Raw genomic sequence first — 103,911 nt, 5'->3', positions numbered from 1 at the left:
GCCTCATGTTCCCTTGAATCATTTATTCCAGAGCCAGTTCTAAAAAGTTTCACTATGTGGGGAAGCCAGGAGAGGGTACTTTGAAAAGAAAAAGAAAACCATCTTCCCCTGCCCTCCCCCAGGAGCACAATTCACTTGTGACATTTTGCTAGACTTAAAAAGCCCTAAGAGTTTTCTTCCTTAACAGAGTTACATTCCTAGCACTTCAAGGATTCCTGGGAGGTCACTTGTCACTCTCAGAAGCGAGCAAGTGGTGAAAATACTATCTGTGTTCCCAGAGCACCTCTATGGCATTAGGAAAGAGCTTTGCACTGGACTCACCCCCAGCACCTAAAAAAAGAAAAAAAAAAAGGCATGAATTCCCTAATGAGATTTTCTGCCACACTGGTACACAGATCTTGTCTGATTTCTTTCTGCTAACCTATTCAAAATGAGAATTAATTAGTTTCTCATCCTTGGTACTATTGACATTTGGGGCCAGATAATTCTTTATTGTAGGGGGCTGTCCTACACATTGAAGGGGGTTTGGCAGCATCCCTGACTTGTACCTACTAGATGCCAATAGAACACCTCACCCCCTAGTTGGGACAACCAAAAATGTTTCCAGAGTCTCCAGATATTGCCAAATGCCCCTGGGGGTGGGGGGCAGGCAAAATCACCCCCAATTTAGAACCACTGGATTATACTGATGCCTTGCAAGTGAACAAATGTTTGGGGAGCACTTGTTAAGTCTGAGGCTCTGGGCTAAGGATAAAAAACGTTGGTGCCTTCATGGCAGTCACAGTATTGACACAGAGGGTTAAAATTAAGTAAATTTAGAGAGAAAATAAACACCACTGGTTGAAATAAAGGAGTGTGAGGAGGAGAAAGAGGACCCATTGGGGTGGGAGAACACTCAGGGCACCTCACAGAGGGTGACATTTGTGAGAGGCCTACATGGACAGAGGTCTGAGGAGGGGGTATAACCAATCCAAGTGAAAGAAATGGAAACTCAGCAAATGCAGAATGATTGGAGAACAACAAGTAGTCTAGTGCAGCTCAACCTTAGGGTTTGAATGAGGAATAATGAGAAATGGAGCTAGGAAAATAGTTTAGGAACTATTTAGCCATAAAAAGGAATGAAGTGCTGATACATGCCTCAACATAGAGGAACCTTGAAAACATTATACTTTTGTATTTTTAATATTTATTTACTTATTTATTTGGCTGTGTCGCGTCTTAGTTGTGGCACACGGGATCTTTTAGTTGCAGCATGTGAACTCTTAGTTGTGGCATGCAGGATCTAGACCACACATTGTATGATGCTATTTATATGAAATGTCCAGAATAGGCAAACCCATAGAAACAGAAAGCAGATTAATAATTGCCAGAGGCTGGGAGGAGGGAGAATAGGAAATGATTGCTAATGGGTTTGGGGTTCCTCTTTGGGGTAATGAAAATGTTGTGGAATTAGTAGTAACGGTTGCATAATCTTATATATATACTAAAAAACAATGAACTGTACACTTTAAAAGAGTGAATGTTATGATATGTGAATACCTCAATTAAAAAAAATAGGACCTACTGCAGAGGGCCTTATATGTTAAGCTGAAGGTACTTAATGCTGGAGACACCAAGGAGTCACCAAATGCTTTTAATATGCTAGTAATAATAATAAAATAATAAATAATATTATAATAAAATAATAAAACAAGAATAGTAATGAAAGTGAGAGCAATAGATACCATGGATTGAGCAATTCCTATGTGCCTTACCTGCGTGGTCTGCACTGACCACCTATTTACACATGAAAACACCCAACAGTCCCGTCTGCATTTCACACAGGACTTATTTTGTTTATTGTTTGTTTCCTTCCTGACTAAAATGTACGTTCCATAGGAGCAGGGGATTTTGTGTATTTTATTCACTACTTTATCTCAAGGGTCCAGAACACTGACTAGCATACAATAGGTACTGAATAAATACGTAAGAAGTGAATGTTGTTGATTAAGAGAACCTTAGAGGTCACATAGAACAAGCAACTTGTTTTACAGCTGAGGAAAGGGGGGCAAATAACATGTTCCTCCCATAGGAATTTAATGGGTGGAGCTGGGCCAACTGGAGAGGTATCCAGGAGACTCTTGGTGCCTGCCCTGCAAAGCCCCTTTGAAGGCACTAGCCACAAGCTGTTCTCTCCATTGAACTTACCTTTCTTTGCATTGTGTGTGATGGTCATGTTTCTCCCACCTAGTATCCATTCCCCCCATTCTCTGAAAATAGTATTTTGATTCCTTGGAGGAATAATCCATGTTGGTTCATGTGGTTTGTGTGGAAATAGATGGCAGAGAGACACATGACCCAGGTCTGACCAATCAGTGCACTGCATTCTCTTGGTCACGATTGGTCCAGTAGGAGGGCACATGACTCAAGCTAGGTGAGTGAAACTCCACCATGGGATTTTGCTGAAAGCATTAAGGAGAAATTCTCACAGGGTTTCTAAGCTGGTAGAGTGAAAGCTTGGAGCTGCTGATGGCCATTTTTGCCACTGCTTGGGAAGAGCTAGCCTGAGAATGAAGGGAATTCAGAGAGAAGCAGAGTCTAGAGATGGTAGGAAACAGGCTTCGTGATAACGATTAAACCCCTGAATCCAGCTTTGCCTGAAGAAAGATCAATCCTTCTACTCATATTAATTCCCTGATTTGCTTAAGCCACTTTGAGTTTGGCTTGCAAGGAAGTGAATCCTGACAAACACATCATATGATCCTCATAGCATGACTATAATTACTGAATCAAGAATAAGTCACCAGGGGCTTCCCTGGTGGCACAGTGGTTAAGAACCCGCCTGCCAGTACAGGGGACACGGGTTCGAGCCCTGGTCCAGGAAGATCCCAGGTACCGTGGAGCAACTAAGCCTGTGTGCCACACTACTGAGCCTGCGCTCTAGAGCCCATGAGCCACAGCTACTGAGCCCACGTGCTACAACTACTGAAGTCCACGTACCTAGAGCCCGTGCTCTGCAACAAGAGAAGCCACCACAATGAGAAGACTGTGCACCACAACGAAGAGCAGCCCCCGCTTGCCACAACTAGAGAAAGCCCATGCACAGCAACAAAGACCCAATGCAACCAAAAATAAATAACAAATAAATTAATTTAAAAAAAAAAGAATAAGTCACCAAACCAAAGGCAGCTTTTAGAAGGAAACTTATCCTCCGCCAGTTTACATAGAGGAGAGGGAACTGCCACTTCTCAGTAGAAAAACTGCTGAAGCAAAACTTCTGCTCTCTTTCTTTACTACCTCCATGAGATGAGGATAGGGTCTGATTGGTGGATTCAGAAAAAGATGCTGACGTTACTGAACTGAACTCGGGTCCACTTGCCTGATGCTCAGCAAAGCCAATCTACTGAAGCCAGGTTGTGGTAAAGAAAAGTACAGCATTTATTTGCAGGGCACCAAGCAAGGAGAACAGGCAGCTAGTGCTCAAAAGACCAAAACTCCCCAATGGCTTTCAGGCAAGGGTTTTCTGTTTTTTGTTTTTTCTCTCTATTTGTGGCTTATTTTTTTCACCTCTTAACATTGTGTCCTTTGATGAACCAAAGAATTTTTTTTTTTTTTTTGGTTGCGTTGGGTCTTTGTTGCTGCATGCAGGCTTTCTCTATTTGTGGCAAGCGGGGGCTACTCTTTATTGTGGTGCACAGGCTTCTCATTGCAGTGGCTTCTCTTGTTGAGGAGCATGGGCTGTAGGCACGCGGGCTTAAGTAATAGCACGCAGGCTCAGTAGTTGTGGTTTGCAGGCTCTAGAGTGCAGGCTCAGTAGTTGTGGCGCACAGGCTTAGCTGCTCTGCAGCACGTGGGATCTTCCTGGACCAGGGCTGGAACCCATGTCCCCTGCATTGGCAGGTGGATTCTTAACCACTGCACCACCAGGGAAGCCCCCAGGCAAGGGTTTTTAAAGGCAACATTGGGAGTGAGGGTTGCAGGGTGCATGATCAGCTCGTGAACATTTTTCTGATTGGTTGGTTGTGAGATAACAGGGTGATGTTTCGGGAATCTTCATCAGCCTTCTGGTTCCAACCAGTCTGGGGTCTTCGTGTTTGTGGTCAGCATGTTGTCACCATCCTCCACCTTGGGGGGAGGGTCTTAATTTCTGCAGAACAGTTCAAAGATATGTGTCAGATTGTTGTCTATATCGCTTTGGGAGGAACTAGGAATCCTGTGACTCTACTGTTCTAGTCATTAACTGCTTTAGCCTGCTTTTTGAAACTTGGGGAAGGCCAAATAGGAAGTGGGGTACACAGAGGGACTTGTACCTGGGAAGGCCCTGCAGGGTCCTGCTCAGTTTCAGTCCCACCTTTTCTTTGATACTGCTCAATCCTGAGCGGAACAGGGGTGGGACAAGAAAGGGTATAAAGTGTAGGATAGAGAGGTTAATCATAAAGGTGGCAGGGGAACTCAGTTTTAGGGGAACTGGGTTTCAATGAGCATGTTGCCCAGTCCTTTCTCTTTATTCTTTCTTGCTGTGGTCTGTCCTTTGGATACTTGTTTCCTCCTCTGCCATGGGGAGCCTGTCCCTCTGGAGGAGGCCTGCAGTCTGTGACCAGGTAACTCAGTGTAATCCAGATGTAGATTGTGTGCACAACAAAGCCATATTCTCCAATCAGGCTCATCAATAAAGCTGATACTTGGAGCCCCAGCTGCCTGATTCATGCATCTACATCTCAGTGGGTTTAGAATTTGGAAGGGTCAAGAAGGGGTAATTAATTATCACTCCATGAACCTCAAACATGTTAATTTTCTCTTCAGAAAACCTCAGAGATGGGCACGAAGGCTGACATTTGGGGGCTAAAATAACACATGGGATCAGGTTTCTGGTGTAGTCAGGGCTCTAGGCTGAAAGGTAATTGTGGGTTAAGTGGATTCTTGACCTGAGCAGTTTGTGACAGCTACAGTTGTTCGGTAAGATTTTAACTGGCAAGGGCCTGAGTACGAGGGCCTCTGGGGCAGGCCTTGACCTAACCCATGAGAGTACAGCTTTGACCTCAGCAGGCAGCTGGGACAGGGATTACATTATTGGGAAAAAAGCCTTTCTGTCCCAGGGAAGGCTTACCTTAAAGAGGGCAAAGCTTTAGCTTACAAACATTTAGGCTCTGATGGGTAGAAGATTTTTGCTTCTTGTATTAGGTATTTCAGCAAAGCTTCAGGATGGATTTTAAACAGCAAAGACAACTAAATTCTGGAGTCAACAGAGATCTTGTCTGTGAGATTGTAGCCTTTTTACAGCATGAACACAGGGAATAGTAGGTGGATGCTGCAAATCTGTCCTTCTGTAGGTCGTTCTGAGCTTCATTCAGGGTCATGAGCAGAACCTGTGAAGGGGCTGATCTCTTGATTCCATTTGGCTTGTCACATGCTGGTAAGGTTCACCCCACTACTGGGATCGAGGTTTGCTCTGATTTGTTAATTGCATAAGCCTTGATCATGACTTTGGATCTGGGGAGCCAAGACCCTGAGTTTACCTGCAGAATGGGGGCATATTTTGTTAGCGAAAACAAATGAATAGAACAGGACCCTTATATAGGAGATATGCTTCTTCTGGGGTTGAGGTAGAGAAAGCTAATGAAAATCCAAAAGCTAAGAAGGCAGTTAATGAAGCTTATGCCTAAAAGACTTTGTCTCTGGGAAACAGGTTTGTTCAGGCAATCAAGGAAGAACTAGGTTGTTTTAAAAAATATGATTCTGGGGCTTCCCTGGTGGCGCAGTGGTTGAGAGTCTGCCTGCTGATGCAGGGGACGCGGGTTCGTGCCCCGGTCCGGGAAGATCCCACATGCCGCGGAGCGGCTGGGCCCGTGAGCCATGGCCGCTGAGCCTGCGCGTCCGGAGCCTGTGCTCCGCAACGGAAGAGGCCACAACAGTGAGAAGCCCGCGTACCGCAAAAAAAAAAAAAAAAAAAAAGATTCTGTCATGCATATTTGAAAGTTGCTGAGAGTGGATCTAAAAAGTCTTCATCACAAGAAAAAACATTTTTTTTTGTAACCATGTATGGTGATGGATGTTAACTAGAATTACTGTAGTGATCATTTTGCAATATATACAAATATCAAATTATTTTTAAACTAGTGTAATGTTATATGTCAAATATACCTCAAATATAACAGTTTTTAAAAACAGCTTCTGTCATGCTACCAGAACAGAACCAGTGGAAGAGTGAAAGGCAAATAAAAGAAGAATGACTGACTAAACTGGAGGAAGGCAGGGATTTTTTTTTTTTAATTTACAATATTTTTAATCATGCTAAAGAGAAACAGACACATAGATCTGGAAGTGAGACTGGCAGAGGTAACAGCAGATTTCTGTCTTCTCCCATCTGTTGCCCCCTGTGGGGCATGAATCCTTGGTTCCGGGAGGAGAAGGGGGGGGGGATGTTTGCACTCCTTAAACTGCTCTTTTTTGCTTGGAATTTTCTTTCAATGCGGGTATAATTGACTTCACCCAGGTTTTCTGTGCCCTGTAGGATGCTTTTCCTCTGTGGTCTCAAAAGTCTTTGCTTCCAGCTTGCTCCCATCTTCACAATGATTACTCTCCTCAGCAGGGCAGAGATTTTTTAAAGCTAAAACTGTGATCTTAGTAGACAGACCAGACAGATATGAAAGGGAAATGAGTTTGGTTTTTTAAAATTATACTTAAAAAAATTTTTTTTCTTTCCCTTTGGCCACGCCCCGAGGCTTGCGGGATCTTAGTTCCCCGACCAGGTATCGAACCTGGCCCCAGAATGGAAGCATGGAGTCCTAACCACTGGACTGCCAGGGAATTCCCGGGAAATGAGATTTTGAAGGCTCAGCTAGGTAGATATTAAGAGGGTGAATAGACTCATACCTATGTGGAAACGAGAGGAAATAGAGGTAAAATTACAGATTTGTGGGAAGATATTATTTTAAAAGTGGTGGGAGGACATTGGTAATCCCTCTGGGGGAAAAAGAAATTAAATTGGATCCCTAACTCACAACATATACAAGAGTAAATTCCAGAGGTCAAAAGCAAAAGCAGGGGCTTCCCTGGTGGCGCAGTGGTTAAGAACCTGCCTGCCAATGCAGAGGACATGGGTTCAAGCCCTGGTCCGGGAAGATCCCACATGCCGCGGGGCAACTAAGCCTGTGTGCCACAACTACTGAACCTGCGCTCTAGAGCCCGTGAGCCACAACTACTGAAGCCCGCGTGCCTAGAGCCCGTGCTCCGCAACAAGAGAATCCACCGCAATGAGAGGCTCGCGCACCACCACAACGAAGAGTAGCCAGCGCTCGCTGCAAGTAGAGAAAGCCCGCATGCAGCAACGAAGACCCAACACAGCCCAAAAAAAAGAGAAAGGACTTGAATAGACATTTCTCCAAAGAAGGTAAACAAATGGCCAATAAGCATAGGAAAAGATGCTTAACATCACTAATTGCCAGGGAAATGCAAATCAAAATCACAAAGAGATACCCCCTCACACACATTAAGATGGTTACTATTTAAAAAACACAAAACCCAGATAATAAAGAAATGTTATCAAGGCTGTAGGAAAAATGGAGCTCTTGTGCACTGTTGGTGGAGCTCTTGTGTGTAAAATGGTGCAGACTCTGTTCCTCAAAAATGAAACAGAATTACCATATGATAGAGCAATTCCACTTTTGGGTATATACCTGAAAGAATTGAAAGCTGGGACTCAAGCAGATTTTTTTTTTTTTTTTTTTTTGGCTGCATTGGGTCTTCGTTGCTGCACCCTGGCTTTCTCTAGTTGCGGTGAGCGGGGGCTACTCTTCGTTGCGGTGGGCGGGCTTCTCATTGCGGTGGCTTCTCTTGTTGCGGAGCTCAGGCTCTAGGTGCCTGGGCTTCAATAGTTGTGGCTCGTGGGCTCTAGAGCGCAGGCTCAGTAGTTGTGGCGCACGGGTTTAGCTGCTCCGCAGCATGTGGGATTTTCCCGGGCCAGGGCTTGAACCTGTGTCCCCTGTGTTGGCAGGCAGATTCTTTTTTTTTTTTTTGGCAGGCAGATTCTTAACCACTGCACCACCAGGGAAGTCCCTCAAAAAGATATTTGTATACCCATGTTCCTAACAGCATAATTCACAATAGTCAAAAGGTGGAAGCAACCCAAGTGTCCATTGATGGGTGACCTGATAAACAAAATGTGATATATACATATGATGGAATATTATTCTTTCTTAAGAAGGAAGGAAATCCTGATACATGTTACAACATGGATGAATTTTGAGGGCATTATGGTAAGTGAAATAAGCCAGACACAAAAAAGACAAACACTATATGTTTCTGCTTTTATGAGGTAGCTAGAGGAATCAAATTCATAGAGACAGAAAGTAGAATGGTGATTGCCAGGAGCTGGAGGGTAGAGAGAACAGGGAGTTATTGTTTAATGTGTACAGAGTTACAGTTTTGCAAGATGAAAACAGTTCTGGAGATGGATGGTTGTGATGATTGCAGAACAATGTGAATGTACTTAATGCCACTGAACCATGCATTTTAAAATGCTGTCTTATTTCTCCAAAGAAGATATACAGATTGCCAACAAACACATGAAAGAATGCTCAACATCACTAATCATTAGAGAAATGCAAATCAAAATTACAATGAGGTATCACCTCACACCAGTCAGAATGGCCATCATCAAAAAATCTACAAACAATAAATGCTGGAGAGGGTGTGGAGAAAAGGGAACCCTCTTGCACTGTTGGTGGGAATGTAAATTGATACAGCCACTGTGGAGAACAGTATGGAGGTTCCTTAAAAAACTAAAAATAGAACCGCCATGTGACCCAGCAATCCCACTACTGGGCATATACCCTGAGAAAACCATAATTCAAAAAGAGTCATGTACCCCAATGTTCATTGCAGCTCTATTTACAATAGCCAGGACATGGAAGCAACCTAAGTGTCCATTGACAGATGAATGGATAAAGAAGATGTGGCACATATATACAATGGAATATTACTCAGCCATAAAAAGAAACGAAATTGAGTTATTTGTGGTGAGGTGGATGGACCTAGAGTCTGTCATACAGAGTGAAGTAAGTCAAAAAGAGAAAAACAAATACCGTATGCTAACACATAATATGGAATCTACAAAAAGAAAAAAAAGGTTTTGAAGAACCTAGGGGCTGGACAGGAATAAAGATACAGACGTAGAGAATGGACTTGAGGACATGGGGAGTGGGGGAAGGGTAAGCTGGGACAAAGTGAGAGAATGGCATGGACATATATACACTACCAAATGTAAAATAGATAGCTAGTGGGAAGCAGCCTCATAGCACAGGGAGATCAGCTCAGCGGTGCTTTGTGACCACCTAGAGGGGAGGGATAGGGAGGGTGGGATAGGGAGGGTGGGATAGGGAGGGTGGGAGGGAGACGCAAGAGGGAGGAGATATGGGGATATATGTATATGTATAGCTGATTCACTTTGTTATAAAGCAGAAACTAACACACCATTATAAAGCAATTATACTCCAATAAAGATGTTAAGAAAGAAATGCTGTCTTAAATTTCATGTCATGCATGTTTTACCATAGTTAACATTTTTTAAAAGGTTAGAGCTTCTGCATAACAAAAGTCACCATTAAAAAAATACTTAAAGAAAAACGATAAGCCACAGCCTGAGAGAAAGTATTTGTGATGCATAAAACCAAAAAAGGATTAGTATCCAGAGTACATCAAGAACTCCTTCACATTAGTAAAGAAAAAGAAATAACTCAATAGAAAAGTAGAAAAATATAAAAAATGCCCAACAGTATGTTAAATTAATTAAACAAGGAGGCCATTAGATTGAGGTGGTTCTAAGGCCTTAGCAGCCTGCATTAGCCAGCCGAAAAGTAAATGCCTCAAGGTTAAGAAATGGAAACCTAAAGACAACCAATCACAAACAGCCAAATAGTCTTTCCCAAATAAGGCAACGACTTAAGTACAGCCAATCAAATAATTTCCTTGCTTTGCTTCTGCATCTTCTCAATAAAAGTCTTGCCCCGGGCTTCCCTGGTGGCGCAGTGGTTGAGAGTCCGCCTGCCGATGCAGGGGACGCGGGTTCGTGCCCCAGTCCGGGAAGATCCCACATGTCGCGGAGCGGCTGGGCCCGTGAGCCATGGCCGCTGAGCCTGCGCGTCCGGAACCTGTGCTCCGCAACTGGAGAGACTGCAACAGTGAGAGGCCCGCGTACCACAAAAAACAAACAAACAAACAAACAAACAAAAAAAGTCTTGCCCCTAGCTCCTGTCAGTGAAGCACACCCAACCACTTCTGGTTTGGCATTGCCCTATTCAAATTGATTTTTACTCAAGTAAACTCTTAAATTTTTTTCTTTTTAAAAATTGAAGTATAGTTAATTTACAATATTGTGTTAGTTTTATTAAAATTTTTGATTTGCCTCAGTTTATCTTTTAACAAGAGGCATTTCAGAAGAGAAAACCCAATAGACATATGAAGAGAGACCCAATTTCATTAGTAATCAGGGAGATGACTGGAATGGGGAGGCTAAATTACAGTGGGCAGAGAAAGCCTCTCTGAATAGGTGTCATTTGAACTGAGATCTAAGTGAAAATTTGAGCAAAACAGCCATCCGTACAGAGTTCTGGAGGGGGACTTCCCTGGCTGTCCAGCGGTGAAGACTCTGAACTCACAATGCAGGGGGCCCGGATTTGATCCCTGGTTGGGGAACTAGATCCCACATGCCACAACTAAGAGCCTGCATGCCGCAACTAAAGAATCCCACATGCTGCAAGGAAGATCCTGCACACGGCAACAAAGATGCCGTGTGCCGCAACTAAGACCTGGTGCAGCCAAATAAATAAATAAATAAATAAAGTTCTGGAGGAAGGGCATTCCAGGCAGAGGGAAGAGCAAATGCAAATGTCCTGGGCTGGAATAAGTTTGGCGATGTCTCAGTCAGCCCGGGTTGCCATAACAAAATACCACAGACTTGATGGCTTAAAGAACAGAAATTATTTTCTCACAGTTCTGGAAGCTGGAAGTCTGAGAACAGGGTGCCAGCATACTTGGGTTCTGATGAGAGTTCTCTTCCTGGCTTGCAGATGGCCACCTTCTCATAGTGCCTTCACGTGGCTTCCTCTTCTTATAAGGCCACAGTCCTATTGGATTAGAGCCCCACCCTTATGACTTTAATTTCAGTTACTTCCCCAAAGCCTTATCACTAATTTCAGTCCCACTGGGGGTTAAGGCTTCAACATATGAATTTTGAGGGACACAGCATTCAGTCCATAATACCTCAGTGTGGGGCTTGCTTTAAAAAGTCAATTTGAGGGAATTCCCTGGTGGTCCAGTGGTTAGGACTGCGTGCTTCCATTGCAGCGGGCACAGGTTTGATCCCTGGTTGGGGGACTAAGATCCCACAAGCCTCATGGCTAAGAAAAAAAAAAATGTCAATTTGAGGAGGCCAGGACTTCAGTACTGAATGTGGAAGTGAAAACCTACAGATCAACTGTAAGATAGAATGACTCCTCCCACAGTCCATTTTTGGAAGTATAAAGAAGTAAAGCTTATGCAGGCTGAGGGGAGGGGAATTTGGGGGCAAGTTATATTGGCTTTTAATTCCTTGCTAAAGGCACAAAAACTCTGTTCCCCTTCACAGGGGGTTTCCCTCCTCTGTCCTCTGAGTTTGACAACAGAATGAGATGCAGTTCCTAAGTTCCTTCTTTCTTTGCTATCCTCCATGGTAACACAGGGCTCTTAGTTAATAGGTTTTACTGCTAATTACCAGGGAACAACAAAAGTATAACAAACAACAATGTCTAAACATGACTCATTCAAATAGAGAATAATCACATGTCAAAAATTTCTTCACCTTGTTAAAGAGGAAACAGTAAGATGGTGAAGCTGGTTCAGAGAGCATTTTGAGGAAGTAGATATTTGAGGAGGGGGTCTTAGATACTAAACTGGTTAATCTCTGCAGGGTAATAAAAAATGATAAGCTTTGGGATTCTTTTTTATACTGGAAAGGAATACTTTGGAACTCAAAACAGACAAAAATCTGAGCCTTTAATAAATAGTAAATAGCTAAGCAAACAAAAATACGTTCCTTGGCCTACATATATGGCCAGTGGGCCAAATCTGGCTCTGCTGCTTGCATTTATAATAAGGTTTTATTGGACCACAGACACATCCATTTGTTTACATATTGTGTAAGGCTACTTTTGCTCTAAACAACAGAGTATTATGATGACAGAGTTGAGTAGTTGACAGAGAGCAGATAGCCCAAAAGCCTAAAATATATACTATCTTGGACCTTTACAGAAAAAGTTTGCCAACCCCTGCTAGAGAATTAATCCTTGGGTGGGCTTGTTAATCAACGTCCTAGATGACATGGCAAGAGCTACACTGCCCTCTCTTGGTCTTATTTGCAAAATTTGGCTAATTTTTCTTAAAAAGGAGACGTTTGGCTTAAAAGTTGAGGGACATTTGGAGAGTTGTCATCTCTGGCCTATAATTCATAAATCCTCCTGTCCACCCACTTCAACACCCCAGCACCCGCTTTGTGCATTGGTGACTGTCTCAATGCATCTCCTTTTAAGGGCAAGGAGGCCTGAAAAATAATTGGTGTTAAGTAATGTCCTTTACAACGTCATTTTGCTCAACAGGGCATTCTGTCTTGGAATTAGGACTCCAGTTAGGGCTTGAGCCTCATAGTAATAGTACATTCACATGGAAGGGTTTCTTGCGATGTTCTCTGAGCTTCTTTGAATTAAGTTCTACAGCTGTTGCAAACTGCAAGTTTTGAGAAGGCAGCAATAGTGTGTGCTTGACCACTGCTGCTTCCCTGGTTCCTGGCACATAGTAGGTGGTCAGTAAAATATTTGTTGATTGAATGATAGATCCAATGAAAGACTAAAGACAGAGGGTTTGTTTTCTCCTCACGCTCAGCCCCGTGTGAGGAACAAAGTTTTGGTGACAAAGGCTGCCACCTGCAGGAAGAACAGTGAAACTGCAAGATTCAGAACTGCTAGGCCCCGAGGAAAATACAGTCAACTGCAAGGCAAGATTACCAGAGAATCAGTTTTTCTCCTTTAGCTTAAGACAGAATTAATCAACATCATTTTGTCCTTTACAATTAAGGAAACCTGCACCCTTTCTTTAATAACATTTAAAGCCTTTGGAGTGCTTAATAAGTGCCCAGCACCATCCCACGCACACACAATTTTGCGGTAGGTACCACTAGTCATCTCCATTTTATAAATGAGGAATCTGAGCAGAGAAAGCATGACCAAGTTACACAGCTAGAAGGTGGCAAAACTAGGAGTTTGAACCCAAACATCGTGGCTTCAGAATGCGTGTGTTTAATCATTTCACTATACTACCTCACTATGCCTGATATGGAAAATGTTTATAGGAAACATAGAAACATGGCGAATGGAACCCATGCAGATATCTCTGCTCTCTCCTGAACACTACTAAAATGATAGAAAAGGGATCCAAAAGGTCTAAACTCACAGAGAACAGGAGAGAAGATGACTGCTCATGAGAGATGTCAAATCCTTTTCAGAAGGTAGGAAGTAGATGGATGATTTAACTGAGTGGAGAAACCCTAGGAAGGGGAGGCCAGTGAGGAGTAAGCCTGAGCCCTTGGCAGTGAAAGCAGTGAAAGGTGTTCTAACCACTGGACAGCCAGGGAATTCCCCTGAAAACAGATCATTAACTGTACATCTATACTAGGAGCTGTTAACCCCAGATTCCCTCCTGTGACTCCTTACCCCAATCCCTGCAAAGATTATTCTTTGGAGAACTTGAAACGTGACAGCTCTAGGTTCAGAGATCACAGTCAGAGAAAAGGATGGAGCTGAGGCAACATGCTAAAAACAGAGGGGTTAAATGAAAGTGTGCAGCTAAAAAAAAATCGGAACTTTTTTTTAATAATCATGTGTTTGGTGGTAGTATTGGTATTGCTATTCTGAGACTTAGCACTATGCTAAGTGTATTTTGGGACAAATAATAAATTATGTTGGAGTTTTTGAGAACCAAGCTTTATGGTGTGGAAGAAAGGAAATATGTATGGTCAACATGGTTAAGTAAAACCCCTCTAGTCTTAATTTTAATTGGAAACATCAGTATGATGGACTTTGTCAGAGAGGTTAAATAACTTGCTCAAGGTCACCCAGCTGATAAGGGATGGAACAAGAGTAACAGCCTGGTCTTGCTCCAAAATTTGTGAGGGCCTCCTGGAGGAGGTGAAATTTGAAGGATAAGTAGGATCAATAATAGACTTCTCTCGATCTATGGAAGATGTGTTTACCATGACCCAGGAATCCTGGGCTGACCTGGAAAGAGTTTGTTTCTGAAATGTCAAAACCCAAGGCCAGCCTCCAAGTCATAGTGACCAGATGACCAACAGAAGTTACCTGGGTCTCCCCCGTGCCATCTCTTTAAAAAATTTCAAGAACAGTGAGATGTATTTTCACTAAGTCCTCAAAGTAAACACTTCTTACAGTACAGCCATAGAAGACTACACAATTTGTTTGAGTCTAATTTTTTTTAGACTTGAAAAATGTTCACAAGATTTAAAATTTGCTTTCATGTCTAGTTTGAGCAGTAGATGTTGGGCAAGGCTGGCAGGAGGAAAGGATTTGTGCCCTAGTTTCCAAATGCTTCCCCTAATGGAACATAAGGATGATGTGATTATGAGAGGGAACATATGTTTTTTCAGTTGTGGTTATTTAATTTAAAAATTAGTTATTGGGAGTTCCCTGGTGGTCCCGTGGTTAGGACTCGGCGCTTTCACTGCTGTGGCCTTGGGTTCAATCCCTTGTCGGGGACCTAAGATCCTGCAAGCGAGGAGGCATGGCCAAAACAAAAAATTAGTTATTAAGTGAAAAGTAACACGTGCAAAATAGATTGAAGATCGATTCTCCTTCCTTCCTCCTCCCCAGAAACTGTTACAACTACCAGCTTCTTATGTCTTGCAGAGAACATTTTAAGAGGAAACTTTTAGGCTGATTCATCTCAGAAGGTGACAGAAGTTAAAATATGACTGATCTTTTATTATCCCACTATAGTAAGCAGTTGCCCTCTGAGGGAGAAACTACAGCTAGATTTAGACTGGACGGACTTTCATTATTCGTCTTAAGGAATACACAAATGATCCCTATCAAAAAGAGGTACCAATTTAAGTCTTTGTCCAAACAGACCTAGTTAAACTTCATCTTTTCTTACCAGGCCATCTTTTTTTTCCCCCCCTAATAAGTGGACAATAATGTAGAGGTGGGGATTCTGGGGTTTGGATTTAGGGTTAATTCCATCCAGATTTTTCATAACTATGACTATAATAATTCTGATGTTTCCAGGACATTCTAATTTTTAAATTGTCTTCTTAACTACCTGCATGCTTGTCAGACCATGGATTCTGATTTGGGGCATGGAGAACATGCTTTAACAGTGTGAGGTTGGGGCTTTTGACATAGGCTTATGCAGTCTTGTATTTGCTTTTCTTTGGTCTCCACATTCTTTCCAACAAATTTGGGTTAACAAAAGGTAAAGTCTTTAAACAAGCTGTAGCAGAAATGCCTGACCCCATGACCAGGTAAAATGAAGCAGGTTCAGGCCTCAAGGAGAACTCACTCACAGGCTGCCAGTAAGGGGTGGATGAAAACGGGCCTACCTGCAGATCCTGAGAACAAAACGATGAAAACATGTTTACAACATGGAAACAGAAATTGAAGTGGGGCAGGAGTGAGCAGTGCCCTTCAGTGGTACCAAGAGGTCAGCTCACTTCCATTTTTTTTTTTTTTGCGGTACGCAGGCCTCTCACTGTTGTGGCCTCTCCCGTTGAGGAGCACAGGCTCCGGATGCGCAGGCTCAGTGGCCATGGCTCACGGGCCCAGCCGCTCCGCGGCATGTGGGATCCTCCCGGACCGGGGCACGAACCCGTGTCCCCTGCATTGGCAGGCGGACTCTCAACCACTGCGCCACCAGGGAAGCCCACTTTCATTTTTTGAGGCTCTTTGTTTACAGAAAAATGAAGAGTTAAGTTCTTCATTTAACATTTAACAAATTCATTTTAACCCCAAGGTTAAAATGCCATGTAAATGTGCCATTACAAGATGATTGGATTTATTAAAAGCCAACTAATAAAACTGCAGTGAGATACCACCACACAATTATTAGAATAGCTAAAAATGAAATTGCAAACAAAACTGACCATACCAAGTTTTCATGAGCACGAGAAGCAACTGGAGTCTCATACACTGTTGGTGGGCATGCAGAAGGTACGTCGCTTTGGGAAAAGGTTGGGAATTTTCTTATAAAATTAAACAGCCACTCACTATACAACCCAGAAATCTCATTCCTAGGTATGCACCCAAGAGAAATGAAAATCACACAAAATCTGTATGTGAATGTTTATAGTGGCTTTATTTGTAATTGCCAAAAACTGGAAAAACTTAAATTCCTTCAACTTGTGAATGAATGAAGAAATGGTGGTATATCCATTATGGAATACTTGTCAGCAATAGAAAGGGGTGGATTGAAAGAAACTCTTGCATATATGGCCAAATTATTTTTTAACAGTGGTGCTAGGACTATATAAGGGGGAAAGGACCGTCTCTTCAACAAATGGTGTTGGGAAAACTGGATATCCACATGCAAAATAATGAAATTAGACCCTTACCTTATGCCAAATACAAATATTAACTCAAAATAGATTGAAACTATTAAATTCCTAGCAGAAAACATAGGAGAAAAGTTTCAGGACATTGGATTTGGCAATGATTTCTTGGATATAACACCAAAAGCACAGGCAACAGTGGGACTACATCAAACTTAAAAACTTCTGTGTGTCAAAAGAAACAATCACCAGAGTGAAAAGGCAACCTATGGAATGGGAGAAAAATAATTGCAAATCACATATTTGATGAGGGGTTAATATCTAGAATATATAAGGAACTTCTACATCTCAAAAACAGTAACAAAAACCCAATTAAAAATTGGGCAAAAAACCTGACTAGACATTTCTCCAATGAAGATATACAAATCGCCAATAGGCACAGGAAAAGATACTTGATATCACTAATTATTAGAGAAATGCAAATCAAAACCACAATGAAACATCACCCCACACTCCTCTGGATGTATGTTCTAGAGATCTGTTGCACAACAATGTGAAAACACTTAACACTGCTGACCTGTATACCTAAAAATGATTACGATGGTGTTTAATGGTATGTGGGTTTTTTTTACAATAATAATAATAATAAAAGTAATAAAAGAAACACCCCTTTCCTCAGCTGCTGCTAAGGTGCTCGGTCCTTCCAAGGAAGCTAAGGCTGCCTTGGGGTGAGGCCCTCACTTCATCTGGTGACGAGCCCCCGCCTAGCACTGGCCCGTACCATGGCCTCCGTCTCAGGGCTCACCTGCATCTACTCGGCCTCATCCTGCACGACAATAAGGTGATGGTCACCCAGGATAAGATCAATGCCCTCATTAAAGCACTGGTGTAAATGTTGAACCTTTCTGGCCAGGCTTGTTTGCAAAGGCTTTGGCCAATGTCAACATTGGGAGCCTCATCTGCAGCGTGGGGGCTGGTGGACCTGCCCCAGCAGCTGGTGCTGCCCCAGCATGAGATCCTGCTCCCTCCACCACTGCTGCCACAGCTGAGAAGAAAGTAGAAGCAAAGAAAGAAGAATCTGAAGAGTCCGATGATGACATGGGCTTTGGTCTTTTTGACTAAACATCTTTAGTAACATGGTCAATAAAAAGCTGAGCTCTTAAAAATAAATAATAATAATAAAAGAAACCGACTGTTGATACATGCAATGTGGATAAATCTCAAAGGCATTAGGTTAAGTGAAAGAAGCCAGGCTCAAAAGGGTACATACTGTATGATTCCATCCATGTGACATTCTGGAAAAGGGAAAATCACAGGGACAGAAAATAAGCAGGTCAATGTCTTACAGGGCTGGGACAGTAGGAGGGGCTGACTATAAAGGAGCATGAGGGGAATTTTCTGCGTGGTAAAATTGTTCTGTATCTTGATTATGGTTGTGGTTATATGACTGTATGTGTTAGTTAAAATCATAAAACTGTATACCAAAAAAACTGTACATTGGTGCATGAGAAAACCTGTATATAAAAAACTGTATGCAAAAATTTATACTGTATATAAATTATCCCTCAATAAAACCGACTAAAAAGAAATGTGGAGTAAATGTGGAAAAATGTGAAATCTGAATGATCTCGGTGCAGTGTACAGTGGTCTTTTTTGTACCTTTTATTGTGATTGAAATGTTTCAATCTGAAAAAAATTTTTTTTTTTGCGGTACGCGGGCCTCTCACCGCTGTGGCCTTTCCCGTTGCGGAGCACAGACTCCGGACACGCAGGCTCAGCGGCCATAGCTCGCGGGCCCAGCTGCTCCGCGGCATGTGGGATCCTCCTGCACCGGGGCACGAACCCGTGTACCCTGATCGGCATGCGGACTCTCAACCACTGTGCCACCAGGGAAGCCCTTTAAAGTTGTTCTTAAGAAGCCAATTAGTTGGGACTTCCCTGGTGGCACAGTGGTTAAGAATCCCCCTGCCGATGCAGGGGACATGGGTTTGAGCCCTGGTCCGGGAGGATCCCAGATGCCGCGGAGCAACCAAGCCCGTGCGCCACAACTACTGAGCCTGTGCTCTAGAGCCTGCGAGCCACAACTACAGAGCCTGCATGCCACAACTACTGAAGCCCGCGTGCTTAGAGCCAGTGCTCCGCAACAAGGGAAGCCACCGCAACGAGAAGCCGGCGCACCACCGCAATGAAGAGTAGCCCCCACTCACCACAACTAGAGAAAGCCCGCATGCAGCAACGAAGACCCTAACGCAGCCAAAAATAAAAGTAAATAAATACATTAATTAATTAATTTTTAAAAAGCTGATTAGTTTATTCAAACTTCAGTATGGTCCAATAATAGGATGCAAGTTTAAAGTTGTCTGGTAAACAAAGAATTGTTTCATTCTTGTCAATGCATGGCTGTGACTGTATTTATTACTTCACTTTCAGTAAAGGTCAAACTTGTAAATTTGAGACCTTTCAAGAATGTGAAGTCTGCTCAAATAGCCCTTCTGCCCCCATAATGTTTCAGAAAACATTTGAAGAACAAGAATAGTATCTGGTGGTTGACTAGGCATGTGGGAAATGCAAGGAGGAGAGAAGCTGGGGATTATTTTCTTCTGGGTGTTGATTTAGAAATGAATTACTCGACAGTTCACTTCAGTCAAAACAATAGAGTCAGTCCTTTCTCCTCACACAGGCTTCATCTCCTGTCGTTCTAAGAAATCCCTTTATAAAGCCTAATGATTCTGCCTCCCTATTTGTAAAATATTTGGCTCGGATGTATAAAGATGGGTGTATATACTTAATCATAGGCAAAACTGCATACTTAGTTTTAGACAGATTAGAAGCCACGACTTTAGCAATAATAATAACAACAATAATAGTCAACTCACCCCAAACCACACCAAAGACCAAGACAGAGGGGTATCACTGCTATATGAAGTCAGACTCAGCTATTTTTCCACCCAGCTACTCCTGTCTTTGGTTTTTCAGGCTCCTCACGTGCGGCAGCTTCCAAGTGCAGAATTCCAAAAAGCTGAAATTGTCTTGATTCCTCCCAACGTTGGCACAGGCTATAAGGAATTGAGAATGCCAATAATCCTAGAGAAACAGATGGACATTTTAGATCACAAACATTTACGCACAACGCAAATGCTGCAGTTTTGGACAAAATATGGAAATAGATCTTGGCCATTCTTTGTGTCCTTCCATCTTAATGAGGGAATCTGCCAAGGCCGGGGGACAAGGAAGAGAGAAAGGATCCTTTGGGTTGAAAGATGAAAAAAAAACCTGGCAGAAAGGAGTCGGCTGTGAAATGAAAAGTTTCAATGTTCCCAAGGTTTGCAAAATGGATCTGAGCTGATGCAGCCCTCATCTTGACTGTATAAAATGTCATAAAATTACTTTTGGGCCACCTACGGAGTGTTTGAGATTGAACCAAAAGGGGTGGTGAGATTATTTCCCAAACCATAAACTCGAAAATGTTAGAACTGACGGTCACTTTATCAAAATTTAATCCAACAGCCTAAAATTTCAAAACAGAAAATAGGACAACATGATTGACAGATACTAAGGTATAGAAAAGAAAGTAGAGGCCTGGAAGTAAAGAGAAGATTGAAAAACAAGTCATCCTGGATTTAGAAGTTGTGAGATGAAGGTTTGGAAAATAATAGTTTTTTTTTTAAAGGAAAGCGTTACATACAAGCATTATTAAAAGTGGTCCAGAATTTCAGGTGGATGTTAAAACAATCCTCTGTAGAAAAGAATTGGAAATATCTGTATTACACATTTGATCCAATTATATTTTATACACTTTCTCTGGAATGCCATAGGAAGGTGCTAAAGATGTCATTTTGATGATTTAGCTTTGCTGTATAAATTTAATAAACTAGGTATATATACTGTTTTGGCATTCTTCTTTTTTTTAATTTTAATTAATTTATTTATTTAGTTTTGGCTGCGCCGTGGCTTGTGGGATCTTAGCTCCCCAGGGATGGAACCCAGGCCCCCAGCAGTGAAAGCGCCAAGTCCTAACCACTGGACCAACAGGGAATTCCCTTGGCATTCTTCCAAATTGGAAAAATGTGTTTCCTGAATAATTACCATGATACGTTTAAGTATTTTCACATTCACTTCTGAATTGTAAGGAGATTAAGTATCAAAGATATAGCCAACATACCTGGGCTGGAATACTTCTATAAATATGGCAGCTTAGAACTGAGGGGCTTCCCTGAGTCTTGTGGTCTTCAATTCATTTTGTAGAGTTACAGTAGATTTGCCTTGTTTTTTCCTTTTAACACCTATAAATCATTCTATTTAATTTTTGTCAATTTTTTTTGTCTGTAGAAAAAGTTATTAAGTTTTCATCTGTCCCCTTATCACAACACAGTGAACAGAAGTTATCTGGCGACTTCCTGGGATACAAGCCCTAGAGGTAGTTACTATCCCTGTCATACAGATGAGAAAACCGAGGCTCAGAGAGCCTAAGTGGGCTAAAACAAAAACGGCAAAGAAAGTGTCGACAGGTGTGAGACAGAGAAAATTCAAGGATAGTGATGTGATCTCTGCTCCTTCAAAAAGCCCTATTTAGTAGCTTTAGGAGAGTGGGTCCCCAAATTTCTGTCCCCCCCACTGGTTGCATTAGGACATTTGTTAAAAATATTGATCCTTGGACCCTGCCCTAGGCTTATTGATTCAGAATCCCCTGAGGCGGAACCTGGAAATCCGCATTTTTTAAACAAGTACCGCAGTCCGCTTGGAAACCACATGCGGGATTCACAAGCCCCAGGTGTCCACTGGCTTCACACTGCCCCGGGCCCGCGTTCCACAGTCCCGCCCCTCTCCCCCGCCCCCATCCCCGCCTCTTGTGCCGGCCCCGCCCCCGCCCCGCCCCCGCCCCGCCCTCCGCCCTCCGCCCTCCGCCCTCCGCCCGCCTCGCCCAGGCCCCGCCCTCCGCCCCCAGCCTCTCGCGTCCTCTCGCTACCCTTCCCGTGATGCCCCGCACCCAGCCGCCGCGGTTGCCAGGTAGCGCGCGGTCCTTGGCTGCTAGCTGCGCGGGTTTCCGCTTGGTGATGGGGCTGCGGGATCTCCCGCCGCTCCTGCTCTTGCTCGTGGACTGCTGGGCCTCCGTGAGCGCCCAGGCCGGGGACACCCCGGTGGTGACGACGGAGGCCCTGAGCTCCACGAAGCCAGCCCCGACGACTTTCCGACCTGCTGTATCTCCTAGGCCCCATGAAACCCCCAGAGCTCCCAGGCCCTCCTCCGACCTCAGGCCCACCCCGGTCACGGACGGTGGGTACCAAGTGCCAATTCCTGGGGATCTACAGTGATCCAGACTGCGGGGGGTGGTAGCCCGGGTGAGGATGTAATAATAATGATAGTAAACGTTTATTGACCACTTGTGTGCAGGCATTGCTAAGTGTTTCATAGGCATTAATTCTCTCAACAACCGTTAGAGGTAGATGTTATTGTTCACTGTCAGACAGATGAGAAAACCGAGGCTCAGAGAGCCCAAGTGGGACAATATAAAAAGCTTTGAAAGTACTTGCAGTGGTCTTGGACAACATTAACGCTAAAGGTGATAATGAATGAATACTTGCTTGCAGCTTTGCAGCTGAACACGAAATTAAATCGAAAGTTTGTAGACAGTTGTGGGAATTAAGTGCATAGGATACATTGAACTTTTCACTTATCAAAAAGAGACGCAAAAAGTCTAGTTTACTGAAAGTGACTAGGTCAAGGCCCCTGTCTGTTGACTTGAATTATAAGAACCCAGGATTCCTCCTGTGTTGAGTTGGAGGTGGGAAGTTATGGGGTGAGGGGTTATATCCACTTCTCAAGATTCATCTTTAGGGATAATTGACATATTTCTCAGAAAGTGATCTCATCCTTGAGTCACACATTTGGTGACTATTTAGTAATCTGATTCGACATGGATGACTTCAGGGGATAGCTGTGACTCCAAGATAGAGTGCAAACTTTTGTGAATATGCATTTTTCTGGGGTGAGAGTTCGTAGCAGTGAGTAGTTTGTCAAAGGGGTTTGTGATCTCAAAAAAATCCCTTTTAAGCCCTCTGACTGTAACTCCAATAGGTATGCAGTATTTTTTATCCCTTCTTAAGAGAAAAAGATCTTTTCTTAAATTGAGTAAGGTTCAGTATTAGTAGATAGAAAAGTCATCATTGGCTGACATTCTGAACTCTAGGACTTCAGTTACTGAACCATTATTTCTCCTTTATAAATTATGAGTAGTCCTGAGAAAAAGTACAGAGAAATATATTTGCTATTTCAATATAAAAAAAGCTTTGTTTTATATCAAAACTATTTATTTGATGAATTAGGGAAGTTAAGTGATAAATTGGGACAGAATACAGCAGAGTATTCAATATCTGAAATTCTCTAAGATTTTTTGGACTGAGTTGTCTTTTATCCATGTAAATATTTCATCTGTTAATGCACTTTCTCCCCAAAATGAAGCTGTTCATGAACCATCATTAATAGGTGTTCAGGGCTGTTTTTCCAAAATGGGAGGGTGAATTTACACTTTCCTTCGTCTTTTTAAAGGGCCTCTGTTTAGACCTGTGCAAGTAATGATAATAAATGACAGCTGGCATTTATTAACTGCTTACTGTGTAGCAGCCCCTGTGCTAAGCATTTCGTCTGTGATGTATCTCATTTAATCCTTATAACAACCTTAGGATGTTGGGTTATTCCCATTTTTCATGTTAGTGAATTACTTGCCTGATTTTAGGTCACACCCTGGGTACGTGTTGTAGCAGGAGACTGACTGGGAGTGGAGAACTGGGCAGCCGTTTGCAGAATGGGTTACAGGTGGAAGAGAAGGATGATAACTTTCATCTTGAATGTGAGCTCTGTTCATTAGTACCCTGTAGACGTGAAGAGGCTTGGAAGAGCAGCTGAGTGCTACTTAGACCCTGGGAGTGCTCAACAGATACTTGTTGGCTGATTAAGTATACTCACATGGATAGAGACCTTTTTTTTTCCTAAGTAAAGTTATTAAACACTATTGCTTTGTCCCTAGTAGTCTTATAGCTACCTACTTACAAAGGCGTTAAGTTTTGTAAAACAAATCAACATTAATTTTGAACACATAAGGCAGGGTGCCTCAACACTTCTAAGCACACAGAGGAGTCCTTGGCTAGAGGGAAACATTGTAAAATAATTCATAAATGCAAATAAGAATGTTGTATGTATTGTCTACCAACATTTGCTTGAGATCCCTTTTTTAAATTTGTTTGTGCATGAAATCCTTTTTCAAAAAAAGAAAAAACATTACAGGTAAGATTGAAGCACTGATATTATTCCCTCCCTTCCAGCAGTAATTAAACTACCATGAGTTCAGTATTTATCATTCTCATGCTCTGCTATCTCTTTAAAAGTTTTTTGCCCCCCTGTTTGACAGACTAAAATAGGGAATTAAAAATCCAGGTAGTCATCATTAGTAAAAATTAAAATTTGCTAAGTGGGGCTTCCTACCTCTTCCCATGCTTTTATTGTCTGAATTATGAAAGATATTTCTAGGATCCCAAGTACAAAGAACTTGAGCCAGTTTGATTCTTGGCCAATAGCCTGTGAATGTGGGCTCAGCTTCAAAGCTGCAGTTGACGTCTGAGGAGAGGAACAAGATAGAGAACCCTGATTCTTGGCAGCCTTAAGTGGGCCCTTCCTCTGAATTGGAATCTCTGGAGGAGGGGCTCAGGAGTCTGCAGTGTTAAACTGGTGGTTCTTTTGGTCAGGCAATCGATTTACTGTGGTGGTTCTTAAACCTGTTTTAATTATCAGCATCACCTGGAAAGTTTTTGAAAAACAGGTGTCTGGTTTCATAGTTAGCTTACCAAATCAGAGTCTTTCTAGGTAGAATACAAACAGAACTTTCCAGGTGAGTCAGATGATTATCCACTTTGGGGAAACCTTGGATGGAGGAGTGCTCAAACTGACTTATTTTCACTTCGCAAATTTCCCCCAAAGTGCAATAGGAAAAGTAAAATGGACCTTCTGTATGAGATGGATTTTTGGTACCTTGCAGTGGCAGGGGGGCAGTCACTACCTGCTGATTGTGACGCCCTGCACCCCACCTCTCTTGTTTCTGTAGTTGCTGCTCTGTGTGTCTGTGACTTGTCTCCAGCACTGTGTGATGTCAACTGCTGTTGTGATCCTGATTGCAGCTCCGTGGATTTCAGTGTCTTTTCTGCCTGCTCAATCCCAGTTGTCATGTAAGTTTGTGACACATGCAGCTTTGATAAAATTGGACCAAGATTATAAAATTTTGGGACAGAAAGTGAAAAATCCCCCAGGCTGAAAAACGCAAACCTGATTTTCTGAATTTTGCATCATTCAGAAGTCATGCTGTCCAAACCAATATGTACAAGAGTGTCTATCCCTTATTTGCATCCAGCCAGATGATAGCTCAGGCAAAAGAGAAGAGAGAGTGTACTTTTTACAAAGGGTATAATGAAATCTCTGTGTTCAGATACTGAATTACGTTTCACTGTGATTTGTAAACAGATAAGGTGTCACATTTTTGTATCTGTGAATTAGTCTCATGTATAGCCTAGGGTGAAAAGTACAGTTTAATTTTACAGCTTTTGTTGTAGACATAATACTTGGAACAAAAAATTAAATAGATAGGAAAGCTTTGTTTATACTTTTCTGATGGACGAATCTACCAGGAATTCTCACAGTTCACATTGTCTAGGAGAATAATGGAAAACGACATTCCCAGTTGATTATAAGGTAAAGAAATAATCTCTTCTGATTTATCTGCTTCTCATAATTCAGATAAAATAGCAGCACTTAGGAGAGGTTAATTTATTCAGGATGGGACCAGTTTATTATTCAGAGATAGCTAATTTACATTTAGTCTTGTATCAAGTTTTAGCGATTGAAACTTGATAGGTTGAATGCTTTTTGGAAGTGTGATGTGTTTTTCCCATGGGAAATTTTATTGCCCAATGGGAAATTGAATCTACTTCTTTTTTTTTTAAATTAATTAATTAATTTATTTTTGGCCATGTTGGGTCTTTGTTGCTGCGGTGCGGGCTTTCTCTAGTTGCGGTGAGCGGGGGCCACCCCTCGCTGCAGTGCACGGGCCTCTCATTGTCGTGGCTTCTCTTGTTGCGGAGCACAGGCTCCAGGCACGCGGGCCTCAGCAGCTGTGGCATGTGGACTCAGTAGTTGTGGCTTGCAGGCTCTAGAGCTCAGGCTCAGTAGTTGTGGAGCACAAGCTTAGTTGCTCCGCGGCATGTAGGATCCCCCCCCCGGCCAGGGCTCGAACCCGTGTCCCCTGCATTGGCAGGCAGACTCTCAACCACTGAGCCACCAGGGAAGCCCTGAATCTACTTCTGATATTGTAAAAATGCTTGGAGCATGGGGTGTTGTAGTCAGATTATTTTTTTTTATTTTTATTTTTTTTGTGGTACGTGGGCCTCTCACTGTTGTGGCCTCTCCCGTTGCGGAGCACAAGCTCCGGACGCGCAGGCTCAGTGGCTATGGCGCACAGGCCTAGCCGCTCCGTGGCATGTGGGATCTTCCCGGACCGGGGCATGAACCCGTGTCCCCTGCATCGGCAGGTGGACTCTCAACCACTGCGCCACCAGGGAAACCCTAGTCAGATTATTTTTCTGTCTAGCTGGACTATATTGTAGTTCAGTCTTTGTTGAAAATCATTCTGTTTTCCTGTCTTAGTAAGTACCAGGAGCCTGAGAGTGAGGTATCTGCTCCAATCTGAGATCATTATTTAGAATGTAATTGTTTAAAAAAAATTAGCCAGTATTGTAATTTTAGATGTAGACTATTTAGAATGGGGGTCAGCCAGCTTTTTTCTGTAAAAGGCCACATAATAAATACTTTAAGCTTTGCAGGCCATAATGGTCTCTGCTGCAACTTCTCAACTCTGCCATTGTTGAGCAAAAGCAGCATTGGCAATACGTAAATGAATGGGCATGACTATGTTTCAGTAAAACTTATTTACAAAATTAGGTGTGGTTTGTGGACCTCATGGTTTAGAAGTTAGAGCTGAATTTGTAGTGCCCTCAGGAGAGGACCTCAGAATTTTTTGAGTTAGTTTTGCTTGTGACTTTCTCCTGAATATGGAGTGTAGAAATACTGAAATCAAAACTAATAGTTCTAATTAGTTGTGTGTTCTTGTTATGTAGATTCCAACTCATAAAAAGTTTATTTACATTTGCTGAACTGTCATCAGCTAGTCCTATCGTCCAATAACTTGTAAATTTATTGTTAAGATTATTGGATTAATGTCTGTTTTCCTCATTAGATGTAAGCTTCTTGAGAGTAAGAATTATCTTTTATATACCATTTACCAGTAGTGCCTAGCACAGCTCCTGCCACATAGTTGGCCCTCATTAAAAATGAGTTAAATGGATGAATGAATTTCTCCCCTCCACCCCTAACTGACCCTCAAGTATCCCCTTTTGACTTTCTCTACCCAGGCAGAAATCCAGGCCAGAAACCTGGAGGCTACCCTGGCTCCTGTCTCTTCCTTGCCTTCTCACATCTAAAGCCGTCTTTCACATCTCACCATGCCTTTCCTGAGCCCTCCTGTGTGCCAGTACCAGGGATTTAAAGATGAGTTAGACATGGTCTTGCCTTCAAAGAGCTCATGAATAAGGGAGACAGATGAGTGGATGGCAGTTTCTGCCCCAGACACTAGGAGAACTCAGAGGAGTGGCATCTAATCCAGAGAGTGGGAGTAGGGAGGTCTTTCTAGAAAATAACTGAGCTGGGTTCTGAAGAACAAGTAGAAGTTGGCCAGCATGGAATCAGGAAGGGCATTCCAGGCCAAGGGAGCTGCATAGGGGTGAAGGAATACAGCCTGTTGCCTTAACTGCAGGTAACTCAGCATGGCTAGGGAAGGGTGGAGCCAGAGGAGTGTGGGGAATGGCAGGGGTCAAATTCTGAGGGGCTTTGTGTGTATGCTGAGGGGTTTGGATTTTTCCTGAATTCTTCAGGGGGCCGGGAAGTGAGGTCATTAGATACCCAACTTAATAAATTTAGCAGCAGCATGGACAGTAGATCACAGGGCCCAGGCCTGGTAACAGGGAACCAAGTAGGAAGCTATTGCAGATGAGGATTAATAGGTGCCCTCTCTTTTACCCCTGAAGGTTGTGATAGTGGGACTAAAGAGAAATGTACGGATGTGATACTGATTCACTGCACAGGATTGGAGAGCTGCCTGACTCGAAGGGGAGGGGTGAAGAGTCCCATTCTGCTGAGTTGTCTTTTACGATTGCCCTCATATTTATCCATTCCTACTTTGTTCCTCTTCATAAGCTCACGCCTCGACTTATCACTCACTTGCTAAAGAACCTTCAAAAACTCTCATTACCTACAGAATCCATAACCTGGATTCATATCCATCCCAGCCTCTTTCAGATCTTATTTCCTACTAACCCCATTTGGTATCCACCATCCAGCCCACCTTTGGTACTCTGTTTTCCAAATACCATCAGTACATTACCCATCCTTGGCCAATGTCATTCTTGTACTTGGATTAGTGTCCCATTCCCTTTCTGTCTGATTCCTACTCATCCTTTAAGGCCCAGTAGGACTCGTAGATTTTTCAGTGCTGGATCTTTTCTTATTAATACTACTCACAGTTTTTCAAAAATATTCTTTATGCCTACAATAACAACTGATATACCATTAGAACTATACAGAGCATTTGGAAAAGAGGCCAGTTACAAAATAAATCAATACCCCATCAATAAACATTCAAAAAATATAATGGAAATGGATTCTATTCATAACACCAATAGAAATTTAACATAGTTAGAATTAAACTTAACTATTCAGAATTTTTGTGAAGAAAAACTTCAAAATATAGTGAGACATAAAACATTTGAATAACTGGAGAGATACGGTCTGTGTAGTGGGATGGGAAGAATCATTACTTATACATTTCAATTTATTATAATGTAATTCTAGTCAGATGGGAGAGGGATAATGTGTCAAAATGATTCTAAAATTCATCTGGAAGAATAAACAGAACAGCCAAGACGTTATTGAATAAGAAGAGCAAACTTCTAGGTTTAAAACAGTTGTAACACTATAATAATGAAAATAATGTGTATTAATTCAAGACAGATTAGTAGGTCATTGGAAGAGAATAGAAAGGCCAAAAATCAGTTGTGTGTACTGATTTTACACCAGCTCACTTTTTAAAAAAGTATTATGTTTTTTTCTACTTATGTATTTAATATAAATATGGTATTTCATCTCTGTGGAGTAAAGGTTGGATCATGATGTAGGATTTACATCCTAAATGATGTAGGATGATTATTTAAAAACAAAAAACGTTAGGTTCCTGCTTCATAGCATTACATCGAAGTAAATTACCAAGAGATAGAAACGTTAAAAAAAATTAATGAGCAAATGAAAAATATAGGTGAACATTTATTAATCTTGGGTTAGGGAATGTCTTTTAAGCATAAACCCAAAGGCAAACTATAAAAGAAAAGATTGACAACTTCATTATTTTTTAAAAAAATCAGGTACTTCCCTGGTGGCACAGTGGATAAGAATCCGCCTGCCAATGCAGGGGACACAGGTTCAATCCCTGGTCCAGGAAGATCCCACATGCCACGGAACAGCTAAGCCTTTGCGCCACAACTACTGAGCCTGCACTCTAGAGCCCGCGAGCCACAACTACTGAGCCCGCGTGCTGCAACTACTGAAGCCCACGCACCTAGAGCCCATGCTCGGCAACAAGAGAAGCCACTGCAATGAGAAGCCCGTGCACCGCAACGAAGGGTAGCCCCTGCTCGCCACAAGTAGAGAAAGCCCACATGCAGCAACGAAGACCCAACGCAGCCAAAAAATATATATATATATATATATATATATATATATATATATGGGTTATTATAAGTCAATGAGAAGACAAACGTTCTAATAAAAAATGGTCAACTTACTGAAGAATAAATACCAGTAAGCAGAAACTATATGGAAAAATATTTAACCTCACTAGTAAAAGAGAAAATTCAAATTTAAACAATGAGATAACAGGCTTTTGCCCATGAAATTGGCAAAGGGTAAAAACTGAATGATAATATCCAATCTTGGCAAGAGTACAGGAAATACGCGCTCTTATTATTACAGTGTTGGTAAGGATGCATCTTGCCTTTCTGGAAGGCGATTTGGCAGTATGTCCCAGAAGCCTTAAATTACGCGTACCTACCTTTTGACCCAGCAATTCCACTTCAGGAGATATGGCCTAAGGAAATAAATGGCGATATTAATAAAAATGTATGTACAAGGATGTCATTACAGCATTATATATAATCGGGGAAAATTAGAAACAGCCTAGATCAACAGTAGAGGATTGGTTAAAAAAATTGGGAGTATCTTAATAAATTGGTATAAATGAAGCTATTTAGTATAATAATACAAAAACATATTTGATATGGGAAATATTGGGCACTATATATTAAGTGAGAAAAAGCCTTAAAGCAGTATGTAATATCTCATTTTTGTTATATCTCTATGCCATATCTATCAGTATCAAATAGATTAGGGTTTGTTAAGTCTGGGATTGGTTGAAGACTTATCTATACTGTAACTTCTAAGCCCCGAAACTTCCAGATGACGTTACATTTTCTCATTCTCACAATCCTTTGTGAAGACAGCTTTATTCTAAAGATTAGGAATTTTGGATCCATTCTGAGTACTTATAAACAATCTGAAGTTCTGCAAAATTTTATGTAATTGATTCTGTCAGAGTTTGCAAGGTTCATTTACATCAAAATTATACTCTGATCTATATTCCATACTTGACAAGATTTTCTTAAAGGTGATTCTAGTTGTCTTCATATTTTCACTGTTAGAGGAAGAAGTTTAAAATGCCAAACAATTTAACACTGAATAAACTAAATAAAAGTGGATTCAATTCTAACATCGCACTTTCATAAATATCCTCCATGTAGTTGTTAACATAGTATAGTGCAAGCATCTGACAGTTTTAAAATAATCTTGCTAAGATTGTGTGCATTTGCCTTAAAACTTTGTCTTATTATTTTTTTAATTTTCAGGGGTGATAGTCAGTTTTGTAGTCAAAAAGCAGCCATCTATTCATTGAATTTTACAGCAGACCCACCTCAGAGAGTATTTAAACTTGTTAACCAAATCAATCCATCTATTTTCTGCATTCACATTACAAACTGTAAGTATTTGATGGTGATATACTTTGTGAAACTCTGAAAATTTTTTTCTTTTAAAAATTCTTTTATGGAAAAATGTCCCATTGTTAGATTTAAAGCAGTTATTCTGTGGTTTGGCTAGAGTTTATCTTGAGGCCATTCCACAGACAACTGCAAGTAACTTTATAAACCTGTGGCCATGCACGTTTTCTTTAATTGTGCTTGTGTAGTTATCTTTTGAAATCTCATACTTTATTTCAAAGGTGTTTATAATATGTAAACATGCATAGGAATCTAGATTTATTTAGGGGTGTGTGTGTGTGTGTGTGTATGTGTGTGTGTGTGTGTGTGTTTTACTTTATTTCCTCCTGATTTAATAGTTGAGAATCAGGTTCAGCTTTGGTTTCAGGTTCCCTTTTTCTCTTTTATTTTTACTAAGAATATTTGCATGAAAACAGGATCTTTATTTTTTTATTTCTTTATTTTTTTTTTGCGGTATGCAGGCCTCTCACTGTTGTGGCCTCTCCCGTTGCGGAGCACAGGCTCCGGACACGCAGGCTCAGCGGCCATGGCTCACAGGCCTAGCCGCTCCACGGCATGTGGGATCTTCCCGGACTGGGGCACAAACCTGTGTCCCCTGCATCGGCAGGCGGACTCTCGACCACTGCGCCACCAGGGAAGCCCCAGGATCTTTATTATTTTTTTTTTTTAATTTTTTAATTTTTTTATTTTTTTAACATCTTTATTGGAGTATAATTGCTCTACAGTGGTGTGTTAGTTTCTGCTTTTGGGAGGTCTGAGGTCTTCTGCCAGCGTTCAGTAGGTGTTCTGTAGGAGTTGTTCCACGTGTAGATGTATTTCTGGTGTATCTGTGGGGAGGAAGGTGATCTCCGCGTCTTACTCTTCCGCCATCTTCAAGGTCCCCCCCAGGATCTTTATTTTTATCTGAGCATTTAGCTCAGTTAGGTGTCTAGTTCCAAAGTACATGTGAGTGTAAAATGTTATCAAGATATCAAAGATCAGAGACACATTTATGGTTTTATCTAACTTTATCGTCTTTTCAGAGTGTCTTTATATTTTGTTCCTTTGCACCTGAACGTTTAGGCGATTGCTCTGTGATTTGTAATCTGAGGTAATGACTGGTCAGTCATTGTCATGTTCTCTGACATAACAGGCCCAGTGAACAGACCAGCCTGTTCCCTCCTCCTCCCACCTCTCATGTACAGGGCACATTATCCTCCTGGGCTTTGGAGGTGGCTGTGTGAGGGTAGAAACAGGGTCTTTCATTCCCATAGCCATCTGGAGAGAGTTGTCCCTTAGAGGTTTATGCAGCAGATGCCTCAGTCCATGGGCCAGAGAAAGAGATTGATTATTATTGGTTTCTCTTGTGCTCTTTACCTGTAGGCTTTAGAAACCATTGCTTCCACAATAGAGAAAGACCCTATTTATTTAATAAGATTCAAGAAATCTTGGGGAAAGTGAATATAAAAAGAGACACTTTAGTGTCTTCACATCAACCTTAATGCTACTGAAAGTTGTTTCCAAAATACTACATATGTTATATATACTATACATGTTATGTTTTATACTGATCTAAAATGTTTTTTCTAAAAACAGATAAACCTGCATTATCCTTTATTAATCTGGAAGTGCCTGATGAAAGCAATTTTGATAAATTGATGAAAACATCGGATGGTTTTTCAACGAATGCAGAATCAGATGTTTCCTTGACAACCAAACCGGATGCTCCAAATACTGCAAAATATGAGGTGAGCCAGGAACTTAAGTCCACTCATCCCGTCACAAATATCTTGTCTTTGTAAGTTAACTTTTCAGTTTGTTTCCAGTAAACGGGCTTTCCTGAGACACAGAATTCATATTATAAACTAAAAAACTTAATGTGCATGCTTATAGATCAAAGATCATGAAAATTAAACTTGAGTAGTTGAATTCTAACATAGGGTTTTGAGGCATTTATTCTGTGGTAAGCTTGCATTTGTCTCTGCAGAATTTTTTCTTTTCCACCTCAAAAGATGCAGCAAAGTGCTTTTTTCTTTGCAAAAAAAAAAAAAAATTTGCAAAGATGCAAATTTTATGCATCTTCCTGCGTCACTATAAAAGTTACCACTTCTTGAGAATTTCCCATGTGCCAGGCACTGTGCAGAGCTTTTCAGACATAATTGCACACAACCCTGGGAAGGATAAGTCATTGTCTCCATTTAAGTGACGAGGAAAACAGAGGTATAGGAAGTAACTAGTGTTGGAGCTATATTTTACTGGTACAAAGTATTACTTCCATGGATGTGTCGTTAGTTATTATTGAGTCATTCCACTATTTACCAGACATTCGTTTCTAGTTTTTGCTATTGTAAATAATCCACAATAAACATTCCTATAGGTACATATATATATATATATATATTTTTTTTTTTTTTTCGGCTGTGTTGGGTCCGTTGCTGTGCACGGGCTTTCTCTAGTTGCGGCGAGCGGGGGCTACTCTTCATCGCGGCACGCAGGCTTCTCATTGCGGTAGCTTTTCTTGTTGCAGAGCATGGGCTCTAGGCACGTGGGCTTCAGCAGTTGTGGCCCGCAAGCTCAGTAGTTGGGGCTCACGGCCCTGGAGTGTGCGGGCTTCAGTAGATGGGGCACATGGGTTCAGTAGTTGTGGCTCTTGGGCTCTAGAGTGCAGGTTCAGCAGTTGTAGCACACGGGCTTAGTTGCTCCGTGGCATGTGGGATCTTCCTGGACCATGGATCAAACCCGTGTCCCCTGCATTGGCAGGTGGATTCTTAACCATTGCGCCACCAGGGAAGTCCCTAAATACATATATTTTTGTCTGATTAAACCTTAGGATATGTTCCTATAAACGGGTTAACTTGGTCAAAATGAATGGGAATTTAAAATACCGATACCAGATTGCTCTCCAGAAAGATTGCAGGAATTTATACTCCCAGCTCTGGTGAAGGACAGGGCTTGTTTCCCCCTTGCTGGCACCTGTGTCAGCTTCCTACATACCCTTCCAGTGGAATAGAAATAAAATTGCCTAGAATAAAAAAGCCTGCAAATGCAGTAACATGCATACACAGAAACACACATCCTTAAAAGGAAAAGGGTGGGACAGCTAGCTAGAGGTAAGCTCCCTGCGGACAAGGACCACATCTGTTTTTTAATCACCCCTGTGTTCCCAATGCCTGCAGTGCTGCCTGTCACATAGTAGGTGTGCAGTAAGTGTTGAAGGAACACCTTAGTTGCACCATGACAGCTGTTTGTTGTTCTGTTTGCAGTATGGGGTTCATCTGCAGACTTCACATTCATTTCTGAGATTTCCTTCTCCCCTTACATCATCTCTGTGCACCGATAATAACCCTGCAGGTAAGAGAGTGGGCACTTTTCTTCCTCTCTGCAAACAGAGTTTGTTCTTAGTTTATATTTATAGTAGTCATAATTAAACAGACTTTGTAACTAGAAACAGAGAGTCTTAGAGTTGAAAGAGGCCTCAAAGGTTGAATAGTTCAGTTTCCCACCCAGTGCCAGAATCTTTTCTACAACATGCACTCACTGTCTGAGCACTTGCAATGATGGGGAACTCACTACCTGTAACCAGCCCATTAAGTTGTTTAACTCTTCCAGTTGTTGGAAAGTTCTTTTTTTAAAAAAATATTTATTTGGCTGCAGCAGGTCTTAGTTGCAGCATGCAGGATCTTTTAGTTGCAGCATGTGGGATCTAGTTCCCTGACGGGGGATCGAACCCGGGCCCCCCTGCATTGGGAGCATGAAGTCTTAACCACAGGACCACCAAGGAGGTCCCTGTTGGAAAGTTCTTTCCTCGCTGGAGCTAAAGTTTGTCAGTAGTTAACATTGATTAACTGTATGCTGGGTATTGTGTTAAGTGCTTGCATGTGTTTTTCCATGTGATCCTTAACAATGATCCTCTAAGGGAGGGTTGTTTTCATTCTTTAGATGAGGAAACTGAGAAACGTTCAGTTTCTTACTCAGGCGGTGGTGGAGCAGGGATACAACCCATGCAGCTGCCTCCCATGGGTCCTGCTTCTCCTTCAGGAGCATCATAGACTCCATGGAGTAACCCTCTTGGCAGTGGAAGGCAATAGGCCTGGCTCTCCAGTCCTTAGCCAGCCTCACTATGCAGAAACCTGCTAAGCCATGGATGATAGTATGTGGCCTAATGAAGCAACACTTGCTACACGAAGGAAAATGTGTTCTATTGAATAGATGCTTAACCTTGCTCACACAAAGGAACAGTGTAAATTAAAACGAAACTGAGGGACTTCCCTGGTGGCGCAGTATTTAAGAATCTGCCTGCCAATGCAGGGAACATGGGTGTGAGCCCTGGTCCGGGAAGATCCCACATGCTGTGGAGCAACTAAGCCCATGCACCACAACTGCTGAGCCTGCGCTCTAGAGCCCATGAGCCACAACTACTGAGCCCGTGTGCCACAACTACTGAGGCCTGCGTGCCTAGAGCCTGTGCTCTGCAACAAGAGAAGCCACCACAATGAGAAACCTGTGCACCTCACGAAGAGTAGCCCCTGCTCGCCGCAACTAGAGAAAGCCTGCAGGCAGCAACGAAGACCCAATGCAGCCAAAAAAATTAATGAGAAAAAAAAAAAAAAACAACGAAACTGAGATACTGTTTCCACCTAATAGATTGGCAAAGCGTAAAGAAATTTAAGTCTGTGGATAAGTAGGCACTTGTCTATATTGCTGGTGGGACTAAAAATTGGTAAGGCCTCTGTGAAGAGCACTTTGGTATTATGTATCAATATTGCAAATGAATATGCTCTTTGACCTAGCTTTTCTACTTATAGGAGTTGGTCCTACAGAAACTCTGGCCCACATGCAAAACAATAGATTGCAGCATTATTATAGCAAAGCTGGAGACAGCTTCCATTAGTGGGGAACTGGTTGAATAAATTATGGCATGTCTATAATAGAATACTAATTCTCCCTAAAAAGAGTAGGAGGAAGCTCTTTATGTACTGAGATAGACTGAACTCCAGGATGCATTGTTCAGTGAAAAAAACAAAAGGCAGAATATATATTGTGAGTTTGTTTCCAAAAGGGGAAAGAAATACTAAAAAAAAAAAAATTTATACACACACACACACACATACATATACATATATATACATACATACATATATATACACATGCGTTTATTTGCGTAGGATATTTCCAGAAAGATACACAAGAAACTTCATGCTGACTGTCTCTGGGGAAGGGAACTGGTGGTTGCTGGGGGACAAGGGTTGGGGGGAGACTTCTCTCAATATCTTTTTGTGCCTTTTGAATTTTGAATCATGTGAATGTATTATGTATTTGAAAAATATTTTTTTAAACCCTATATTAAGCATATTATGTCTGTGTCATAACTTTGCAGTTTTACTTAGATTACAATGTTTTAGTTACTGTTGGACAATTAAAATTTTTCTTGTTTTAAAAATTTTTTTCCCTTTCCCTTGGGAATGCTACGATTTCCAGCATTTCTGGTTAACCAAGCTGTTAAGTGCACCAGAAGGATAAATTTGGAACAGTGTACAGAAATTGAAACCCTGAGCCTGGCTTATTACAGCAGCCCTAAAATTTTGAGGGTAAGAATTATTTTGAAGTGAAACTTGATTCATTGGGTTTATTTTCTGTTCTTTGTACCCTTTTAAAATATAAGTAGAGCATCATTTCAATACATGATTGACACTCAGAATTTTTCTTCTCCAGTTCTTTGGTATACTGATACCAAAGATATTGAAATAATCACTTAAAATAATTTTTATTTTTATATAGTTAGCTCATATTTTGCTTCCTTTTTTTTTTGATTTCATTCATTTTGATGGTAACCAATAGTCTGTCTCCTGAATTAAAAAGACCTTTATTAATAACCAAAACCTTTAGAATTATAAAAACATCTTAATGTCTGTCACGGGAATGATCATGTTAGCACTACAAAGTTATCTTTCTGGTTGGCAGATGAAATAAGCACCCAGGAAAGGACAGGAAATATGTTTGCTGGAGAAGAAGAGGCCCCTGTGTGAAGAGGCCCCTTCTTCCTGGTTACGGTGACTGAAGCCTGAACTGAATAGATGAGAGGCCACTGGCCTGCTTGGTCGGTGATGTGAAGGGTTGCAAGGGGAGAAGACATTTTTCAGTGATTTAAAACTATATGATTATTTTGAAAGCCCCCTTCCCCTTCTGATTTCCGGAGTGTGGTGACGGGGGCGTCCATGGCACCTGTATTCATCTGGGCTTCAGTTTTCAGAATCAGGTTGAATCTTTCCTCTCCCTGCCCTTTCCCTCTCCCTCTCTCCTCAAAGTCAGCCATCTATGCCTGTGAATTCTTCCAATTCGTGTGACTTCTCACAGTTGTCCTGGAAGCATTCCCTCAGGCGTGCAGGCACAGTTCTTTTTCAGCTTAGCTCCCCCGCCCCACGTCCACTCATCCCCCTCCCCAAAGCTCCCATTAGCCTAATAGGGCATCTTGGGGTTAGAGGAGTGGGGTTGGCAGCGTGGGGACAGGAATGAAGGGAGGTGGAGCCCTTTAGGAAAAGAGTTCCAGCGGTGCTGGGGAGGCAGGAGCCTGGCCCCGAGGGGGCTCGGGCTACAGGCAGGAAGGCCACTTAGGAGACTGGACATTGCCTGGGCAGGCAGTGGTGTCCTTCCGATGAGGACAGGCGCAGCGCAAGTGACCAGGAGGATGGGAGCCATGTCTTCCCTACAGTGTTATGTCACTGATGACCATATGGAAAATACTGCACAATTACACTGAAGTGTGGAGGCTTCCTGAGACTAGCTCTGCTGGGCTGGTCTCCTGAGCTTCCCTTCAGAAGGAAATGAATATAGAAGGGAAATGTAAAGTTATTATGACACAGATACAAAAAATATATAGGTGGCAAGTCTTGATTAAGGAAATTCTGTTTTCCTCTTTGAGAAGTCTTTAATAAGATGAATGTGCCCTTTAACCCACGGTCTGAAAAAGCAATAAAAATGCTTCTTTTTGTTGTACTTAACAAAATTTGTTGTTCTTTTTATCTAGGTGCCTGGTTCAGGAACAAAGGTAAGAGTACTTCTTAATGGAATTATTGTCTTGCTTCGGAGCGTTTGAAATGAATACACTTATGGTCAGAAGGGTACCTTACTGCCAATAACAAAAACATTTGCCAAAAAGCAAGCAGAAATGAAATAGGGAAACTCCTTAGTAGACCATCCTTTTGCTATCACAAAAGGGTCAGATTTTCAAATTCCTTAGTTTTTGTAGTGCACACTTGTTCATGTTTAAATGACGTAGCTGTCTTGACTGACAATGGGTGTGATTGGCTTCTGTGATTTCAGGGCATCCCTTGATATCTTCTTGGCCTCTTGTCAAGAGAGCTGGCTAGCTCCCAGGATTCTGCCTGTCCAGTGTAGAAGATAGAAAGAAACCTTTTGCCCAGTGAATGTACACACCTGTGTAGGAGGTGCGCACTCTCAGTGTAGCTTCCAGTGTTGAGTTGCAGGTAGGTTCTATTCAAAGCCTTATGGCCCCAGCTCAGGGGCCCTATAGAACTGTGGTCAGGAGGCCACGGTCTCTTTGCAGATATGTCAGGGAGAAGTATGGTGGATCTACCTCTTACTCTTGGGGCTGCACCCTGTGCCTGCCTGTGAATACAGTCCCCAAGGAGGCCAAGGCAGTGGCCTTGTCGTAGTCTCCCAGAGCCTGTGGAATTGGTTGCCCTTGGTTCAAAAGTCAGCTTTGCTGTTGTTTTCTTGTGTGACATATGCCTCAGTCTCCCCAGTTGCAAGTGGATGGTAGGTCTCTGCTCCAGAGGCTTGATGTAAGGCTCGAGGGAGAATGCACATAATGTAAGACTTGGTGCTTGGTGCAGCAACTAGCACACAGGAAGCACTGCAGACGGCAGTACCCACTGTGATTGATTTCATTACGTCTCTGGACACAAACATGTTTGAGGTAGGCATTTGGAAAGGAATGGTTGTGTGACTTTGGACTTCACAATACTGTGTGTGGGCCTGGATTTCCTCATCTGTGAAGGTGCTTTCAAACTTATTTCAGTTATAGTGCTTCTTCAAGTGAAAGAAGGGAGAGCCTTCCCTAGTGTGTAACATGGATTGAATCCAAAGCCCCTAGTTGGGGCTTCCCTGGTGGTGCAGTGGTTAAGAATCCGCCTGCCAATGCAGGGGACACGGGTTCGAGCCCTGGTCCGGGGAGATCTCACATGCCGGGGAGCAACTAAGCCTGTGCACCACAACTATTGAGCCTGCACTCTAGAGCCCGTGAGCCACAACTACTGAGCCTGCATGCTGCAACTACGGAAGCCCACGTGCCTAGAGCCCGTGCTCCACAACAAGAGAAGCCACTGCAGTGAGAAGCCCGTGCACCGCAACGAAGAGTAGCCCCCGCTCGCCACAACTAGAGAAAGCCCACGCACAGCAACGAAGACCCAGTGCAGCCAAAAACAAATAAATAAAAATAAATTGATTTTTTAAAAAACCCAAAAAACAAAGCGCCTAGTTGGAGCAGGGGTGGGGTCCGAAGCCCTTTACCTGCCTGACCTCCCCATCTTTCTCCTTTTTTGGTCCCTGTGAGGAACCCTACAGCTCCCAGGGACCCAGTTTGAAAGTCATATAATAGACTAGCTCTCAAATACTTGCAGCCACTAAAAAGTGCTTTTATTATAGCATTCAAAGCTTGAACTGTCTGTGGGGACAACTGCCCTGTACACCATATAGTGTTGGTACTAAGATGGTGCCTAGTAGGTACTGGGCACTCAGTGGGTTATGTGTTAATTGAATGAATGACTAAGGATTGATTCAATCAAGAAGGGAAGACCTATTGTGAGGGATAATAGGACGTTACTCAAAGGCACGTACTATGTGCCGGGCACTGTTCCAAGTGTATGTGTGTCTGCAGTCCTTTAGTTGTCCCAGTGGTTCTAGGAGGTAGGTCCTGTTGTTGGCACTCTGGCATGTGAGTCACAAAGAGATGACTTAGCTTGTCCAAGGCTACACAGCAGGGAAGAGGCAGAGCTGGGACAAGAAACCAAGCTGTCTGGCTCCAGAGACCTTATTCTTAACCGTGACATTGGACTAGCCCTACTGTGTGCCAAGCCCTGAGTTTGGAAGTTTCACACACGTTCTCTCTTTGCGTCCTATGGCCACACAGTCAGGAAGTGGCAGACTGCGACTTCCAACTCAGATCTGTGTGACACCAAAGCTTGTGCTCCGAAGGATATCAACTAATATCAGGGATGTGTTTAAATTCTTTTAAAATGCAGCTTCCAAGGTCTGTTAGAGGATGAGGAATATAAAAATCGGATCCAGTCTCCCCATTAATGGAAGCCCATTGTGATTGCTTGGAATTATTGTCAATATCTATTGAACCATCAATGAAAGATTGTCATGGCCCTGTAGTTTCATTGTTAAGTATGCTTTACTTCTTTGCCAGTGGGTAGTTTGGGAATGGGATATGATTGAATAGGACATTCAGGAAACTAGAAGAGCCGTACCGTTTTCATTCTTGTGTCTGGTCCAGTGGATGGTGATATACTAGTGCAGCTCTTGCCACTTACACTCATCCATCAGTCTTTACAAAGCCAACTGAACCCTTCGGTTTCTGCCAGCCACACCCACACACCATGGGAATGGCTCCATCAGAGGATATGGAATGGTGTGCACTTTCTTAGAACACAGTATCGTTGCTGAATCAGGGCATGTTTAGATAAAGGAATCCAGGGTTATCTTTTGATGACTTGCTTAAGAGCTAATTAACCGGTAGCATGGGACTCCCTGCATAACTCTTTTTTTTTTTTTCTTTTTTTTACGGTATGAGGTCCTCTCACTGTTGTGGCCTCTCCCATTGCGGAGCACAGGCTCCGGACGCGCAGGCTCAGTGGCCATGGCTCACAGGCCCAGCCGCTCCACGGCATGTGGGAATCTTCCCGGACCGGTGCACGAACCCATGTCCCCTGCATCGGCAGGTGGACTCTCAGCCACTGCGCCACCAGGGAAGCCCCCTGCGTAACTCTTAAACCCAGTGGTGCGACTTGTTATGCAGAGGATGTTGTGGTGACTGGTATTGCCCTCCTGCGACTCCATCACATGACATCTAGTCTTTGCTTCTGAACCACGTCACGTTCTTATATTAGAGGTTTGACTTACAAGGATAGTTGCCGGTCTTCATGGTCATGGGAGCAGTACATAAGAACTCCTTGTTTATCTATAAAATTACAGCTTAAATACTTAATAATTTTGAATTATAAACAACATAGTACATGGTTAAGGGCAAAGTTCAGAGCAATATGAACAACTAGATATAAATTAGGTTCCTTCCTAAACAGTGGTTTCTAAGAGCAGGCATTTAGAGCAAACATCAGACTTGTCTCATGGTACAAAGAGGCCAAAATATCTAGAGGTTTGAGCCATTTAAAGGATTGCTTGGTGCTTTGTCACTCTGCTGGCAATGGCCATAAGTGAAAAATGTCCTTTAATAGCATTGGTCTAACCAGGGCTTCCTGATTTTGCTTTAAAAATTTGTTTGTCTCTGTTTTTCTTACCCATGATCCTACCACCCATTGTGTGCGTGTGTAAGGGTGTGTGTAGAAGTTGTATGTAAACTGGGTCAAGCATATATTCAGAGAGGTTGTGGGGCTTTAGGAGGATGGACCCTGGGATTGTGTGAAGAATGTGCACGTGCGTGTATACAGTGAGTGTGTTTATCAGTAGGAGCTGTGGTTTGGAGGTGAGAGTGTATGTGTGCATTTGATGGTGTGATGGGAGTTTGTGTGTGTGTGTGTGTGTGTGTGTGTGTTTGGGATATAATTCACGTACTATAAAACTTACCATTTTAAAGTGTACAATTCAGTGGTTTTTGGTATATTCACAAGGTTATGCAATCATCACCAACGTCTAATTCCAGAACATTCTCACCACCCCAAAAAGAAACCCTGTGCTCATTAGCAGTCACCCTTCATTCTACCCCAACCTTCTCCCCCAGCCCCTGGCAACCGCTAATCTACTTTCTGTCTCTATGGATTTGCCTATTCTGGACATTTCCTATAGATGGGATCACGTAGTACGTGGTCCTTTGTGTCTGGCTTCTTTCATTTGGCACAGTGTTTTCAGGATTCGTCTATGTTGTAGCATGTGTTAGTGCTTCTTTCCTTTTTATAGATGATTCTTTTTATTTATGATATTCTTTTGTATGGATAGACCACATTTTATTTATCCATTTATCAGTTGATGAATGACAACTGGGTTATTTTCAGTTTTGGGCTATTAAGAATGCTGCTGTGAACATTTGTGTACACGTTTTTGTGTGAATATGTTTCCAGAGGCAATCACTTAACATTTTGAGTATATCCTTCTCAGATATTTTCTTTGTGAATGTATTCATGTGTTTACATATAAATATCTGTGTTTTTGCAAGTGTGGAATTCTAGTATGCATATTGTTCTATAGCACGCTTTTCCCGTCTTGGCAGTGTATCTGTGGAGGTGTGTTTCAAGTTTTTCGTTATTTTAACCCATTCACCTCTGTTGTGGTGTGTCTTTAGTAATCCAGGACTTTACTTTGCAGGTCCCTATCACTGTTCAGTCCATCATCATTCAATCTCTAAATAAAACGCTAACCCGACTGGAAGACACTGACACTGATGTATTGAGGCCGCTGGTTCTTGTCGAGGCTGGGCATGATAAAATCTGCACTAACATCATCCTTGAGGTAGGCGCCCAATTTGGCTTTGAAAGTTTGCTCTGTTTGTGGGCGACTCAAGCTGCGTGGTGCTGAGGGGTAACTGGACGCCCTCCAAAGGGGGCTCTGGCCATCCGATGGTATCACTTTTCTTGTCTTGGCCTCCTACTTCCCTTTATCCTGTCTCATCAGAGGTCGCTTCTTTGTCTCTGAAGTAATCGTATGATTTTTCTCCACAAACCTAGTAACTTACAAGGGTACGTCAAAATTTGTTGTTGCTGCTGTTGTTGTGTTTGTTTGGTTGGTTTTTTTTAGATGTTGGGAGTAGGAGTTTATTAATTTATTTTATTTATTTTTGCTGTGTTGGGTCTTTGTTTCTGTGCGAGGGCTTTCTCTAGTTGTGGCAAGCGGGGGCCACTCTTCATCGCGGTGCGCGGGCCTCTCACTATCGCGGCCTCTCTTGTTGCGGAGCACAGGCTCCAGACGTGCAGGCTCAGTAGTTGTGGCTCATGGGCCTAGTTGCTCCACGGCATGTGGGATCCTCCCAGACCAGGGCTCGAACCCGTGTCCCCTGCATTGGTAGGCAGATTCTCAACCACTGTGCCACCAGGGAAGCCCCATGTTTTTTTTTTTTAATATTTATTTATTTGGCTGCGCTGGGTCTTAGTTGCGGCACACAGGATCTTCATTGTGGCATGTGGGATCTTTTAGTTGTGGCATGCAGGATCTTTTAGTTGCAGCATGCGGGCTCCTTTAGTTGTGGCATGCAGGATGTAGTTCCCTGACCAGGGATCAAACCTGGGCCCCTGCATTGGGAGTGCAGAGTCTTAATCACTGGACCACCAGGGAAGTCCCGCTGCTGTTGTTTTAGCACATTTATCTGCACAGATAGGCTGATTACATTCTGCTCAGACCAGCTGATTTGGAACTTATGTAATTGGGCACAGAAAGGCTTAGATGCCCCTGTCTGTCAGCTGGGGCTGATGCTCAGGTAACACTTCCCATAATCCGATTGGACAGGAGAGAAAAGCTTTAACATGTGGAGAAGTGGGAAAGGATTTGCCTCCTAGATACATGTTTTTTTATCTGAGTTATTAATACAGCTACAGAAATTTATTGGAAACAGGTGTATTTGAAGTATCATTTTGTTTTTTAGGTGAAGTATAGCCTCACGTATACAAATGCAGGTGAGATAATAAAAGCTGATGTCTTTGTTCTTCTTGGAGCGGTTAGCAGTGCAATGGTTCCATTCCAACAAAAGTTTGAAATTTATTTTATTCAGGTAAGTTTGATCAGTTTTGTATAAGTATGTAATTGCCAAGTATAAAGAAATCATGACTTAATGGGGAAAAAAAATCAAATTAGAAGTATTACCACTTCTAACCATTTGTATGGAACAAAGGACTTGCATGTATCCTGTGGAGCTTGTAATGAAATCAAGCCAGAGTCCTTGTATCTTTTCCATTTGGGAATAAGATGCTCTTCCATGTGAGCTTGTTCTTTTACAGCATGATGTACTCCTACACTCAGCAGATATATTTATAGTTCTGAGTAGGGAGAGAGATTCTTTTATTGGTTGGTAATCCCACATTATGAAAACCATTTCATTTTCTCTCTGCCATTTCCTTATTAAAATGGGAATTACTGGGCTTCCCTGGTGGCACAGTGGTTGAGAGTCCGCCTGCCAATGCAGGGGACACGGGTTCGTGCCCCGGTCCGGGAGGATCCCACGTGCCGTGGAGCGGCTAGGCCCGTGAGCCATGGCCGCTGAGCCTGCGCGTCCGGAGCTTGTGCTCCGCAACGGGAGAGGCCACAACAGTGAGAGGCCCGCGTACCGCAAAAAAAAAAAAAAAAAAAAAAGAATTACTTGGGGCATTTCTGCATTGTCTTTCAGCAAAATACGAAGCCAGTTCCTCTCAGTGGAAACCCTGGTTATGTTGTGGGACTCCCGTTAGCTGCTGGATTTCAGCCTCAGAAGGGATATCCTTTTGGCACCATAGAGAAGCTTGATTTCCCTGTCCATGTGTGTGGGCTGCACTTCTTATTGCTGAGAGTCCTGAGGGCTGGACTCTCGCCAGAGCTTCCTGTGGGTGCCTCTGCCTGCACAGCAGGTAGGGCTGTGTGGAGCTTGACAGGGTGGAGCAGTACAGCGCAGGAGACTGTCAGTGTCTTACAGTGAAAATCTTAAGACAGAAAGCTTGACAGACATTTAGAGGTATTTAATTTTATACTTAAACAGAGACTCTTAAACAAATTGAGTGATTTTGAAAATTTGGAGTTAATTTTGAAGGGCCTGTTTCTGAGAAGTTTTCTCCTGAGGATCTCCTAATCAAGGAAAATAGTTATAACCATTTTTTGCCTTCTTCTGGGAAATAACTGTCAAAATTCCCGAGACCTAGAGAAAGGGATATTTGGGTCTCTCCCATGTGACTCATATGACACCATCTCCTAAGAATCAGCTGCTTTAGTACTGGGCAACTCCCTTAACCTTCTGTGAATGTCTGGGATTATGCAGACCACGAACAGATACGGACAACTTACTCTTCTTCGTAGCACAGCTGAGCAAGACTGCTTAGCAATAGCGGGGATCCGGACCCCAGTATTATTTGGTTACAACATGCAATCTGGCTGTAAACTCAGGTAAGAGAGTAACTTGCTTCTGTTGGAGCCCATTTGTGTTGATCAGAAAACAAAGCATTCTTACTCTTTGCATTTTAATCAGAACTCTGCATCAGCTGACAGGCTCATTAGCATTATTATTAGTGGGTAGTAGCAACAGTAACAATAACTTACAATGTTGTTGTTTTGGTTTTCTAATTTTAATTCTCATAACCATAAACCATTTGTCATGATTCAAAGGAAAGTGTTACAACCCTTGCGCTTATCAAATATGGCAGAGTAAAAATCTCAAGGCTTCGTATGTTTTGTTTCTAAGGTGGCATAGCTCTTGAGTTCATAGCAAAAATATGTTCTCTGAAAGTCCTTCCTTTATTTCTGAATTTTAATGTACTCAGCACAACAAACCCAATGAGAGGCAGCCTGAATGTGATCTGTTTTTAATTTATCTTTTTATTATCAAACATAATGTAAAATATCAAACAGCTCTTCATGGCTTGTTCTAAAGACAGCAGTTCTTACCTTCATTTCCCCCATCCCAGAGACAATCACTTGCAACTCTTACAGCTGATTTTTTGGAAATTTACCCCCAAATATTTAAATAACCCACACGTAATGCTACTTCTTGATTTTTTTGGTTTTATGACTTATTTATTTTTAATTTTAATTTTTTTATTCAAGTATAGTTGATTTATAATTTCAGGTGTACAGCAAAGTGATTCAGTTATATTCTTTTCAGATTCAGATTCTTTTCCGTTATAGGTTATTACAGCAATTGAACATAGTTCCCTTTGCTATACAATAGGCCCTTGTTGCTTATCTATTTTATTATGACTTTTTTTATTTATTGAGCTCCCACTGTGGAGGATGAAGATTTGGCTCTTTCTCCTTTGATCCCCTACCCCACCACCCGCTCACTTCCCATCCTTATGTCTCCCCAGGGTATCTACATCATTATTTTGGTTAGACCAATATTCACCATTTACATCATTCTGATTGCTTTAGACTAGCATTTCTCAAAGAGGGTTCCATGGGATACATTTCCATAACATGTCAGTAGGGGTAAGTCTGTGGTCCAGTATGTTTGGGAAACACCAAATTAAAGTTAAAAACATGATTCCTTACTAAGTAAGCACTTCTCAGAGTCTTCAGTACACTAGTGTACTTCAGGGGGGACATAGGTATGCAATAGTTCCCAAATTTTTGGCCATGGAACCCTTCTTGTACAGAGCCTCTCCATGGAATACAGTTTGGGAAACATTGTTTTGGATTCATCTCCCTGGCCAACCAAGATTTCACAAAGTGAGAGACACTTTCACTTCAAAAAATCCCCTTTTAGAGAGTGAGAAAAGAAACTAGAGAGAATATGCGTGTTGTTGAGGGCTGTAAAAACTGCAGGTACGATATTCTATAATCAGAGATGTTATGGGTACTAACACTGTATTAAAGTGATGCATTTCGCAGTTGTAACATAAAGGCTAATACCTTGTCTCTCATTTTTTAGTACTTTTTTGTGTACCAGAGAAATGTCAAAATAAAATATGACCCTGACACTTATTTAAAAAAAAAACACAAAAAACTGCAGGTCTGAACAATCACCTCATTCGGTTGACCTTGTTTCCTTTCCCAAAAGACTGACCAAAGCTATCGCGTGTAGGCTGGTAGCGCAGAAGGTGGAGAGCCTGCTGAAGGGCCAGGGCTTCCCAGATTATGTGGCCCCTTTTGGAAATTCCCAGGCCCAGGATGTGCTGGACTGGGTACCCGTCCACTTCATCACCCAGACGTCCCACATGAAGGTAAAGGGGGAGAAGTTGAAGGCCACATGCTAGTGGTCTCTCCAACGTGCACCTGCCCCTCACTGTGGGGAGGTAGAGGCAGTGGGGGAGCTGGCGGTGGGGGGCTCTGGGTAGGAGCTTGGGCTTTGTCGTTAGATGAGCCTGGATCTTGAACACTGATTTTGCCCCTAGTTAGCATTGTCGCCTTTGGCCAATGGCTTTACAGGTTTGAGCCTCTGTTTCCTCATCTGATAGCTATATTACTGACCTCATGGACTTGTTGAGAGTTAAATGAGGTAACATTCATGGTGCCTAGTGGTCACTCCATAAATGGAAACCACTACCAGTCACCATCCTATTCCTTGTTGGTGTTATGTAAGGCCTTCTCTAGGCATCATGATATGATAGGTAAATGTCAGAACTGTTTCAACAAGACTTCCGTCTGCACATCTGTCCCATCCGTTGTTCCCTGGTCTATAAAAGCAGTCCACATGTCAGAGCTTTCAATTCTAAAGTTCCCAGAAGAGTTTAATGGAAGTTGACGTCCTCCAAATAGGTTCTGGATCACGTGCGGTTCTTCTGCCCACCTTTTTCTTTTGTCTCAGCAGTCAGAGTGTGGGCCAGCCCCCGTCACCGCAGGCGTGCTCCCCATCTTATCCTTTAATTGCCCGGCTTTTTCTTGTCACAGTTTCTTCAGGCCTCTCATTACCTGCTTAGCACATTTATAGCGTGGGGATAATGGGGGTGAGGACTAGCTCCGATCCCGCCCTCCCCACCGAGTCCCCAGCAGGGACCCGTGGTTTACTCAGTCCCTGCTGTTCACCTAAGTCTTGGCTCAGCTCTGCTGCCTCAGTGAACCAGGCAAATTGCTTCTAGTTTCTCAGAGATGGTTAAGACATCCAGTTATTACTTATCCCTCAGAAGGGAAGACATAGGTTGAGGGGAGAGGGGCAGCAGTGCAGACACTAGCACTGCTGGGGTCTGTGCTGGTCAGGGAGCTCAGAGGGCCTGGAACGGGTTTTGTACCAGCCTTCTAGGCATAGCCAGCACGAGAGCATCTGCTAAGCTCAGTTGATACCAGCTGCGTGTTGCATCTTTTCCTAATAACAGGATATTCTCAAGGATTTTTCAGCTTGCAAATTTCTTAAAAGGCAGTTTTAAGCCAAGGAATTCCACCCGTGCCTTTTTGGCAGGCACCAAATTTAGCAGGCCTGCTAGCTTTTCATGCCCTAAAGAGATGTATTTTTTTAAACTTTTTATTGTGGAAAAATTTCACACACAAAAGTAGAATACTCCAGTGGAACTCCATCTCCCCGTTGGGCAGCTTCAACATTATTACATTTGCCAATTGATGAGACTGTAAAGGCGGGAAAGAGGTCTGGAAGGCCCCCTCGCCCATTTTCCCCTTGGGGCTGAGCAAACAGGGGTCCTGGGCAGAGGCCTCAGGCCCAGGTCCCAGTGTCTAGCCTGAACTCGGGCAGCTTCATTGTGGCACCAGTGCTCTCGGTGCAGAGGGAGAGTTAACATCTGTGACAGCTTAAGATGCCGCCTATATACCCCAATGTAGCATCTTAATTGCCAACTGATGAAATCAGATAAGTGACAAGGAAGCACTTAAATTTCCTCTAAGTGCATTTTAACATGATATGCAGTCAGGTTTAATTTCTGTCTGTTAATAATACCGTTCTCCCTCTCCCCCCTCCCCCCGTGCCAACTTTGCTCCTGAAGTATCTCTGAGGTAGATGTAAACAGGCAGGTGCAGTTAGAGCTGTTAAGGCCCTGGAGGTTCCACAGTTGGGTATTGGGGTTACCACAGCTGCCAGGTAATGCTGGCCTCTTTAGAGATGGGAAGGGATGGAAAAATTATGCTTTAGGTGTTAAAATATTTTTGGAGCATTGAGTACTTTAAAATATGTGCTTTTTCTAAGCTGTTTTTATCTGAACTTCTAGAGTCTATTCATCTTGTTCAGAACATTTTGTAATATGTGAAACATTTTGTAATTAAAACTCTGAACTGCAGATTAAGTTTGACTTGAGGTTGTTTAATACTCAAATTGATTAATGGCATTTTGTTTTGCAGGATTCTTGCCAGCTCCCAGTGGCGTTGGCTATAGAAGTGAAGTGGACTAAATACGGATCCTTATTGAACCCACAGGCTAAAATCGTCAATGTAACTGCAAATCTGATTTCATCCTCGTTTCCTGAGGTAGGCCTAATTTTAAAGGTATAGGTTAAGACACGAGTCCAGACAAAACTGTGATAGGTGAAATTTATTTTGTAAAAAAGATAATTAAAATTTAAACAATCTGGATTCTTAAAACAATTTAGCAGTCATTATCTTTTACTTGGAGAAAAAACTCCCCTGAACACAGGGGTTTTATTCACATTAACATTCTTGTTTAGACTTGATCTTTTAAAACTCTTGTCTTGAGTTGTGAATGACATCGATGTGTTAGGACAACCTGAGTGAAAATTGTATCTCTCCTCTGAGTTAATGGCTGATTAGCCCTCCACGTACCTACCAGATTCATGAACCAACAGTGGTTGGGTGAGGAAGGAAATGAAAGCTGTCCCATCTTTGTTATCCTGGTGAATACACTGGAGGGCAGGGCTTGCATCACTCTGATTTTTTTTTATTACAGACCAACTCAGGAAATAAAAGGACAATTCTTATTTCCACTGCGGTTACTTTTGTGGATGTGTCTGCACCTGCAGAGGCAGGCTTCAGAGCTCGCCCAACCATCAATGCTAGGCTGCCCTTTAATTTCTTCTTCCCATTTGTCTGACGTAAGTCATTAAATAGGGAAACTACACCACACCTGCCTAATCAAGCGCGTGTGGGGCCCAGGGCTCCTTGGAGACATCCCACTTTATTATACGTATAACCCTTGAGGTTGCCCCCAGACCGACACACTTCCCCTCTCCACTCACTTCCCTCCTCTCTTTTCTCTCTTTGGGAATTTCATTCTACTTGCTTTGACTTTAGAAGGGGTCTGGCTTGGCCATTTCCAGTACTCTCAGTACATAGGTCATATGCGGGAGCCAAGTTGCACCTTTGGGAAGAACGTAAAGAGAACAGACCTTGAAGTAGTGCAGGCGTTGAGGGTTTATCCAGTTTATTCATCCCCTGCTTTAATGTGAGTTATTTTTTAAAATATTATTTTTAGTGCTCGCTTCGGCAGCACATATACTAAAATATTATTTTTAGTTCAGGCTTTTCAGGGCCCGTTAAAATGAGTACAAAAATAGCAAGTGGTATAAAATCATGCAAGTAGAGTACAAGGCCTCACGAGGGGATCTTCCCCCAAATGTCATGTTGATTACAGTGGAGTTTTGGGTCTAATTGCTACTTCTGTACCAGGCACTGAAGCTAGCTTGCTCTCCAGCTAGTGGGCCGGTATAGGATGCCACAGAGTGATTCCAAGCAGTTGAACCTAGAAAGAATACAGTAGGAGGGCCTGTGGGAAGGAGAGAGTTTATTTTATACATTAATTGTACAGTAATTGAGAAAAATGTTGTCAGGGTGCAGAACTGGGTGGAGCCAGCTAAAAGTTGGAGGACGCAGAGGAGGGGCTGGCTGGGTACTTGAGAACAAGCCCCTTGGGGGACATTGTGATTAGCTGTTTAGAACAGCTTGGAAATAGAAAATATTTTTCTAGAATGTGCTGATAGCTAAGGTAGCTCTCTTTTTTCTCTTTTGTCTTTCAGAGTGGTCATATGAAAGGATGCACTGGTTCCTTAATATACGTGTGAACTGTGAAAACTGTACATTTGATGAGATTAAGTTTTATATACAGCTAGTAATTGTCCAGCTTGTAGTTCATTTTCAAGCAAGAGTCAAGTGTTCAGCATGAGAAAAATATAGTTTATGATACATTTGTTAAACAGTGTGGGGTGGGAATGGGATGGGACATTCTCAGTCACACCAAGGAAGAAATAGAGCCTCTGAAAGACTGTGTCCCCCAGAATCCGAGCTGGCAGCAGTGAGACAAAGCCATCAAAGCAAACCTCTCCCCAACGTGGCCCCAGGAGGGGTGGCTGTCTTCCTCGTCACAAGCCCGTGAGGCAGGTCTTCCCTTTGGGGTGGGTGGAGCAGGTATGCCTCTAGTTCACCTCACCAAGAAGTCCATGCTGTCTCAATAGCTTGTTAAGTCTTTCAATTTCTTTTTCCTGTTATTACAAAAAGCAGACAAATAACTGAATTTACCTTCTGAGCCTCACCAGGGATGTGGCAGTCACACAGTGAGCCACAGACACGCACAGGGAAGCAGAGCTGAATGAAAGCCATACTCCTCATGCAATCAGTCAGCCGGGGCCCAGCAGCGATGGCAGTGAGGAGAGAGACCTGGCAAAGCTGCAGGGAAGGAGGCAACGCCTAAACTGAATCCGAAAGGACAAGGAAGGCCTGACCGAGGGAAGTGGGCTCCGGGCTAAGGGCACTGAGTGAGCAGAGGCCTGGCCTGGAGAAGCTCAGTGCTGGAGGGAGGGAATGATCTGTGTTCACAGAGGGCGTTTTCCCAGACACCTTCTTACCTTCTCAGAGCAGCTGAATTCAAGGTGTTGGATCTTGGTGGCCAGTTGTATATTTATCTGTTTTAACCTTAGTAGCTGCCGTTCAGAACGTGTCTTAACCGAGATAATTATCCCTGAAAAATAATTGCGAGGGTCTCCATGATACTGGTCTCTAATTTAGCCCCTTGGGAAGAAAACTGTATTCCTTACAAATGTATAACTGGGAAGAGTGGTGACAAGTAAAACAGTCATCATGGCTTAAAGGCATCAGAACTAGGAGGGTCAGAGTTTTCATTTCTGAGCTACTCAGTACCCAGCTGTGAAATACTTCTTTGGCTTTTCTGGTGTGAGAAATCCTTAAAAATAATCACTGACCAGATGAAGGTTAAGCTCCTTAGTAGGGGGCAGTTCACAACAGTCTTGCTACTTAGCAGCAGTTGTTCAAAAGGCACTAAGTGCAAGCCTGGAAATGCTCAAGCTTGGGGTTGGGACTGTCACTTTGCCAACTTTCTGCCTCCAGAGCTGTGGCCAGTTGTCAGACAATGACCTGCATCTTGGCTTGGGGGCTGGGGGGGGGGGCTCCCAAATGCCCACACCACACTGCAGACACGGCCTCAAAGACTGGGCTGCAGTAGGGCTGCTCCGCCCCTTTCCAAGTGTGAGTGACAGAGTCTGGACCTTCCCCCACACGTGTGGCGCCCACAAGGCCTGGGAGTAGCCGTCCCTGGTCCACAGTGTTCCTGGTTGTCTCACTGAATCTGGTTTAGCCTTGTGTTGCTTCAGTCACGCTACTAAATTTGATAGCAGTGTAATAACGGGCAATAGCCAGTCATATGCCTCGCTGCCATTTAGACAAAGAAAATGAACAAATCTCACAACAGTGTGATGTGAGAGTACTGGGTAGTAACTGCTTCATGAGTCATTTATAATCAGTCATGGTCTATCTACCTCACATAACCTTTGCAGAGAGTATTTTTCTGTTAGATTAGATGAAAAAATCGACATAAGCATCTAAAATATTATCTGAAAAGCCTCCATTATTTCCTTTGACAGAACCCAAATAAAGGTTCTTAATAGGCTTTACTTTAATCACTAGGTCTGAACTGGCCGCCCCCAAAGCCCACATGCCCGACAGAGCCGCTCTCACAGCCCTTTCCCCGGCCAGGTGGCACCACAGCAGGCGGCCACAGCAGGGGATGGGCCTGCTTCCAACAGGCTGCACTGTCGCTCAGTCAGTCTCCTGACAGCGACCCACAGCCCGTCGTGTTGGGCACTAGTCTAGGGATTCCCAACCCTGCTGGACACCCAGTCACCTGGGAGTGCTTCACAGACGGACACCTCCCTCTGGGCTCCGCACCAGACTCTCCCCTTAAAGTGTCGAGGGTGATTCTGATGCGGCAAGTCTGAGGACAGGCATTTGATCAACTCTGACTAGTTCGCTGATGGCTGAACCGCTAACCAGTCACTAGGTCCACATAAAACCACAGCACAAATGACTTCTCTGACATGGAGGCTCCCTGCACCAACAGAGAGTGTGTGAGGAAGAGGATCTGTACCTGAAATACAGTAAAGCAGTATTTCCCCAAGTGTGTCCTCCAGAGCCAGAGTCTACATCACGCTCATAGGTGTTATTTCCTCCCAAAGTGTTGAACTGGTCAACTTGGAAAACAATTACAGTTTTCAGAGCCTTCATCATGCTAACTCGTGTTGTGACTTTCTCAAAGGGGGCAGAGTCTAGTGTACAGCATTTCTCAGCTTCCTTGCTCCCCTTCCGAAGGTGCCCCTCCCAAGGTGGGATGGGGTTTGGTAGAACACTCTCCAGGAAACACCAAATGAAAAACAAAGGTGCTTTGGGAACCAAGCCGGCAGGTATTGGTCAGGGATTAGTCTAACCCTTGCCATAACCATCTTTCAGTAATCATAGAAATGAGAGTCTGAAGGAGAAAGGCACTTCCTCTCAGAAAACACGTCCCGGTGTCAATTCGTAGCCACAAAGGTGACAGTGGGACACCAAATCAGACCATGTTTCTCTTGGTTGCCAGGAGGAGGAGGACCAGGGCCTCTGCGCCCCTTCCAGGCTCCACCCACTGTCCCATCCCCCACCCCCACCCCCCCCAGCCCAGGAGTGCAGGGGACATACCGTTGATGATCCGGGCCACCCGCCACAGGCGGAGCAGAATCAGCAGCCCTAGAGCCTCAAACTCATGCTCCCGGAAAAGGAGGACAACGTCGAGGATGAAGGAAACCACCACGACGATGGCGTCCAGGATTTCAAACTTGTGGTGAAAGAACTCCAAGCGGAAGACAAATATTTTAAAGAAAATCTCCATCATAAAAAAGGTCAAGATGGCAATGCTCATGTAGTGGAACACCTGAAGGGGACAAGGAGATACAGGGTAGACTCAGGCTGTCATGGGCTGGGGCAGGTCACACGGACGAGCTGGCCTTGAATGCCCCTGCCCAGTCACCGAGAGAATCCATTCATTTGACCAATCGCAAATTCCTGCCAGCACCAGGCGCTGTTCTCGGGCCGGACTGTGGCTGAGAACAGCACACACGTTGCTCTCTGAAGGGCAATGGGGCAATGGCAGTTAAAAACATCCGCCATGCCCCTTGGCCCTGCAGAGCTCACGCGTGCACAAAGACAGTAAGGATATTTACTGCAACATCATTTGCAGAACAAAAGATTTTCTACATTGTTTGGAGAACAACAGAAACGTCCACTAGACTAGGGCACTTGTTAAATGCATTATGGTATCTCCACATGGAGCATTGCGCAATTGTTCAAAAGACCAAGGCTGATGCGTATGTATCGACTAGAAATGATGGTAAGATGGTAAGTGAAGAGAGTTCCCAGATCTTGATTTATAAATACTAGCCTTCACTAAAGTAACCTTTTCCATTCTGGGGCAGGGAAAGTACGAATGAGCTGGGACATCATCCAGGGCCAGAAAACAAGGAAACGCTCAAAGGCTATGTAGTCATGTCAAGAGGACAGAGCAGTCAGCTCGAAGAGGCTCACAGTGACCAAATTTGGGACAGTTTGGATATTTAGTATTTAGGGGCGAAGTGCCGTGATGTCTAACTTACTTTTGAATGGTCAGACAAAAATAGATGGGTGTGGGGTGTGTTTGTGGATACATATATATATAAAGAAAGCAAATACAGCAAAATGTATATTTGCCACTTTTCATAATAAAAAGTAAAGAAAAAGGCACAAGACAGTGAGTATAGGAGGTATATTACTGATTCTATTAAACAACAGGGAGAGGAAAGATAATCATCTATGGGAGGACTTGGGTTGGCACAGAAGAAAACGTTAACGGCTGCCGTGGTGAAAGGGGCCACGAGTAGGAAGGAGGTTTAATATTTTCTGCCTGCTCTTTTACCATTTGAAAAGACATTTTTGCATTGTCCACTGAATTTTTTTCAAAGGGTGTGGGGAGATGCTTTTAAGCCCCTGGTCTTCTCCCCAGTTACTGGTGATGGGCCGCACAATGCATTTTCAGTGTGTCCACTGCCCTTTGGGTGAATGTCTGGGATGGGCTCAGGCAGGAACTGTGAATCAGGGAATAAATGGTGGGCACATCCCCCCCAAATGGCTCCAGCACAGGGACCACGTCAGAATGTTGACAGGAGGAAAAACAGCTCGTCTTCCTCTGGGGGATGGGAAGGAATCATGCTCCTGGTTTGATAATCAGTGACAAACTCCAGCTCAGTGGTCTAGGATAGCTCAAGGTTCAAGCCATCAAGTGACTTGAGGAGGTTTCCTGCTTGTAGTAAATTCGTATCTATAATTGGGAAAGGAAGACATTTTCTCTGCTCTTTGACTGAAAGCATCCAATCAAACTACCCTCAAATAGGCCTGGTTACTCCAAGGCAGGTGCTGCCCCACCCTGCCCACCCACAGAGTGAACCACATTAAAGGGCTGCGGACACACTACCCTGGCGGCATAGTTATTCTTGTCAGGCTGGATGATCTTTAGGTCCAGAACGAGCTCGGCGAGCACCAGGAGGGCATCCAGAACGACCAGGCAGATGATGATAACCTGTGGACCAAGGGAAGAAGCAAGAAACCATGAGACCTAGATGGGGACCCTCCTTTCATCCTTAAGGGCTGGAAACATCTGAGTGAAACCACTGGGGAAAGACGCCAAGGATGGTAGGCCACTGCCCACAGCCCGAGCGCCCTGCAGGGAGCCTGCTGGGGGCCAGCTCCTCTGGACAGGAGCCCCTCCTTCCAGCCCTGGGCAGTGCCTGTCCTCCTAAAGCCTCCGTGTGGCCCAGTGACTGACCCTCGGTCACCATTGGTCTTTCTCTTACTCATAAATTCACTGCTTCTCAGCATCTCTCCAACCAAACTGCTAATTCCTAGATGGCAAAATATACTAAAGTTTCTAAAAGCATTTATTTTTCTAGTTCTGGGGATTGCTCTTGCCAGGGTACGCCCAGAACAGATGCTCAATAAGCAATTTAAAATTTAAAACATCCAGCCTCAGAGATATGGCCTCCTCCAGGCAGCTGGGTTAGAGTGACGTCCACTGTGCCCATGAAACAGCTTCTGGCTGGAGCCGTGAGGTACCCACCCCAACTCCCATGTGCTCGCTGGGAGTGAAGGGGGAGGGAGTCCTGCGTCTCTTGGAGAACAGAGAAGAGCTGCTGTAGGAAAGACAATCCGGTGGGTTTTGTGACCTGCTGGAGGGGGGAGGAAGGTGGGAACCAGGGTGAAGTGAGTGGGTGGTCTTATCAATGGCAGTGGGGGTAGTCATGGTGACGGAGGTGGTGATGATGGTGAGGACATTAAAGGTGGGGTGGAGGTGATGGCATTTGGGGAGACCCTGGGGATGACATGGTGGTGGTGGAGATGGCAGCAACGGGAGGAACCCCAAAGGACACTGCATGACCCTTCTCTTCCCTTGGAAATACTGGACCATCACTTACTTCCCCCAGGGCCTTGCCTCTTACACTCTCAGGTAGATAGATTTTGATCTCTGAAAATTAATCTGCCATTATCTTGGCAGTTTCTACAGTTTCAGGGTGAAATTAAACAAGTTCAGGCCTATAAAGAGTGGACTCTTAAACCTTTTGACCATTTCAACCTGTAGTAATTATTTCAGTAATTAAGTATTTGATGACATGGTTTATTGTGAAAATTGTATGGCAAAGTGCTTTGTAATGAAGTTTTCAGACAAATCCAAATTCAGGAGCTTAGTAAAGGTTCAAGGGACTTCCCTGGTGGCTCAGTGGTTAAGAATCTGCCTGCCAATGCAGGGGACGTGGGTTCGATCCCTGGTCCGGGAAGATCCCACATGCCACGGAGCAACTAAGCCTGTGCACCACAACTACTGAGCCTGCGAGCCACAACTACTAAGCCCATGTGCCACAACTACTGAAGCCTGCACGCCTAGAGCCCTTGCTCCGCAACAAGAGAAGCCACCGCAATGAGAAGCCCGTGCACTGCAACGAAGAATAGCCCCTGCTCGCCACAACTAGAGAAAGCCCACGCACAGCAACGAAGACCCAATGCAGCCAAAAAAATACTCAAGCCTCAGGTGAGGTCTTTCTTTCCTTCTTTCTTTCCTCCCTCCCTCTTTGGTTTTTAGACCTAAAGGGATCTAAGAGCTCATCTGGTCTAAAACCAAGGCACAGAGTTATTAAAAACAGACTGAATATTATATATATATATATATATATATATATATATTCCCAGTCTGGGAAGATCCCACATGCCGTGGAGCGGCTGGGCCCATGAGCCATGGCCGCTGAGCCTGTGCGTCCAGAGCCTGTGCTCCGCAACGGGAGAGGCCACAACAGTGAGAGGCCCGCGTACCGCAAAAAAAAAAAAAAGAATGAAAGCACTGACACATGCTACAATGTGAATGAACCTAGAAAATATTATGCTAAGTGAAAGAAGCCCAACACAAAAGACCACATATATTTTATGATTCCATTTACATCAAATGTCTGGAACAGGCAAATCAATAGAGACAGAAAGTAGATTAATGTTTATCAGGGATTGGGGATTATTGTTTAATGGGTACTAGATCTCTTTTTGGGGTGACGGAAATGTTCTGGAACTAGATAGTGGTTGACAGTTGGACAACATTGTGAATGTACTAAATAAATGCCACTGAATTATTCACTTTAAAGTGATTAACTTTATGTGAATCTCACCTCAATTTTAAGAAGTGAGAGAGAGACCCAAGGTCACAAACTATAATGTCCAGGTCCCAACCGCAGCTTCTATGAACTAATCCCTAAGGCCCTGAATTTGCCAGTTCACAAGGCAGTACTAGTTCTGAAGGGAGCCACATCACAAAGAAAAATGCTGAGAATTCAGGGAAGCTGGTTAATTCCAAATCGTCACTGGAAAATGGCTGTGCCTAGCCTCAGCACGCAGCAGCGCAGAGCGTGGACTGTGGGGCAGCCAGTCCTGGGCCGGCTCCCCCGTTAGCCTGGACCTTGGGCACAGCTCTCAACTCCGCTGAGCCTCAACGTTAACTCTAAGCTTCAGCTTCCTTCAGGGGATAATGGGGTTGGCCACATTTTCTACCCTGAGTGACAGGGGAGCATCGTGTGAGATAATGTGTGAGAAGCGCTCAGCAGAGGGCCCGGCCCCGGTGAGCAGGTAATAAAAGTAAGGCTCCTGGCCTTCCTGGCCATCCTCCCCTAGCCCAGCTACCCTGTCCGTCCATGGTTTCCACAGAGGCCTGACTCACCCCAAATTCTCTCCCTTGGTTGGTTGTGCCATTCTGTGGGAGAAGTGACAACAGTTAACTATATATCATGTCACCTTGGTCACCTCAAACCATGGGAATAGGTGGAGACTGCACCCAAGAAAGGGATTCCAGAATCTTCCTGTATGCTGATTCTATCTGCAGAGATCAAACCCTTAAACCCTCACCCCTACTCCAAGGTGGCCTCCCTGCTTCTACTCTGGGCCCTTCTACAAACTGCTCATGTCAACCCCTCCCCACCCCCATACTCAGAACCTTCGATGGCTGTCCACTGCCCACGGATGGCCTTCCAGTGCCTCCTCTCCCTCTACTGGATACGTATATGCCACGTGGACCCTTCTCAAATTCTCAAATACTGAAGACCCTTTCCGACCCCCGGCCCTTTGCAAACACGGCCCCCTCTGCCTGGGAAGCTCCTCCCCTCCCATCCACAGAGCTCACTACTGCCCAATCTTGAGGTATCAGGTGAAATGTCACCTCCTCTGCCACACCTCCTCCACCTCACATCCTAGGTCGGGTCTCCCCCACCCCCAAGATCTCTGAGAGCCCCCTTCAGTTTCCCTACAGAGGACTTCTCTCCACTTGATTCCAGCATCTGTCTGATTACTGGAATGCCCACCTCTTCACGGACCATTAATCCTCCAAGACTGAGGGCAGGGACGTGCCCACCACACTCACTGCTGTACCCCTGGCACATAGTAGAAACTAAGAAGCGACTGCACTGCTGAGTGAATGAATAAACATCTCTACTCTGCTTTCCCCCAGAGCCACGTGCCCCTGGGGGGCCCGGTCAGGAGAGGTGGGACCTCCCAAGGGCTCCCCTTGCAGCTGGAAGGAAGCTGGCTCCTTCCTTCTCTCCTGAAATTGAGGGTTTGGGAGTTCAACACCAACAACTTAACACCACGTCTTCTCTTCTGTCAGAGCCACAGAGGAAAGCACTAAGCTGTCAGGAGTGCTGTGTTGCCTGCTTTGTTTCTCTAAGTCACACGAGAGTGGAAAAAAAAAGACTAAAATAATTCCTTCTTTCTATTTTACCATGGAACCAAGTCAGTGATGGGAGAGGCAAGGGCTGCTTCTCTCTGCTTCCAGGGGGGACATTAGCTCTAGGGAGGGGCTGGATTATCGTAGTTATCCCTGCAGCAGGGACCCCAAAATGGCTCCGTTCAGGGACTGGGCTGACAAGGAGCCTCCTGCTTTCTCCTGGGACTCAGAACATGCTTCCAGACACCTGCCTGCCCACATCGGGGACGTGGGGTGGGGTTCAGACAGGGCTGGCCAGACTCCACCCGCGTTTGTCCTTCAAAATCGGCAGATGTTGGGACAGACATTGAACCCTGTAGAAGTCCCATTCCCTTTGCCATTCTTTGAAGTCTGCGTCTCCCTCTCAGGGTCTCCCCATAACCACACCTGGAGGCTGGCGATGGGTTAAGCAAGGCAGATATTTTTGACATCACTTCACAAAAGAAGAGATGCCCCCCCGCCCCCGGTCTCCTTTGTGTGTGTGTGGTAAATTTTGCATAACATAAAATTTACCATTTTAACTATTTTAAAGTTGGCATAAAGTTCGGAGGCATTAAGCACATTCACAAGGTTGTGCAACCATCACCGCTATCTAGTTCCAGAATGTTTTCATTCCTGCAAATGGAAACTCTGTATCCATTAAGCAGTCACTCCCCACCCCCCCATTCCCTCCAGTCTGCTGTCTCTGTGGATTTACGTGTTCCGACATTTCATATAAATGGAATTATAAGACATGTGGCCTTTTGTGTCTGGCTTCTTCCACTTAGGATCACGTTGACAAGGTTCATCCGAATTGTAGCATGTGTCAGTGCTTCAGTCCTCTTTATGGCTGAGGACAGATAGATCACATTTTGTTTATCCATTTTCATCCGGTGATGAACTTTAATTGACTTTTGGATTAAGACTTACTTTGCCCCAGACCACATGGGACCTGCCCAGCACATGGTCAGTGCTCCGTAGATGTCTGTGGAGTGAAGAAGCTGGTGGCAGAGAAGGGCCCCTACCCTGCCCTCGTGACTCTTTGCTGACGGCTCTGCCCCACCCCAGGCATCTCGGGCCTCTGCCCACCTACCTGAAACCTGTGGGCGCTGAAGAGCTTCCTCAAAGTGGTCCTGAAGTCGAGGCGGGGCCTGGGCACGGGGGCAGGGGCCGCGGTAGGATCGGCATCTCTGCCCTCTGCGCCCGAGGCCGGTGTGGGCGGTGGCTCCTCCTCCTCCTCCTCTTCATTCTCCCACTTCTTGTAGTTGATGTTCCACGCGTGGCAGTCATCCCCAACGACGGTGAAGTGCTTCAAGAACTTGCTCATCCTGTCGGCGGGAGCCACCTTGGCCCTGCGGGTGACTGCCTGAAGGGAGGGGACAGAGAGGAAGCGCTCAGGTGGCCCATCTGTCACTCTGGGGGAGCAGGGCCCCTGCTGGGCCGGGCCACGGGGTGAAGACAGTCCCCGTGCTCAGAGCACCGTGCAAGCACAGACCATGAGGTCACAGTGGTTTCTCGTGCATTTATTTTTGGAATCCAGGGTCTCAGGGCCGGTGAGGCAACAGGAAACCCCAGATTCCGTCAGGCCTGCCACTGTGGTCTGGTTGGCAGTAACCAACAGGAGAGGTACTGCCACCCAGTCGCAAAACACCCACCACGGGCCCTCATGTAAATACTGGAAGAGCAGCCCATGGTTCAGAGACATCACAACCTAAAACCCCAGAGGTGAGAGTTGGCAGGGCGGGGAGAGGGCAAAGGCAAAAGTAAAAGTACCCAAAGTTTCACACAAAAGTGAAGCCGCCCTCCCCGCCTTCCATGCCACAGATCAGTCCTGGAAAGGTCTGAGCAGCAAGCGGATTTTTCCTGAGTTCAGCCAGTGCTGTTTTAAATACATGATGGACAGCTGTTTAAAGACGGATGGACTTCAAAGCAAAAAAGCAAATATCCTCCCATTCCTTTGCCCAACTTACCCTACCAGACATCACATTTTTTATAAAGTTCAATAACGAAAACTTTCATGTATGCTTACTAGAATAGGCAATATGATCAGCATAACAGGAAAAAAGAGCCCCAAACAGACCCAGGTCCCCGTGGGAACCTGGATGTGATGGCAATGGCAGTACAGGTCAGTGAGAAAACACTGGAGAGGTTAGGATATCTGGCTTTCCCAACAGGCAAAAAAAAAAAAATCCCTACCTCACACCACACACTGAGTAAATTTCAGTTGTGTTAACCTATATGAATGTATTTTTTAAAACTTTAAAAGTCTTAGAACAAAATACAGACAAGTATCTTTATGACCTCAGGTCTGGGAAGGATTGCTTAACTAAGACACAAAACACAAAAGAAATGAATAGACCTAACTCATCAAAGCTAAAAACTTTTATCTCTTGCTCTCTCTTTCTCACACACACATCTGTACAAAGTCAGATACACCACAGACTGGGAGTAAATATTTCCAATGTATTTAATAGACAAAGATTTTAGTGTTCAGAATATATAAAGAAATCTTACCCAAAAAATACAACTCCATGTAAAATTAGGTAGTGGATATTAACAGGCAGGTCACATGAGAGGAAACCCAGATAGCCAAGACACTCAACTTCACTAATATTCAGGAAAATGTGAATTGACATAACAATCACACAGCTTTTTGTTCCTCACATTGGCAAGAATTTAAGTCTACAATAGCAAATGCTGGTGAATGTGTGAAGCAAAGGGGGTCTCCTGAACCCTGAAGACAGGAACAGACACTGGCACCACTATTTTTGGAAGCAATCTGGCATTGTTTTGTCAAGATGAAGCTGTACTAGTTAATGATCTAGTAATCCCACCCCTAGATAGGCTTCAAAGAGAAACTCACCCACATGTACTCAAATCAGTAACATGTTCAAGAATGTTCACTGCAAATGTTCACCTAAATGATAGGAGATAGAGAAGTGAATTTTCTCTATTCATGTGATGGAATTTTATACACAGTTAAAATGAATGAACTATGTCTCTGTGTATCACTGATGACATCCACGTGTACCCCCTCAGCAGTACTGAACACAGCAGATCACTCCCTTTCTTCAAAAACTTCCTTCATTGGCATCTGGGATTCCACACTCTCCTAGTTTTCTTCCTATGTCAATGGCCGCAAAATATTACTATATATTGTTTTCGGAATGTGTAAAATGTGAGCATAAACATACAAAAGAATGGGATTTCTGATTCTGACCATGATACAGTAACTGGTATAAACAACTATACCAGTTAGAGCAACTGCCATAAAATTAACTATACCAGTTAAAGCAACTGCCATAAGACTAGATAAACTATAAAACTGGATAAAATATATGAAATTTACTGTGATCCCTGAGAGAAGAGAAACAAATGAGATGAGCCCCCACAATCACCTGCCTGGAAGTACTTTCTGGACTCTGGAGACAAAGATTATAGTTCAGGGCTATTGAACTTTCCTTCCTCAGGAATTTGTGTGTCAAGGTACCAGAGAAAAGGAAGCAGCGCAGAGAAGAAACTAAAAAAATTGGACTTTAGCTGAGTCCACATGTGCAGAGCAAGACTCCATGAGGCAGGGCAAAATATAACTTTCAGGGAAAAAAAAAAAAAAACTCTTGGGGAACTGTGAGCTGAATTACTACCAATTATACAGGGCTGAGTTAGGAGATCTGAGTTCCAAACAGCTAGAGTAGAGAGATCTTGCTGAACACTCTGAGCATGAAATTCCAAAAAAGCCATGCCTTATAAGTAGACCTAATCTAGCCCTCCAGTCAGGGCTACCTTAGACCCCTCCCAACTAAGCTTAAAAATAAGGCTTTTTCAAAAGATCAAACTTATCCCTAAGTAAATTAACTGCCCGTTGGAACAAAACTCAAAAGTGCTCTTTTGAGGAAGACAGCAAAACACCCTCAACAACATAACATTCATAATGTCCAACATATAATAAAAAATTACTAGGCAGATAAATAAGCAGAAAAAATGTGGCCATAACCAATAGAAAAATTAGCTTAATAGCTCAAGAGGGACAGAGGTATGGAATTGGCCAACAGAGACTTGAAAATAGCTATTCTAAATATGTTCAAGGATTTCAAGGAAAACATGAACTTAATGAGGGAACAAATGGAGAATCTCAAAAGAGAAATGTAAACTACAAAAAAGATCCAAATTGATACTCTAGAACAGAAAAATACATATATGAAATGAAAAATCACTGGATGGGCTTAATAGCTGATTAGATGCTGCAGAAGAAAAGTTCAGTGAACGAAAAGATAAAAAATTGAAAAGATCCAGTGGAAGCATGGAGAGAAAAAAGACTGGGAGTGGGGGGAAGAATAGAGCCTCAGGGACAATAGTAAGTGGACTAATATACATGTACCTAAAGTACCAAAAGGAGATGAAAGGAAAAATATTTGGAGAAATAATGGCTGAAGAAAATTTCCAAATTTGATGGAAAAATATAAACACGTAGATACAAGAGTCCATGTCCCCAGAGTATCATGTGACACCTGACCTAGAACAGAAGCCCATCAAGTGCCTGTTGGCTGAGGGCACTGGTGCCCTGTCTCCCATGCCAGCCCTCCAATTGCTGGGTTCCCAGGGCTGGCTAAGGGCCAGGCCCACAGATGTCCCAAATCTCTCTGGGTGGCTACTGGCCATAATCCGCCCCCCTCAAAACACCTCACCTAGCAGATGGAAACCTCCCGTACTAGTTCTCAGCATGGTGGGAACCTCAGGGTGCTTTGCAAAAACCACATTTTATATTTCATACAGGAAAGGAAATTTTTTTTGACACTTTGCACCCAGTAAAGAAGCAACTTTCAGTAATTTGGGATGAAAATATTTATGGCACCCAGCAGAGCACAAAACAACTCTGGTTTTAAGTCAAAAATCTGTCATTCTGGAAGCAGAAAAGTTCCAGAAAAGGGCAAAGATCATGAAAACGTTGTGGGCCTCAGCAACTTCACCACCCACTCTGGACTCTCAGCTCTCAGGATTCCCCCCACCCTGCCTGGGTGGGACGGAAGGACTGACTCAGTGAGCTATGGGGACCACTGGCCTCAGTGCCTAGCCTGGAGCAGCCCCTCTGTAAGCACCAGCTGGTATTATTATTCCTCAACAACAAAAGCTCTCACCTCCACTCCTCCAACTTCATCATCACCCATGGATATCTCGTTTCTCTGGTTACTAGCCCCGCTGCCTGCTCTGCAACCCCCAGACTATTTAGTTACATGAACTGAAAGATTCCTTTTCTGGCTGAAGCTATATAGAGTTGTTTCTTTCACGTGCAACCCGGAGAATCTAGATCAGTGGAGGCCCTGGCACTGGACACCCCCATCTCCATCTCCCCTGCATTAACCCTTGCTGTCCCAATATATCCTGGCATTGCTCTCTCTGGGGTCACCTTTCCGTATCAAAGCCCACAACTATGGTTCCAGCTGGACTGGACTGTATTCTCTCACACTGTGGACTTGGTTCTGTTTGACAACCGCGCCTCTTGATTTTTCTCCCATCTCTGGCCTCCCTTCCTGTAACATGTCCCTGCCCCCACGCCACTGGAAGTCCTCAAGTCCCCACCCCTCAGCTTGTCCTGGCACAGGGCGACTCTCTCCCTTCGGTGGTCTCTACACACCTGTGTTTTCAATGCTGCTCAGGTGCAAATCAGCCTCCAGCCTGCTGTCTGATATCCTGCCAGGTCATTAGTTGCTATGACCCAAACTGAACTAATTTCTTATCTTTCCCCCCAAGTCCACTCTTCCTTATATGTTCCCCTAGGTCATGGTGTCACATCCACCCTGCTGCTCAAGCCAAGAACTAAAGATCATTCCTGGCTCCTCTCTCTCCGTCAGTCTAACCTCCTAAACACCACTCATGCTGCACCTTCTCTTCTCCGTCTAACTCTCTCCTACCGCTCTCACCTCTTGCCGGGACACCAGCACCAGCCTCCTCACTCAGCCTCCTGCCTCTGACCCTTTCTCCACCCAGTGGTGGCCAGGGTCACCTTTCTCCAAGGCTGGTCTGGCTGTGTCCCTGCCCTCGCCTATCCTCCCCCTCTTCCCATTACCTTCAGTCCCTCCACCCTCACCCACTGCCAACCGCTGCCTTCAGGACAAGGTCAAAGCTCTCTTGGTCTCCTCCCCAGCCTCTGCCACACTCCAGTCACACCAACTGCATTGCTGTTCTAGAATAAACCATGCTCTCTCTTGCTTCCAGGACTTCACACGGCCTGCCCCCTGCCTGGAATACCCTCGCCTGTCTCACCCTAGTTCTCTTTCAAGTCTTACAGACGTCGATTTTACCTCCCCTGGGAGGTCTTCCTTAACTGCCGCCTGCTGGGTGAGGGTCCTTCCTCTACTTCCCCATCAAGCCCCTCACTTACAAACACTTTGACATCTCAGGGTTGTCTGTCTCCGGCACTGGTCTGGGAGGGCAGATGCTCTTCCTCCTCCAGTCACAGGGAGGGGCTCAATAAGTATTTAATAAGTATTTAATAAATACTTACTCAATAAGTATTTAATAAATGCATTAACAGCAAAACTGCAGGAGCTACCCATCAAAGGTAATCGCCTACTTCTGGTTTACACATGACAGGTATTATATCTGAAAAATTACTACCTGGGAAAGAGGGGGAAAACAAGAAAAACAGACCTACGATTGATGGAGAAGAAAACGTTCTTGTGAATGTCTATTCTTACAGACTCTGAAGCTGCCATCTGTAGGAGGGGGAAGTCCCTATTTCATGGTCATTCAACAATCACTGAAAAAGGTACTTTTAAAGAAAGTCAGCCGACTCTTGATTGCCAGGGCCTAATATCCCGTAAGTCCCCATTTCCCTGTTCCCTCCCACAGCCTACTTTTAGGGACCTGATTTGCTTTTTTTTTTTTTTTTTTTGCGGTATGCAGTCCTCTCACTGCTGTGGCCTCTCCCGCCGCAGAGCACAGGCTCCGGATGCGCAGGCCCAGCAGCCATGGCTCACAGGCCTAGCCATTCCGCGGCATGCGGGATCCTCCCGGACCGGGGCACGAACCTGCGTCCCCCGCATGGGCAGGCGGGCTCCCAACCACTGCACCGCCAGAGAAGCCCCTGATTTGCTTATTAATCAATACTCGTACCCCAAACAAGACACAACAGCAGCATCTATTATTGTTGATTGTTTATTATTTGTTGTATCAGCACACCGGTAAATTCCTTAAATGCACCATTTCATTTTAATTCCTAACACCCCTCTGAGGTCGAAGCCATCATTTTGGGTCTGGGTGAAAAAGGTGCCTTGTCCAAAGTCATACACTCAGAAAATGGCAGAGCCAGAATATGCCCTTGAGCTGTATGACCTGGAGCCCCTGTGTTAGAAGACATGGCCGAGAAAAAGCCAGGCAGCCCGTGACTGGAGATCTGCCTGTTAGGAGGGTGTAGTGGGACGAATTGTGGCTGCCCCCAAATTCATGTCCATCTGAAACCTCAGAATATGACCTTGCTTGGAATACAGGCCTTTGCAGATGTAATTAGTTAAAGATCTTGCTGGGAATTCCCTGGTGGTCCAGAGATTAGGACTCCGTGCTTTCGCTGCCGAGGGCCTGGGTTCAATCCCTGGTCAGGGAACTAATATCCCGCAAGCCACACAGTGAGGCCAAAAAAAAAGATCTTGCAATAAAACCATTCTGGATTTAGGGTGGACGCTAAATCCAGTGACTGGTGTCCTTACAAGAAGAGGAGAGGACACACAGAAGAGAAGGCCATGAGAAGATGGAGGCGGAGACTGGAGTGATGCATCTACAAGCCAAGGAACGCCAAGGATTGCCAGCAACCACCAGAAGCTCGGAGAAAGGGATGGAACAGACCCTCCCTCTGAGCCTCCCTCTAACCCAGCCAACACGCTGATTTTAGAACTCTGGACTTCAGAACTGAGAGAATAAATGTCTGTTGTTTTAAGCCATCTGGTTTGTGGTCATTTGTTATGGCGACCCCAGGAAGCTAATACAGAGGGTGTGTGTCCGAGTCAGCCCAAGGGTACTACAGACCATGTGCTCTCTCATTCTCTCTCTCATCTTCGTGGGCCACACATCCATCCTGCATTCCTGGGAGAAAGCAGGCTCCTTTGGAGGTCACAAAACCACTTGTTTCTTTTTGTTTGCTGCTTATAGGCCACCTCCATCCCCTCTTGCTCTCACTTGATGCTGACAAAAATCCTGAGAAGTAGGTAGGACAGGGAGGTGTGGTCTCTCCATTCTACAGAAGGGGAAACTGAAGTTTGGGGAGGGGAGACCTACTGCCCAAAGTCACCTGGTGTGGCAGGGTGACAGAGATGGGGGGAGGAAGGCACTCCCCTATACCACCTGGTGGGCAAGGAAATGGGTACATCCTTCTTAGGAGGGCAATGAGGCAGCTTCATCTTTCAAAAAAATATTTGAGTCTCTCCAATGTGCCAGGCATGGGAGCAAAGGAGGATCAGCCTTAAACCAGTTTCTATCAAAATTTTAAATGTCATTGTTTGACCTGACAAGGGACTCACACATGAGCAAAAAGACACTCATGCATAATGCTCACTGCAGACCTGCTACAACCTCAAGGTCCATGGTTAAATACACTGTGGTAGACCACACTATGGAATACCACACAGCTGTTAAGAATGCAGTACGCCAGTGTGGCTGTACGTACTGACATAGAAAGGTGTCTTTCATCTATGATCAAGTAAAAACCAGCATATTACAGATCAAAATGTATAATGCCATTTTTGTTAAAAACAAAATCAACAACCCAAACAAAGTGGTTACCTCTATGAAGGGATAGGGATTGGGATTGGGTTGGAGGGTGAAGAGAAACTTTCTTTTTTTTTTCTTATTAGGTTTAACCATAAGAAATAGTCATTTATGTAATAAGATCTAACCTGCAGAGAATGAAGTATTTGGGGGGAGTGGGGAGGGAGGGAGAATGAAAAAAAAATATATATATACACACACATACAGACACACACACATATCTAATGTATACAACTGGAATCCCTGAATAAGAAAACCAAGACAATGGAACAGAATGGTTCAAGATATAATTCAAGAAAACTTTCCTGAAATAAGACTTTTAAAAAAAATGACCATTTTCAGAGACTTCCCTGATGGTCCAGTGGGTACGACTCCACACTCCCAATGCAGGGGCCTGGGTTCGATCCCTGGTCAAGCAACTAGATCCCGCATGCATGCTGCAACTAAGAAGCCCATGTGAAGCAACTGAGAAGTCTGCATGCCGTAACTAAGACAAGGTGCAGCCAAAATAAATAAATATTTTTAAAAAATGTTTTTAATGACCATTTTTGTAGGTCAAAATTGGTAGAAACTGACAATTTCATGTGGTTCAACCTAATATATACTGTTTGTTGTTTTAATTTCTTACACTGAGAACTTGTTTGTGTACAGTTTTTAAAAACAAAGAAACATAAGTGGTAAAGCTGGCATATGAACTCAGGTCTACTAGCTTTGTTCTTTCTGAGATGCTCTGCCAATGAGGGGGAAAACATGCCAGAAAAGCTGCGATTTTTAAAGCAACAAGAACGATGATATTGAAAGAGGCTGAATCAAGGTTCTGAGATGCAATCCTCTCTCCCTTAGCAGGGGAAACTGAGACTTGCAACATGGCAATTGCCACCACCCAGTGGACAGTCCATGAACTTGCACCTGCACCTTGTCTTCTGGGTCCAGGAATCTTCAGACACACCCAGCCAGGGTCAGAGAAGTTGTCCCCAACCCCTGACTTCCATCTCCCTCCCCCAAAGCCCACCTATCACTAAGCCCTGTGCATTTTAGCATCTGAATGACCCTTGAATTCATCATCTACTTCTCCCATCTTCTGCCCACCGCCCTGCCCCAGCCTCCACCTTTTACTTGGAGGATGTACCAGCTCCTCACTGTTCTCCCCATCACTCTTAGATTCTCGTCAGCAGCCTGAGAGCACTTCTTGAAACATAATCACGTCACTCCCTGTGCAGAAAAGGCCTGGGGCTGCTGCCCTTAGAAAGGCCTGCTTGGCCCTTGGCTGACATCTGGGAACTTGGATTTTGGGAGGGTTCCCACCTGGTAAGGACAGCTCACTGTGACCGGACTCTTTGTAAAGACAAGTGGTTTATGTAGAACAGCTGCTTTCCCCTGGGTAGTCTGGAATTTTTGGAGTTTGGAAGGTACCCATGTGACCAGCCCCCAGATAAAAACCTTGGGTGCTGAGTCTCTAACAAGCTCTCCTAGCATGTGTTGTCACAATTTGCTGCTGGAGGAATTAAGCAAGTCCCATGTGACTTCACTGGGAGAGGAATCTGGAAGCTTGTGTCTGGCTTCCCCTGGATTTCACTTCATGTATCTTTTCCCTTTGCTGATTCTTCTTTGTAAAAATCTTAGCCATGAGTGGAACTGTATGCTGAGTCCTATGAGCCTTCCTAGCGAATCACTGAACTTGGGGTGATCTTGAGGACCCTAATGCACTCCCTTATTTGAAACTCTTCTTTGGCTTCCCACTGATCTTAAAAATAAAGACCCAGGGAATCTCCTGGTGGTCTAGTGGTTAGGACTCCACGCTTTCACTGCCAAGGGCCTGGGCTCAATCCCCGGTCAAGGAACTAAGATCTCACAAGTGGTGCGGTGCGGCTGGGAAAAAAAAAAAGACCCAAGTGCCTTCCAGAGACCTATAGCCATTCTGCACTCTGTGGCCTCTGCCTGCCTATCTAACCACACCTGTCACCAGTCTCTCTGCTCTGGCCACATGGTCTCCATTCAGCCCTTTGTACTCAGTAGGTTCCTTCGACCACAAGGCCTTTGCACACGTGATTTCCTCTGCCTAGAACGCCCACTCCTCTTCCACCTTGTCATTTTTCTTTTCCTCCTTCAGGAGGTCTCCCTCAAGCATCTCAGCTCCAGGAAGCTGACCATGTACCTCCCCTGTTGCATTCATGCATGGCCCACATGCCTCCCCAATGAAGATGGATCCACCTGTTTGTGTAACAGAGTCTGTTTCCTCCCCCACTCCCCATTAGGGGACTGGGTAGGTGGGTTTCTGCTCATGCCATATCTTCTGTATTCTTCATGCCTGGAAGACCACAGGTTCCCTCCCACTAAACATACCTGGAGGGTGGAATGAATCCCTCGAGCAAATATCTCCTCTTGGGGGACTCATGTACCCCAGAGGCTCACGTACTCTACCGCCACCTCCCCCTACCCTGTCCCCAGGGATTTATGTTCTGAGGAATGCCTATTTTTAAAATCAGGGAAGTCTTTAAATAAGCATAGCAGCTTTTCCTTCTCTAGGGTGGGGAGGAAGTTTGAGGTTTCACGAAAATAACCACCGTGACGGCTGACTAGTTTGGGCGGGGGGTGGTGCTGCTGGTAGACTGAGAAGCCTGACTGGTGGCCCAGGTGCCCCAGAGACGTATTCTCCAACTTTTCTCTCCATTTCCTGTACGGTCAGAATCCCTCCTGACTTGATGGAAGAGTCTGTTGACCTGGCAAGTTGATCAGGAGGCTGGGTGGAGACGATGTGGGAAATAATATTTAAGGTAGTGGAAACTGTAGCGATTGTAACTATCCCCAGAGCACCTGCCATTTTCTGAGCTCTGTGCAAAAGCCCTTTGTAACATACAGCAACAACTCGACAAGGTGGGGACTGAATCCTCTTCATTTACAGGTGAGGAAATTGAAAACAGAGAGGCCAAGCAACTTGCCCCAGCTCACACAGCCAGTGAGAAGCAGAGCTCAGACTCCGACCCAGGCTGCCTGGCCCAGAGCCCTCTCCCTCCTGCATGACCTCTCTGAATGCTGCCCTGGACCCAGCTCACAGCTGGTGAAGGCCAATGCTGGGCGGGGAGTTCAGCCCAGTGTTACTCAGTAAGAAACACATTTTATATCCTGCCACTTAGTACACATTGACATATATACGTTCTATAACCAACACTAAAGTTAACATATGAGAGACTTATGTTTTCCACTTTATTCTATTTCTTAAAAGGCTGATGGCAGCCCATTAATGGATTTCAGGAATCACTAATGGGTTGAGTTTGAAAAACACGGGTATGGTGGGATGTACTCTATTTCCCTGGGGGAGGGAGAGGATGATTGTCAGAGAGGTGGCAGTCTTGCCCAAAGTCTGTGAATCAGCCATGTTAACTGGGAAGCATAAGTCAGGCTGCTATTTGTGTTAACAAAAGCATAGAAAGAAATGAAAGCATAGAAAGAAAAATATAGTTACCCAGCTAGAAATTAGGACCTATCACCAGTACAACTGAGTCATCTGGGCCACCCCATCCCCCAACATCTTAGTGATGCTTCAGCCATGGAAAAGATGGGATAAACAAGAATTCAGGGCTCCCCTCTTTCCTGCCCCACTGTGGCTCGGTCCTTGGAAGGAGGCCAGTGCAGCTGCAGTTTAACCAATGGCTCTCAGCTCTGGCTGCACACTGGAACCACCTGGATGCTTTAAAAAAAAACCCAGTGCCTGGGTCACAGGCCCCAAGATTGTGATTCAGTTGGTCTGGGAGTGGCCTGGGTGTTGGGATCTCCAATGTACAGCCAAGGTCAAGAACCAGCATCGTAAATGAACCTGGTGCCTCCAAACACCTTGTGAGAAGTGTGCCAAAGGGCCACAAGGATTTCTAAGCACACCTGGCAACCAGGTTCTCCAGATGTGGCTGGTGACATGCAATCATCTGAGCTGATGGGCTGAAAACCGTTTCACTTTATCCTCATGATGGCGTCAATAGCTCCTGTGTTTCAAGCGTTTGTTATAGCCCGGCACCCTGCTAAATGCTTTCCAGTCACTATCTTGTTTAATCCTCACTGTTCTCATTTTACAAAAGAGGAAGACGGAGGCTCAGAGAGGTGGGAAGGGGCAGGGAGCGCCCTGCTGGGGGCCCCTCTGGGCAGCTCCCCTGCTGAGGGCCCCTCTGGGCAGAGCTGGCTACAGCAAATCAGGTCTGAGCCATGGCTAAAAACCCCACCAGTTTCTTCTACGACAGAGCTGTTTTCCTCTCCAAAATTAGAGCTGGACAATTAAAAATCTCCTAAAAGCAATCCTATTAAAATAGTTTTTTAAAAACATAATTAACTTCACAAGGTAAATTATTAAAAGGAACTTGTTCTTTGAATCAGTAAGAGGCTTATTTGCTACACGTGGCCCTGGTCCAATTTCCCCAGCTCCCCAGCAATGCCGCTGGGGCCACCCCTTCTTTTGGCCTCTGTTCGATGACAGACAGGCTCCCGCCCCCAGGAGTCCCCCGAGGTGTGTCCTTGGCTCTGCATTCCAACACTCTGCTTGCCCTGATGTTTTTGTGTCCTCACCCCCACCCTTGCGACTTGTCCCTGCAGCCAGACCCCCTGACGTACCCGGAATCCCCAGCTTTACCTGCTGTCATTCACCCCAATGAGCAGATCTTTACTCCAGATCTATTTCTTTCAGTATTACTATTGTCAAAACATTAGCAAAAAGAAATAATAACCCCAACACACCAAATTTATCATCTACTTATCCACCCATCTCACTCTAATCTATGTCTTTTACAATTATCATCGAAGACTGCAGACAACTTTGTATCTTATTTTCTCCCCACTACCTATATGCATCAGACTTATGCCTTTTTAATGGCCAAGAAATTTACCAAGAAGTCAGTGCTCATTATTGCATTTTCTGTTCATTTTTAGCACCTCTATCACCAATTCTAAGGCCACATTTTCTCACATATTAACATTTCTGAAGTCTGTCTTACAATTGACCAGTGTCAGTGTTGTGTTACATTAGATCACAGTAAATGGCAGCACTTTTTCTTCTTCGTAGCACATAATATAATGGTGCATCTACAATCAATGGCATCTTACATGCTAAGAAACACATAAATTTGTGTTTCTAAATTGTGCTGTAAATTATACTTTTTCCTTTTTATGGGTTGTTTCCTTTCCCGCAAGTAAGATGACCAGGTTTGATTATGACTATTTTCATGACTCTTGATACACCCTGTCAAGTTATTTTCCAGCAGTCGTGTGGGTTGATCCACTTGTGAGATGCAGGAGTGAGCCGGTTACACCACAGCATAACCACCATCGAGCGTGCGTTTCCGCTTGTTTTTTTGGTTTGCCTAGTAGGGAGCTATAAATGAAGGAAACTGTTCCATTTGCCTTTCTGTGAGTATTAATGATAACTGGAACTCACGGAGCTCCTGTTATTGGGTGGCAGGCACTAAGCTTCCCATATCTTATCAGGAATTGACACAACTCTACAGAGGGCGATTGTCATCCCTCTGCTGGAAATGCCACCATATTTCATTAATGCAAAGTTGAACATTTTCCCACATTTCTGAAATCAGAATTGGTGGCATGTTGTAAATGCCATTGGTCACTTCCTCCTCCCACATTGTAAACAGCTTTAAATCAGAAATACTCTTACAGTTAAAGGGGCCATCAGTTTGACGAAATGCAAGATCCCCACCACCACCACCACCACCATCACCATCATCATCATCATCATCATCATCATCATCATCATCATCATCATCATCATCCCATGGTCCTCTGACCCTCACACTTGCTTCTCCAACTCTGCCTCATCACTCTGCTGCTACCGAGCTTCTGGCACTGCCCTGACAACTCTACCTGGCCAGGCCCCCAGAAGCTCCAAGTGAACAGCTGAAATGGAAGCCAACACTTCCTCTTCACCTTGCCCCACCCTTCACAACTAATGTCTCCCCAGATCCAACAAGCCTGCACCCCAGATATCAAGGACAGAATTTATTAGACCTACTCAGGTTGGCCACACAGCACAGGAGGCAGAGCATTTGCTTTGGAGTCAGGCTAGGTTGAAATTTCATTTCTGCCACTTCCTACCTGTGTGATCTTGAGCAAGTAGCTTTACTTCTCTGTGCCCAAGTGTCTCTACCTGTAAAATAAGCAGTTGGGAGAAGCACTTATGGGCTCAGTATTGGCCTAGCATTCTGAGACCATTGTCTCCTCAACTCCTCCCTGTGAGCCTTCAGGAACGGGGGTGGTTAAGTAACTTTTCCCCATTTTCCAGATAAGGAAACTGAGGCTCGGGGAGGTGAAGGGCATGACCAAATGATACAGGGCTATTAAAATGCAGAGCTGGGTTTTGAATGTTTCCGATTATCAGGCTATCTTGAGGTTCCTTCTATAGCTTTCACCTCGGTGACTTTTAACACTTTGGTATGGTGGAAGCACCCTGAACATGTGTTTTTCCTCTATCTTGTTAGAAACACCAAACAGAATTATCTTCTCAAGCTGGGAGGTCCCTTAACGCTGCTAGTCTTCCAGAATTAATTTACCTTTTCATCCCAGGTGGCCATTTTCCTGTCGTCTCCAGATCTGGAAAATAAGAAAACATTTGTCTAGATCTATCATCCTACTATCATTCGCCGTAGTATGTGTTTTCCAACACTTTCTTACAAATTATTTTTAACTTGCTTAGGTTAACAGTGTCCGAAAATAGTAAATAATAAAGCTCAAAGCATGTGGAGAAGGATGTACATCCTGAGTATATACCCAAAAGAACTGAAAACAGGCACTCAAACAAATACATGTACACGAATATTCATAGCCAAAGATGGAAACAATCCATGTCCATTAACATATGAATGGATAAATACAAGATGTTATATCCATACAACGGAATGTTATCCAGCCATAAAAAGAAATGAAGTACTTTTGCAATATATACAAATATCGAATCACTATGTTGTACACCTGAAACTATTGTAGGTCAATTATACCTCAATAAATAATAAAAGAGATATGAAGTGCTGACACATGCTACAACATGAATGAACCTCTAAAACATTATGCTAAGTGAAAGAAGCCAGACACAAAATGTCACACAGTACTTGGTTCCACCGATGTGCAATATCCAGAATATGCAAATCTGTACAGACAGAAAGCAGACTGGTGGTGGCCAGGAGCTACGGGGAGAGGGGAATGAGGAGTGACTGCCTAATGGGGACAGAGTTGCCTTTTGAGGTGACGAAAGTGTTCTGGAACTAGATAGAGGTGGTAGTTGCACCACATCGGGAATGTATTATATGACAATGAATTGCTCACTTTAAAAGTTAATTTAAAAACATTTAATTTTATGTTATGTGAATTTCACTCCAACTAAGAACCAGACAGACATATGTTAGTGTTGAGATTGCTCTGGAAAGCAGCAAAGAATCTAAATGTCCACCAACAAGGGAGGGTCTGGTTGAGTCAGTTACAGTACATCTGGGAGTGGGAGACTCCAGTGCTGTTACATTTCCATATGTGGATGAGGAAAGATGTAATATAACAGGTGCCCCCCCATCACATTATAGCATAGTGTGTACAGTATGATCCCATCTATGTGAAAAAATGATATATGCATTTTTTTTAAAGTCTGTAAGGATACAGCCAGACTCTTTACAGTGGTTATTGCTGAAGAAAATGGGAGTGATTTGAGGATGGGGTGGGTATTTTCTTTCTCTTGGCTTCTGGAAGGTCTGAACTTTTACAATGATTATGTGTTACTTCTTAAAACTTATTTTTAACATAGGTGACATATGTAGTAAAAAATTTAAATACAAAAAGATACTACGACAAATAAGTCTTCTTTCTACTCCTGTTCTTCCCAGAAAGCCTCTCCTACCAGTTTCCCACATAGCCTTTGGAGGTATTCTATGTCTTTCCAAGCACAGCCATACTTATTCTTTTTTTTCCCCTTAAACAAATGTGAGCCCTCACACTGCTCTGAACCTTGCTTATTTCCCTTTAGGGTGTGGGAGGCTGAAAGATAGCCCCATCAGTCCTAATCCCCAGAACCTGTGAATAGGTCAATGTACACGGCAAAAGGGACTTCCCAGGTGTGATGAAATTCAGGACTCCAAGATGCGGGGATTATCCAGGTGGGCCCAGTGTAATCAGAAGGGTCTTTACAAGTACAGCAAGAGAATCAGAAGAATAGGAGACATGACTACAGAAGCGGGGATTGGAGTCAGAGTGAGATCTGAAGATGTTATGCTGTCTTGAAGATGGAGGGATGGGGTCATGATCCAAAAAATAAGGGAAGCCTCTAGAAGCTGGTGAAGGCAAGGAAACAGATTCTCCCCTAGAGCCTCCAGAAGCAATATAGCCCTGCCAGCACCTTGATCTTGGCGTACCAAGACTGATTTGGGGCGTGTGACCCCTAGAACTGTTAGATAATAAATTTATGTTGTTTTAAGCCATGAGATGTGTGGTCATTTGTTACAGCAGCCACAGGAGACTAACACAGTGTCCCAGAGACCGTTCTACACCGTGTGCTCTAGAGCAAGTGCACTCTTTGGATGACCACACAGGATTCCCCTGAGGGGGTGTGTGTAGTTCCCATTAGTGACCAACGTTAGCTTCCCAAAGTTCCAGTGAATGACCTTATGTATCATGTGTTATTTTTGTAATTAAAAAAATACTACCATTTTGAAAAAAAATCACGAAGACCTAAAGAAAAAAAGAGTTCTTTTTCTCCCCACGGTACCATGCTTAGGGCACAAGGGACTCAGTTTCTTGCTGGTTGACTGGTAGAGCAGCTTCTGCAACCAGCAGAGTTCACCTGGCTGTGTTCCTGTTCCAGCCCCTGGGGGCCCTCACCCTGCTCTCACGAGGTGGGCTCAAGTGGAACCACCACCAAAAGTGAAGGTGAAGGGAAAAATTAAGGTGCCCTGGAGATTTCCTTCCTCCATAGGACAGGAAACGGAACTAGCGCATGCATAGAAAAACACCCAGATTCACTAATTTAAGCAATGGAAAATTTAAACCTGCCCTAACCTCCCCATTAAACTAGACAAAACAAAAAATGAAAAAACCCAATGCTTGCGGGGCTGTAGGAAAACTTGCACACGTTGCTGGGGATAATTTTTCTAAACAGTCACCTGGTAATAAGTGGTATATGCCTTCAGGATGATCATACCCTTGACTTGAACACATCAGTTTGGAAACTGTAACTCAAAAATCATTTGAAAGCAAAAAAAAAAAAAAAAAAAAGGTGCAATTTGTACCACAGTGTTTAAAGCAATGTTGGATATTAGGGTTAGAACCTGGAAACAGCCTATAAGCCCCACTGTAGGGAAAAGCTGAGGAAGGCAGTGGGAGGAATGACAATTCTGAGGCTTATGTAGAAATGTAGAAAGAAGGCTATTAAGCAATGAGAAGTAGAACTCTGATGGTTGCACACACTGCTTGCAGAACTTTTATCAGTTATCAGAACTTTTACTCTGTGCAAGGGCATGGCACTGGGTTCTGGCGAATCCAAAGTGAAGAGACAAGAAAAAGGTCTGGGCCCTGGTAGGCTGACATTTTAGCCAGGAAACACATAAGCAAGGTAACATCACTCAGGGCTAAGCTCCGGAAAGAAAAACAGTAATGCAATAAAGGGCAGGCAAGAGTGGCTCCTGCGGCTTGGGGTGGTGAGGTAAGGCTTCTGAGTAGATGACTTTTATGGTCGTCACTGAATTGCAAGGAGGTGCATCACAAGAAGATGGCAAGGAAGAGAATTCCTGGGAGAAGGAAGGGCATGTGCACAGACCCTGAGAGAGCAGAGAATTTAGTATGTCCAAGAAAGAAGGAGGAGGCCAGTATGGCTGCAGTGAGCAGGCAGTGGAGTGAGGATGGGGGCATGAGAAGAGTCAGGAATCAATCAGGGCCTGACTGTGCAGAGAGTTCAGTAGACAGTGCTGAGGATCTGGGGGTCACGGTGGGGATGCAGAGGAGTGACCAGATTCAGAATATGCTGAGAAGTAGCACTTGCTGCTGGCCTAGATGTCGGGGACAAAGAGAGGAGCAGGTTTTGGAGCAAGAATATGCTAGGCTTCCTCCTTCTTGCAAAACTGGTGGTGGGGGAGGGCTTGGGGGCTACAGGGCAGTCCTGGAATTGTGCAAGCCTCACCCCAAAGATTTTCAAAACCCGCCCCTACCAGCCTTTCCCTCGGAGTCAGAGAGGGAGGAGTTGCAGCCCCCAGCCTTGGTCTTACTCAAGAAACTCCCAGCTGCTGGCGGGGCTGTAGGAAACACTGCAGATCTCAGATAGCTCTGACTTGAGGGTGAAGGACAGAGAAGTGCTTTCAGATGAGTGGGGATGGTGGAGGGGGCACGGCTTGAGTCACGCACTAGGCTAGGCCTTCACACCAACCATCCCATTTAATCTTCTCGGTAATCCTCTGAGGCACGAAGCATGCTTAACCCCGAGGTTACCGATAAGCAAAGGAAACAGACGAGGAAATTGAGGCACGGAGAACTGAAGTCCCATGGCTAAGCCTGCAAGAGCCCCCCTGTGCCCAGCAGGAGTGCTGGTACAGGCCCGGGAGTTCCTGGACAGGGGCTGCACCGCCCTCTCCTCTCTGTCCTGGAGTTTAACCTGGCCCCAACCCACTGTTCTTACTCCTTGGCATCCCCTACCCAGGCGAAGGATTTGTTGCTGTGGAGGTTCTTCCTGCAGGGATGAGCAGGCTGGCTCATCTCGGCCTCCTCCCCTATTCCCAGCACTGGTTTCTCCCTGCCGTCTCCCTAGGGGTGCAGGACAGGGCCAGGCAGGCATGATGAGTAAGAGGACTTAGGGGTTCACACCGACCTGGGTAAGTTCTGGCTCTGCCTCTTTTGGCTGTGTGACCCCTGGCGAGTGGCTTGGCCTCTTTGAGTCTTGGTGTCTTCACCTGGAAGAGGGAGACAAGGATGGTACCTACCTCACCTGTTGCTGCTGCTGCTACGAGGCACGTGATGAAGTGAAGGCACCTGGCCCATGTAAGCACTCCATACAAAAGGGTAGTTCTTCTCAACACTTCCGTTTTCAAGGGGAGATGCGCGTGCTATCTCCTGTCTTCCTCTCCACTGGATTCTAGAATCCGTGGGCCAGGCAGGGATCCCTGAGTTATCACTGCCTGCCCGCGTTCCCCCAAGCTGGGAAACGCTAGAACCCACGGCAAACCAGGGCCTCCTGGGATCCCGCGGGGGTCCCTGGCAGACTCGGGCTGGGAGAGCTCGGAGAAGGGCAGCGCGCCCCGGGCCGGCCCTGGAGCACTTACCCTTCGCCCGGCCCGCCGGCGGCCACCGCAGCAACTGCGAGCTCGGCGCCTGCCCAGCCGTCCCGCCCGCCCCCCCCGCCCCCGCCCCCGCCCCCGCCCCCGCCCCCGCGCCCGCCCCTTCCTCCCGCCCCCGCCCTCTAAACTCAGTCAGCTGCTGGTCTCCGGCTCTGGCCCGCGTCTGTCCCGTTGCCTTCGTTCTTGCCTATCTGTCGGTCTCCCGGTTGCTCTCTGGCTTCCCCCAACCCGGCCCCCTCGCTCCGCAGGCCCGAGCCTGACCTGGGCCTCCTGCAATCCCGCAGATGGACAAAGGTCCCGCCCGTGGGAGCCAATCACGAATCATGAGAATCCTAGCCCAGGCGACCCTAAGGGAAGGGGTGGGAGGAGGGAACCACTTCCTTCCTCCAACGGGATGTATTGGCAGCGGGTCCACCCGCCTCCCCACCACACACACTCAGGGAAGCAGGGCTGGCTCCTGTTCGCCCCTCCTACCCCCTGCCAACTCCTGGTTACTTAAGGGGGGCCTGAGTGTCCCCTGCACGGTATCTGCAGGCAGGGGTTGGAGGGTGGGCAGAATGCCCTAAGGGGGTGGCCAACCTCGAAGCTGTCAGGACGACCCTGGGTTGGGGGGGGAGGTGAGGCTGGAGGTGAAGAGGCGGTGCCCTGCAGCTGGGCTGGTATTGGCACGAGGGAGGAGCCTTCCAGCCTCGAGGCAGAGCACACCCTTGCTCAGGCCGACTAGGGCTCCCCTTCCCCAGCTTTACCGTCCCTCCCCTGCAGGCCCTCCCTCACCCAGGCTTCTCCAGCGCTCTGTCCATACCTTATTTCTGTTACTGTTCGCTCTGGTCTCAGTTCTTCCGTTAGCTTCCGTCTTCCCCAAAATACCACTTGTCCCAAACTTCCAAGGGCAGAAGCCATCCACCTTCTACACACCTCCCTGTTTCTTCTGGTTAGGCTGGCGGGCGGGGGCGGGGGCGGGGCGGAGGGGGAGCCATACTAGTTTTCTGTGGCTGCTGTACCAAGTTACCACAAACCTAGTCGCCTAACACAGCACAAAAATAACACTTAAAACAACAAAGCACTGGAGATCAGAAGTCCGGGGGGGGTCTCAAAGGGCTAAAATCAAGGTGTTGGCTTGGCTGTGTCCCTTCTGGAGACCCGAGGGGGGAATCCATTCCTTGCCTTTTCCAGCTTCGAGAGGTTGTTTGCATCCCTTGGCTCCTGGCTAATCATTCTGACCTCTGCTTTCATCGTTAAGTCTCCTTCTCTAGATCTGACCCGTTTCCCTCCCTCTTTTATATGATTTTTTTAAAAATTTATTTATTATTTACATGTGGTTGCATTGGGTCTTTGTTGCTGTGCGTGGGCTTTCTCTAGTTGCGGTGAGCGGGAGTCACTCTTCATTGCGGTGTGCGGGCCTCTCATTGCGGTGGCTTCTCTTGTTGTGGATCACGGGCTCTAGGTGCATGGGCTTCAGTAGTGTGGCACACGGGCTCAGCAGCTGTAGCTCGTGGACTCTAGAGTGCAGGCTCAGTAGTTGTGGCGCATGGGCTTAGTTGCTCTGCAGCATGTGGGAACTTCCTGGACCAGGGCTTGAACCCATGTCCCCTGCATTGGCAGGTGGATTCTTAACCACTGCACCACAAGGGAAGCCCCTTCCTCCCTATTTTAAAAGGACCCTTGTGATTATATTCTTAACCACTGCACCACAAGGGAAGCCCTCCCTCCCTCTTTTAAAAGGACTCTTGTGATTATATTGGGCCCACCTGAACAATCCAGGATAATCTCCCCATCTCAAGATCCTTGACCTAATCACATGTACAATGTCCTTTTGCCATGTAAGGTAGCATATTCATAGGTTCTGAGGATTCAGACTTGAATATCTCTGGGGGCCCAGCATTCTGCCTATCAGAGAGATACTGTCTCCATTAGCTTCTATTGAGTCTGCTCCTCCCAGTCCTGCCTCCTGCCTCCTGCTGGGTAGGGGGCTTTCTTAAAACATGTCTGATCTGACTCCCCAGTCACATTTTGTTATTACAACAGTCCCATTCTGGTCCCTAAGGCGTAGTCTGGTCCATTCTAAACTTCCACTTTACATTTTATTAGAAACTCCCTTCCCGCCCCCAGGACCAGCCAGACAGAGTAGAGGAGTGTGGACTCTTCTTCCCAGCCCTCCCCTGCGTTCACTCCCTGAGGGCTGGGGAAGGGAAGAGAATGAGGGAACAGGTTCAGGTATTCCTTCACCTAATTCCCACTGCAATCCTCTTTCTGTTGGTTTTTTTGTTGTTGTTGTTGTTGTTGTTGTTGCAGTGCGCGGGCCTCTCACTGTTGTGGCCTCTCCCATTGCAGAGCACAGGCTCCGGACGCACAGGCCCAGCGGCCATGGCTCACGGGCCCAGCCACTCCGTGGCACGTGGGATCTTCCCAGACCAGGGCACGAACCCGTGTCCCCTGTATCGGCAGGCGGACTCTCTGTGCCACCAGGGAAGCTCTTTCTGTTGGTTTTAACAACTAGTCCTGCCTGTAGTTTTAAGCTTAGTACAGACAGCCGGTGATCTCAACAGGCCCTACCAAGGAAAGGCTCAAACACTGCCCCTGGCCTGACCTTCTGGCTGACCCCTGCTGGAGGCACCACTCATTATTCTTCCCATGCGCTTCATCGTTGACCTACACTGCAGTGTTCCCGGGAAAGCCTGCAGCTGCCAACCTTACCTATGCCCTGGAGGCTGGGGCCACCAGCAGGGACCTATTTCCATACATTTTTAGGAATCAGGATCCTGAGGGAGCTGGTCAGCAAGTCTGGAGAATTTGGTAATGTTCTCAATACTGCTGTCTTCACTGGAATCCCTGTACTACTTAGTCTTCTCAGTGGACAGGAAAACATCTCAGTTGTGTTAACATCTTTAGCAGAGAGTCTGGCACAGCAGGTGCTTTACATTCCATTATGTAATTATGCAACAGCATAAATTAACAAATGAGTACTGAGCATAATACAGTAAGGGTGCCCACCATCACTGTTTCTCTTCAGCATTGTACTGAAGATCCCAGCTAATGCAATAGGACAAGAAACATGAGGTACAAAGATTGAAAAGAGAAAAGCTAATATTTGCAATCAATGTGATTGTCTACCTAGAAAATCCAAGGGACTCAACAGACTGGCACTGGATACCAACTGTATGGCAGGCCTTTTCTAGATACTTAATATGAGTTGAAGGAGCACCTCTGTTCTCAGAGAGCTCCTATTTAGGTAGTTGAGGAGGTGAGGTGAACAGTCCTTATGGCAGAGTCACCTGCAGTCCACAGAAAGAATCCAAGAGGTCCATAAACTTGGATGAGAAAAAAATTACATCTTAATTTGCATTAACCTCTAACTTAAATTTAGTACTTCCTTCAGTTATGAACGTAGGTAACAAACCACAGTTGTATTAGCAGCACCCATGATTTTGTAGTCAGTCAAAATCACAGATGTTTCCACGTTACAATATAGTATTTATAGATATCTCAAAATATAACTTACACTCACTCAAAATTACAGTAGTTATTAACTAGTTCTTATAGTTTAATGTGTTAACAAAGAATTTCATATATTACTTTATCACGATTAGAAAAATAACTGCATTTCAAGATAACTGGGGTCCTTTGTAAAATGATGCATTTTTTTTTATGCATTTGAGAGGAGGACCCATCCCATGTTACAAAAGAGATTAGAAACTCCTGCTTTTTTTTTTTTTTTTTGTGGTATGTGGACCTCTCACTGTTGTGGCCTCTCCCGTTGTGGAGCACAGGCTCCAGACGCACAGGCTCAGCGGCCATGGCTCACGGGCCTAGCCGCTCCGCAGCATGTGGGATCCTCCTGGACCGGGGCACAAACCCGTGTCCCCTGCATCGGCAGGTGGACTCTCAACCACTGCGCCACCAGGGAAGCCCAAAACTCCTGCTTTAAATGAAGGCCGTGTTTTCTGGTTTGGGCAATGCTGACACAGTTCTCTTTCACAAGGGAGTCCCTGCCGCACCCCCCATCCTTCACATTTCTTATCAAGCAGTAAGCCCAGCTTGCTCAAGTATGTGTCAGTCATTGTCCCAGGAGCTTTCTGGGTGTCCTGCCTTTTGATATTCATGGAGCATTTTGGGAAGCTCTAAGCTTTGGGTCTAGGCTGCTTGCACCCCTGAAGAGCCAAAACAGTGACAGTTCTGGTTTTACCCAGTAGGAAGAGAGAGGGCTATCTCTGCTGGTTTTGGTTCCTTCACAGTCGACCACTTCCCTTCCTCGGGGAAAAGCCAGGCTCTAGGAGAATGTACGAAAATGGAAAGGAGGAGAGAGAAGTCGATGCGATCTCAGCCAGGGCCGGGGGCAAGGGCTGTTTGGATTTCCCAGAGTTACATCTACTGCCTGGGTCAAGAGATTCCTTTTCCAGCAGGTATGATTCATCTATACAAGTGACAGCCACACAAGGATACCTATGTATGATAGGTGTGGGTACCTACATAAGATAATGTAGCTACAGTAAAAGGTCGTGACTATCTTTGACCCCCTTCTCTGATACTTGGCTTGAACTTCTGCTTCATAGTTCAGAATCATATGAAAGGGTAGTAAGGATATAGGAGTTGGCATCCAAGAGACTTGGGTTTAAATCCTGCCTCCATCCCTTCCCTTGCTAGCTGGGTGATCTTTCATTAATTTAGTAAATAATTTCTGAGTGTCAGCTATGTGCTAGACACAGAATACAGAGGTGAATGAGACAGGTTCCACCTCCTCTCATCAAACTTACTCCTTAGAGGAAGACACAAAGAATAATAGTGGTGGGGATAGAGATGAGGCCCCACCAAGGTAGGACAGTTGGGAAAGTCCTCTCTGTGACGTTTAAATTAATACTGAAAGCTCATATAGAGCTGACCATAAAGAGAGGGGAAAACCTTCTAAGTGGAGGGAACAGTTTGTGCAAAGGGCCTGAGGTGAGCATGAGCTTGGCCTCCTGAGAAACCAAAGGTGGCCAGAATTACTGAAACATGGTAGGAGGGAAAGACAGTGGTGAGAAGTAAGGTCAGAGAGGAAGGCAGGGGCCAAAGGGAAGGCTGCAGTTCAAAGTACAAGAAGCCATGCCAGTTCTAAGCAGGGGGAGAGTCACAGTTTGATATATGTATTTTTTTATTGTAGTTAAATATACGTAACATTTTAACCATTAGAAAGTGTACAATCAGTAGCATTTAGTATATTTATAATGTTGTGCAAGCTTCACCACTATTCAATTTAAGAACTTTTTCATCATCTCAAGAATAAACCCTGTACCCATTAAGCAGTTACTCCCCATTCCTGCCTACCTCCAGCCCTAAAGTACCCACTGATCTGCTTCCTGTCTCCATGGATTTGCCTATTTCAGACATTTCATATAAACGGAATCATATAATATGTGGTCTTTTGTGTCTGGCTTATTTCACTCAGCATGTTTTTGAGGTTCATCCATGTTGTAGCATGTGTCACTACTTCCTTCCTTTTTATGGCTGACTATTCCACTGTATGGACAGACCACATTTTGTTTACCCTTTCATCCACTGACATAGTTTGATTTTACAAAGGTAACTCTGCTTGCTGGGTGGGGACTGGATTACAGAGAAGGCAAAAAAAGGAAGTAGAGGTGAGAGATAATGATGGCTGGAACTAGAATGTTGAGAAGAGGGAAGGAAAAAGGGCATGGGTTCAGGATCCATTTGGGATATATTGAACAGATGAGAAACTGAGGGATTGGACATGGAGGGTGAGGAAGAGGCTGGAGCCCCTGAGTGCACAGTGGTGCCATCACTGAGATGGAGAAGGCTGGGAGGGGAACAGGTAGAGGGACGTCCTAGTTGGTTTTGATAATGTTTGGTTTGAATTGTTAAAGTGGCAGTGTCATGAGGGCAGTAGGATTTGAGTCAGAGATTTAGGGTGTGATTTTGTGATAGAAGAACTATATATTCCGGTTTTTGTCCCTGGGCTCCTGGCCAGAGCTCCTAAAACTCTTGTAATTTCCTAAGTGATAAGAGTAATAGGAGCATCTTTCCTTTCTTTAAAAAAAAATTTTTTTTTTTTTCTTCTTGGCCACACCGCGTGGCACATGGAACTTCCCCGACCTGGGATCCAACCCGTGCCCCCTGCAGTGGAAGCGCGGAATCAACCACTGGACCACCAGGGAAGTCCCAGGAGCATCTTTTATTTGGTTTTGCCCCCAGCTCCTGAGATGCTCTAGTAATTAAGGTTAAAGGAGCATCTCTTGCTATTCAAAATGAGCCCCTTTGAACCACACCTGAGTTTACATTAATGAAGTGACTTTGGAAAGCCCCCAAGGATGGGGGGCTGGTTGCCAGGGGAACCAGCTAAGGGGTTAGACGGTTGGAACTTTTAGTCCCCCACCTCTCTTGGGGAGGGGAGAGGGGCTGGAGGCTGACTTAATCACTGGCAAGGAAGGATGGCATCATCCAGATTGGTCTAGATACTGGCAAGGAGACCAATGATTTAGTCAATTACACCCGACATAATGATGCCTCAATTAAAAATCCTAACTGAAAGGGTTCGAAGAGCTCCAAGGTTGGTGAACCTGTGGAGGTGCTGGGAGAGTGGTGTGCCTGGAGAGGGCATGGAAGCTGTGTGTTCCATCATCCAATACCTTGCCCTATGCACCTCTTCCATCTGGCTGTTCCTGAGTTGTATCCATTTATGGTAAACCCTAATTTGGAGTAAACCATTTTCTAGAGTCCTATGAGCCATTCTAGCAAATTATTGATTGAGGAGGGGATCAGAGGAACCTCTGATTTATAGGTGGTAAGAAGCACAGGTGACAACCTGGACTTGCAACTGTTGTCTGAAGGGTGGAGGACGAGAGAGGGGAAGGCGTATGGGGCTGGGCCCTTAACCTGTGGGGTCTGTGCTAACTCCAGGCAGTTAGTGTCAGAATTGCTTGGTGTGCAAACCCCACACACTTGTTGAAATGAAAGTACTGAGTAGAGAGCAAAACATGGAGTTTTCCTTTTAGGGGGTCATGGGCACACAGCTGGTGTTGAAAACCATGGACCAGGTTGAGATTTCCCCCTCCCGAGTGTAGACAAAGTGGCCCAGGACTGAGCTAGAGATGGATCAGGTGAGGAAGAGGCTGCAAGGGAGACAGAGTAACCGGGAGGTAGAAGGAAAAACCCAGAGCGTGTAGGATCCTGGGGACCAAGAGGAGAGTGTGTGGAGGATAGAGGAGTGAATGGTGTCAGATGCTGATAGGAGTGGGCTGAAGAGTGCAGAGAGGGAAGGAAGTGGAGGGAAGGCACTTGAGAAACCACTCAAGGAAGAATGAGCGCTCATGAAAAGGAGCAGAGAAACAGGGCAGAAGTGGGAGGGCTGGTAGGGCCCACGCCGGAGTCCCCCTGGCCTAGCACGGAACCTGGAATGTAGGAAGCTGCGTTTATTCAGCTCTTACTGTATGTCAGGAGAAGATGTGCTAAGCATCTTCACGGAGAAGACTGTGAGTTACAAGGCCACACAGCTGGTAAGAGGCAGAGGTGGAGCACGAACCGTGCCCCAAACACAGGATTCTCAGTGGACTTCTCCCCCACCTGTGCCAGGAGCAGTGGGTGCCAGCGTTCAGGGGTCAGGTTCTCCAGTTCTCTGGAACCTTTCCTGTCGAAGTGGGTGAGACTTTTACACTGGGAAGAAGAGGACAGAAGGCACTATAAATACTTTCTGACTCTCACTGTGGTGAGCAGAACCTCAAACTAAAAAATTTAGCAGCATCGCTTTGTTCCACCTGCTGGTTACTCATGGAAACTACTCTTGCCCATGTGGTTCGGCCCTCCTGGCCAGCTGGAGAAGGTCCAACCAGATGGATGGGTCCCACGTTAGTCCAAAGGTAGACGGACTCCCCAACTTCTCTCCACCCAGGAGATCAGTCTAGACCAATCTGGGTGATGCCATCCCTCCTTGCCAGTATCTGTTTCAGGAGAGGGCATATGACCCAATGCTCTGGCCAGTGAGACCTGAGGGGAAGCTTGCTCTTTCCAGGAGCATCGCAGGAGCCTGCTGCCTTTCTCCTTCCTCTGGTCCAGGTCTGGACCTAATGCCTGGACTGCACTCCTGCTCCCCACTTGAGGAGGGCAGAGTGAGGGGCGGAAAGCACCCAGGCCCCCGATGATGCTGCCGGGTCACCAATCTACTCAGCCCACGGCCACCTGCATAATTCTGCTTTTGAGAGATGACACATGTCACTATTGTCTGGGTGAGGATTTCTGTTACTTATTGCCAAGAACATCCAGCGCTTGTCCGCACTTGGACACTTGTTGGGTTTTGGCTGCCGCTTAGCACCCATTCCTGTTAAGGGAACTGACTCACCTGTTGGGTCCAGTCTGATGGAACTGTTCAAGGTGCCCCCCTCTTCTAACTGAGAGGTGGGCACGTGACCCAAATGGAGCCAATGGGAAAGAGACAGACAGCTCACATCAGGGCGGGGTCTGCAGTGGAGAAGTTCTGGGGTTGTTGGTGCCTGTCTGTGCCAAGCCTGGGTCTCCAGCCTTCCCTTCCACCATGTGGGTGTCTCACTGCCTTCCGATAAACTCCCTGTTTGTTTCTGTCTGCCTGAGCTGGTCTCTCTCATTTGCATCCAAGGAACCCAGGCCAGGAGCTGAGGGAGAGAGAGATAGGGGAAGTTCCTGCTGTTAAGGTACAGTGTCCTCAGTGTGGGAGGTGGAGCTGTAAACATCCCCCTGGAATGTGTGGCAGAACAAGGGCAGGGAGCATGGTAACTGGGAGAAAATAACAGCCACCTGCATTGAGTGCATGCCTACTGCACGTCAGGCACTGTGCGGGCACATTCAACACATCTCCTTGTTTAATCTCTGCAACAACCCCGTGAGGCAGGAACTCTCATGAGTTAGGATTAGGTCCTGCTGTCAGAGAAAGTCCGAAGTATCAGTGGCTTAAACAAGTCAGAAGTTATTTCTTGTGCCAAAGGCTGGAGGTGCCTCCGCTCCACAAAGCACCTTCCAGCTCGCTGCTCCACCTTCCTAGGGCCTTCATCGTCATGGTCAAAGATGGCAGCACCTGCGCTTCAGGCAGGAGGACGGGGGATAAACAAGAAAAGGACACTATATGGGTGTATGCCAGCCATCTCTTCAGAGCGGCTTCACAGCACTGCTCCCACCCCATGGGGAGCCCTTGGTCCCAGGACACCCAGCTGCAAGGGAACATGGGAACTGCAGTCTTTATTCAGGGCACTTTGTGCCCAGCTAAAAAGTCTATGGTTGTTGAAGAAGTGGAGAGAGATCTTTGGGAAACGGCCAGTAATTCTACAGATGAGAAAAACAAGGCTCAGACAGGTGAAGTCACTTGTCCAAGGTCACCCAGCCATGGGTGGTGGCAAGGCAGGACGTGAACTCACTGTCCATGGGAGCTGTGGTTAGTCACACAGAGGAAAGCAGAGTCACAGGGCAGCTGCAGGGAGGAGGCCTCTCAGGGGAAGTGGTATTTAAGCTGGGTCTTCTCGGTTGGGAAAAGGGGAAAGAAGGACATTGTTAAGAGCCGAGGTCTAGAGGAAAGAAAATCATTTCTCGGGGTAGCATCTTATAAAGTGCACCCTGGTCACAGGTGGACCATCTCCAGCAATGGGGAGCTCATTACCTGTGAGACAGCTCATTGTATTTGGGCGTATTTCTAGTCAGACTTCTCCCTTAGAAAGCGTGGTGGCTACCTTTAGTGTTTCCCTGCTCGGCATTGTCCCCCTCCTTCTGGTAATGTCAGCCATCCCCTAGTTTCAATACAGGTGGTTTGAGAGAGGCTGACCCAACCAGGCCAGTGGGGTTCCATAGAGGACTCTGGCTGGAACTCTTCACTGAGAAGTCCTCTGCTGGGACCGCTATTTGCAAGGATGGGTAAGCCTGGACCTGTGGGCCATCATGAGGAGAAGGCCTGCCTGGGAGTTAGGCCAACACAGAGGAGAGCAGAGGTATCTGATGGAAAAATGGGAGGCTGCATCCTGCTGATCTCATTTGAGGCCCTGCATCCAGCTGTGCTCAGAGCCCTGGTCATGTCAGTTGTACAAGCCAACAAATTCCCTTTTTGCTACAGCCAGTCTGATTGGTATTCCTGTCACTGCCAACTAACAGAGGTAGAAATGTCGGCCCTCTTTTTATCACCACCTAGGAGGAGGTGGGGAGTATCTGTGTATTTTATGAAAGTAGTAGGGCTTACAGCAGAGTTTCTGCAAGTGTGGTCCATGAACCCCCAGTATCTGCATCACTCTGATACTGAACTTGATGAATGCACTTTCCTGGGTCCCAATTTCCAAATCAGGATCTCTGGAGGTGAGGCCCAGGACTCTGCATTTTGTCAAGCACTCCAGGAGGTTCTCGTGTCACCCAATCTGAGAAGCAACGGCTGAAACAGGTGACCTGGGATCCAACAAAGATCCTGCCACCAACTTGGATGTTACAAATCTCTTTATATTTCCAGTAACAGCCAAACAGAGCCCTTCCCTTGACTCGTTGTTTCACGGGTGCCCAGCAGAGTGCTGTGGAAATGCTTTATGTGTGCACCCCCCCATGTAATCCTCACAACCACTGAAAATCTTTATTTTAAGGAAAGGAATGGAGGTTCAGAGAGGTTTATTGACTTGCCTAATGTCACTCTGTTGGTGAATTTAAAACCAGTTTCTGTATCCATTCATCCGATGATGGACACTTAGGTTGTTTCCATCTCCTGGCTATTGTAAATAGAGCTGCAATGAACATTTTGGTACATGACTCTTTTTGAATTATGGTTTTCTCAGGGTATATGCCCAGTAGTGGGATTGCTGGGTCATATGGTAGTTCTATTTGTAGTTTTTTAAGGAACCTCCATATATACAATGGAATATTACTCAGCCATAACAAGGAACGAAATTGAGCTATTTGTAATGAGGTGGATGGACCTAGAGTCTGCCATATAGAGTGAAGTAAGTCAGAAAGAGAAAGACAAATACCGTATGCTAACACATATATATGGAATTTAAGAAAAAAAAAATGTCATGAAGAACCTAGGGGTAAAAAAGGAATAAAGACACAGACCTACTAGAGAATGGACTTGAGGATATGGGGAGGGGGAAGGGTAAGCTGTGACAAAGGGAGAGAGTGGCATGGACATATATACACTACCAAACGTAAAATAGATAGCGAGTGGGAAGCAGCCGCATAGCACAGGGAGATCAGCTCGGTGCTTTGCGACCACCTAGAGGGGTGGGATAGGGAGGGAGGGAGACGCAAGTGGGAAGAGATATGGGAACATATGTATATGTATAACTGATTCACTCTGTTATAAAGCAGAAACTAACACGCCATTGTAAAGCAATTATACTCCAATAAAGATGTAAAAAAAAAAAATTCCTCCTTGTTCCACCCCCCGCCCACCCCAACCTGATAACTCCCCCGAAGCCCATTTCTGCCCCCCTGGTGTCTGTCTTCTTTCTGTCCTCACTGTAATCCATCCTGGGCCATGTCACCACCACCTGCTGCTTCCAGCAGTCTTTCTACTTTCACTCTTGTCTTCCTCAGACCTGCGCTCCCCACCCAGTACTGAGAGCGACTTTCACAAAATCATATCTCTTAAAAAATATCACAAACATTCAAAAATTATACAGAATACTATAAAAACAGCCATGTCCTCGCCACCAGGTTAAGGAATAAAGTATTTTTCTTGAGTCACAAAGCTCAGAAACCTTCACTGGTTTTCCCTTGCTCTTGAGATTAAAATCCTGTGGCCAAGGAGGCCTTCCCTGCCTGGCCTGGGCCCTGCTCCACTGAGCTTCGTCCGCACCCCTCTACTCTGCTCCTGCTGCCCTGCCTTGATTTCCTCTCCTGCACCAGGCTCCTCACTCAGGGCTGGCATGCCTGTTATTCCTCCTGTAGAAACGCCGGCCTGCCATGTGGGTGCAGCTGGCAGTGCCTTCTCACGCTCAAGTCTGTTGCAATGGCACTTCCTCAGGAACGCACCCCCAACCCCCCAAAGCAGGCCGTCCCTGGTCATCCCCCCGCTCACACTGATCCATGCTATTTAGCTCTTGGCTTAATGCCTGTCTCTTGTACCAGACTGAGTTCCATGAGGGCAGGACTCCTGCCTTCCCAGGGCCTATTGCAGAGTAACTGCTATAGTACCTGGAGGAAGAAAGGTATTAATGAAGTGTCAGCCTTTTGCAACCCCAGTAAAATATGTAACACGTATTCACCTGACAAACATTTACTGAGGGCCTACTATGTATTTGGCTGATCTTTATTTCATTAAAAAAAAAACAACCAGGGACTTCCCTGGTGGTCCAGTGGTAGAGAATCCGCCTTCCAATGCAGGGTACGCGGGTTCGGTCCCTGGTCGGGGAACTAAGATCCCACGTGCTGTGGGGAAACTAAGCCTGCGCGCCCCAACTACTGAGCTCGCACGCCACAACTAGAGCCCACAAGCCCTGGAGCTCGCGTGCTACAACTAGAGAGAGAAAACCCACATGCCACAACTGGAGAGAAGCCCACGCGCCACAACTAGAGAGAAACCCAAGCAGACCACGCGCTGTAATGAAAAGATCCCGCATGTCTCAACTAAGACCCGACGCAGCCAAAAAAAAAAAAAAGGAAAATAAAATAAATATTAAAAAAAAAAACCCCACATCATTTGCCTTAATAACAATCTGTGCTTCAGTTTCCTTATTCATTAATAATATGGGGACCTGAGTACCTACCTTGGGCATGGAAAGACAGAATGAGTTAATACAGGGACGGCTCAACGTGGTGCCTGGCACACACAGTAGCAGGGGCTATGAGGGCCAATATCGGGACAGGCACTGTTTTTTTTTTTTTTGTGGTATGCGGGCCTCTCACTGTTGTGGCCTATCCCGTTGCGGAGCACAGGCTCCGGACGTGCAGGCTCAGCGGCCATGGCTCATGGGCCCAGACGCTCTGCGGCATGTGGGATCTTCCCGGACTGGGGCACGAACCCGTGTCCCCTGCATCGGCAGGCGGACTCTCAACCACTGTGCCACCAGGGAAGCCCAGCACTGGGTTTTATACCAAACAAAACATGGGCATCACCCAACACTTGCTGGGTCTTTTCCTGGGCCATGGATAGAATGTCCAGTTTCCTAAGCTGCACCAGTTTGTGCTGGCAACACTACTTCTTCTCTGCGCTCCCCAACTTTACGCTTGGCTATTCATCTGGCAGGATTACAAAAGCAACTTCTCTGGAAGGTGCTGTCTTTCTATCAATGTGGGGGAATTCACTCCTCCACTGGTTGTTAATTCTAGCTGTTGGAGAAGGAAGTAGAGGGGGAAACAAGCACATTAAAACAATCTTCTCATACAATTCCATCCAGTCTGCCACCGGAAAGTATGGACTGGGTCGGAGCACAAAAATTTATGAAGGTTTCTTTTGGGAAACCCAAATATATAAGTATTTGAATGATACAGCTGTTGATATTTGGTAGCATTTTAAAACCATTCTGTTGAGAAGCTGCTTTGTTTCCTATCATTGCACAAATAAGTTGATGGAAAATCCAGAAGCCCATTTTGGCTGCAAATAACAGAAAACTCAATTCAAACAGGAAATGTGTCACTTAACTGAACTAGTCCAGTGGTTGTACAGGCTTCAGGTATGATCAAGGCTCTGGCTCTGTTTCTCTGCTGTTCCTTGGCCTTTCTATTCTCCTTGGGTTGGTTTTTGTCCTCAGACTAGCTTCCCTCCTTGTTGCAAAATGTAGCAGTTCTAGACTTCACACTGGCATACCACAGCTTAGAGGCCTTCTTGCCCCATACCCCCATCACAGAATGGTCCTGGGCTTCCTTCTGTTCTGATTAGACCAATCTGGATTGTCTTTCTATTCCTGAACAACATACTCTGGCCAGGGAAATACCATGTGTTAGGTGGCTTGGGTTGGGCTGACCATGACTAGACCAATTTTTCTGCCAATGAGTAGTGGCATTAATTGTGTCCCACTTTGGGCTCTATATACAGGAGAGGGGGAGGTGCAAGTTGGGAGGCAACTGTACTGTCCAAAAGTTGGGGAAATTTTTAAGGGTGAGCAACAGAGTTTCCCAAAGTAAACCTGAGAAGGGATACTTGAGCCCAGGGAGGCGTCAAACACTACTACCTCAGCCTGAAATTCCCATCCAGAACACCGTGGGAAAGGCCCTGTTGTTTTCCAATCATGTCCAATTTTACCCTCACAGAAATAACCCTGAACCCCAGGAAGGATGAAGAATCTGTTCTGGGACCTCTAATGTATGCTGAGGACATGCCAGCCATTCAATTAGTATATTTTTTAAAGGAAAGAACTAAGGATGTGTTGACCTGTAATCAGAAGGCACTTACTGTCAAATCATTGAAACTTGGTGTCTGACACAGGCAGACATGCACCCACGCACAAGTACACATGTGCTCATAAATAAAAATAAATGATCTAGAAGAACACAAGGGCAATGAAAGACCATGGAAAAGTTGGCATCTAAATGGCCCTGGTTTTTGATTTTAACACAGCACAGCACAGCCACGCTTCCTTGTCTGTGCCTGGCCTATGTGGCCCCGAGTCTACCTCCTGTGACATGGTGACACATCAGGGCTCAAGGGGTGAAGCAAGGACACCTGTAACACACAGGGACACTGAGTTGGATGTCACTGCCATGCAAACAAGCATTTCAAACCAGTCTACTCTCAAAGGATGTTGGTGGAAGGCAGGCAGTGCTCTCTTTGAAAGGCAAGTTAATATATCAAATTATTAAAAAAATGCATATACATTTACCCCTTGACTCTTCTTATGAACTTATCCCAAAGGCACTGGGCCAGTGACATGGAAAGATATATGTGCAAGTTACTCACCACAGCGCTACTGAGAGAGCACGGGCTGGGAACCGCCCCAGCGTCACTGATAGAGAACTGGTTGAAGAAACCTTTCCATTCCCACCCTGGAGGACCATGAAGCTGGAAAAGTGCAAGAGGAACTCAAATACTGCTATGAAATGGCCTCCAAGAGAAACTGTTACAGAAAAATGTACGGTATGAGCAAGTGTGCCTGATATACTTCCATTCTCCAAGAAAGAGGGGGTCTGGGAATATACAGATGTATTTACTTATATTAAACTCACACATATGCACACACTTAGGAGTATTAACAAACAGGGTGAGGTAAGGACAGGGTGGAGAGGGCAGGGAGAGAAGTTAGACTTCTCTGAATATAACTTGCTTTGTATATTTGACTTTGGGACCATGTAAATAGTTTATCCTTAGGTACAAAAGCAAAATTTAAATAAAAATAAATTTAAAGAAGCAAGATGAGAAAACTCCCTGGCGGTCCAGTGGTTAGGACTCTGTGCTTTCACTGCTGAGAGCCTGGGTTTGATCCCTGATCCCTGGTCAGGGAACTAAGATCCCACCTACAAGCTGCGTGGTACAGCCAAAAACAAAAAAGGAGAAACAAGATGAAACAAATGAACAATTTTGTTTTATTCTGGCATAATCCCACTGAGAGGAATTGTCTCAGGTGACTGTAAAACATGGTAATTTAAAAGGACTCTAAGGACAAAAAGAACTATTAAAAAATTCAGTACTCATATTATTAATAATATTCATATTTTTCTGCAACTATTATAGGTAATATAGGATGAAGCAAATAAATAATTGTTACCATTGCTGGGAACTAATATTTTCATTATAAGAGAATAAGACACAAATGTAAAATCAAAGAAGTAAAAACCATGTAATCCTAAATTTGGATTGGAAATAACAGCATGAATTAATGATCTAGTTTCTCTTAAAAATACGTACTTCCTAGCTTTGTTCACTGAAAAGGCCTAGAAACAAACTCAGTAGCAACGAGCCCCAACCCCAACACTAAATGACCAAAAGCCATTTCCCACTGAAGGGAACTGTGGCTCTGGAGAAATGGAGGGAAGTTCAAAATGCACTTAGCACCTTGTCAGAGCAGAAGGCACGGAAATCCATAGTAGAGTCACGTCAAAAGGACAGAGCCAAAAAAAAAAAAAAAAAAAGATGTAGGGAGACTCAAAGAGGCTCTGACTGGCTAAAGATGGTAAAAGGTAAACTTTGAGAATATGAATTGCAATGGATTGAAGCCCACGAGTTCATAATGATACTAAAACAGAGCAAAGCAAAACAAATCCTGACTCTCTGGTCACCTCTGAAAGGATGGTGACACATTTATTTTGAAAACTGGTAAATAAGGGACTTCCTTGGCAGTCCACTAGTTAAGACTCCGCGCTTCCACTGCAGGGGGTGTGGATTTCATCCCTAGTGGGGGAACTAAGATTCCACATGCCACGTGGCATGGCCAAAAAAAAATTTTTTTAATTGGTAAATAAAGGGAAAGAGTCAAGCGTTTATCCTGACTTTCCTGTACACGTTATAACTCAGGGTAATCATAGAGCAGAGGAAGGAAAGTTTCTCTGTAGAGACATATTCTTGGTAACAAATGAAGAAAGAATGTCAGAGTATGGACAGTTTCCAATCCCTAATGTTTTAGTATCATTATGTCTTTCAGTGTATTTGAATACTGACTGGGTATTAGGTGTGATAATGGTATCATAGTTATGTTTTAAAAAAATCATCTTTTAGAGGTACAAACTGAAATATTTATAAATATGATATCTAGGACTTACTTCAAAATGATGTTAGGGGAGTTAAGTAGAAATGACACAGCTCGGCTCCAAGTTGACTGTGCAGGCTGAATGACACCCACATGGGGGTTCACTACTCTTCTAATTGTTTACATATTTGAAATTTTTTCAGAATGAGAAGTTGAAAAACCTGACCTCCCCTTCTGATTAACAATTTGACTTCATGGAGTCTATTTAACAGATAGCACTTGAGTTGAACATGTGTTCACCTCACTATGGACAAGGATATTTATTCAGCATTAGTATAGCAGCAAACAAGGGCAAACAACCTAAAAGTCCATCCAATGGGGGCTGGTTAAATCAATTATGGCAAAAATATACAAATAGCTCTAAAAAAGAATAAGGCAGCAATATGTACACATAAGATGATCTCCAAGATTACTGAGTATAGGTTAATATACTTACATAAACCAAAATGTAGAAGTGTGTTAAAAATTAGTGTGTAAGGAAAAAAGATCAACTTACAAATACACAGGATTGGAGATTCGCTGTCTCTGAGGAGGAAAACTGAAGCTTAGAAGACCTTTCACTGTCTATCCTTTTTTACCTTCAGGGAAAAAACCCTTTTTAACCACATGCATGGTCATTATCCACTACATAAAATCAATGAGAAAATCTGAACAAGATGCTCTAGGGTACATGGGCACAGGGGTAGCAGCTAATGAACCATCATTTTGAGTGAGCTGCCACACCTGGCAGGTGCCCCAGGCCCCCTCATTGTCTTGTGCTCAGCCCTTGCTTGGTTTTGGGGGTGCGGTCCCTGCTGCTTCCTTCTAGCACAATCACAGAGCTGTACCGGGGCCCGCTGAGCTTATTTCCGTCTTTTGGAACTGATTCAGAAGGCACTCCTCAACCTGCACTTGAGAAACCAGGGCTGGGAACGTGGCTTGTTACAAAGAACAAATGTTTACAGGTAAATACTGTCAGTTCTGTTGGCATAAAACAGCTTTCTGTGTCTGATTGTGATAGGATTTTCCTCCCCACATTTTACTATTGTATTCCCGACTTCACACTTCTCTGTTTTCCACAAAGGGAGGAAGAATGTTCTTTTAATAAGCTTTTTGAAAAATTAGAACCAGGGGTTGAGTTCAAAGAATGAGGTAGCTGTATAATATACTAATACGGGAAAATCTACCATAATGAAAACAATGTTCCAATACCACTGGCATTAAAAAGAAAAAAAAAGATTGAGTAAGATTTATACTCATACACACTGGTTTAAGTAGCCATATCCATGAAAAGTGCAAAAAAAACCAGGAACAGCTTCATCTGGGGAGGGTGGCCGAGGGGCCAGGGAGAATGGAAGATTTACTTTAACCTTTTAGAGTGTTTTGGAAAATGACTTACGTGCATTACACCTTTTCAAAAAGTGAATTAATTTAAAAGGTTAAAACATGCCTTAAAAACAGAGAATTAATTAGTTGTAATTGATTTGTTGAGACTGTGTGTGAAACAATTGATATTTTTCCTTCAGTTTCCTGGTTGGCTTGGGTGACTTGTAGAAAGCTTGTGGATCTTTGTAGAACAGAATTTCACAACAGTGCATTTTGCTAAGTAATTCCATTTTTGGTTATCAACTATAAGACGGTAAGGAGGCTGGGATTAGCGTTTTAACTGTTTTATACCTTTCATTTAATGCTACATGGTTTGGTGGCAGGATGCAGTCAAGCAATAATAGTAATGTCTCATATTTACCACACAGCTATTATGGGTCTGGGTCTCAGTTCTTTCCATGTATTAATGTTTAAAATCTTTACAGCAATCACTGATGTAATGTTTCCATCCCTATTTTTTAACCAAGGGAAACACTGAGGCACAAAGAGGTTAAATGACTTGCCCAAGGCCACACCATCAGCAGGGGCAGTGAGGATTCCCACCTCGGCCCTAGGGTACAGAGTCCATGCTCTAACCACTGCCCAGTACGGCCCTTAGGAAGAGGAAGAGCTGCGAGCTGCTGCATATGTGGGCTTCTGCAGATTTGGGAGCTACTGTAACTAGCTCAAGGCCACACATATCCATAAATTCATTACAGAAATGGGTACCTCTGTGTATGTAAGAACTAGCTTGAGCAGCAGTTTGCAGAAAACTCTATAATTGAGTTACTTTTTCTACTTCTTTGTAACAAACGACTCCTAAAGGAATAGGAAGCTTAAATTGAATCTCACCCATCTATATTGTAAAGAAACTACTAACAATTCAGAAAGTTCCCTTATGGCTGTAGATGTATGATTCTACTGTTTTTTCATCAAAATGAACACAGATCTGCTCATCATAAATACTAAAGTTATTACCAACAGGATTTCTGTTATTCCTGGCAAAGAAACCATGAGTGAGATAATTACTAAAAAGAGTGCATAAATACCATTTTAAAACACGAGATATAAAGAAAAAAAAAGGGAGAATTAAATTCTAGGCCTGGAAATTTTCTTTGTATTTTAGAAACCCTCTCTAGAATTAAAGTAGTCATCATGAGAATGGCTACCTTCAAACCAAATGAAGTCTGAGGTAGGACCCTGGCCCACTCACTCATTCAAACCAGCACTTACCCCCTCTAAACTATGCAAACTTGATGAAGCTATAAATCCTTTCCTTAGAAAGATTCACAGGTAATATACTGCATAGAATTTCAGGGAGCTCACAGACCCAGATCAATAACCCCAGAGGCTGAACTGTGGAATTATGGCGTGAGGAACCTCTGCTGCCTGGTCTCGCTGCTCAATTCCTTTGACCTAAATCCTGATAGTCTTTCCACCACAGCTGCTTCACTTCCTGGTGTGGAATCCAAGTGTATAATAAATTCTTATAAAAGGAAAACTGCATAGCAAATCAACATGGGTCTTTAAAATAGTAGTAAATACACCCACTCAGTAAATTATTTCCTATATCAAACTCTGATCTTAAAAGGATTTGCAGGTGGTAACTTCAAACAATTTAAATATAAAGTAAAAAATAATTCCCATTTGAAGTGGCATCCAGGATCAAAGAAAGGAACTATTAAAGAGAAATCTGACAGGCACCTGAATACTAAAGTCTCTGGGTTTAAGTGGTGGTATGTTTGAATTCATAAAACAATGCCAAGGATTCAACTTAATTAGATCAACTACTGAAATAGAAATGAGCTAAAGAGACTCGAAGAGACCAAAGGATGGAGAAAGACCCTGAAAGATTCTCTTGATTAAAATAACTAAAATATTAAATGAAATGTAAAAACTGTTAAAAAATAAATTATAGGGCTGGCAGGAAAGAGATTAGCAGAGTGATGCTTAAACAAAGTGGAAATAGGAACCTTGAACTTTGGGAGGCACATGGGCACCAAGATGGCTTTGTCTTAAAGGCTTCTTCAAAACCCTAGAGACCTTCCACTTCAGTTTTTATAACTCTCTAGGGGTGCTGGGGAAGGGGATAAAGCCCAGACCCTACTCAAGGCAGGGAATCTATTAGAAAGCTGCCATTTTTTTAAGACCCTAAACTTTATGACATTGCTGAATTATGTAGGCATACCCCCATAGTTCAACCTAATTATAGCAGACCCCTATTACAGCTGGGTATATGGCATTAAAAACAGAAGAAATAACCCTGCCATGCAGGAGATGGCAAAGAAGCCTATCTTGACCCTGGCACTGGGTAGAGGGGAGTAAAAAGCTCTTTCCTACGAATTCATTGCTAGGACCTAAACATTTGAGGCTTAATTTCATGATACCTGTATGATGTGAAAAACAGCAAGTGAGGAATTAAAGATTCTATGTTGCTACTGCACCAGTTTACCCAGAAGGGCAAACTCCTATCTTCTCTGGGGAAACTTAACTTCAATCCAGGCTGCAGAGACTCCCCACAGATAAAGATAAAAAGGACAAGTAAAACGGGCAACTCCAAGTAAAATATCACAAAACACACAGAAATGAGAACCAGCAGGAACAACAAAGAAACTCCCAAAGATTTCAGATATTGGGATAAAAACCATTTTACCATATTCAGGGAAATAACACTTAAGTTTAAAAAGATTAGGAGGACTTCCCTGGTGGCGCAGTGGTTAAGAATCTGCCTGCCAATGCAGGGAACACAGATTCGATCCCTGGTCTGGGAAGATCCCACATGCCGCGGAGCAACTAAGCCCATGTGCCACAAATACTGAGCCTGTGCTCTAGAGCCCGTGAGCCACAACTACTGAGCCCATGTGCCACAACTGCTGAAGCCCGCATGCCTAGAGCCCATGCTCCGCAACAAAGCGAAGACACCGCAATGAGAAGCCCGCACGCAGCAACAAAGACCCAAAACGGCCAAAAATAAATAAATAATTTATAATAAATAAATAAATAAAAAATTAGGAGGGAGTAAATGACAACAAAGAATAGCCAAGCAGATTTTGAAATCTAAACAAAACAAAACGTGAAATAAAAATACAGTGATTAAAATTTAAAATTCAGTGGATGGATTAGATAGATTAGGCATGACTGAGGAGAAAATTAATAAACTAGAAGCCAGAGATGAAGCTATTTTTGAGAATGCAGATCATAAGGACAGAGACTGAAAAAAATGAGAGGTTAAAGAGAAATGGAAAGATGAGGTCTAACACATATCTTGCTGTGGATGTCAAAGGAGAATGGGAAGAAGAGCAAAGATAATAACTTCTAACACTAATAATTTAAATTAAATTTGTTAGAGTAACCACTAAAAGAACAGTGAGTTATAAAGAACATAACTTCAAATAGAAAAAAAGTGGAGGAAAAGAAAAGCAAAAAGGAGGGGAACCCCCCACCACACGCCCACAAAACCAAAAACTGGGAATCAAGCATGTCAACATGGATAAACCCCTAAAAAAAAACATGATGTTGAAAGAAACCATTTATAGAAGAATACACAGTGTAATTTTCATTACATAAAGTTCAAAAATTGGCAAAATTTAACATATTGTTCAGGGATACAATGAAGAAAAAGCAAGGATATGATTATATACACACATTGGAATACATTTAATTACACCCACACACTCAAAAAACATAAATGGCATGGAACACCCTCAGTGAAAAACCCTGGTCTCCTAAAGGATGTTTTGTTAGGATCTGCAGGATGCTTTCCTGATCTACTGTGTCCCATAATGCAATGCTAGGAAATGAAAGCCAGCTAAATAACTCTCAAAGTGCTACCTTGTTTGACTTTCTACCCAAAGAGTACTTAGCTAGTTAGATCTTAGACATGGCATCACAAAGTTTGAAAAGGCTCTAATAGTAGAAGGTTATACTGACATCCTACCGACGCTTACAAGCCTGTAAGTATATAGAATGATAAGCCTCTGCTTCTAACAGAGGCTTTCTGATTTTATTTTACAAATGATGCCTTTTGATACGTTTTTGTTTGAAGGGTTCCACCTGGGGGAAAAAAAAAAAGTTTGAACAGCACAGCAGGAATCCTAGCTTCCTGGAATTGGAAGGGAATGCAGATCACCTTTCTCAAGTCTCAGTATAAATACAACTGAAAACTGTGTGAATCTGAGCAAGGTTATGGATTTTAAAAATAATCTTATAAAAGCACATCATGGTGACCAAAATGTGCACTCAATAAGCAATCTGCACGGCAGCAAATTTTAGGATTGCTCGTTTTCTTTCCTCTCTTTAGTCCATCATCATTAGAAATACCCAATGGCCCTAGAACAGCAAAAGGAACACAAAGCAAATCTCAAACCAATCTAAGCAAAGCAAAATCCAGCCAACCCCTGCCCTGATCCACCACACTGGATCCGTGCATCTTATTTATCAGGTACAGCCTCCCGACCAGGGGATTAAGTCTACAATCTGTTGAAGTCAACTCCAGCTATCCCTTAATCAGAAAGATTAAACCTAAATATGAGAAGGAAGATATTGGTGTTTGTCAGTGGGTCATCAAAATTTGGAAAGTGACTTTATTTTGGTAAATAAAAGGTAGAGAATTTGCCTCCACTAAAGGCTCGTGGAGTTGGTGAATGAGAACATTTCCAGCAGATGGCATGTGAACTCCTGCCAACCTCAGCAAGAACATCCTTAATCCCACCCGCTCTCCTGCCACACCTACCTAACTTGCCAGGGTTTTGCTGGAAAGGTCAAGCAGCCAGTCTGTCCCAGAACATGATGACTGGTTACTGTTCTCTTGTTCACCAGCCCTGAACAACTGGTGTGTGGGCTGGTCATCTCTGGGAGACATGGTATTTGATACTGTGCTAACTGGCTGGCTAGGAGAAAAAAAGAATACACATTTTTTAAGTGGTTCCTTAGTATTTTTTCTACAGTTACATCAAATATACATCTTGGCTGAATGATTATTAAAATTCAGTAGTGGTTACAGCCAAATATCACTGCTAGAGAACTGGTTGTTTGGGACATAAGAATGAATCTGAAATTTATCCCAAAAAATCTGTCTTAAATTATTAAAATTGTCAGAATTTTCCAAAGTAGACACTAGGCAGGAACGATTCTTAGCACCGTCAGTTGCTTTACTGCCCCGTGTGGTCAGCATCTGCACATCTGTAAATACTAGGCAGATGCTCACGGTTACCTGAAGCTGTGGAAGAAGTTGTCGTTTGGCTGGCCCTAAAACCAAATTGAGTGCTGCGTCCTAACAGTAAGATAATGACGTTAAAAGCACTTAAAAGATTGTTGCCACACTGATTAATTTCCAACATTTTGCAGGCTTATAAACTTCTGTTAGCTCAGAGAATATAAAGTGCATCCTTAACTTATCTAGGTAACAGTCTATTTCCCTACTTAATTATTTCTAACTTTCTTAGTTTTAACTTCTTGGTTAAAAAACTGTGTTTGTAATTAACTGAAGTGCTTTACTTAATCCTATAACATGTACTTCAAATAACTGACAATATACATACCCATAATTCTCATAACTAAAATGCTTACCTGTACTTGAAATTTTTCAGATATTTGCAATAAATCCAAATGTCATGACTGAATGACTGAAGCTATTGTGCTGATCAGATGGATAGCAGTCACCTCTGTGTTCACACAATCATTAATCACGTACTAATTCACGAACGCAGAAAATTTAAGTATTCATTCTATTTCTTGGGCTGAGGTTGACGGCACCGATAGTACATCTTCATTGTCACTTTTTTTTTTTTTTAATTAGCTTATTTTTGACTGCCTTCGGTCTTCGTTGCTGCACACAGGCTTTCTCTAGTGGCGGCGAGTGGGAGCTACTCTTCGTTGTGGTGCACGGGCTTCTCATTGCGGTGGCTTCTCTTGTTGCAGAGCACGGGCTCTTGGCACACGGGCTTCAGTAGTTGTGGCACACGGGCTTCAGTAGTTGTGGCACACGGGCTCAGTAGTTGTGGCTCACAGGCTCTAGAGCACAGGCTCAGTAGTTGTGGTGCACGGTCTTAGTTGCTCCGCGGCATGTGGGATCTTCCCGGCCCAGGGCTCGAACCCGTGTGCCCTGCATTGGCAGGTGGATTCTTAACCACTGCACCACGAGGGAAGTCCTTCATTTTCACTCTTCATCTGAAGTTCACATACATAATCCAGTAAAGATGAATGAAAATTGACTTTTGCCTGTACTTGTATCAAATTTTCCTAATGTAACTTTTGTGCTGCCATCGATGTAAATCTTGGAAATATTCTTTGGTGTCTTGTAACTCTACAGTGAATGCTTATTATGCGTAAGTCAAGTTATAGGCACTTTTTATGGGTTTAATCTTCACAATTCCACCATTTTACAGGTGAGGAAACCGAAGCCTGGAGCAGATGTCACATTCTTCTGGTGTAGGCTGACGTGTACATCTGATTTGCAGAACAAAAAAAACTGAAGAACCATCCTTGCAGATTCAAACTAACTGGTCTGCAAGGCTGAGTGAGCTTTGGGTCTGTCTTTTCTTAAGAGGTAGGAAATGGCATACAGAACTTGAAATCTCTCTTTTTTTTTTTTGGCTGTGCTGCATGTAATCCTAGTTCCCCGACTAGGGATTGAACCCGCGCCCCTGCATTGGAAGTGTGGAGTCTTAACCACTGGACTGCCAGGGAAGTCCCCTCTTTAACTTATTTTTGAAGGAGCTCTTTAATTTCTACGTAACCACACATGAACAAACACTGCTTCTTTGCCCTCATGCCAATAACCAGCTCTATGCCCTCTCTTCTACTACATTCATGATAACTTGGATGAGACCCTTACCTTCGAGGGTGTTTCTGTCAAAATAAA

General features: G+C 44.4%; 2 protein-coding genes, 1 long non-coding RNA gene and 1 pseudogene across 15 annotated transcripts; 2 read left to right on the top strand and 2 right to left on the bottom strand.

Annotated features, from left to right (window-relative positions):
• Nucleotides 1-5,432: 5,432 nt before the first annotated feature.
• On the bottom strand, nucleotides 5,433-11,007 carry LOC125961314 (uncharacterized). Its single transcript, XR_007471863.1, has 2 exons — nucleotides 10,968-11,007; nucleotides 5,433-5,495 (listed from the first exon to the last, which is right to left on the bottom strand). It is a non-coding gene; the product is annotated as an uncharacterized LOC125961314 (long non-coding RNA).
• Nucleotides 11,008-17,346: 6,339 nt separating this feature from the next.
• LOC101286213 (60S acidic ribosomal protein P1-like) lies at nucleotides 17,347-17,686 on the top strand (annotated as a pseudogene).
• Nucleotides 17,687-21,521: 3,835 nt separating this feature from the next.
• TCTN1 (tectonic family member 1) lies at nucleotides 21,522-50,605 on the top strand. Of its 8 annotated transcripts, XM_004276735.4 has the most exons (15): nucleotides 21,523-21,838; nucleotides 24,660-24,780; nucleotides 30,613-30,743; nucleotides 32,338-32,489; nucleotides 34,005-34,092; nucleotides 36,220-36,329; nucleotides 37,766-37,786; nucleotides 42,301-42,444; nucleotides 43,571-43,696; nucleotides 44,309-44,394; nucleotides 44,914-45,054; nucleotides 46,664-46,826; nucleotides 48,886-49,011; nucleotides 49,448-49,592; nucleotides 50,514-50,605. In XM_004276735.4, exons 1-14 carry the CDS (start codon nucleotides 21,541-21,543, stop codon nucleotides 49,589-49,591), a joined length of 1,851 nt encoding a protein of 616 aa, XP_004276783.2. In that variant the 5' UTR covers nucleotides 21,523-21,540; the 3' UTR covers nucleotide 49,592; nucleotides 50,514-50,605. The 8 variants fall into 8 exon arrangements, with proteins under 8 accessions (XP_033296856.2, XP_033296852.2, XP_004276783.2 ...); XM_033440965.2 differs by lacking the exon at nucleotides 42,301-42,444 and having other exon boundaries at nucleotides 21,522-21,838; XM_033440961.2 differs by lacking the exon at nucleotides 49,448-49,592 and having other exon boundaries at nucleotides 21,522-21,838.
• HVCN1 (hydrogen voltage gated channel 1) lies at nucleotides 49,061-79,921 on the bottom strand. 6 transcript variants are annotated; one of them, XM_049698459.1, is made up of 8 exons: nucleotides 79,904-79,921; nucleotides 78,636-78,717; nucleotides 74,353-74,392; nucleotides 60,147-60,419; nucleotides 55,262-55,366; nucleotides 53,458-53,689; nucleotides 51,339-51,451; nucleotides 49,061-50,975 (listed from the first exon to the last, which is right to left on the bottom strand). In XM_049698459.1, the coding sequence occupies exons 3-8, from the start codon at nucleotides 74,371-74,373 to the stop codon at nucleotides 50,910-50,912; spliced, it is 810 nt and encodes a 269-aa protein (XP_049554416.1). In that variant the 5' UTR covers nucleotides 74,374-74,392; nucleotides 78,636-78,717; nucleotides 79,904-79,921; the 3' UTR covers nucleotides 49,061-50,909. The 6 variants fall into 6 exon arrangements, with proteins under 6 accessions (XP_049554416.1, XP_033255835.1, XP_033255832.1 ...); XM_033399944.2 differs by lacking the exon at nucleotides 79,904-79,921 and adding an exon at nucleotides 73,898-73,949; XM_033399941.2 differs by lacking the exons at nucleotides 78,636-78,717; nucleotides 79,904-79,921 and adding an exon at nucleotides 78,748-79,102.
• Between the last annotated feature and the right edge of the window lie 23,990 nt (nucleotides 79,922-103,911).

The sequence above is a fragment of the Orcinus orca genome, chromosome 15 (assembly GCF_937001465.1).
Source record: "Orcinus orca chromosome 15, mOrcOrc1.1, whole genome shotgun sequence".
NCBI lineage: Eukaryota > Metazoa > Chordata > Mammalia > Artiodactyla > Delphinidae > Orcinus > Orcinus orca.
This window is presented reverse-complemented; position numbering and strand designations above follow the sequence as displayed.

What these genes read in the sequence shown, in the direction of transcription:
- TCTN1 (XM_004276735.4), top strand. Translation starts at nt 21,541, where the DNA reads ATGCCCCGCACCCAGCCGCCGCGGTTGCCAGGTAGCGCGCGGTCCTTG. An exon ending in TGCCTGGTTCAGGAACAAAG is followed by an intron (nt 37,787 to 42,300) that starts GTAAGAGTACTT and finishes TTTACTTTGCAG; the next exon opens with GTCCCTATCACTGTTCAGTC. An exon ending in GCACTAACATCATCCTTGAG is followed by an intron (nt 42,445 to 43,570) that starts GTAGGCGCCCAA and finishes TTTGTTTTTTAG; the next exon opens with GTGAAGTATAGCCTCACGTA.
- HVCN1 (XM_012535560.3), bottom strand. Translation starts at nt 78,805, where the DNA reads ATGGGCCAGGTGCCTTCACTTCATCACGTGCCTCGTAGCAGCAGCAGC. An exon ending in CGTAGCAGCAGCAGCAACAG is followed by an intron (nt 74,393 to 78,752) that starts GTGAGGTAGGTA and finishes CTTATTTTCCAG; the next exon opens with ATCTGGAGACGACAGGAAAA. An exon ending in TGGCCACCTGGGATGAAAAG is followed by an intron (nt 60,420 to 74,352) that starts GTAAATTAATTC and finishes CCCTCCCTTCAG; the next exon opens with GCAGTCACCCGCAGGGCCAA.